The 144179-nt window shown below is 45.8% G+C and overlaps 3 protein-coding genes and 1 long non-coding RNA gene across 4 annotated transcripts in view; all 4 read left to right on the plus strand.

Annotated features, from left to right (window-relative positions):
• The window catches only part of LOC135827647 (uncharacterized), a 9540-nt gene extending 8608 nt beyond the window's left edge, over nucleotides 1-932 (plus strand). The window contains exons 8-9 of the mRNA XM_065340103.1: nucleotides 33-287; nucleotides 604-932. Of these exons, the coding sequence (XP_065196175.1) occupies nucleotides 33-287; nucleotides 604-932 (584 nt within the window). The remainder of the gene's footprint in view (nucleotides 1-32; nucleotides 288-603) is intronic.
• Nucleotides 933-17728: 16796 nt separating this feature from the next.
• Nucleotides 17729-66110, plus strand: LOC135827270 (CUB and sushi domain-containing protein 1-like). Its single transcript, XM_065339800.1, has 7 exons — nucleotides 17729-17795; nucleotides 20295-20465; nucleotides 23452-23622; nucleotides 26491-26835; nucleotides 30739-30909; nucleotides 65754-65927; nucleotides 66100-66110. The coding sequence occupies exons 1-7, from the start codon at nucleotides 17729-17731 to the stop codon at nucleotides 66108-66110; spliced, it is 1110 nt and encodes a 369-aa protein (XP_065195872.1).
• Nucleotides 66111-71450: 5340 nt separating this feature from the next.
• On the plus strand, nucleotides 71451-91645 carry LOC135827365 (uncharacterized). The gene is made up of 3 exons (XR_010555410.1): nucleotides 71451-71609; nucleotides 87020-87310; nucleotides 91520-91645. It is a non-coding gene; the product is annotated as an uncharacterized LOC135827365 (long non-coding RNA).
• A 35584-nt stretch (nucleotides 91646-127229) lies between these two features.
• LOC135827271 (fibulin-1-like) lies at nucleotides 127230-141980 on the plus strand. The gene is made up of 6 exons (XM_065339801.1): nucleotides 127230-127299; nucleotides 129210-129455; nucleotides 130344-130589; nucleotides 136707-136952; nucleotides 139218-139463; nucleotides 141967-141980. The coding sequence occupies exons 1-6, from the start codon at nucleotides 127230-127232 to the stop codon at nucleotides 141978-141980; spliced, it is 1068 nt and encodes a 355-aa protein (XP_065195873.1).
• Nucleotides 141981-144179: the final 2199 nt, after the last annotated feature.

Below are 144179 nucleotides of genomic sequence, written 5' to 3' on the forward strand. Positions count from 1 at the left end.
TCTGTGTGTTTGTGTTGTGTTTGTGTGAACAGTACCTGTGTCAATCTCTCTACCATCAGTAGACCCACTGGCTATCAGTTATTCAGTAGAAGTTCTGTTGTTCAACACGAGCAGTGGTAAATATCAGAGTGTATCGAGAGAGGATAATTTGAGAGTTGGTGATTTCCCGCACGGCGTACCATCTGGTGTTGTCAGTGGTTCTCAGTATGTAACAATAGTCACAAGTAATCTAGCAGATGGAAGTCAACGTTCCATCCAGTTTGTCTCTTTGATTGCTGAGCCAATCGGTGAGTATGAGTGTTGTGGCCATTTAGACATTGTGTCCTTGCTGCCCGCGGTTGTTTGTTTTAGTCTCACCCAATTTATCCCCACGCTTTAATTCATTGTGCGTGTAGATATTTCATTTTAGGTTTGTTTTGTTGGGTAGTTTGCAGCAGCAGTGTCGGTCCTTGAACGAATTTGAGCATAAACATACCCCCACTGTTGGGCGGCCTGCCTTTTTTTTTTGGATGATGTGGCTGTCTTCGTCGTCGTTGTGGTTGATGTTGTCGTTGTTCTGGTTTTGGATATGTTTGTGATTGTTTGGTTGTATGTTTTACACAGGAGTGCAACGTGATTTATTGATGTGGCCAAGTGATGGTGGTGTGTCCATTATGGATGTTGACCTTGGTAGAAGTCATGTTAGCATTACATTGCCAGAACTGAGTGAGTCTCAGAGAAGTGACTATTCCGATTTTGAAGTGGAGTATCGAAGGATTGGAGACAGTAGTTGGATATCTGCTGGCAGTGTGTCAACATCAGAGAAGACATTTGTTCTGTCGGAGAATCTTGAAGCTGGTAACTATGAAGTACGAATTCGTGCAACAGACGGCAGCACTGTTCATTCAGAGCATACTCCTCATCTTCAATTCTTCACCACCGGCAAAAGTTAGTGTAGTCTTCTGGCAAGCATGTTCAGTTTTCTTTGGGTTTAGTCTGTATTGTTGTCCCTTTGGGGTGTTTTTAGTGTAGAAGATTTGTTTTCTTATTGAAGTGTGAGTGTAGAGATTAGTTAAGTTGTTCCCTTTTGAAGAGCTTTGCACAATAAACTTTCTTGTTTGCCGTAATGCAAAATTGCAATGTAATGTTATAGATCCTTTTCTCTTTAACGTTGATGTTGAATGAAAGAATAATAAGAATATTTGAATATTTACCTACTGACAATGTTGTGCAGAACAACGAAACGTCTGGAAACGTATCGTAAATAGTTCTATCTTTGGACTCGGATGGAGAGCCAATAATCAATTTATACAAAAGAGAAAGGACCAAGGAGCTACAAGTTAAGCTATACTGTCCACTAACACCACCGGTCAGTGTCGTGCACTGTTATCGCATGAGCTGATTGTTTAGTAACTGGTGGTGTTAGTGGACATTATAGTGTAACTTGTAGTTCCTTGGTCCTTTTTACTTTTTATAAATAATCCTTGGCTTTCCATCCGAGGTTTTTAAAACTTATTTTTAGTTTTACTTCACTATAGGCCAAAGCAATATCTGTCTTTTCAATGGACGTATGGCAACAGTTATTGATAAATTTAACGAGGAAGATACTTGAAAAACCCAACACACACACCATCCTCAAATCAAGTGGTTTCTTCCCTGCAAACTACTAATGTCTCAGTCAAATTTCGGCCGGGCGCCATCAACAGGAGGAAGCTACTTACAGTAAAACCTGTGTAACTAAAGACGACCGTCACTAGCGACCAGCCTGGTACTACCGACCACCGTGACTAGCGACCAGCCTGGTACTACCGACCACTTCGCCAGGCACGGAAGGTCTCACATTCAAAATGCACTGTGACTAGCGACTACCTGCTGAACGCGACCAGCGACCGCCTTTTCCTGTCCCAAAGACAATTTTTGACCCGTAACTAGCGACCGCGATGTAGGAAATCAAATGTTGCTCGAAGCTCCTTCTTGAAATTTTGCTTATTTTCCAGGGTCCTGAAAGGAATCTCTCGATACTACAGCTGAACAAATGAACGCAGGGAATTTTGGCTGTGGAGTCGGTGTGGACTGCACTACACCTGTCAAAATTTCAAGCGCTGTCAAGAATATACATGATAGGAAACGTCTTGGAGAGCGCATCGAAAGCGCTCTCTGATCGATGTTACTACTCGGAGGAGAAACGAAGACTAGGCGGCTCTGTCACCCCAGTCATACAGACGAATCGACGATGGTATCAAGGAATCCAGAAACAAAGCAGCACCACAAGGTCCTGATTCTGAAGGATCGCGTTCAAGCACTCGAGAAGTCACAACAAGGACAGTCGGTACGATTGATCGCATGAACAAATTTGAAGCCCAGCACAAAACGAAACTTCCCCAGGGAACTTTTGACTCCTGGCTTCAGAAGTAGAAGCTGAATTTGAAGTCTGCAAAAAATTAATATTCTCTCTCTCTCTCTCTCTGTCTCTCTCCATCTCTCCGTCTTTCTCTCCAAGTGTTGTTTGACCTGAAATAAGAATGACATTGCGCAAGTACTGGGGAATTGTATTAGCTGCATTTTGACATACATATCATATAATGGAATCCATATTTTATGGTCACGCGGTGCAAACCTCTAACTAAAGACCACCTGCTACTAAAGACCGCTTTTGCTGGCACCAATGGGTGGTCGGTAGTCACAGGTTTTACTGTATATAAAGAAAGAGGAAAAAGAATTTCACGGTTGGCGTGAGACTCGGCCAAAGGCCCAGTTTTCTGCACCCACAGGAACGCCACCACCCTCTTGGATCAAGGCGCAGATACAGCTCCTAAAGCGATGGGAGGTGAGTAGATCAGACCCACCACAAAGTGGTCAAAGACCGAAAATCCCATTCACTGCATCCATGTTTCCCTCGTGCCAGGCCACGAGTTCCCAATTAACTGTGCGTCGCAGCACGGCTTCCGCTTCCAAGTAGGACTTGAACCTGGTACCCTCTGTTTCTCAATCAAGGTCTTAGACCATCCCACTATGCCTGCCTTCTAAAAAAGAGGAAGAGGGAAATATATTCATGAAGAAGGCACAAGGGAGAAGAGGGTCATCATGGTGACATTATTAAGCCAGAATGGGGATTCCCCTGTCACGTGCCATGCACGCAACGGGCACCATAAAGTTTGCCTGAGGAGAACGAATCTTTAAAAATTTGAACAATTGTTCTGCGTGTGAGTGCTGATCTGGCAGAAATCAGCGTCGGGTGTGGAATGTCGTTCTGAGGGTGCAATGGAGTGGTTTTTGATTAGGATTACAGTGGCTCTGTTGTGCCTGCCTTGTTGGAGTTGATAGAGGAGATTTCAAGCTGTCCAGAGAGACTAAGAATTTGAATATCCATAACTGTGATATTATTTGTGACTCAAGTCGAGTTTTGTAGCGCTGTGCGGTATGGGTTAAGCAATCATACGCATTCATGTATTGTGGTAGTTTTAAGGAGGCTAGGGGAATATACTGAACGATGATCGCTGGCACGTAGTCAGGTGGTATGGGCTCTATAAAGATTTAAGCCTAAATCGAGGGGAGTTTCCATTTCGAGGGAATTTCCATTTCGATGTTTGTAATGTTTTTTTCCTCTGGTATTCTGTATTTCTAGTTCACGCGTGCAATGTGCCAAAATTTGCTCATGGTAGGCAGAACAATACTGAGTCAGTAATCCGGCATGGGACGACTGTGGCATACACATGTGATGTTGGATATAAGATGAATGGATCAGCTACAGTGACCTGCACTGCCAATGGTTTAAGTGCCAACACTACCTGTCAAGGTAAGTGGAATGTACTCACTCGTATCAGGTCACGTTTCTGTTGGGTTTTCTAGTTTCAAACGTACTTCTTGAGTAACAAATTCATAATATGCAAAGTTGAACACAGTCCACAGAACGCTGTGTGCATGTATGTGTATGTGTGTGTGTGTGTGTGTGTGTGTGTGTGTGTGTGTGTGTGCACGTGTGTGAATGTGAGTCTCACGGGTGATAATCGCATCCGTTCGAGGAGATTTTCTTGCCCAACATCCGAAGGAGATATTGATCTCCGGACGACGCTCTCAAATCTCAATGGACTCCCTGATAGTGGGAAGCACGTCACAGGATGCTCGACAAACCAGAGGGTAAACACATGGCTACTGATCACCTGCAGCACGGAACCATCAAGAGCACAGATGTAATTTTCATTGGGGCCCAAGTACCGGCTGTGGAAACACGGATGGCCAGAAAGAAAAATCAGGGAGTCCATCGAGATTCGAGAGTGTCGTCCGGAGATCAATATCTCCTTCGGATGGCCATTGAAGGCGATAGCACCCTCACAGTGAAACTGCTGAATCTTGCTGTGTCTGTACAGGGTTGTACACACAATGATTGTGGCATTCACCTTCGTACACACATTTCCTGTGCTTTATCTGCTGAGCTCTTGCATATCCACTCTTTCAGCGCACTTCTCCTTGTCGGTTGTAAATGCAAATTCATATACTCAATTGCACTCAATCTGTGGACAGCAATTGCATACGGCTGTTGTGTGTTTCATTGGTTTTGTACATGGACACACATACTTTGAAGTACGCTATCGATTGCTTTCGTTATAGAAGGCCAGGCTCGCCCCTTGTGAATTGTTCTGACGATGGGTGACTGGCCCGAAACGTGCATAATTTTTTCGGCATCATTAATGTAAAATAGAGAAGGAAAGCATGAGAACGAGTTATGCAGCAACTATCCACGACTGTAACAAGATGATAAACGGTAAGAAAGTGAGATAACACGGCACACAACTGACAGGCTACTCAGACATTCAGCGTCCGGAGACCTAGCTCTAAGACATCTTTAGTGCACAAACCATCAGCCTTCCAACTTGGAAGGTTCAGTATCCGAGTTTAGACATCAGTAATAAAAGAATGGTGCTTGGTGTTGTGTACCCTCACCAGATGTCAAATGCCACGGTGTACTTCTCGACGCGACAAGACCCAGTCAGCACTATCTGTCGCAGACATCGACTTCTTTGGGTGTGCCATGTCGTCCGTGAAGGGCCTGACTGAGGGTCTTAGCAAGCACTAGAGGTGGCAATTAGTACCCCTGACATCAAGCGCCCACGTGGCCAACCCCATCTCAGATGGATTGACAATATTAAAATTGATATAAAGCACACCAATTTTTATATTTCTGACTGTTTTGAGCTGCCTCTAGACAAGAAAAAATGTGCTGCGCTTGCATAGTTGTTCTTACTGCGATACGTTCAAGCAAACAATAATGAGATGCCTTTTGTTGACTCTTCTGCCTGGATTTCATTGACAGATGCGTCAAGCCCATGGATCCTTCCATGAGTGACAAGCGAACCGTAACAATTATTATTAATAATAAAAGAATTTTCATCCAGCGCATGCGCCAAGAGTGAATAGCAACTAAATAGAGCGGTTGTCAGTTGACAATCCCCCTTTTATTTACAATGCAGTTGCGTTAGGTCCATCACTTTCTGAACAAAAAAAGAAGAAGAAGAAAATTGAAAGGAGTGACAGGTACATGATATGAAATGTTAGGAGGAGAGACAGTAAATTAGAAGGAGAGGAGAGATGAGACAGACAGTGTTAGGAGGAGAAGGAGAGAAAAGAAGAACAAACGTTATTGGGACGAGTACGTGGAGCAGAATTTGAAAGTCATGGGCTGAGGCAGATATGATGCTGATATTCAGAGATGGGCATGTTCCCACAACCAGTCGTTGGTCTTCAAATAGTGGGTGACTGCAACCTTGAAATGTTGCAAGTTCTTGGGGCATAAATGGACCAGAGGAGACTCCGGCGGGCAGCTGGTTCCAGACGGGGGCAACTGCGTGAGGTTTGGCTCAACAAAGGTTGTGTCTGGACCGGGCTGGAAGTTCATTTGCCAGTTGGTGCACGGGGGCATTACATCTCTGAGACGTGCTATGGGAGGACTGGACTGTTCGGTGTTGGGGCTGCTGGGGTGTAAAAATTCTCTGTAGAAGGGGATGTGCGTCTGGACAATGCATCTTGTACAGGAAGCAAAGTGCTGCAACTATCCAACGAAGAGCAAGACTCGGCAGCCGTTGAAATCGGTAGCATGCCCCATTGGGTGCGGTGGAAGCTGACAGGTAGTGTATGGGATTTGGCTGGTTCAAATTGTTTTTATTTTCCATTCTTGACCCCAGAGGAAGATGTTGTTGACTGCTAGCTGGAGGGCTTGGGTAGTATCTTGTTGGGTGGTGGAGTGATGTTGGCATACAGCGTAGTGTCGTCTGCGAGCGAGGCTAGGTCAGCACCGGCTGGTTTGTGGTCCTCGCAGTCATTCACGTATTTGAGGAAGAGAGTCAGACCTATAATACTGCCCTGGGGGACTTCAGCCTGTACTGGGAGCCTTGAGGATGTCTGGCCACAAATATCCACTCGAAGGTAGCGTTCACTGAGGTATCTGCTGAGCCACTGGTGTAGTTACCCACGTAGGCCATTTACGTTGGACTTGATACCTCCCGTCCGCCCCGATTTCTCAGGAAAACCTGACGATAAACAATCAATATATTTTACGTGGCCTTATCTTCGGACTTGATTTTTCGGTGGTCTGCATGTGTCATACGGCATGGAACCACTGAATCACCATCCGAACATAACCATTGACCATTGCATCGGACGACATGGCAGCACAAACCATCACAGAAGTTGCTATCGGTTCGTTTGAGTCTTTTTGACGGAGCTACCACCGACGAACACTTCTGTCAGCGCAAGAAAACGCTGCAACCTCCGCTCGAGTCCGAAAAATAGGTCGGAATTTCAGAGCGATGGAGAATGAAGTTTCTGTCTACTTCCAGCTGTCTGGTGTCAAGGATTGTTTGCCGTGGGGAGGTATAGAAAAGTTGAAAAAGCGCTTCGCGAGCTTGAATTTCAGTGCTGGCACAGTACAGCGCCTAGTGAAGAGTTACCCCCAGCAAATCGCTGACGAAGAAACTGGTGCTCATGTCGACATCTCCAGAAAGTGAGAACAATCCGGCTGACATACTCTGATGCTCACAGAGGACCGGGCAAAGGAGCTAATCAAAATCAACACCAAGTCCTGAGGGAAACTCTCGTGCAAAGGACTTTCAGGAAACTAACCGAAAAGCCTGGTGCAAGGCATTAGGACTTAGGTGCAGTAAGCACAGCCACAGGTGCTACATCAAGCGGAAGCTATCACTGAGCTGCATGTACAAGCATCAGAGTCTTGCGTGGGTGCTGATCAGCAAGTACGACAAGCGCAAGAGGCGATTTGAAAAAAAAAGACACTAATGTGGCATTGCATTTTTGTCTCAAACTAAGCCGCATTATTGCGACGAACGGGATAACACTTTCAGCCAACACACAGGCAGTCTCAATCAGCTTCTGAGCGGCAAGGTGACTGGCACACACTGCCTTTGAGCGTGATTCGAGACGAGGCAAATTTGAGCAAGCTATGAAACGTGCAGCAGCTGTCCGGATCGAACGTTTTGAGCGCATGCTTCAAATACAATTATGTATCTCCTTGCTGAGACAAGTGCGAAGATAAGCACCAATTGTAACTACAGTCAACTTCGCTAATAACGACTGCGGTTATAACGACAATTCGCGAATAACGACCGAATTTCCATGCCGGGAGCAAAGTCCCATCTAACTGTATACATTTAACTTCGGATATAACGACTATCTGAATAACGACAATTCGCGTATAGCGACATGCTTTTAGTGCCCCGAGGTCATATTCACTGCTTGAATAACGACTTTCTGGGCTTTTGACAGCTATTTCAAGTACCTGTCATGCAGAAGTACCAGAACCTATGGTGATGGATATTATTCATAATTAATAATTATTATAAAGGCACACATGCAAGAAAATGCAGCCAAGGGGGAGGGGGCTTTTTCTTCCTTTTTTTATGTTGGCTTCAAAATTGTTGGATTTACCAGCACACCTATATGTATACAATGTACATGTAGTTGTACATGATTGTACAGTAATCATCATACATGTACATGTACATGTCCCTGGCCCTGTAGATGGCTCAAAAAGGCATATTATTAATTTTTTCAATTAATTTCCCTTGCATATTGAATTTTTAGTTCCTTTCAACTGCAATATGAAAATAAAGTACACATTGACATAGAGCAAGAAAAGAGCTTGATTTTGATATGCATGTCATACTATACAAAATATGGGTTCACATACATTCAAATGGGACTTCGGTTATAAGGACACTTTTCTGATGCCCCGCCGAATGTCGTTATTGGCGAAGTTGACTGTAAATTAGTGTACGTCCTCATGTTCTTTCCGCTTGTCTCAAATGTACTTTGACGTGCTATTTCGCCTGACGACATAGGCGATAAAATGATTAAACTGCTAAAACTCAAAAACAAAAAGCTGCAAGTTGTGGACAAACACGTTGAACTTTTTTAATCTGTTTCCGATTATTTTAATGAAGTTTTTTAAAGACAACATGTATGCGGTTTACCCATACAATTTTGTACTGTGGCCAACGACGAGACGCACATCAGGAAGTTCTGCAAGCCCGGGTTTGTGTGACTCCCTGTCACAGATCTACTCACACCATCTGAACCATGCATGTATATATACATCAACTGTTCCAAAACAGAATGACTTCAGCTCGATTTTGGTCTCGCCTTTAATACTGTAATATGTTATGACGTGGAGCAGAATTTGAAAGTCATGGGCTGAGGCAGATATTATGCTGATATTCAGAGATGGGCATGTTCCCACAACCAGTCGTTGGTCTTCAAATAGTGGGTGACTGCAACCTTGAAATGTTGCAAGTTCTTGGGGCATAAATGGACCAGAGGAGACTCCGGCGGGCAGCTGGTTCCAGACGGGGGCAACTGCGTGAGGTTTGGCTCAACAAAGGTTGTGTCTGGACCGGGCTGGAAGTTCATTTGCCAGTTGGTGCACGGGGGCATTACATCTCTGAGACGTGCTATGGGAGGACTGGACTGTTCGGTGTTGGGGCTGCTGGGGTGTAAAAATTCTCTGTAGAAGGGGATGTGCGTCTGGACAATGCATCTTGTACAGGAAGCAAAGTGCTGCAACTATCCAACGAAGAGCAAGACTCGGCAGCCGTTGAAATCGGTAGCATGCCCCATTGGGTGCGGTGGAAGCTGACAGGTAGTGTATGGGATTTGGCTGGTTCAAATTGTTTTTATTTTCCATTCTTGACCCCAGAGGAAGATGTTGTTGACTGCTAGCTGGAGGGCTTGGGTAGTATCTTGTTGGGTGGTGGAGTGATGTTGGCATACAGCGTAGTGTCGTCTGCGAGCGAGGCTAGGTCAGCACCGGCTGGTTTGTGGTCCTCGCAGTCATTCACGTATTTGAGGAAGAGAGTCAGACCTATAATACTGCCCTGGGGGACTTCAGCCTGTACTGGGAGCCTTGAGGATGTCTGGCCACAAATATCCACTCGAAGGTAGCGTTCACTGAGGTATCTGCTGAGCCACTGGTGTAGTTACCCACGTAGGCCATTTACGTTGGACTTGATACCTCCCGTCCGCCCCGATTTCTCAGGAAAACCTGACGATAAACAATCAATATATTTTACGTGGCCTTATCTTCGGACTTGATTTTTCGGTGGTCTGCATGTGTCATACGGCATGGAACCACTGAATCACCATCCGAACATAACCATTGACCATTGCATCGGACGACATGGCAGCACAAACCATCACAGAAGTTGCTATCGGTTCATTTGAGTCTTTTTGACGGAGCTACCACCGACGAACACTTCTGTCAGCGCAAGAAAACGCTGCAACCTCCGCTCGAGTCCGAAAAATAGGTCGGAATTTCAGAGCGATGGAGAATGAAGTTTCTGTCTACTTCCAGCTGTCTGGTGTCAAGGATTGTTTGCCGTGGGGAGGTATAGAAAAGTTGAAAAAGCGCTTCGCGAGCTTGAATTTCAGTGCTGGCACAGTACAGCGCCTAGTGAAGAGTTACCCCCAGCAAATCGCTGACGAAGAAACTGGTGCTCATGTCGACATCTCCAGAAAGTGAGAACAATCCGGCTGACATACTCTGATGCTCACAGAGGACCGGGCAAAGGAGCTAATCAAAATCAACACCAAGTCCTGAGGGAAACTCTCGTGCAAAGGACTTTCAGGAAACTAACCGAAAAGCCTGGTGCAAGGCATTAGGACTTAGGTGCAGTAAGCACAGCCACAGGTGCTACATCAAGCGGAAGCTATCACTGAGCTGCATGTACAAGCATCAGAGTCTTGCGTGGGTGCTGATCAGCAAGTACGACAAGCGCAAGAGGCGATTTGAAAAAAAAAGACACTAATGTGGCATTGCATTTTTGTCTCAAACTAAGCCGCATTATTGCGACGAACGGGATAACACTTTCAGCCAACACACAGGCAGTCTCAATCAGCTTCTGAGCGGCAAGGTGACTGGCACACACTGCCTTTGAGCGTGATTCGAGACGAGGCGAATTTGAGCAAGCTATGAAACGTGCAGCAGCTGTCCGGATCGAACGTTTTGAGCGCATGCTTCAAATACAATTATGTATCTCCTTGCTGAGACAAGTGCGAAGATAAGCACCAATTGTAACTACAGTCAACTTCGCTAATAACGACTGCGGTTATAACGACAATTCGCGAATAACGACCGAATTTCCATGCCGGGAGCAAAGTCCCATCTAACTGTATACATTTAACTTCGGATATAACGACTATCTGAATAACGACAATTCGCGTATAGCGACATGCTTTTAGTGCCCCGAGGTCATATTCACTGCTTGAATAACGACTTTCTGGGCTTTTGACAGCTATTTCAAGTACCTGTCATGCAGAAGTACCAGAACCTATGGTGATGGATATTATTCATAATTAATAATTATTATAAAGGCACACATGCAAGAAAATGCAGCCAAGGGGGAGGGGGCTTTTTCTTCCTTTTTTTATGTTGGCTTCAAAATTGTTGGATTTACCAGCACACCTATATGTATACAATGTACATGTAGTTGTACATGATTGTACAGTAATCATCATACATGTACATGTACATGTCCCTGGCCCTGTAGATGGCTCAAAAAGGCATATTATTAATTTTTTCAATTAATTTCCCTTGCATATTGAATTTTTAGTTCCTTTCAACTGCAATATGAAAATAAAGTACACATTGACATAGAGCAAGAAAAGAGCTTGATTTTGATATGCATGTCATACTATACAAAATATGGGTTCACATACATTCAAATGGGACTTCGGTTATAAGGACACTTTTCTGATGCCCCGCCGAATGTCGTTATTGGCGAAGTTGACTGTAAATTAGTGTACGTCCTCATGTTCTTTCCGCTTGTCTCAAATGTACTTTGACGTGCTATTTCGCCTGACGACATAGGCGATAAAATGATTAAACTGCTAAAACTCAAAAACAAAAAGCTGCAAGTTGTGGACAAACACGTTGAACTTTTTTAATCTGTTTCCGATTATTTTAATGAAGTTTTTTAAAGACAACATGTATGCGGTTTACCCATACAATTTTGTACTGTGGCCAACGACGAGACGCACATCAGGAAGTTCTGCAAGCCCGGGTTTGTGTGACTCCCTGTCACAGATCTACTCACACCATCTGAACCATGCATGTATATATACATCAACTGTTCCAAAACAGAATGACTTCAGCTCGATTTTGGTCTCGCCTTTAATACTGTAATATGTTATGACGTGGAGCAGAATTTGAAAGTCATGGGCTGAGGCAGATATTATGCTGATATTCAGAGATGGGCATGTTCCCACAACCAGTCGTTGGTCTTCAAATAGTGGGTGACTGCAACCTTGAAATGTTGCAAGTTCTTGGGGCATAAATGGACCAGAGGAGACTCCGGCGGGCAGCTGGTTCCAGACGGGGGCAACTGCGTGAGGTTTGGCTCAACAAAGGTTGTGTCTGGACCGGGCTGGAAGTTCATTTGCCAGTTGGTGCACGGGGGCATTACATCTCTGAGACGTGCTATGGGAGGACTGGACTGTTCGGTGTTGGGGCTGCTGGGGTGTAAAAATTCTCTGTAGAAGGGGATGTGCGTCTGGACAATGCATCTTGTACAGGAAGCAAAGTGCTGCAACTATCCAACGAAGAGCAAGACTCGGCAGCCGTTGAAATCGGTAGCATGCCCCATTGGGTGCGGTGGAAGCTGACAGGTAGTGTATGGGATTTGGCTGGTTCAAATTGTTTTTATTTTCCATTCTTGACCCCAGAGGAAGATGTTGTTGACTGCTAGCTGGAGGGCTTGGGTAGTATCTTGTTGGGTGGTGGAGTGATGTTGGCATACAGCGTAGTGTCGTCTGCGAGCGAGGCTAGGTCAGCACCGGCTGGTTTGTGGTCCTCGCAGTCATTCACGTATTTGAGGAAGAGAGTCAGACCTATAATACTGCCCTGGGGGACTTCAGCCTGTACTGGGAGCCTTGAGGATGTCTGGCCACAAATATCCACTCGAAGGTAGCGTTCACTGAGGTATCTGCTGAGCCACTGGTGTAGTTACCCACGTAGGCCATTTACGTTGGACTTGATACCTCCCGTCCGCCCCGATTTCTCAGGAAAACCTGACGATAAACAATCAATATATTTTACGTGGCCTTATCTTCGGACTTGATTTTTCGGTGGTCTGCATGTGTCATACGGCATGGAACCACTGAATCACCATCCGAACATAACCATTGACCATTGCATCGGACGACATGGCAGCACAAACCATCACAGAAGTTGCTATCGGTTCGTTTGAGTCTTTTTGACGGAGCTACCACCGACGAACACTTCTGTCAGCGCAAGAAAACGCTGCAACCTCCGCTCGAGTCCGAAAAATAGGTCGGAATTTCAGAGCGATGGAGAATGAAGTTTCTGTCTACTTCCAGCTGTCTGGTGTCAAGGATTGTTTGCCGTGGGGAGGTATAGAAAAGTTGAAAAAGCGCTTCGCGAGCTTGAATTTCAGTGCTGGCACAGTACAGCGCCTAGTGAAGAGTTACCCCCAGCAAATCGCTGACGAAGAAACTGGTGCTCATGTCGACATCTCCAGAAAGTGAGAACAATCCGGCTGACATACTCTGATGCTCACAGAGGACCGGGCAAAGGAGCTAATCAAAATCAACACCAAGTCCTGAGGGAAACTCTCGTGCAAAGGACTTTCAGGAAACTAACCGAAAAGCCTGGTGCAAGGCATTAGGACTTAGGTGCAGTAAGCACAGCCACAGGTGCTACATCAAGCGGAAGCTATCACTGAGCTGCATGTACAAGCATCAGAGTCTTGCGTGGGTGCTGATCAGCAAGTACGACAAGCGCAAGAGGCGATTTGAAAAAAAAAGACACTAATGTGGCATTGCATTTTTGTCTCAAACTAAGCCGCATTATTGCGACGAACGGGATAACACTTTCAGCCAACACACAGGCAGTCTCAATCAGCTTCTGAGCGGCAAGGTGACTGGCACACACTGCCTTTGAGCGTGATTCGAGACGAGGCGAATTTGAGCAAGCTATGAAACGTGCAGCAGCTGTCCGGATCGAACGTTTTGAGCGCATGCTTCAAATACAATTATGTATCTCCTTGCTGAGACAAGTGCGAAGATAAGCGCCAATTGTAACTACAGTCAACTTCGCTAATAACGACTGCGGTTATAACGACAATTCGCGAATAACGATCGAATTTCCATGCCGGGAGCAAAGTCCCATCTAACTGTATACATTTAACTTCGGATATAACGACTATCTGAATAACGACAATTCGCGTATAGCGACATGCTTTTAGTGCCCCGAGGTCATATTCACTGCTTGAATAACGACTTTCTGGGCTTTTGACAGCTATTTCAAGTACCTGTCATGCAGAAGTACCAGAACCTATGGTGATGGATATTATTCATAATTAATAATTATTATAAAGGCACACATGCAAGAAAATGCAGCCAAGGGGGAGGGGGCTTTTTCTTCCTTTTTTATGTTGGCTTCAAAATTGTTGGATTTACCAGCACACCTATATGTATACAATGTACATGTAGTTGTACATGATTGTACAGTAATCATCATACATGTACATGTACATGTCCCTGGCCCTGTAGATGGCTCAAAAAGGCATATTATTAATTTTTTCAATTAATTTCCCTTGCATATTGAATTTTTAGTTCCTTTCAACTGCAATATGAAAATAAAGTACACATTGACATAGAGCAAGAAAAGAGCTTGATTTTGATATGCATGTCATACTATACAAAATATGGGTTCACATACATTCAAATGGGACTTCGGTTATAAGGACACTTCGCGAATAAGGACACTTTTCTGATGCCCCGCCGAATGTCGTTATTGGCGAAGTTGACTGTAAATTAGTGTACGTCCTCATGTTCTTTCCGCTTGTCTCAAATGTACTTTGACGTGCTATTTCGCCTGACGACATAGGCGATAAAATGATTAAACTGCTAAAACTCAAAAACAAAAAGCTGCAAGTTGTGGACAAACACGTTGAACTTTTTTAATCTGTTTCCGATTATTTTAATGAAGTTTTTTAAAGACAACATGTATGCGGTTTACCCATACAATTTTGTACTGTGGCCAACGACGAGACGCACATCAGGAAGTTCTGCAAGCCCGGGTTTGTGTGACTCCCTGTCACAGATCTACTCACACCATCTGAACCATGCATGTATATATACATCAACTGTTCCAAAACAGAATGACTTCAGCTCGATTTTGGTCTCGCCTTTAATACTGTAATATGTTATGACGTACATTGGTTACATGAAACCAGGCAGAAGGAACAACAAGTTTTAATGTTATTCGTACTTCAAAATAGTTGTCACAGTGAAAAGTGTTATGTTTGAATCCATAGTCTGTCTGTCCAACCGCGCTGCCAACACGAAGAAAAAGAAGTAACGTCAGGCCTTCGAGAACCTCCGTGGGGTTTTTCACTCTACTGGTGAGGTCCACGGATGCGGTGCTGCATCGTGAATATGCCAGCTAGCAGAAGGGACTTGCTGGTCGCCTCGCCTTCAAGTGGGATAAGCCCTTTTCAATCATCACGGCTTGGGTGCGAATTCGTACCCAATTTGCAGTGTTCCATGCAGTCGACCTCCGGCTACGCGGGCAAGAAGGTTCTTGACACGCCTGTCGACGCAGGGTGGTGCTGGGGTAGGCATCGAACATTGAGAACTGAATTTCGTCTGTTTTACGTGAAATTTCTCGGAGTTTTCCAATGTATTGTACTGGAATAATATTCTATTTTACGTTTTCATGGTATCTCTATTTTCCACATCTACATGAATTTATCTTGCCCATAAAAGAGGCCGTTACCCCGTCAAAAAAAGAAAAGAAAAAAGTCTGTCTGAACATGATCCGAGGCTGTACGCCATACGCTGCTCTGTGTGTACTACACATTATACATGCATGCAGTGTACACTGTTGTCAACTGCTTTGTCACGTGTGCATTATTCTGTAGTGTTTGGTGTAGAGCACGTAATCTATTCTGCTAGCGACCGGTGGCCTGTACGCCAGCTAGGACAGTTATTGGTTTCCTGATTTCGAATAGTTCCTCGCTTGTATTGTATTGTATTATTTATTTTCGGATTCTCCAGAGGTAAGTAGATACTATTATGATCACACCAGAGCAGTTCAGGACAAGACAAAAGGGGAACTGTTGACTTCAAGATCAAAGCTAGAACGCCGAACTAGAACGACATGGAAGCTCAATTTTAGAGTAGAGGAGTAGAAAGATAATGATCTATCACGTGAGGCAGCTCACTAGTAAGGATATAACATCCCTCCACCATTAGATGAGGAACACTTAAAGCAATAGTATGAGAAATGAGTTCACTATAATTTGTTGCTGATACGAGAAGCGAGTTCAATGCAACACACTAAGGAACTGCAAATATCAACAGAGAGCTGAATGCAAAACCCAGCAGGTCTGCAGTTACAAGTTCAAAACTTCAAACGATCAGGGGACTTCCTTGAGCGTGTAGACCTGTGCAGATTAGAGCTAGGAGAATTAACAGAGATATCAGAAGACTGAGTAGAAGATTCAGCAGAAGGTGCAGCAGATGCAGAAGAGGATTGTGATGTTGATTCCACATTCTGGCGGCTTGCGGCAACCTCTGGCTGTGACGGCGGCTGTGGTGATTCGGCATCTGCATGTGACGGCGGCTGTGCAGTTGCCAAAGTTGAAGTTGATGATGACCGGTCGGATATGCCTGCACTCTCGGATTGCATTTCTCCTCCCTCGGACGGAAGACTGCGTCTAATGTGATCAGCATGGCGCTTCCAAATGCGACCATCATCCAGACGTACAGTAAACGTGGCTGGACCAAGACATTCTTCCAGCACACCAGGCATCCACTTCAGCGTAGATGTGAAGTTAATCACCCAAAAAGCATCACCACAACAGAGATCCGACGCCCGAGCTGTGCGACGCAGCTGCACCTTGCCTGTTCAAGACATGTGCTGATGTATCTGGAATCCTCAGGTCAAGGCTAGAACGTGGCGTGCGGTTCATAAGCATCTAAAATGGTGACTGGCCTGTTGTTGACTGAGGCATTAAGCGATAATGAAACTGAAAGCGGTGTAACCGTGACGCTAGGTCTCCACCAGCACCTGACAATTTCTTCAAGCTGGATTTGACTGTTTGAACTGCTCGCTCAGCAAGACCGTTGCTTGCTGGGTGGTAGGTGAAACCAAGGTATGCTTGATACCGTTACTTGAGCAGAATTGTTGAAATTCCGAGCTGGTGAACACTGAGCCATAATCCGAGACAAGCTTTTGCAGAAGACCATGTGTAGCGAAACACTCACAAAGCTTGCCAATGGTAGCTGTCGACGTAGCAGGTGGAATGACGTGCATGTCAATGTACTTGCTGTGGCTGTCGACGATCACAAGTAGCATCTTGCCTTCCACAGGGCCTGCATAATCAATGTGCAGTCGGGTCCAGGGTTTGCCTGGCCACTCCCAGGGATGCGATGGCTGTAGTGCTGGAGACTTCTGGGTTGCTTAACATGGCTCACAGCCGCTGACCTTGAGTTCAATTTCGGCATCGATCGATGGCCACCAGACGTAGCTGCGGGCGAGCGACTTCATTCTGGTTATGCCGGGATGGCTGAAATGTAACTCTTCCAGTAACTTTTCTCGGCCTTGGGGCGGAACGACAACGCGAGACCCCAACAGTAAGCACCCATCGATAATGGAGAGTTCACTTCGACGACGGTAGTACGCTTGGTAATCACTATGCACGTTGTTAGGCCAGCCTGTCTGCACGTACTTAAGAACTAATGCAAGCACTGGATCACGGCGAGACCATTGCGCAACGCTCGATGATGTCCCGCGAGTTCCGTCCAAAACAGTTATTGACAAAACTGTTTCAGCCGGCACGGGAACCGTGGAATTCTAGCATTGGTGCCGGCAGACGACTGAGACCATCAGCGTTTCCATTCGACTTGCCGGGCTTGTACTGTAGCTCATTGTCATAATTGGGTAACATCAGCGCCCAGCGCTGAATACGACCGCTGGCAATAGCAGGAACGGGACGACACTCGCTGAACAAACGCAGCACAGGTTTGTGGTCTGTTTGAAGAGTGAATGATTGGCCATACAGGTACTTGTGGAATCGCCTGACAGCGAAACCTAACTGATAGTGGAAGGTGGGAGGAACTGAGGCATATTGCGAAAGAGAAAGACACGAGAACGAAATGTATTCGTAAAGGCAACAATATGGTCGGAAAAATTCAAAGTGGATGATAATATGACACCGAGATGACGGTGGTTTGGGACACAATTGATCTTAACACCATTCATGGAAATGGTACCAGAAGTAGCCGTGGTAAGGGAGAAGACCATTTGGTAACATTTACTGGGGTTGAATACAGCTGAGACATTCTCAGACCAGGACAGACAGCGATCCAGATCAGATTGGAGGGCTGCAGTGTGTATCGCTCTGGACGCGCCAGGCACCGAGCAGCAGAGAAGATTGGAATCGTCAGCAAATAGAGTCATTCCACCAGTACAGGGTAGAGGCGACCGTTCGATACCAGAACGGGTTGACAGCAAAATTGTGTAGATCCAATCCGATCATCAGTGTGGATTGTTCACTCGAAATATGTTTGTGGAAGGAAGCTGGCATGTTGAAGTTTTCTCTGAGGCCAGAGTCGATCGATCTGAGCCCCTCCTTTGTGTTGGCCCGTTGCCTCTCAGTTGCCCTCAATTTTTGGTGTTTAAGGAGGTGGCTCCAAACCGGACAGGTTTTAGAGTGCCCGTCAAATTCACTCTGGGTCTGAAATTAGGTAATTGCTATGGCTCCACGACGGCCAATACAGACCACCAATAAGCCTTGTGTGTGCTTCCATTAGTTTTCATTGGTATACGGTTCTTTATTGGCGAGAGGTGAGCCGCTGTTTACCTGTGACAAGAAGTTGATTTTTCAAAATACGTAAAACTCAAGTCGCAGTGGGAAGCAACACGTCGAAAACTCAAATGCTTGGTATGGCGCTTCAGGTCATCGCAGAGCCATGGAATTTTGGCGCTGAGTAGAACACATCGTAGTCTCACTGTGACATACGTTTTCTAATCAAAATACCAAGAGAGAAAGTGAATATTTAGACCGTTCTGGTTTGCAACCTATGTTCTATTTGAAACCGTCTCCTCTACACTGACAACGGAATCTATGCTCGTGTTGAATAAAAGCGGACCAAGATGGGAGCCCTGGGGAACTCCGGTAGATAAGGGGGAAAGCATTGAAATCATGTCGCCGACACGAAAACGCAGGACACGACCAGATATAAAGTCCCGAACCAAGTCACGGGCAGCCGAGCTGCACCAGCCAGAAAGGGCATGTAAAATGACTGCATGACTGGTCCGATCGAATGCCTTCGACAGGTCGAGAAACACCCCATCACACAGCGCTTTGGCATCAAATGCTTTGGCAGCTGTGGCATCGAGGCATAGGATCTGATCAACAGTTGATCAGTGGTGCCGAAATCCAAACTGGCTCAGAGATAGTAAGCTATTGACCTCTACAAAGGAGTAGAACTGACGACTAATGATTGATTCAAAGAGTTTACCGACTCCATCAAGGAGGGAAATGGGTCGGTAACTCAGCGGGTCAGAGACATCTCCCTTACCCTTGTACAGGGGAATGACTACTGCTGACTTCCACTCGAGAGGCTGCATAATGTTTAAAATGCAACGGTTGAAGACTTCAGTCAGGGATTGGGCTAATACTTCAGCTAATTCCCGGAGGGTGCGGTTGGGCAGCACGCCGGCGGGGTATTGTACCGTCGTAGTTTTTTAAAGAGGCAAGGGGAAATACTAAACGGTCGCTGCTGTGGCGTTCATAACATCATAGTCGGGTCATATGGACTCTCCAAAGACTATAGCCTAATTCGAGGGAGTCTCCATTTCGAGGGAGTCTCCATTTCGATATTTGCATTGTTTTCTTTTCCGAAAGAAAGGTGTCAGCACCGACGCAATCCATACAGTCAAGTAAGCCAATTTATTAACCGAACGTTTTCGTTCACTTCTCATCATGGGTAAACACAGGGAATAATGGAAATAGGTTAAATACAGCAACTTATAGAGCTACAGCAAAAGCATAGATTGAGAACCTCACGCTATACGTGTTGAAAAATAGAATTCAGCTGAACAAGTCAACAACAGGGTGAAGGTAAAAACATGACTATAAAACATTATGAAAATATCAATGAGAAGAAGCATTCCTGCCACTTTCACGAGGATTAGTGCCAAACTACTGAAGCGACAAAACATTTTCCTTCTGAACACATAGTTCAGGGGGACAACTTGCGAATATATAACGCTTCCAAAACAATACACCACACCACCACCACCACATTGCGCTCTTGGCCAATCCAAACTCTGCACTCACATCACCATCACCACAGCGAGGACAATTCCGGTATATAGATTGATATTGACAATGACCCTCCAGACAGCTGTTTCTTTTTCTATATATTGCCGGAATTGTCCTCGCTGTGGTGGTGGTGATGTAAGTGCAGAGTTTGGATCGGCCAAGAGCGAAATGTGGTGGTGGTGGCGTGGTGTATTGGATTCCATAATGGCCGAGTCGTCGCTACTTCTTCTCAGCTTCCAAAACAGGCAAATGTAATACAGATATTCCACGGGCCAAAACTGACAAAACATCATCTCTGTACAACTCTTGTGAAGAAAAGAGAACGAAAACGTTCGGTTAATAAATTGGATTACTGGGCTGTGTGGATTGCGTCGGTGCTGACACCTTTCTTTCGAAATTGGTTACGCCTCCAATTTTTTCCTTATGTTTTTTTCCTCTGGTATTCTGTATTTCTAGCTCACACGTGCAATGTGCCAACATTGGCTCATGGTAACCAGAGCAATAAACAGTCAGAAATCGAGTATGGAATGGATGTGAAATACACATGTGAGGTTGGATATAAGATGAATGGACCTGCTTTAGTTAACTGCACTGCAAATGGTTTGAGTGCAACCACTACCTGTGAACGTAAGTGGAATGTTCTCACTCGTATATGGTCACCGGCGTTTCTGTTGGGTTTTCTAGTTTCAAACGTACTTCTTGAGTAACAAATTCATAATATGCAAAGTTGAACACAGTCCACAGAACACTGTGTGTGTATGGATGTGTATGTGTGTATACACAGAGAGCGGAGAAGACTCCGCTCTCTGTGTATATATATATATACGCTCCTGCTCTTGTAGCAGTTGAGCACTCTTGCGTGGGGTAGTGCCTTTGCTGTTTGCTTTATGCAGAGCTCACTGACTTGTCAGTTTGAGCACTCTGGCATGGTACGTTCGGGCCTGATTGGAAATTTTTATTTCCATTGCTATCAGGTTCGGCCTCATTTCCTCTGTGCTGCGCTGACGAGTCCACAAAGGACGAAACAGTTCTGTCCGCAGATTGAGTATTTCGCTCCTGCTCTTGTAGCAGTTGAGCACTCTTGCGTGGGGTAGTGCCTTTGCTGTTTGCTTTATGCAGAGCTCACTGACTTGTCAGTTTGAGCACTCTGGCAAGGTACGTTCGAGCCTGATTGGAAATTTTTATTTCCATTGCTATCAGGTTCGGCCTCATTTCCTCTGTGCTGCGCTGACGAGTCCACAAAGGACGAAACAGTTCTGTCCGCAGATTGAGTATTTCGCTCCTGCTCTTGTAGCAGTTGAGCACTCTTGCGTGGGGTAGTGCCTTTGCTGTTTGCTTTATGCAGAGCTCACTGACTTGTCAGTTTGAGCACTCTGGCAAGGTACGTTCGGGCCTGATTGGGAATTTTTATTTCCATTGCTATCAGGTTCGGCCTCATTTCCTCTGTGCTGCGCTGACGAGTCCACAAAGGACGAAACAGTTCTGTCCGCAGATTGAGTATATATATATATATATACTCAATCTGCGGACAGCATGCTGTTTCGTTCTTTTTGAACTCATCAGCGCAGCACAGAGAAATGAGGCCGAACCTGATAGCAATGGAAATAAAAATTTCCAATCAGGCCCGAACGTACCTTGCCAGAGTGCTCGAACTGACAAGTCAGTGAGCTCTGTATAACGCAAACCGCAAAGGCACTACCCCACGCAAGAGTGCTCAACTGCTACAAGAGCAGGAGCGAAATACTCAATCTGCGGACAGCATGCTGTTTCGTTCTTTTTGAACTCATCAGCGCAGCACAGAGAAATGAGGCCGAACCTGATATATATATATATATTTAAACAGAGAGGTAGGCGAACAACACACAACAACAAGGTTGTCAGTTTCATAATACTAAAAGCTTTTCACCCATTTTCATCAGTAGTTACATGGGAATGAGCAAGAACGAAAACGAAGCCAGAATTTATACTGGGGGTAGAGAATCAGCAAGAATATTCTTACGCGCCTCAAGTTCACACTACACTACCATAAGAATGTATGGAGCAGTGGAAAAAAGCGGGAAACACCACATGAAGGGAATGCAGTACCAGAACAAACACGTGATAAAGTTGTCAGTCCGGGTGCAGCTTTAACAGCCGCAGCACCTTGATGTGCTTCTTTTGTCGACACAGCTCTGGCCTCAAACTGCGAATGTACAGCGCCTCCAGTGTGAATCGGTGCGTGCTGTTCCGGGCTGGTGTGATGACACTGAAGCTGCTGCTGGATGCCTGTAGTTCAGCAGATCCAGTATGCGATATTTGGCTAAGTCACACTTGTATACTTGCTCAGCTGGTATCTAGTGCTGTGCTGGCATTTGGCGATGAGGTTGCACCTTGTGTTAAGGGTTGCTTTGTCGGCCGTGATAATTTCTAGCTTCTCTGTTAGACAGAGGTTACAGCGCTTGTTTCCGCTAGGATCCACGTTAAAATCCCATTATGCTGTGACCAGTCTGCATTGACTCTCTTACCCTGACTCTGGCTCCCTGTCACAAGGGAGTGCCATGGCACTATGGAGCAGTCATCTTATAGTAGTGGTGGTAGTAGTAGTAGTAGTAGGAGGAGCAGCAGCAGCAGCAGCAGCACCAGCAGCAGCAGCAGCAGCAGCAGCAGCAGTAGCAGTAGCAGTAGTAGTAGTAGCAGTAGTAGTAGTAGTAGTAGTAGTAGTAGTAGTAGTAGTAGTAGTGGGTGTGTGTGTGGGTGTTTGTGTGTGAATGCGTGCGTGAGTGTGAGTCTCACGGGTGATAATTGCACCCAGTCGATGAGATGGTCTTGCCCACAGTACCTATGGAAGGACCTGTAGGGAAAGACCATCTCATCGAATGGATGCAATTATCACCCATGAGACTCCCACTCACACACGCATGCAAGTACACACACACACACACACACACACACACACACACACACACACACACACACACACAAACACACACACACACACACACACACACACAAACACACACACTTTTGTTACTGATGTCGAAAAAATTATTTACGTTTCGGGCCAGTCAGCCATCGTCAGATACAATTCACAAGTGGCGAACCCGGCCTTTTATAACGAAAGCAAGCGGGAGTGTAGGAATGTCAATGTACAAAACAAACGAATGCGTATGCAATTGAGGGTATGAATTCGCATGTGCAGCAGACAAGGAGAAGTGTGCTGAAAGAGTGGGTATGCAGCAGCTCAGCAGATAACCAGAAGGAAATGTGTGGACGAACGTGTATGCATGTACAAAAATCAGTGTGTGTACAAACCCTGTACAGACACAGCAAGAGTTAGCAGTTTCACTGTGAGGGTGCTAGTGCCTTCAATGGCCATCCGAAGGAGATATTGATCTCCGGACAACCCTCTCGAATCTCAGTGGACTCCCTGATTTTTCTTCTGGCCACCCGTGTTTCCACAGCCAGTACTTGGGCCTCAATGAAAATCACATCAGTGCTCTTGATGGTTCCGTGCTCCCGGTGACCAGAAGCCTATGTGTTTACCCAACTGTTTGTCGAGCATCCTGTGACTTGGTTCGATTCTCCATTTCGATGTTTGTATTGTTTTTCTCCCTCTGGTATCCTGTATTTCTAGTTCACACGTGCCATGTGCCAAAATTGGCTCATGGTAGGCAGAACAATAAACAGTCAGAAATCGAGTATGGAATGACTGTGGCATACACATGTGAAGTTGGATATTGGATGAACGGACCTGCTACAGTGACCTGCACTGCCAATGGTTTAAGTGGACACACTTCATGTTTTGGTTAGTGGAATGTACTCACTCGTATCAGGTCACGTTTCTGTTGGGTTTTCTAGTTTCAAACGAGCAACACATTCATGATATACAAAGTTTAACACAGTCCACACTTGCATCACGACATGACTTGTTATGGTTTTTCCCATCAAGAAAATCAGTCTGAACGGCATTTTAACGGTACAAGAACGACAGCGTCAAAATTCCAAAACAGTCTCTTAATTGTTTTCTTCTATTAAATTCACTCTAAGATTGTACGCTGAAGACACAAAGGACGTCATTACCACACCTCACACCCAGCGGCCAACTGCGGGCAAGGTGGAGATGGAGTACGTCAGACATACTGATATCCAATGACCTAGGATCTCGGCACAATTGCGGTGCATAGAATGACAAAAGGGAGATGTTTCTGATTTCGTTTCGGTGTGAAACTGCAGTTAACATCCCAGTGCACGCACAGACATTGAAGAAAAGGTTTGGGGTAGACTGTAACTCGCGCTGGGGAAGGGGGTTAGGCTTACACTCCCACCAACACATGGTTGGGGGGCGGGGGGCAATGGGAAAAAAGGGGGCAATAGCCCCTCCCCTCCCCCCCCCCCCCCCCACCACCACAACTGCTCTAGAGCAGTGGTGGTTGGGGAGGGGGGGGGGGAGGGGCTGGTGCCCTCTTTTCCCCTCCCCTTAACCACCACTACCCCCAACATAATTATTTGGTAAACTCTGTGAATAGTAATGTTTGCAAGCTCAAAATAGGATACATGTAGATGTAGCAGTGCATGCTGTCAGGTCATAGAGCTTATCCTGGTATGGAATGCAGTGTTTTCAGAAACATGCACAGTCATGTACATGTGCTTGACTGTACATGTGCTTGACTGTACATGTGCTTGACTGTACATGTGCTTGACTGTAAATGTGCTTGACTGTACATGTGCTTGACAGGCTCAGACATGGCCGGATACATGTAGCATGGCTGGTCCATGTCATTCTTTGTCATTATGTGCGTGCTGGGGGGGGGGGGGGGGGGGGGGGTTCCATGCCGGCTACGCACCTGGAAAGGTTATTTTTCTTGGACACTTTCCTTCAAAATCGAAAGGCAGGAGCACATTTACATCTTGTTTGTTTGTTCATTTTATTTTACTTCAACAAGTGAACAGGCATTTCTGCATTCTCACCAGGTCCGGAGACCTAGTTCCGACAAAATGACGAAGAGTAAATGAAAAGAAGAACATGCTACGAGTTATGACTAACTGTCCACCAACGTAACCAGATCTTATGCAGTCAGTGAGTGCGACAAAAATGGCACAAAACTGACAAGGAGTACTCAGACATTCGGCGACACCTAACTCCAACACATCTCCAAGGCGCAAACCAACAACCTTCCAACTAAGAAGGCTCAGGATCAGAAAGGTTCCAGAGGGGAACTTCTTCTTTTCACAATAATTTAAAGGGGCACTCCGGCTTCATTTTCGACGCCGAGTTTTCGATGCCAAGACGAAGGTAGGTGAAAGAGAAGACCCCTCGAACAAGAACGAGTCTCCAGAAGCGATCGAGTCCAGCAGGAAGACGACTTTTGAATTTCGCCGAGCGAGCGCTGATGACGTAATGAGGGATTAGCTTGCCAGTGGAAATGCATCTGCGCACATACATTTCACACACTTTTTGGCCAATTTTCAATCGAAGAGGAGGTTGTTTTCTATGTTCTCTCAACGTCGTGAGCGATCCCGTCTTCTATACCCTTCCAGGTACCCTGAAGGTCCTCCAGAGGAGAATTTATATCCAGCAAAGCGTTTGTTGATCCGCTAAATTCGTCTCGAGACATATTCAACCAGTGCAATGCTGATAAATATAGAATATTGAATCTGTGATAATTGTCGACGATGGAGAGAGAGAGGTTGATAGCCGCTGTCGCAGGGAAAGTGAAGCTGCTGGAAGTAACGACGGGGAGCTTGTTAGCATCACATGAGCATCCAGACTTCAAAGCAGCTTGATGGAATCGGGGAGTACTGACTATTTGTCTCGCCCTCAGTTAAGTGAATTTTATGACCAGAAGTTATTCGATCAGGATCCCTTCTACAAGATAATTATTATTGCTAGGGGTCAAAGGGGTGTACCGGGTACCCGGGTACCCGACCGTTAATCTCAGGTACCGTTAGTAAAAGGGTATCCGTTTGGATTTTGATGAACCAGTCAGTACGGAGCAACACTGCTGGGATCGTGTATTCCAGGCGGGAGTCAATAAGTTACAACTCCACGCTGGATGTCTGCATTGTTGTTGCATTTTCGCACCTAGTAGATGTACTCCTGCGACTATAAGACACCAATCGATTTGCGAAACACAATGTGATATCAAAATGCAAGCCGAGAACAGATGAATTAAAATCTTGATTTATGTGAAAATTGCGCAAAAAATTAAACATGGCTGCTAAAGGGTACCCGTTAACCCGCCCGTTAAGAAAATTACCCGTTCGTTAGTTAAAGGTACACCCGTTTGACCCCTAATTATTACGCACACGCACTCATGGCCAAGGCCAATGAAGGAGGAGGTGATGGCTATTATACTGTAAGACATGTATATATAACGAGGAAGTAAATCTAACGCTTTAACGGATGACATTTCTTCGTTATAATAAGATCCGTTGAGGCCATACTGCTTCATTATGTTGTGTGTGGATATGCCGGAATACTGCAAGGTCGTTAAACATAACTTCTCGTTAACCTATGAATTTTGGACAATCGTTAAATTTGCGACTCGTTATAATAACATGTCTTACAGTAGCCATGGCAAAAAAAAGAAAAAAAGAAAATGTCCCCAAAAAAATAGTCATGAGGCATCAGTTGTTTCTCTCTTCTGTTTCTGTGTGTTATTTTTGTTGTCAGGATATTATAGGAGTGAAACTCGCCGTGCGAACGGTGACCTTCGTTGCCCAGTGGGCATGTACTTATCAGTTCCCCCTATGTCCTACCTTCCAGAAGGACCAGGTAGCCAGAAAACTCTTTCCGAAGCAAAGGGCATTTGCCAAGCACTACATATGACTTTACCACCAAGGAGTGCTGCTCATTGCTTGTGGGACTTTGCCTACCACAGCACTGTTGGAATAGATATTGGCTATGAAGGTGTATGGGCAGACTACTGGCTAAGCTCCTCTGCCGATGTTGAATACAAAGTAAAGTTAAGGAGTGGTGGTGATGTGGATCGTGAACGTGGAAGTGTAATCTGCTATGGTGAGTAATGGCTGTTGTTGTTGATTGGTTGGTTTGAATTCTTTATTCTCAAGACGGCACCATCGCCAACAAGAGATAAGTTTACGAGAAGGTGAGATGCTGTGGGTTGGACTGTGGGTTATGCAGTTGGAAAGTGATTTACATCACCTTGAGTTTTACAAGTATGGGAGAGGGTGAGCGCTGCAGGAGCAGATTGAGTTAATCAGCGGTGAGCAGATTTCTTGTTTGAAAGCAGGCCGGGAGGAGACGTCACGAATGCTAGCAGGGAGGGCATTGTAGTATTCTAGGGACTTGTACAGTGGGGAGTCTTTACAGCGATCGGTTCTGGAGGGTGGGAGGTGCCAAGTGCGTGCGTGTCGAAGGCTATACTGGGCCGTAACTTGAGCGGGGTTGCTGAGCACGCGTATGTGTTGTGGGGCATATTGGTATTTTATGGATTGAGCAAGAAGGGTGAGCTTCACTTTGCGGCGAGAGAACATTGTCGGCCCTTTGAGCCGATGGAGTGGTGTTGAATGATTCAGAGGAGTGTAAAGGCTGGATACGCTCAAGACGGTGAAGTGCTGTGATTGAGAGCTGGGTGACAGCAATGCATGCATAATTCAAATTATAATAGGGGTTGGTTGGTTGGTTGGTTGGTTAGTTGGTTGGGGGGGGGGGGTGTTTGTTTGTTTAGTTGGTTGGGTGGCACTGGGTGGGTGGGTGGTTGGTTAGTATGGGGGCCAGGTGCCCAAAATGTTTACTTTCGTTGCAGTTGAGAACGCACAATGTTTTAGGAGTTTCAACGTGTAGACGGGACCACAAGTATAAATAATCTGAACAACATTGTCATTAGTTGAGAAGAAGTAGCGACAACCCGGCCATTATGGAATTCAATACAGTCGTCCCTCTCTAATCTGGCACTTGTTTATCCAGCACCCTTGCAAACCAGTACACTTTCTGGCAAACGGATTTTTTGAGTTCATTTTCCACGCTTCAATCCGACACTTGAATTCCGCCTCCAGCAGCGATTTTCTGCAACAAATCACTCAAACTGTACATAATTCGATTTTCTAATCCAGCAGTTGTACATCGCATACTGTCAGGAAGCATTGTAACATACACAACACATGTAACATACACTTGGGAATATCCTATGCCAGTGCATAGGATATTCCCAAGTGTATGTTATAGACATGCATTCCACAAAGTACTTGGTTTGACACAGAAAATCCCTACGTTCGACATACGACACAAACATGTATGTTAACAGGTGGATCGAGTTGGAGGGCAGGATTTAATAATCCAGCACCCTTGTTTATCCAGCAGAAAATGCCGTTGCGGGATTAGAGAGGTATGCCTGTACACCGCACCATCACATCGCGCTCTTGGCCGATCCAAACTATGCACTCACATCACCATCACCACAGCGAGGACAATTCCAGTATAGAGATTGATATTGACAATGACCGTCCAGACAGCTGTTTCGCTCCTCCCGAGCTCATCAGTGGAGGCATATAATGTTGAATGAAAGAATAATAAGAATATTTTAATATTTACCTACTGACAATGTTGTGCAGAACAACGAAACGTCTGGAAACGTATCGTAAATAGTTCTATCTTTGGACTCGGATGGAGAGCCAATAATCAATTTATACAAAAGAGAAAGGACCAAGGAGCTACAAGTTAAGCTATACTGTCCACTAACACCACCGGTCAGTGTCGTGCACTGTTATCGCATGAGCTGATTGTTTAGTAACTGGTGGTGTTAGTGGATATTATAGTGTAACTTGTAGTTCCTTGGTCCTTTTTACTTTTTATAAATAATCCTTGGCTTTCCATCCGAGGTTTTTAAAACTTACTTTTAGTTTTACTTCACTATAGGCCAAAGCAATATCTGTCTTTTCAATGGACGTATGGCCACAGTTATTGATAAATTTAACGAGGAAGATACTTGAAAAACCCAACACACACCATCCTCAAATCAAGTGGTTTCTTCCCTGCAAACTACTAATGTCTCAGTCAAATTTCGGCCGGGCGCCATCAACAGGAGGAAGCTACTTACAGTAAAACGTGTAACTAAAGACGACCGTGACTAGCGACCAGCCTGGTACTACCGACCACTTCGCCAGGCACGGAAGGTCTCACATTCAAAATGCACTGTGACTAGCGACTACCTGCTGAACGCGACCAGCGACCGCCTTTTCCTGTCCCAAAGACAATTTTTGACCCGTAACTAGCGACCGCGATGTAGGAAATCAAATGTTGCTCGAAGCTCCTTCTTGAAATTTTGCTTATTTTCCAGGGTCCTGAAAGGAATCTCTCGATACTACAGCTGAACAAATGAACGCAGGGAATTTTGGCTGTGGAGTCGGTGTGGACTGCACTACACCTGTCAAAATTTCAAGCGCTGTCAAGAATATACATGATAGGAAACGTCTTGGAGAGCGCATCGAAAGCGCTCTCTGATCGATGTTACTACTCGGAGGAGAAACGAAGACTAGGCGGCTCTGTCACCCCAGTCATACAGACGAATCGACGATGGTATCAAGGAATCCAGAAACAAAGCAGCACCACAAGGTCCTGATTCTGAAGGATCGCGTTCAAGCACTCGAGAAGTCACAACAAGGACAGTCGGTACGATTGATCGCATGAACAAATTTGAAGCCCAGCACAAAACGAAACTTCCCCAGGGAACTTTTGATTCCTGGCTTCAGAAGTAGAATCTGAATTTGAAGTCTGCAAAAAATTAATATTCTCTCTCTCTCTGTCTCTCTCCATCTCTCCGTCTTTCTCTCCAAGTGTTGTTTGACCTGAAATAAGAATGACATTGCGCAAGTACTGTGGAATTGTATTAGCTGCATTTTCACATACATATCATATAATGGAATCCATATTTTATGGTCACGCGGTGCAAACCTCTAACTAAAGACCACCTGCTACTAAAGACCGCTTTTGCTGGCACCAATGGGTGGTCGGTAGTCACAGGTTTTACTGTATATAAAGAAAGAGGAAAAAGAATTTCACGGTTGGCGTGAGACTCGGCCAAAGGCCCAGTTTTCTGCACCCACAGGAACGCCACCACCCTCTTGGATCAAGGCGCAGATACAGCTCCTAAAGCGATGGGAGGTGAGCAGATCAGACCAATCACAAAGTGGTCAAAGACCGAAAATCCCATTCACTGCATCCATGTTTCCCTCGTACCAGGCCACGAGTTCCCAATTAACTGTGCGTCGCAGCACGGCTTCCGCTTCCAAGCAGGACTTGAACCTGGTACCCTCTGTTTCTCAATCATGGTCTTAGACCATCCCACTATGCCTGCCTGCTAAAAAAGAGGAAGAGGGAAATATATTCATGAAAAAGGCACAAGGGAGAAGAGGGTCATCATGGTGACATTATTAAGCCAGAATGGGGATTCCCCTGTCACGTGCCATGCACGCAACGGGCACCATAAGGTTTGCCTGAGGAGAACGAATCTTTAAAAATTTGAACAATTGTTCTGCGTGTGAGTGCTGATCTGGCAGAAATCAGCGTCGGGTGTGGAATGTCGTTCTGAGGGTGCAATGGAGTGGTTTTTGATTAGGATTACAGTGGCTCTGTTGTGCCTGCCTTGTTGGAGTTGATAGAGGAGATTTCAAGCTGTCCAGAGAGACTAAGAATTTGAATATCCATAACTGTGATATTATTTGTGACTCAAGTCGAGTTTTGTAGCGCTGTGCGGTATGGGTTAAGCAATCATACGCATTCATGTATTGTGGTAGTTTTAAAGAGGCTAGGGGAATATACTGAACGGTGATCGCTGGCGCGTAGTCAGGTGGTATGGGCTCTATAAAGATTTAAGCCTAAATCGAGGGGAGTTACCATTTCGAGGGAATTTCCATTTCGATGTTTGTAATGTTTTTTTCCTCTGGTATTCTGTATTTCTAGTTCACGCGTGCAATGTGCCAAAATTGGCTCATGGTAGGCAGAACAATACTGAGTCAGTAATCCGGCATGGGACGACTGTAGCATACACATGTGATGTTGGATATAAGATGAATGGACCTGCTACAGTGACCTGCACTGCCAATGGTTTAAGTGCCAACACTACCTGTCAAGGTAAGTGGAATGTACTCACTCTTATCAGGTCATGTTTCTGTTGGGTTTTCTAGTTTCAAACGTACTTCTTGAGTAACAAATTCATAATATGCAAAGTTGAACACAGTCCACAGAACACTGTGTGTGTATGTGTGTGTATGTGTGTGTGTGTGTGTGTGTGTGTGTGTGTGTGTGTGTGTGTGTGTGTGCACGTGTGTGAATGTGAGTCTCACGGGTGATAATCGCATCCGTTCGAGGAGATTTTCTTGCCCAACATCCGAAGGAGATATTGATCTCCAGACGACGCTCTCAAATCTCAATGGACTCCCTGATAGTGGGAAGCACGTCACAGGATGCTCGACAAACCAGAGGGTAAACACATGGCTACTGATCACCTGCAGCACGGAACCATCAAGAGCACAGATGTAATTTTCATTGGGGCCCAAGTACCGGCTGTGGAAACACGGATGGCCAGAAAGAAAAATCAGGGAGTCCATCGAGATTCGAGAGTGTCGTCCGGAGATCAATATCTCCTTCGGATGGCCATTGAAGGCGATAGCACCCTCACAGTGAAACTGCTGAATCTTGCTGTGTCTGTACAGGGTTGTACACACAATGATTGTGGCATTCACCTTCGTACACACATTTCCTGTGCTTTATCTGCTGAGCTCTTGCATATCCACTCTTTCAGCGCACTTCTCCTTGTCGGTTGTAAATGCAAATTCATATACTCAATTGCACTCAATCTGTGGACAGCAATTGCATACGGCTGTTGTGTGTTTCATTGGTTTTGTACATGGACACACATACTTTGAAGTACGCTATCGATTGCTTTCGTTATAGAAGGCCAGGCTCGCCCCTTGTGAATTGTTCTGACGATGGGTGACTGGCCCGAAACGTGCATAATTTTTTCGGCATCATTAATGTAAAATAGAGAAGGAAAGCATGAGAACGAGTTATGCAGCAACTATCCACGACTGTAACAAGATGATAAACGGTAAGAAAGTGAGATAACACGGCACACAACTGACAGGCTACTCAGACATTCAGCGTCCGGAGACCTAGCTCTAAGACATCTTTAGTGCACAAACCATCAGCCTTCCAACTTGGAAGGTTCAGTATCCGAGTTTAGACATCAGTAATAAAAGAATGGTGCTTGGTGTTGTGTACCCTCACCAGATGTCAAATGCCACGGTGTACTTCTCGACGCGACAAGACCCAGTCAGCACTATCTGTCGCAGACATCGACTTCTTTGGGTGTGCCATGTCGTCCGTGAAGGGCCTGACTCAGGGTCTTAGCAAGCACTAGAGGTGGCAATTAGTACCCCTGACATCAAGCGCCCACGTGGCCAACCCCATCTCAGATGGATTGACAATATTAAAAATGATATAAAGCACACCAATTTTTATATTTCTGACTGTTTTGAGCTGCCTCTAGACAAGAAAAAATGTGCTGCGCTTGCATAGTTGTTCTTACTGCGATACGTTCAAGCAAACAATAATGAGATGCCTCTTGTTGACTCTTCTGCCTGGATTTCATTGACAGATGCGTCAAGCCCATGGATCCTTCCATGAGTGACAAGCGAACCGTAACAATTATTATTAATAATAAAAGAATTTTCATCCAGCGCATGCGCCAAGAGTGAATAGCAACTAAATAGAGCGGTTGTCAGTTGACAATCCCCCTTTTATTTACAATGCAGTTGCGTTAGGTCCATCACTTTCTGAACAAAAAAAGAAGAAGAAGAAAATTGAAAGGAGTGACAGGTACATGATATGAAATGTTAGGAGGAGAGACAGTAAATTAGAAGGAGAGGAGAGATGAGACAGACAGTGTTAGGAGGAGAAGGAGAGAAAAGAAGAACAAACGTTATTGGGACGAGTACGTGGAGCAGAATTTGAAAGTCATGGGCTGAGGCAGATATGATGCTGATATTCAGAGATGGGCATGTTCCCACAACCAGTCGTTGGTCTTCAAATAGTGGGTGACTGCAACCTTGAAATGTTGCAAGTTCTTGGGGCATAAATGGACCAGAGGAGACTCCGGCGGGCAGCTGGTTCCAGACGGGGGCAACTGCGTGAGGTTTGGCTCAACAAAGGTTGTGTCTGGACCGGGCTGGAAGTTCATTTGCCAGTTGGTGCACGGGGGCATTACATCTCTGAGACGTGCTATGGGAGGACTGGACTGTTCGGTGTTGGGGCTGCTGGGGTGTAAAAATTCTCTGTAGAAGGGGATGTGCGTCTGGACAATGCATCTTGTACAGGAAGCAAAGTGCTGCAACTATCCAACGAAGAGCAAGACTCGGCAGCCGTTGAAATCGGTAGCATGCCCCATTGGGTGCGGTGGAAGCTGACAGGTAGTGTATGGGATTTGGCTGGTTCAAATTGTTTTTATTTTCCATTCTTGACCCCAGAGGAAGATGTTGTTGACTGCTAGCTGGAGGGCTTGGGTAGTATCTTGTTGGGTGGTGGAGTGATGTTGGCATACAGCGTAGTGTCGTCTGCGAGCGAGGCTAGGTCAGCACCGGCTGGTTTGTGGTCCTCGCAGTCATTCACGTATTTGAGGAAGAGAGTCAGACCTATAATACTGCCCTGGGGGACTTCAGCCTGTACTGGGAGCCTTGAGGATGTCTGGCCACAAATATCCACTCGAAGGTAGCGTTCACTGAGGTATCTGCTGAGCCACTGGTGTAGTTACCCACGTAGGCCATTTACGTTGGACTTGATACCTCCCGTCCGCCCCGATTTCTCAGGAAAACCTGACGATAAACAATCAATATATTTTACGTGGCCTTATCTTCGGACTTGATTTTTCGGTGGTCTGCATGTGTCATACGGCATGGAACCACTGAATCACCATCCGAACATAACCATTGACCATTGCATCGGACGACATGGCAGCACAAACCATCACAGAAGTTGCTATCGGTTCGTTTGAGTCTTTTTGACGGAGCTACCACCGACGAACACTTCTGTCAGCGCAAGAAAACGCTGCAACCTCCGCTCGAGTCCGAAAAATAGGTCGGAATTTCAGAGCGATGGAGAATGAAGTTTCTGTCTACTTCCAGCTGTCTGGTGTCAAGGATTGTTTGCCGTGGGGAGGTATAGAAAAGTTGAAAAAGCGCTTCGCGAGCTTGAATTTCAGTGCTGGCACAGTACAGCGCCTAGTGAAGAGTTACCCCCAGCAAATCGCTGACGAAGAAACTGGTGCTCATGTCGACATCTCCAGAAAGTGAGAACAATCCGGCTGACATACTCTGATGCTCACAGAGGACCGGGCAAAGGAGCTAATCAAAATCAACACCAAGTCCTGAGGGAAACTCTCGTGCAAAGGACTTTCAGGAAACTAACCGAAAAGCCTGGTGCAAGGCATTAGGACTTAGGTGCAGTAAGCACAGCCACAGGTGCTACATCAAGCGGAAGCTATCACTGAGCTGCATGTACAAGCATCAGAGTCTTGCGTGGGTGCTGATCAGCAAGTACGACAAGCGCAAGAGGCGATTTGAAAAAAAAAGACACTAATGTGGCATTGCATTTTTGTCTCAAACTAAGCCGCATTATTGCGACGAACGGGATAACACTTTCAGCCAACACACAGGCAGTCTCAATCAGCTTCTGAGCGGCAAGGTGACTGGCACACACTGCCTTTGAGCGTGATTCAAGACGAGGCGAATTTGAGCAAGCTATGAAACGTGCAGCAGCTGTCCGGATCGAACGTTTTGAGCGCATGCTTCAAATACAATTATGTATCTCCTTGCTGAGACAAGTGCGAAGATAAGCGCCAATTGTAACTACAGTCAACTTCGCTAATAACGACTGCGGTTATAACGACAATTCGCGAATAACGACCGAATTTCCATGCCGGGAGCAAAGTCCCATCTAACTGTATACATTTAACTTCGGATATAACGACTATCTGAATAACGACAATTCGCGTATAGCGACATGCTTTTAGTGCCCCGAGGTCATATTCACTGCTTGAATAACGACTTTCTGGGCTTTTGACAGCTATTTCAAGTACCTGTCATGCAGAAGTACCAGAACCTATGGTGATGGATATTATTCATAATTAATAATTATTATAAAGGCACACATGCAAGAAAATGCAGCCAAGGGGGAGGGGGCTTTTTCTTCCTTTTTTATGTTGGCTTCAAAATTGTTGGATTTACCAGCACACCTATATGTATACAATGTACATGTAGTTGTACATGATTGTACAGTAATCATCATACATGTACATGTACATGTCCCTGGCCCTGTAGATGGCTCAAAAAGGCATATTATTAATTTTTTCAATTAATTTCCCTTGCATATTGAATTTTTAGTTCCTTTCAACTGCAATATGAAAATAAAGTACACATTGACATAGAGCAAGAAAAGAGCTTGATTTTGATATGCATGTCATACTATACAAAATATGGGTTCACATACATTCAAATGGGACTTCGGTTATAAGGACACTTCGCGAATAAGGACACTTTTCTGATGCCCCGCCGAATGTCGTTATTGGCGAAGTTGACTGTAAATTAGTGTACGTCCTCATGTTCTTTCCGCTTGTCTCAAATGTACTTTGACGTGCTATTTCGCCTGACGACATAGGCGATAAAATGATTAAACTGCTAAAACTCAAAAACAAAAAGCTGCAAGTTGTGGACAAACACGTTGAACTTTTTTAATCTGTTTCCGATTATTTTAATGAAGTTTTTTAAAGACAACATGTATGCGGTTTACCCATACAATTTTGTACTGTGGCCAACGACGAGACGCACATCAGGAAGTTCTGCAAGCCCGGGTTTGTGTGACTCCCTGTCACAGATCTACTCACACCATCTGAACCATGCATGTATATATACATCAACTGTTCCAAAACAGAATGACTTCAGCTCGATTTTGGTCTCGCCTTTAATACTGTAATATGTTATGACGTACATTGGTTACATGAAACCAGGCAGAAGGAACAACAAGTTTTAATGTTATTCGTACTTCAAAATAGTTGTCACAGTGAAAAGTGTTATGTTTGAATCCATAGTCTGTCTGTCCAACCGCGCTGCCAACACGAAGAAAAAGAAGTAACGTCAGGCCTTCGAGAACCTCCGTGGGGTTTTTCACTCTACTGGTGAGGTCCACGGATGCGGTGCTGCATCGTGAATATGCCAGCTAGCAGAAGGGACTTGCTGGTCGCCTCGCCTTCAAGTGGGATAAGCCCTTTTCAATCATCACGGCTTGGGTGCGAATTCGTACCCAATTTGCAGTGTTCCATGCAGTCGACCTCCGGCTACGCGGGCAAGAAGGTTCTTGACACGCCTGTCGACGCAGGGTGGTGCTGGGGTAGGCATCGAACATTGAGAACTGAATTTCGTCTGTTTTACGTGAAATTTCTCGGAGTTTTCCAATGTATTGTACTGGAATAATATTCTATTTTACGTTTTCATGGTATCTCTATTTTCCACATCTACATGAATTTATCTTGCCCATAAAAGAGGCCGTTACCCCGTCAAAAAAAGAAAAGAAAAAAGTCTGTCTGAACATGATCCGAGGCTGTACGCCATACGCTGCTCTGTGTGTACTACACATTATACATGCATGCAGTGTACACTGTTGTCAACTGCTTTGTCACGTGTGCATTATTCTGTAGTGTTTGGTGTAGACCACGTAATCTATTCTGCTAGCGACCGTTGGCCTGTACGCCAGCTAGGACAGTTATTGGTTTCCTGATTTCGAATAGTTCCTCGCTTGTATTGTATTGTATTATTTATTTTCGGATTCTCCAGAGGTAAGTAGATACTATTATGATCACACCAGAGCAGTTCAGGACAAGACAAAAGGGGAACTGTTGACTTCAAGATCAAAGCTAGAACGCCGAACTAGAACGACATGGAAGCTCAAACTTAGAGTAGAGGAGTAGAAAGATAATGATCTATCACGTGAGGCAGCTCACTAGTAAGGATATCATTATCCCTCCACCATTATTAGATGAGGAACACCTAAAGCAATAGTATGAGAAATGAGTTCACTATAATTTGTTGCTGATACGAGAAGCGAGTTCAATGCAACACACTAAGGAACTGCAAATATCAACAGAGAGCTGAATGCAAAACCCAGCAGGTCTGCAGTTACAAGTTCAAACTAGGGCTGAAACGATCATTCAATAACTCCTAACGATCAACCAATATCATTAGCGATCGATATATTGGTTTTATCGATTCTTGTCGGCTCTACTCGTGTACCTCGAACACCAGTTTATGAAGAAATTCCACGATACCTTGGCTACGTTAGAAAATTTTGGCTCTGCACTGTTGACATCTGTAGACATTTGGCTGGTTTTGTCAACATGAACTAGAAAATTTCATGTTGTTTCTAGAACAAAGAATCTTGTCCTCACCATCTGGCAACTGCTCTTATCTCCGACCTCTCCCACAAATGAACCGAAAAGACAAAGTGTTCTCTCACGATCTCTTTCAAAGGCACAAATCAGTTTTACTTCGCTTGAAAGTACATGATTATACTCGTGTTCACTATCGGATGGAGTGCAAGGACTAGAATACTGTCACTGATATGCATGCATAAGAAATCGTTGGCACTCGTTTCGAGCACTAACGATTATCGATAGCACTCTTAACGATCGATATGCGAGTTATCGGTATAATTGTTTCAGCCCTAGTTCAAACGATCAGGGGACTTCCTTGAGCGTGTAGACCTGTGCAGATTAGAGCTAGGAGAATTAACAGAGATATCAGAAGACTGAGTAGAAGATTCAGCAGAAGGTGCAGCAGATGCAGAAGAGGATTGTGATGTTGATTCCACATTCTGGCGGCTTGCGGCAACCTCTGGCTGTGACGGCGGCTGTGGTGATTCGGCATCTGCATGTGACGGCGGCTGTGCAGTTGCCAAAGTTGAAGTTGATGATGACCGGTCGGATATGCCTGCACTCTCGGATTGCATTTCTCCTCCCTCGGACGGAAGACTGCGTCTAATGTGATCAGCATGGCGCTTCCAAATGCGACCATCATCCAGACGTACAGTAAACGTGGCTGGACCAAGACATTCTTCCAGCACACCAGGCATCCATTTAGGCGTCGATGTGAAGTTAATCACCCAAAAAGCATCACCACAACAGAGATCCGACGCCCGAGCTGTGCGACGCAGCTGCACCTTGCCTGTTCAAGACATGTGCTGATGTATCTGGAATCCTCAGGTCAAGACTAGAATGTGGCGTGCGGTTCATAAGCAGCTAAAATGGTGACTGGCCTGTTGTTGACTGAGGCATTAACCCTTAGGTGCCGGTAGGTCGATTTCGACCTATGCTGACAGTACATACTAAAATCCAGCACGAGCCGGTCACGTACATCGCAGGTGCCTGATTTTTTGTACAGAGACCCTTCAGTAGCTTGCCTATAATTAGCAATAGAGAAAGTAGGGGGGTTGCACTTGAAAAAGTCGAGTCGTGATCAACGTGATCGCGCAGATCAGCGGAAGTCAATCGAGCGTGGCAGCCTACGCACGCGTCGCGCAACAAGAACAAAACGTTGCTGTTTCGCTTCGTTTTCGACTACCGTATTTTTCGGAGTATAGTGCGCACTTTAGACGTGCTATTTTAGGCCCTAAATCGCAGGTGCGCACTATGCTCCGAATATGAAATGCATGTACTTCAATGAAGATTGAAGTGCGCACCCTCAATGAAGATTGGGGGTGCGCATTATACAAAGGTGCGCACTATACTCCGAAAAATACGGTAGTACAGTTCATGGCTACTACAGTTGACCTACATCATAGATGCTTCGGGAGCGCTTGAGTTGTTTGAAGAGCTGGAGGCCGATGATGCCCCTGTAGAAGAAGAATCAGAAGACGACGATGGTGACTAATCTGACGCTCTTTTCTCTGACGGAAACCTGCCGTCATCAGATGAGGAGACCGACTCAATGATGATTTGGTTTTCTGTTAATTTCTTGAGAACGGCAGCTCTTCAGGTGAGGACGAATTTTCCGACGATGAGCTTCAAGAAGCTGTAGGGCGAGGGCGAGCGCAGCCAGTTCGTGGACGTGCTCTGCTCGCGCTGCGCGGAGGAATTGCTCGCGGCGCTGATCGAGCTCAGCCAGCTGATGGAACAGCTGATCGTGGCGTACGTGGCGCGCGTGGCGGAGGCCGTGGCGGAGGCCGTGGACAAGGTAGTGGATTCGGCGTGCTGAGTGGTGTTGGCGACCAAGATGTTCTTGGACCAGCGCAGTACCCTGACCCTAATTGTAGATTTTTCTGACTTGAAAATTCAAAAATCGGATTTTGCTGTGTCTTGCCATTCAGAATACATACTTATGCCCCTACATCATCTAAACGGTTGCGGAGATATAGGCTTTCCAAAATATTGAGCCAAAACTACGAAAAATCTAAAATTCAGTCAGGCACCAAAGGGTTAAGCGATAATGAAACAGAAAGCGGTGTAACCGTGACGCTAGGTCTCCACCAGCACCTGACAATTTCTTCAAGCTGGATTTGACTATTTGAACTGCTCGCTCAGCAAGACCGTTGCTTGCTGGGTGGTAGGTGAAACCAAGGTATGCTTGATACCGTTACTTGAGCAGAATTGTTGAAATTCCGAGCTGGTGAACACTGAGCCATTATCCGAGACAAGCTGTTGCAGAAGACCATGTGTAGCGAAACACTCACAAAGCTTGCCAATGGTAGCTGTCGACGTAGCAGGTGGAACGACGTGCATGTCGATGTACTTGCTGTGGCTGTCGACGATCACAAGTAGCATCTTGCCTTCCACAGGGCCTGCATAATCAATGTGCAGTCGGGTCCAGGGTTTGCCTGGCCAATCCCAGGGATGCAATGGCTGTAGTGCTGGAGACTTCTGGGTTGCTTAACGTGGCTCACAGCCGCTGACCTTGAGTTCAATTTCGGCATCGATCGATGGCCACCAGACGTAGCTGCGGGCGAGCGACTTCATTCTGGTTATGCCGGGATGGCTGAAATGTAACTCTTCCAGTAACTTTTCTCGGCCTTGGGGCGGAACGACAACGCGAGACCCCAACAGTAAGCACCCATCGATAATGGAGAGTTCACTTCGATGACGGTAGTACGCTTGGTAATCACTATGCACGTTGTTAGGACAGCCTTTCTGCACGTACTTAAGAACTAATGCAAGCACTGGATCACGGCGAGACCATTGCGCAACGCTCGATGATGTCCCGGGAGTTCCGTCCAAAACAGTTATTGACAAAACTGTTTCAGCCGGCACGGGAACCGTGGAATTCTAGCATTGGTGCCGGCAGACGACTGAGACCATCAGCGTTTCCATTCGACTTGCCGGGCTTGTACTGTAGCTCATTGTCATAATTGGCTAACATCAGCGCCCAGCGCTGAATACGACCGCTGGCAATAGCAGGAATGGGACGACACTCGCTGAAGAAACGCAGCACAGGTTTGTGGTCTGTTTGAAGAGTGAATGATTGGCCATACAGGTACTTGTGAAATCGCCTGACAGCGAAAACTAACTGATAGTGGAAGGTGGGAGGAACTGAGGCATATTGCGAAAGAGAAAGACACGAGAACGAAATGTATTCATAAAGGCAACAATATGGTCGGAAAAATTCAAAGTGGATGATAATAGGACACCGAGATGACGGTGGTTTGGGACACAATTGATCTTAACACCATTCATGGAAATGGTACCAGAAGTAGCCGGGGTAAGGGAGAGGGTGCTATGTGCTATGCTGTGACTGTGCTAGTGCCTTCAATGGCCATCCGAAGGAGATATTGATCTCCGGACAACCCTCTCGAATCTCAGTGGACTCCCTGATTTTTCTTCTGGCCACCCGTGTTTCCACAGCCAGTACTTGGGCCTCAATGAAAATCACATCAGTGCTCTTGATGGTTCCGTGCTCCCGGTGACCAGAAGCCTATGTGTTTACCCAACGGTTTGTCGAGCATCCTGTGACTTGGTTCGATTCTCCATTTCGATGTTTGTATTGTTTTTCTCCCTCTGGTATCCTGTAATTCTAGTTCACACGTGCCGTGTGCCAAAATTGGCTCATGGTAGCCAGAACAATAAACAGTCAGAAATCGAGTATGGAATGACTGTGGCATACACATGTGATGTTGGATATTGGATGAACGGACCTGCTTCAGTGACCTGTACTGCCAATGGTTTAAGTGGACACACTTCATGTTTTGGTTAGTGGAATGTACTCACTCGTATCAGGTCACGTTTCTGTTGGGTTTTCTAGTTTCAAACGAGCAACACATTCATGATATGCAAAGTTGAACACAGTCCACACTTGCATCACGACATGACTTGTTATGGTTTTTCCCATCCAGAAAATCAGTCTGAACGGCATTTTAACGGTACAAGAACGACAGCGTCAAAATTCCAATACGGTCTCTTAATTGTTTTCTTCTATTAAATTCACTCTAAGATTGTACGCTGAAGACACAAAGGACGTCATTACCACACCTCACACCCAGCGGCCAACTGCGGGCAAGGTGGAGATGGAGTATGTCAGACATACTGATATCCAATGACCTAGGATCTCGGCACAATTGCGGTGCATAGAATTACAAAAGGGAGATGTTTCTGATTTCGTTTCGGTGTGAAACTGCAGTTAACATCCCAGTGCACGCACAGACATTGAAGAAAAGGTTTGGGGTAGACTGTAACTCGCGCTGGGGAAGGGGTTAGGCTTACACTCATACCAACACATGGTTGGGGGGGGGGCAATGGGGAAAAGGGGGACACAGCCCCTCCCCTCCCCCCCCCCCCCACCACAACTGCTCTAGAGCAGTGGTGGTTGGGGAGCGGGGGGGGGGGGGGGGGAAGGGCTGGTGCCCCCTTTTCCCCTCCCCTTAACCACCACTACCACCAACATAATTATTTGGTAAACTCGGTGAATAGTAATGTTTGCAAGCTCAAAATAGGATACATGTAGATGTAGCAGTGCATGCTGTCAGGTCATAGATCTTATCCTGATATGGAATGCAGTGTTTTCAGTAACATGTACATGTGGTTGACTGTACATGTGCTTGACTGTACATGTGCTTGACAGGCTCAGACATGGCCGGATACATGTAGCATGGCTGGTCCATGTCATTCTTTGTCATTATGTGCGTGCTGGGGGGGGGGTTCCATGCCGGCTACGCACCTGGAAAGGTTATTTTTCTTGGACACTTTCCTTCAAAATCGAAAGGCAGGAGCACATTTACATCTTGTTTGTTTGTTCATTTTATTTTACTTCAACAAGTGAACAGGCATTTCTGCATTCTCACCAGGTCCGGAGACCTAGTTCCGACAAAATGATGCAGAGTAAATGAAAAGAAGAACATGCTACGAATTATGACTAACTGTCCACCAACGTAACCAGATCTTTCTGCAGTCAGTGAGTGCGCCAAAAATGGCACAAAACTGACAAGGAGTACTCAGACATTCGGCGACACCTAACTCCAACACTTCTCCAAGGCGCAAACCAACAACCTTCCAACTTAGAAGGCTCAGGATCAGAAAGGTTCCAGAGGGGAACTTCTTCTTTTCACAATAATTTAAAGGGGCATCCCGGCTTCATTTTCGACGCCGAGTTTTCGATGCCAAGACGAAGGTAGGTGAAAGAGAAGACCCCTCGAACAAGAACGAGTCTCCAGAAGCGATCGAGTCCAGCAGGAAGACGACTTTTGAATTTCGCCGAGGGAGCGCTGATGACGTAATGAGGGATTAGCTTGCCAGTGGAAATGCACCTGCGCACATACATTTCACATACTTTTTGGCCAATTTTCAATCGAAGAGGAGGTTGTTTTCTATGTTCTCTCAACGTCGTGAGCGATCCCATCTTATATACCCTTCCAGGTACCCTGAAGGTCCTCCAGAGGAGAATTTATATCCAGCAAAGCGTTGTTGATCCGCTAAATTCGTCCCGAGACATATTCAACCAGTGCAATGCTGATAAATGTAGAATATTGAATCTGTGATAATTTTTCGACGATGGAGAGAGAGGTTGATAGCCGCTGTCGCAGGGAAAGTGAAGCTGCTGGAAATAACGACGGGGAGCTTGTTAGCATCACAGACTTCAAAGCAGCTTGACGGACTCGGGGAGTACTGACTATTTGTCTCGCCCTCAGTTAAGTGAATTTTATGACCAGAAGTTATTCGATCAGGATCCCTTCTACAAGATGTGTAGTGTAGTACAGGTGATTTCTGAACTCGACGATACGGAGACGGACCAGTAGACCTACCAACAACGTGTACCTGCAGGAAATTCACCCAAGGCTATTGCTATCCTCTTCAGTGGCTGTTGTTTTTTAGTAAAAATATGTTCACTTCTCTCAACATACTCCTGCAAGGTAGCAAGAAGGTGCGCTACGGAATTCAACGCCACAATCTTCGCCCAGCTGTGGATGAAGCATGGTCAAGTCATGGAAATACATATACTTGAAACAGATGAGAAATTGAAGTTCATTTGTGATGGGAAGTTTGACAGCCCCAGTGACCGAGTCAAGCGTTGTCTTTTGCTGTGGCACAAATTGCTGAAGAATCCGAGATGGTCTTGGAATTATGCACATGGTTCCTACCAGAAATAATGGTGGCATGAACCATTGTGGAATGGGACAGCTCGCGGAGAATACTGGAATAGCTCAAGTATCTCTAGGTGATTGTAAATCCTGTTCTGGCTCATAGCTTCGGCCTGCTGCGCCCATCCATGTACAATGATGGGAACATGCATTTCTGTTTTCTACATATTTGCCGGCTACTGTACTGTGGTATTACAGTTGCAGGTCCCTTATATAGAAATATGTCCCCCCCCCCTCCTACATACCCACATTATAAATATGAACTAACAATTTCACTGTTGGACTCGCCGGCGGCTAGAGAGCAAAGGATTAATTTATAGCAAAAAAAAGGACCAGGGAACTACAAGTTACGCTATAATGTCCACGAACAATTTCACTGTATTTGAAATAATGTTGTTTGATACCCTGAGAACTCTGAAACTTTGCAGCACTGTAGATTATATGTGGATACAACATTTATGGAAGGAAAGTGGAATAATTTCTAACACATGCATTGTTCAAATAATTAAATCATAATCTGGATTGTTGAGATTATGAGCACATTCCAATCAGCACTCTACATATTTATAAGCGGTGGCAATCGTTAGGAATAGGTCGGGAGTTGTCAGAGTGCTCTAGTATTATGAGAGAATGTTTTGTTTGTCTAATCGACGGCTCGTTTGAAGCCTGAGTTGTTTGAACTTGTTTCAGTCGACTTGATTCTAGCCAGTAGTCGAAGGAGTGCTATGAAGTATACACCAGACGTAGTCCGTAAGGTATCTCGTGAGAATTCTGTCGGTACACATCAGGTATCAGCTTGCAAAGATGGCTCCTCTCTGTTTCTTGAAAGCCTGTCCAGTTGAACTGTGGCTCCAGCGATTCCCTTCTCAGAGCAGATAACATACCCAATACGGTCAATGCATATTGCACAGACCTGTGTGCACAACAGAAATAGTGGAGAGAAATCTCTCAGCTCATAAACACATCAGTGAAGTTTGAACTGCTGTTGTTTGTTGCCATCAGTATAAACCTATCGACTATAAGAATAATGTCCACAAAACCTCGATAACTACAACTAGGGCCATGGAATTATAAAGCATCTAACTTAGGGAACTGCCAATTCTGTTCTGAGTTGCGTTCGAGGCCTGCAATTCATGATGGCTATCGTATGTTGCATTGACCAGAGATCATATATACCTTCCAAATGCCACATTGAAACACGCACCACTTTCGAGTACTTTGGTATCCCCCACCAAATGGGCATTCGTTCCCGGGGTGGCAGGCGTCACCATTCGCTATGCCTGGATCAGATTTCGTTGACCCCAACTGTCATGAAGAATCATTTTTACTTTGACTGGATTTCAGTACAAGTTGTAGAACTGCAGAATCAATTTTGTTGTATTTGGGCAACCATTTCTCTACAAATGCTCTATTTGGAAAATAGAATTTTTTATAAAATGCATATCCAAATTCCAAATCTCCCCAAATCGGAATACTTGATCACGTATTCAGTACTACACGGAACGTTTAGAAAACGCCAGGGAATAGGAATTTGCTAACGAGAACTCCAGGCCAGGCTACTAGCATACGAACAAAACTCACCAGTATAATTGTAGTAATTCATGTCGGTGTAATATTCACGATAAGCAATGAGGCACCCTCTGATTTGGTCAAACTGCTTTGAAGTCTGGTTGTTCAGGTGATACAAACGGGTTCCCCGTTGTTACTTCCAGCAGCTTCCCTCTCCCTGCGACAGCAGCTATCAGCCTCTCTCTCTCCATTGTCGACAATTATCACAGATTCAACATTCTACATTTATCAGCACTGCACTGGGTGAATATGTCTCGAGACGAATTTAGCGGATCAACAACGCTTTGCTGGAGATAAATTCTCCTCTGGAGGACCTTCAGGGTACCTGGAAGGGTATATAAGACGGGATCACTCACGACGTTGAAAGAACATAGTAAACAACCTCCTCTTCGATTGAAAATTGGCCAAAAAGTATGTGAAATGTATGTGCGCAGGTACATTTCCACTGGCAAGCTAATCCCTCATTACATCATCAGCGCTCGCTCGGCAAAATTCAAAAGTCGTCTTCCTGCTGGACTCGATCGCTTCTGGAGACTCGTTTTTTTTCGAGGGGTCTTCTCTTTCACCTACCTTTGTCTTGGCATCGAAAACTCGGCGTCGAAAATGAAGCCGGAGTGCCCCTTTAATGGTCTCACCATCCGAGTTAAATTTTGCACACCTCATGAGCGTCATGACCTATACGGCGAAACGTACGTCGTGTGGAACTACGTGGTATTGTACATAACTAGTCCGTCATTCATGATAGTGGAGTTCAGTGATATGTTGACGTTTCGGTTTGTCACAATTCGTCTTCGCTTAGCTACCCCTTTCTACGTTTATTACATAAACTTGAGCCTCCCAAGTTGGGTGGTCCGTTGCTTTGCGTCGTCGAGTTGTAGTAAGGCCGATATGTCCAATAGTCTTACTAGTTTCGTCATCATCCAGTAACTTTCGGCATTCTTTGTTGCCGTGATGCGTAGCTCTTGCTCTTCTTCGTTGCGCTTTCCTTCCCCTCTTGGACCTTTCCGAACCTGAGCCTTCCAAGTTGGAAGGTTGTTGGTTTGCGCCTTGGAGATGTGGCGAGGGGAAGAAAGGGAGAGAGAGAGAGAGAGAGACCGAAAATTTCCAATAATGGTGCTGGTCAATATGTTTTTTAAAGTTTTTTTACGAGAAATCATGAACTTCAAGAACAGAAAACTGCATGATAGAGGTGGCTGCAGACGCAACTGTGGCCACCTCTACCATGCAGTATTCTGTATTCATACAATGTACATATACAAGCACTTCAGTGCCTGGAAGTCAGCTCCCCCCCCCCCCCCGCCCCACGCTGAAATGGACGGACGTCAGCTAAACCATATCATTGGTGTTTTGTAAATTTGTAGGCCAGGAAAAAGGAAGAACGAAGATTTGTTTCTGTTGAGCACATTAGCGCTGTGGTTCATTCATCAGCCGGTGGAGATAACATTATCTTTATTCTCACGGTGGCCGTAGCCAATAAGAGAGAGACAGTACTATGTGTTATCAATCAGTGTGGGTGCAATAAACCGGGAGAAACAGTGGCTAGTGGCAGCCGTGGTTTGGGTGCTTCATTTAAGTAAAGACGACGAGGGAAGTATATCCATTGCGAGGGCAGGTAGGCGATATACCTTGATTAAAATACTATACCTAGACTGGGCTACAGCGGGGTTGGAGCATGTGCAAATAGATGATACTATGATCGGGGTAACTTCTCTTTTGAATGCATTTATTTCTCGGAGGGAGTAGCAGTGTGGTGGCAGGTGGTTGTACTGAGTGCATGCTGAGTACAAGGGTGAACGTTGAAGGCGGGTGGAGTGGGTGGTGGGGAGGGCAAAGACTCGATGACGCCTCAATTCTCGGCTTGGTGGCTCGGTGATGTAGCCTGAGGTCGCAAGCTGGATGTGTGGCGTGGATCGTTTGACAGCGATGGTGTGTGCAAAGACCAAAGAGTAGCTGCTTGAGCTTCCTGCGGGATGAGAGGGTAGGCCAAGTGACGTGGTGGAGTAACGAACTGTGGTGGCAGGGACTGAAGAGTCGGAGGCAGAGTTTTGCTGACCGCCGTTGGAGGCGTTCAAGGGCATCTTGTTGCTGAACATTCATAGCTGACATAGCCAGAGAACCATATTCCATAACGGGGCATATATACGTGGTGTACAGTGCTGACAGGGCGGTGGATGAAAGACGTCCACGAATCCATCTCAAGAGGTGGAGAGTGCGCGCAACTTTGCTCTCGATGTGCTGGATGTGGGCATTCCACTTCAGGTCGGCCTGAACGATGATACCCAGGTGTCGCTGGCTCTGGACTCTGTTCAGTGTTTTGCCTTTCAACGTTATTGTCAGGGGGAAAGCACCGCACAGTGTCATCACGACCATCTTCATTTCGTTGACGATCAGGTGCCAGGTGTCGAGCCACGTAGCGGCTTTAGTCACACTGGACTGGAGCGCTCGCTCTGCTGCTGCTGCTGAGTGGCCGCTAGCGATTAAGGCGGTGTCGTAGGCGAAGAGGCTGCTTCGTGTGGCTTGGGAGTTGCAAGCTGCTGGTAGATCCATCATGTACACGAGGAATAGCAGCGGGCCGAGTACCGATCCCTGAGGGACTCCTGCAGGGATGTCAAGCCAGTCGGAGGCTGTGCTTCCGATTCGGACCCGCTGCCTCCGGCCCAGGAGATAGGTCTCAAACCAGCGGAGTGCTGCACCCCTTACGCCATGGTGTTCAAGCTTGTACAAGAGGCCACGGTGCCACACAACGTCGATGGCCTTAGAGAGGTCAAAGAAGCAGACGTGGACTGACTTCTTGACATCAAGGTCCGCAGCAAGTTCGTGCAGCAGGCGGCTTATTTGGTACTCAGTGCTGTCGTTCTTCCTGAAGCCTGACTGTTCTGGAGGGAGATGGGGTTGGATGTGCCTGTAGAGAGCTTTGTGGGTGATTCTCTCTTGCAGTTTTGATACGACGGGTAGGAGGGAGATAGGACGATAGTTTGTGGGACAGGCTCGACTGCCCTTCTTCAAGATTGGAGACACCATGGCATCTCGCCAGTCTCTCGGGACTTGTCCGTGGGTGAAGGAGTGATTGAAAATTATTGTTAAGGAAGGGGCAATGCGGTCGGCAGTGAGCTTCAGAAGAATAGACGGGATTCCGTCCGGGCCGGCGCTTTTGTTGGTGTCAATGTGACGAAGGAGCTCGAGCATATTATTGAACTGCCACCTGTAGATGAAAGCGAGGAAAAGCAATGTAGTGCAACAAGAAGTACCCACCAACTACACCAGATTATTGCTCAAGCTCACTTTCATGCCTTGGAACAATGTTCCAATGCTCCTTGTCAGGTTTTTACTACTTGAAAATTTTTCACGTTCGACTGTGTCATAACTGGCCTAGCTGGTGGACTCCAACACATAACTTAGGGTTTACCGGGTGTTAGCGGCCGTCGTGAGCTCCCTTCCGGAACGGACACGATCATAATAGACTAGACTTACTTTGTTAACCAGTGGTCTCCTCGTGTCCAGCTTTATTATAGTTTCTTTTTACCTACTCATAAGTTGACTGCTACTCTTCAAAGTTCTAAATTATCATTATTATTATTATTACGCACACACTCATGGCCAAGACCAATCAAGGAGGAGGTGAGGGCGATTATAGCCATGGCAAAAAAAGAAAAGAAAAAAAAAGAAAATGTCCCCAAACAAAATAGTCATGAGTCATCAGTTGTTTCTCGCTTCTGTTTCTGTGTGTTATTTTTGTTGTCAGGATATTATAGGAGTGAAACTCGCCGTGCGAACGGTCACCTTCGTTGCCCAGTGGGCATGTACCTATCAGTACCCCCTATGTCCTACCTTCCAGAAGGACCGGGTAGCCAGAAAACTCTTTCCGAAGCAAAGGGCATTTGCCAAGCACTACATATGACTTTACCACCAAGGAGTGCTGCTCATTGCTTGTGGGACTTTGCCTACCACAGCACTGTTGGAAATGATATTGGCTATGAAGGTGTATGGGCAGACTACTGGCTAAGCTCCTCTGCCGATGTTGATTACAAAGTAAAGTTAAGGGACGGCAGTGATGAGGATCGTGAACGTGGAAGTGTAATCTGCTATGGTGAGTAATGGCTGTTGTTGTTGATTGGTTGGTTTGAATTCTATATTCTCAAGACGGCACCATCGCCAACAAGAGATAAGTTTACGAGAAGGTGAGATGCTGTGGGTTGGACTGTGGGTTATGCAGTTGGAAAGTGATTTACATCACCTTGAGTTTTACAAGTATGGGAGAGGGTGAGCGCTGCAGGAGCAGATTGAGTTAATCAGCGGTGAGCAGATTTCTTGTTTGAAAGCAGGTCGGGAGGAGACATCACGAATGCTAGCAGGGAGGGCATTGTAGTATTCTAGGGACTTGTACAGTGGGGAGTCTTTACAGCGATCAGTTCTGGAGGGTGGGAGGTGCCAAGTGCGTGCGTGTTGAAGGCTACACTGGGCCGTAACTTGAGAGCGGGGGTGCTGAGCACGCGTATGTGTTGTGGGGCATATTGGTATTTTATGGAGTGGGCAATAAGGGTGAGCTTCACTTTGCGGCGAGAGAACATTGTTGGCCCTTTGAGCTGGTGGAGGGATGTTGAATGATTCAGAGGAGTGTAGAGGCTGGATTCGCTCAAGACGGTGAAGGGCTGTGATTGAGAGCGGGGTGACAGCAATGCATGCTTAATTTAAATTATAATAGGTGTTGGGTGGTTGGTTGGTTGGTTAGTTGGTTGGGGGGAGGGTGTTTGTTTGTTTAGTTGGTTGGGTGGCACTGGGTGGTTGGTTGGTTGGTTGGTTGGTATGGGGGCCAGTGTGCCCAAAATCTTTACTTTCGTTGCAGTTGAGAGTGCACAATGTTTTTGGAGTTTCAACGTGTAGGCGGGACCACAAGGATAAATAATCTGAACAACATTGTCATTAGTTGAGAAGAAGTAGTGACAACCCGGCCATTATGGAATCCAACACAGTCGTCCCTCTCTAATCCGGCACTTGTTTATCCAGCACCCTTGCAAACCAGCACACTTTCTGGCAAACGGATTTTTTGAGTTCATTTTCTACGCTTCAATCCGACACTTGAATTCCGCCTCCAGCAGCGATTTTCTGCAACAAATCACTGAAACTGTACATAACTCGATTTTCTAATCCAGCAGTTGTACATCGCATACCGTCAGGGAGCATTGTAACATACAAAACACATGTAACATACACTTGGGAATATCCTATGCCAGTGCATAGGATATTATATTTTTCATTGCAAAGCCGTCCTCGATTGTTGTGTTCGTTGTTCAAACGAAGTGGACATTCAATCATGAAGGCAGAGGACATAGGAGCCTGATTGGAGTTTCTCGTGGCATAGGACGGCCACACAGAGACACTTTGGGATTTTCTGAATATAAAATACCGCACGCATGTTACTCCACCACTATGCTCTCTATCTCTTCCAGCTAGCACTCCAGCACACTCGCACATGCACTGAGCCACAACTATCAACAAGGAATCAAGAGAGTTGAAATATTGAAATAGTGGTAAAGTTGGGAGAAAAGAAAACTGTTCTTTTTCCACGAGATCCAAGATCCATCAAGAAAAAGGACATGCACAAAATGGCGACCATGTCGTCCATTGACGCGTAATCATGGTAATCACAAACTAGTGCAGCGACCAAAGAAAAGACACAAGTGAAGAAGAAGAAACAGCGCTGCAGCAAGAAGATCGGATCGCTGCAGTCGCTAAAATGCACTAGCCTACTGACTGTAGTTCCACGTGAGCATGCAGTCACGTGGTCATAAACAGAGTGCGTACACACTCACGTCATACCGATACGTCATACATGACAAAAGAAAAGAAAGGAAAGTCACGCGCGAGTCAAACAAATCAAAGAGCGCGAAATCGAGACTACGTACTGCAAATACTACGAAGAATTTGTTTGATAACAAATGCACAAGACGAGGAATTTGTTGAGAACAATTGGACAAGAATATATATCTCTTCGAAACTAGAATGGAGTCCGTGATGAGAATTCCAACGAGCCTGGACGCAGCTACAAAGTAAGAATACAATCAAATAACTAATATCGTCAGAACTATTGTAACAATACAAGCAGTCGATTAACCACTCTGTTATCTCTATATTTACACGCACGATGCTGAGATCAATTTGTGCGATATCAAATTGTTAAAGAACTCCATCTTCGTCGTGAAAAGGCTTGAATTACTCAATATTCAACCGAGATTCGTGGTCTCACCCTTTCTCAGATCGAATCATTTTTTGTTGTAGCAGTTGCAAGGTAGATCCCACCACTACTTTAACAGGAGATGGCTCCAAAGCATGCCTGGAACAAGCCATATCGAGGTTGCAAGCCACCCCTCTCAGCAAGAAATTCGAAATTTCAATGGTGGAAGAAATACTATGAAGAGAATTAAAAAAAATATGTTTCGCGGAGCGATCGCTCAACCTACGTCATTCAAACTTTGCAGGATGGTTCAGACGTACATGCTAGGCATGGAACCACATGGGTTGATGCCATAGCTGACATACAGAGTCACAAACACAGCAGATTCGTGTGCACAGATGCTAAATTAGTGGACGTCGTCATTTTCTTCCCGCTGATCTCAAATGTACTATGACGTGCTATTTTGCCTGACGTTCGCTGCAAACTACTAATGTCTCAGTCAAATTATCGGCCGGGCGCCATCAACAGGAGGAAGCTACTTATATAAAAAAGAGGAAAAATAATTTCACGGTTCGCGTGAGACTCGGCCAAAGGCCCAGTTTTACGCATCCGTAGGAACGCCACCACCCTCTAGGATCAAGGCGCAGATGCAGCTCCTAAGCGGTGGGAGGTGAGTAGATCAGACCCACCCCAAAGTGGTCAAAGACCGAAAATCCCATTCACTGCTTCCATGTTTCCCTCGTGCCAGGCCACGAGTTCCCAATTAACTGTGGGTCGCAGCACGGCTTCCGCTTCCAAGCAGGACTTGAACCTGGTACCCTCTGTTTCTCAATCATGGTCTTAGACCATCCCACTATGCCTGCCTGCTAAAAAAAGAGAAAGAGGGAAATATATTCATGCAGAAGGCACAAGGCAGAAGACGGTCATCATGGTGACATTATTAAGCCAGAATGGGGATTCCCCTGTCATGTGCCATACACGCAACGGGCACCATAAGGTTTGCCTGAGGAGAACGAATCTTTAAAATTTGAACAGTTGTTCTGCGTTGCGTGCGGGTGCTGATCTGATAGAAATCGACGTCGGATGTGGAATGTCGTTCTGAGGGTGCAATGGAGCGGTATTTGATTAGGATTACAGTGACTCTGTTATGCCTGCCTTGTTGGAGCACAACGAGTTGATAGAGGAGATTTCCAGCTGTCCAGAGAGACTAAGAATTTGAAAATCCAGCACTGTGATATTATTTGTGACTCAAGTTGAGTTTGTAAATGTGCGGTATGGGTTAAGCAATCATACGCATTCATGTATTGTGGTACTTGAAGTAGTTTTAAAGAGGCTAGGGGGAAATACTTAACGGTGATTGCTGGGGCGTACAGTCCGTATCGCCTATAAGATTGGCGGCTATAGTAATATACCGGATATAGTGATCAATTTCTCAAATTCATTTTCATTTGCCATAACTAAGTATACACAGTTATCGCGTATAGTAATAATCGTCTGTAGTAATATATCGCCTATAGTGATCAAATTCATATTTCAAAAGACCTTTATTACATTATTTTTGCATCGTTTATAGTGATTGATGGAAAATCAAGTGATGTTAGAGGAGAACAGGGTGTTACTTCTTCGTGAAGAACTTGTCCAGTGAGTGTTGTTTGGTGAGTTTTGCTCGTACAAGTTGCCAAAATATGCCTCCATCGTGAGGAAATGCTGATTTGCTTTGTCAGGAGCTACAGCCAGCTACATGACATTGTACATGTATGTAGTGCGTATGTGCACGGTGCGCTGAGTCGTTTGACATCCCACTCGCATACATTGCATGCATATCGGTCATAGTATCGCTTATAGTGATAAAATGCTCAAAATCAAACACCAACGCTATAGGCGATACTGACTGTAGTTAGGTGGTATGGGCTCTATAAAGACTTAAGCCTAAATCGAGGGAGTTTCTATTTTGAGGGAATCTCCATTTCGATGTTTGTATTGTTTTTTTTCCCTCTGGTATTCTGTATTTCTAGTTCACGCGTGCAATGTGCCAACATTGGCTCATGGTAGGCAGAACAATACTGAGTCAGTAATCCTGCATGGGACGACTGTAGCATACACATGTGATGTTGGATATTGGATGAATGGATCAGCTACAGTGACCTGCACTGACAATGGTTTAAGTGAACACACCACCTGTAAAGGTAAGTGGAATGTACTCACTCTTATCAGGTCACGTTTCTGTTGGGTTTTCTAGTTTCAAACGTACTTCTTGAGTAACAAATTCATAGTGTGCAAAGTTGAACACAGGCCACAGAACACTGTGTGTGTATGTGTGTGTATGTGTGTGTGTGTGTGTGTGTGTGTGTGTGTGTGTGTGTGTGTGTGTGTGTGTGCACGTGTGTGAATGTGAGTCTCACGGGTGATAATTGCATCCATTCGAGGAGATTTCTTGCCCAACATCCGAAGGAGATATTGATCTCCGGACGACGCTTTCAAATCTCAATGGACTCCCTGATAGTGGGAAGCACGTCACAGGATGCTCGACAAACCAGAGGGTAAACACATGGCTACTGATCACCTGCAGCACGGAACCATCAAGAGCACAGATGTAATTTTCATTGGGGCGCAAGTGTCGTGGGGGTTTTATGCTTATTTTGAAAATCCCAAATCGAAGACTAGTACCAGGAGAACTACGTACAAGGTACAAAACATTACGCAGGGCAGACAAAGCAGGCTCACCTGAGTAGGAGCTCCGACGTCAGGGTTGAGCAGATGGATGCAAAGCGGAGCCATGGTGAGGGCGCGTGGAGAAGGCAAGATTCGAAGCCACAGCGAAAACAAAAACGATCTCAGGGTCGTTGGGAACGATGCCACTAGCTGGGCGCCAATTGTCATCGGGTTTTTTTTATGCCTCGACGATAGCCCTTCCGATTACTCTCGATATCTCATATCACACGGACGCCACACTCAGAGAACAGATTATTGTTGTTGCTCCAAAGAGAGTCTCAAGAAGAAGGCCACAAACAACAATCGTGCGTACAATAATATGCATGCATGCGCAACGTGCGCAGGCCGCACACCGACCACGCGGACCCAGCACACACGTGCCAAAAGGGGCACATACCCTCCAAAAGGGCAGGGACAACACAAGTACTGGCTGTGGAAACACGAATGGCCAGAAGAAAAATCAGGGAGTCCATCGAGATTCGAGAGCGTCGTCCGGAGATCAATATCTCCTCCGGATGGCCATTGAAGGCGCTAGCACCCTCACAGTGAAACCGTTGAATCTTGCTGTGTCTGTACAGGGTTTGTACACACAATGATTGTGGCACTCACCTTCGTACACACATTTCCTGTGCTTTATCTGCTGAGCTCTTGCATATCCACTCTTTCAGCGCACTTCTCCTTGTCGGTTGTAAATGCAAATTCATATACTCAATTGCACTCAATCTGTGGACAGCAATTGCATACGGCTGTTGTGTGTTTCATTTGTTTTTTACATGGACACACATACTTCCTCCGCGTCATCGAAATTGTCGCAGTTTCACTAGTGACTTGTCACTTGTTACTGACAACTCCATAAGCTAAGCCATTCAAAACTTATTACACAGTATGATAGTCTGAAGCCTAGAGTAACGTTCCAGGACAGTTGGACTGAGAGTTTTCATGCAGAAATGAAGTCCTCGTCGTCGCTGATGTCAATGGACGCAAAAATATCGTTCCGAAATATTTCAAGGAAGGTTGAAAGTTGGTCGCGCCTCATCTCAAACGCTTTGACTTTCTCCACAGGACAAGAGCTGCTATGCTTGTCGTCTGCTAGCTCTGGATGATTTCTACTTCACCACCAACGAAGCCTAGTAAGAATACATGATCGTTGCGAGGTCGGTTGATTACCGTCGGCAGAATCACCTCGATCTTGAAATGAACTTTTTTTAGCCGTGGCATGCCCATTTATTTTAGCTGTGTGGTCACAGCTCATGCAGGTAAATGTACTATCATGTCCAGCGCGCCCTCTTTTTCAGCAACACTGCCCGGCCCTGATTCACTGGTATACCATGGTATGGCACCTGCGCGTGCATCACTAGCACTACATGTAGAGTCTACACGGCTCTTGCAGGTACAATCATGTACTGAGTGTCTCAGCCAGAGCGACAAATTTTATCGCTGTTGCAGGCATTTAGTTTGCTGACCCCTCGATGTTTCTCCAAGCGCTGCCACTTATTCCACGAAGTCATTCTCACCCCAGCTAAGGTAAAACAGTGATGAGGCTTGAGTGAACGGCCATAAGCACGAGAAATGTGCAGGCTGCAATGCCTGACTGATCTCACCGAGTCGAAATTACCATTGCAGCGACATCAGCGAGGAAATTGTATCTATTTCAAAAATTCCAGCTTCCAATAACAGAAAATAGAACTTTGCCGTCACCCTATACTGATGACCATCGCCTATGTCCAATTCCTTACCTGTGGTACGAGTGCTGGTGAGTAAATACCCCGTTTTATATCAAAAGTCAAACTGCGACAATTTCGATGACGCGGAGGAAGTACGCTATCGATTGCTTTCGTTATAGAAGACCAGGCTCGCCCCTTGTGAATTGTTCTGACGATGGGTGACTGGCCCGAAACGTCCATAATGTTTTCAGCATCATTAATGTAAAATAGAGAAGAAAAGCATGAGAACGAGTTATGCAGCAACTATGCACGACTGTAACAAGATGATAAACGGTAAGAAAGTGAGATAACACGTCACACAACTGACAGGCTACTCAGACATTCAGCGTCCGGAGACCTAGCTCTAACACATCTTTAGTGCACAAACCATCAGCCTTCCAACTTGGAAGGTTCAGTATCCGAGTTTAGATATCAGTAATAAAAGAATGGTGCTTGGTGTTGTGTACCCTCACCAGATGTCAAATGTCACGGTGTACTTCTCGACGCGACAAGACCCAGTCAGCGCTATCTGTCGCAGACATCGACTTCTTTGGGTGGACCATGTCGTCCGTGAAGGGCCTGACTCAGGGTCTTAGCAAGCACTGGAGGTGGCAATTATTACCCCTGACATCAAGCGCCCACGTGGCCAACCCCATCTCAGATGGATTGACAATATTAAAAATGATATAAAGCACACCAATATTTATATTTCTGACTGTTTTGAGCTGCCTCTAGACAAAAAAATGTGCTGCGCTTGCATAGTTGTTCTTACTGCGATACTTTCAAGCAATCAATAATGAGATGCCTTTTGTTGACCCTTCTGCCTGGATTTCATTGACAGATGCGTCAAGCCCATGGGTACTTCCATGAGTGACATGCGAACCGTAACAATTATAAAATAATAAAAGAATTTTCATCCAGCGCATGCGCCAAGAGTGAATAGCAACTAAATAGAGGGGTTGTCAGTTGACAATCCCCCTTTTATTTACAATGCAGTTGCGTGATGTCCATCACTTTCTGAACAAAAAAAAAGAAGAAGAAAATTGAAAGGAGTGAAAGGTATATGATACGAAATGTTAGGAGGAGAGACAGTAAATTAGAAGGAGAGGAGAGGTGAGACAGACAGTGTTAGGAGGAGAAGGAGAGAAAAGAAGAACAAACGTTATTAGGAGGAGTACGTGGAGCAGAATTTGAAAGTCATGGGCTGAGGCAGATATGATGCTGATATTCAGAGATGGGCATGTTCCCACAACCAGTCGTTGGTCTTCAAATAGTGGGTGACTGCAACCTTGAAATGTTGCAAGTTCTTGGGGCATAAATGGACCAGAGAAGACTCCGGCGGGCAGCTGGTTCCAGACGGGGGCAACTGCGTGAGGTTTGGCTCAACAAAGGTTGTGTCTGGACCGGGCTGGAAGTTCATTTGCCAGTTGGTGCACGGGGGCATTACATCTCTGAGATGTGCTATGGGAGGACTGGACTGTTCGGTGTTGGGGCTGCTGGGGTGTAAAAATTCTCTGTAGAAGGGGATGTGCATCTGGACAATGCATCTTGTACAGGAAGCAAAGTGCTGCAACTATCCAACGAAGAGCAAGACTCGGCAGCCGTTGAAATCGGTAGCATGCCCCATTGGGTGCGGTGGAAGCTGACAGGTAGTGTATGGGATTTGGCTGGTTCAAATTGTTTTTATCTTCCATTCTTGACCCCAGAGGAAGATGTTGTTGACTGCTAGCTGGAGGGCTTGGGTAGTATCTTGTTGGGTGGTGGAGTGATGTTGGCATACAGCGCAGTGTCGTCTGCGAGCGAGGCTAGGTCAGCACCGGCTGGTGTGTGGTCCTCGCAGTCATTCACGTATATGAGGAAGAGAGTCAGACCTATAATACTGCCCTGGGGGACTTCAGCCTGTACTGGGAGCATTGAGGATGTCTGGCCACAAATATCCACTCGAAGGTAGCGTTCACTGAGGTATCTGCTGAGCCACTGGTGTAGTTACCCACGTAGGCCATTTACGTTGGGCTTGTGTAGCACACCGGGGTGTGATACGCGATCAAACGCACCGGCGATGTCAATGGCGAGTATGAGTGCTGCGCCTTTCTCCCCGGCAGTATGCAGCCACTGGTGGTGGAGGCTGGTACGTAGGGCAGGTGCACTGCGGCCATGTCGAAATCCAAACTGTCTTGTGGAGAAGACATTGTTCAACTCGAAGAAACGAGAGAGCTTGGAATCTCAGGGCCCTATGCTATGTTTTTTTGCCTAGCTCATCGTGCATGTTATTAGAACTGATGGAAATGTTTTTGCCGTTGATTGGCTCCATTATTGTATTGCAAAAACGTTTCAATCAGTTTGAATAAGAGTTAGGCAAAAGTATTTGCAGTTTTTATTGCGGATTGTTATTTTTCTCTCACTTCATCCACTTTTGGTTTGCTCCAATGAGATAAAAATATATTCCATACAATACGATACAAAAGAATAATACAAAAGTGTCGTTACCTTGATAGTGTGCTTGCGCTTAACTGTTGCTGACGGATAAATGCATGATTGCCTGTGGAGCACACTACATAACTTTACAGTCTCCTATAACACGCATCCGGTCTGACGGCAAAAGAGGCTGCAGATTTAGTTTTTCTGCGCGTTATCAGCAATGACTACTGGTCTTCAGCAACTTGGGTCTCCTGTAATACACATCCTGCCTATGCTTTCGTAATGCTAACATAATGCTCGGAATAACACTCGCTACTGATCTTCGGAAACTTGGCCTGACTATCACTCACAATAAGACTGTTGCAATGTTCATAGTTCTCAAGCGCTTAAGTGGTCGTTGGTTTCTCCCACAATTTCATCGTACTGTTGGACGACATGCTATACGACATCCTTCTACCGTACAACACCGTATTGATGTCTGTCGCTGTCACCTTCATCTCTGGTGCGGGTGTAATCTAGTGACTTCGTACATGCGTTATAACAAGAGTACTCTTGGTTATAGTAATAGACCAATCCATTTGTCTGGGTTCATGAAAAGTGCAACCCGTGCAAGTAACAGTTAGCTCGTGTTAAGTGCATGGTTTTTTATTTAGTTGGTAGGTGGCAGCTTATGGGACAGAGAGACTTTTGCTCCACGAGCTTGTGTATGTAAATAGTGTTTTACGTCGACCATGACGGCTCGCTTTGAATTACAGAATGGCTGCTCCGATATTGAAAGGGAACTATGGTGTTCGAATACTTATGATAACATTGTGTATGCATTTACAATTATTATTCACGGTTTGCTGGAGTTACTTACGTGGTTTGTTATATTCTTGCTCAGTGAAGTCCCTCTGCAGAATAACTCTACGATGTGTCACTATCTGACAGGGTTTACTGTCATCCCGTATCGGGTGCAAGCACCCACTGACAGATCAAACACTTTTCTTTCCTCATCTTTGATCTTTCTGTCTTCGTCCTGCTCACTACTGTTTGTCGTTCGAATTTCTGATTTATTTATTTATTTTGCTTCTGCATTTCTGCATTTGTTTTGCACCATGTTTTCCATGGATACGCGGGCTGTGCGCAGCAGCGCACCTTTCTGGGGAGACTGGTATCGTTTTAGGTTGCGTCCCGCTACCCTTATTTGTTGCGTGTAGTACGCTGGTCTCGTTTGTGCTGCACTTGTACGCGCACGTTTTGCCAGGGACAGCGGTTTTGCATTCGCTCCTCTTGGCGCAGCCAGTTCTCTCTCGCGTCTCTCTCATTTTCTCTCTCCTTTCAACCATGCATAATTTGTTCCTGATCTGAAAAGGCTGTGATCTTTTGTGTGACGGTGTGCACGGGGTGCATGACTGAGTGCCTGGGAAGGTTTAGATAACAAAGTGGTACCGAAACCCTGTGAGAATGTCCAGGCGTATCGAGGCGTTTGTGAAACCCTATCGTGGTAGTGGCGATGATTTCGAGGCCTTCTGGTCTAAGTTTTTAGTATTAGCGAACCTCCAGCAGTGGAGTTCGAGCACAGACAAGATGAACAATTTACCGTTGTTTCTGGAGAACGAGGCCTACCTGGTGTGGGACGAGCTTTCGTCAACCGACAAAGCTGACCCGGATGCGGTGAAAGCAACTTTGAAAAGTGCATTCAGTACGACGCCTGCTGCGTCTTTCCAGAAATTTCGTGCCCGCACGTTGCGGACCGATGAGAGCGTCGAGGGGTACGCTGCAGACTTGAAGAAACTGCTAGTTGGTGCTGGCCAGAAAGTCGCGAGTGACGGCAAAGACCGTGTAGTCATCGAGCAGTTCGTTGCTGGTTTGCCCTGGGAGTTTCAACGCCAGTTGCGAATAAATTGTTCCATGGAGTCTGTATCTGACTGTATTGAGTATGTCCGTCGCTTGCGGAGCGCGGAGGGTACATCTCGTCCGAAAGAGCCGGTTGGCGCTGCGGCTGCTAGCTCCCAACGCAGCCGGAATGTTTTATGTTTTCGTTGTAATCAGGCTGGACATATTTCGCGCAATTGTCCCGCAAACCGGAGTTCTGGCAGCAACAGAAGTCATGGCAATGGTGGTGGGCGGCCAGCTTTGACCTGTTTCTTCTGCGATGAGACAGGTCACGTGAAGCCAAACTGTCCGGAGTACAAGAAGTGGCGCCAGTCCCGCCAGCAGTCTGACACGTCCTGGCGTGCAAAGGAGTCTGAAGTGCAGGCCGCAGCACCTGAGCGCACGCCTGATCCATGCCTCTGTGTGCCTGATGCGAATGCATGCTCTTTGCCGCGTCTCCATGTGGATATTGCTGTGGGAGAACAGTCTGCTCGCCCTAAGGCAGTCGTGGACACCGGCGCCAGCCGCAACCTGGTGAGCCGGCAGCTGGTGGAGGCCCTGAATGTGGATGTCCGTCCGTCCGAACTGGCAATTTCGGCTATTGACGGCAACAGTGTGCCTATCCAGGGTGAAGTTTCGCTGCAGGTGTCCAGACTCGATGATGCTGTTTATCTGCCATGCACTACGAGTCGGTTTCTCGTCGTCCCTGATTTGCATGCCGTTGGCTCAGATCTGGTCATTGGCCTGGAACTGATTTCCGCACTGGGCGGTGTTGACGTCCAGTATGATCATGGCGTGCTCACTGGTGTGACGTTTGGCACGAAACCGCAGACCATTGACCCAGTTGCAGCTCCACCCGAGAGGTCGACCCATGACCATCCATATGGGCATGTGACAGTTACCAGAGATGACGAGGGTAATGTCACCCTAGCAACGGATGATGGCCAAGTGTGCTGGGACGCTGCTCGTAAGAGATGGGAGCTGACCTGGAAATGGCAAAGTGGGAGCGAGCCTCAGTCGCCCGTTGGCTGTGGCATAGGCAAGTACTCTCGCTCGAAACTGACTGATGAGCAGGAGACCCTGTTCCAGCAGGAGGTCCGGACTTGGATTGACAACGGCTGGCTGCAGCCGTATGATGTGGACCAACATGGCCAGCCCAAGTGTGTGCTGCCTTTCCTTGCTCAAGTCCAGGAGCACAAGTCGTCCACTCCAGTTCGCCCTTGCTTGGACTATCGCAGGCTGAATGTCTGCATCATCTCACATCCTGGCTCAGAAGCACCTGCCTGTGGTGAGAAATTACGGAAGTGGCGGCAGGCTGGACCTGCATCTGAGTACGTTCTCCTGGACATTCGCAAGGCCTACTTACAGGTCCATGTCGCACCATCATTGCTGCCATACCAGGTTGTCCTCGTCGACGGCCAGCGTTACGTGATGGAACGGATGGCGTTCGGTCTATCCATTGCCCCCAAGTTCCTAGACATCATAGTGAAGTGGGTCTTGCGTGACGTGGTCGATGCCGACAACTACGTGGATGATATCCACGTGCCGCGTGACCGTGCTGCCGAAGTGTCCTCTCAGCTTGCTGCGTTTGGTTTTGAGACCAAGCCTGCAGAGCCATTGCCTGATGCCCGTGTTCTGGGCTTGCAGCTCCATTCTAGCGCCACGGGTGAAGTCTTGTGGACCCGTCGTCAGGGTGTTGATCTGTCTGTTCCACCCACGACTACGAAGCGGGAACTCTTCAGTTGGTGCGGTCGGGCGCTCAGCCATTATCCCGTCTGCTGTTGGCTTCGTCCGGCCTGCAGCTTCTTGAAGCGCCTCGTGTCTGGCCAGTCCGCATGGGATAAGCCTGTCTCTCCTGAAGTACAGCGGTTCCTCCAGGAACTGTCCGATCGCTGTGTGCGAGAGGATCCTGCTCATGGTACGTGGCATTCTTCCTCTACTGGTTCTGGTTTTGTTGTTCATTGCGATGCCTCTGATGTTGCTATTGGTGTTGTTTTGGAGTGTGATGGTTCTGTTCTGGAAGATCGTTCTTGGCTCCGGCCAAAGGACGACCGGCGTCATATCAATCTTGCTGAGTTGAATGCTGCCTTGAAAGGCCTCGAGCTGGCTATTGATTGGAATGTCTCTTCTGTTGTGCTCAAGACAGACTCTAAGACTGTCTTTGGTTGGCTCCAGGCTGTGTTGCGCAATACTGAACGGGTGCGAGTTAGTGGTTTGCAACATGTCTTGGTTCAACGTCGTCTGCAGATCTTTACAGATTTGATTGAGGCATCCGGTATTTCGGTCACAGTGGAATGGGTGCCAAGTTCTGAGAATCATGCTGATGTACTGACTCGTGTTCCGCAGCCGTGGGTTGCTCATGCTAAGAAGTTGTGTTCTTCTGCTGATGTCGCTGCTTCTGCCCCCTCTTCTACACTTTCACATCCATTGGAGTTTGACGTGTTGAAGTCTGGTCAAGCTACTGATGATGCTATCCAGAGCGTTATTCGCGATTTGTCTCGTGACGTCTCTGTTTCTGATCCGTCGTTCTGCAAGTTTCGTAAGCAGTTGTGTGTTATTGATGGTCTATTGTGTCGCACTTGGCGTGACCCCGTCGACGGTGAGGTACTGGTTCCTGTTGCACCGCAATCCACCGTTCCCGCTTTGATTACTGCTGCTCATGCCAATACAGGTCATGGCAATTGGGAAACTATGTGGCGTTCTCTGTGTCAGTCTTGTTTCTTTCCAGGTATGTCTTCGCTATGCCAGGCCTATGTGCGTAATTGTCAGGCCTGCCAGGCTGCCAATCCCCGCAGTGGTCCACCAGCTCCTGCTGTTCAGAATGACGTTCCTGTCAAGCCGTGGGACATTGTCCAGATCGATACACTGGAGCTCGGTGTCAACCAGACCGGTCAGTACCATTGTGTGTTAGTGGTTGTCGATATGTTTTCCCGTTGGGTCGAGGTGGTACCCTTGCGGCGTCATGATGGTCGCTCTGTTGCAGAGGAATTTCTGCGTCTCTGTTTGAAGTTTGGTCCGCCGCGTGTGGTGCGTTGCGACAATGGTCATGAGTTCCGCAATGCTATTGTGTCTTCTTTGTTGGATGTGTTTGGTGTTTGCGTTCGTACTGGTGCGGTCCGTCACCCTCAGTCACAGGGTGGCGCCGAGAGATTCAATCGTACTATTCTCACTCTTATTCGCAAGGTGTTGGATACTGCTGCCGATTGGCTAGCCGAGCTAGAGATTCTCCTCTTCTTCTACCGTACTCGTCCGCATAGTGAATTGAAGATTTCTCCCATGCGTGCTATGTTTGGCTGGGAGCCTCGTGCTCTATTTGTGGACGGTATACCATCTACTCTTTCGTCCTCTCTTTGGGTTGATGGTGTGTGTGATAAGGCTGCTCGGGTTCACGACTATTTGACGGCGGTTGTTGCAGAGCACGCCCCTGCGCCTGTTGTTGAGTCGCCTTCTTGTCCGTATGTTGTTGGTGATCGTGTTCTATTGCGTAACCCTGATCGTCGCCAGAAACGTCAGCCCCCGTTCGATTCTGGTTGGTCAGTTAAACATGTTATTGGTCCTGCCAGTGTTGTGATTTGCCGTGTGCATCCTGAGTCAGGTCGTCGTCAGGAAAAGGTGGTCAATGTCGAGCTCTTGAAGCGTGATGTTGGTTTGGTTGTTCCTGATGTGCCGTGTGCTCCTCTAGTGCCCCCGCCTGATGTTGGCGATGTTCGCGTTGATGGTCCTCGTGATGATGGTGATGATGATGGTTGGGTTTGCTTGGACATTTCCCCCCCATCTGATCATCTGGTTGGTGGTCATTCATTACGTCCCCGTGGTTCTCTGCAGCCCCCTGCTCGCTATCGCTAGGCATCTGTCTTCCCTGCTGTATGTCATTACATGTATGCCCCATCCAATGTTATCAGGTGGAGGGGTGAAAGGGAACTATGGTGTTCGAATACTTATGATAACATTGTGTATGCATTTACAATTATTATTCACGGTTTGCTGGAGTTACTTACGTGGTTTGTTATATTCTTGCTCAGTGAAGTCCCTCTGCAGAATAACTCTACGATGTGTCACTATCTGACAGGGTTTACTGTCATCCCGTATCGGGTGCAAGCACCCACTGACAGATCAAACACTTTTCTTTCCTCATCTTTGATCTTTCTGTCTTCGTCCTGCTCACTACTGTTTGTCGTTCGAATTTCTGATTTATTTATTTATTTTGCTTCTGCATTTCTGCATTTGTTTTGCACCATGTTTTCCATGGATACGCGGGCTGTGCGCAGCAGCGCACCTTTCTGGGGAGACTGGTATCGTTTTAGGTTGCGTCCCGCTACCCTTATTTGTTGCGTGTAGTACGCTGGTCTCGTTTGTGCTGCACTTGTACGCGCACGTTTTGCCAGGGACAGCGGTTTTGCATTCGCTCCTCTTGGCGCAGCCAGTTCTCTCTCGCGTCTCTCTCATTTTCTCTCTCCTTTCAACCATGCATAATTTGTTCCTGATCTGAAAAAGGCTGTGATCTTTTGTGTGACGGTGTGCACGGGGTGCATGACTGAGTGCCTGGGAAGGTTTAGATAACAATATGACCTCTGAAACCAGAAAAATAATAATGGCTACAATTCCCAACCATACAACAACGAACTGATCGGCTGCATCATTGTATTGCAAACAGTTTCCATCTGTTCGAACAACATTCATGATGAGCTTATTTATTTATTTATTTATTTATTTATTTCTGCACCTCGTGGCATGTCAAGACAGCCAATTGAATTGAGGAGAGGGTGAGACCAACCACGGAAGAAGGGAAAAAAAGAAAATTAAGAGCACGTACACAAAGTGGGAAGGGATTAGCAACTTACAAAGCAATGGGATGCTCAGCGAGCTATGCAGCGGAAGCTTGGCAAAAAAGCAAAGCGTAGGGCCCTGAGCGAAAGAAATAAACTTTCTCTTTGTATTCGAGGGTAACACGACACCGTCTACCACATTGATGGCCTAGCCAAAAAAGCATAGATGTTGTAAATTTTGCATTTCTCCTAATTTTTTCAAGACATAACCTAGGATTCGAACCCGCACTACCGCCCTGCCCTGCATGCATTCCCCCGATACACTTAGCATGCATACTCATTCTTCCAAGTTGCTTCACGTTATGATCTTGCATTTGAAAGCCCTATTTGAATATTATGGCCAGCTGTCTTTGATGGTACGGTACGGGACAGGCACGGGATAGCGCCAGGCATGCCGATGGCACAAACAAACACACACCTTGATGATACGGGACGGGACAGGTACGGGATAGCACCAGGCATGCCGATGGCACAAACAAACAAACAAACACGAAATTAAAGCTGTGTGGACCCTGGCTAGCGCCAGACGTTACTGAAGTAACGTCTTTTGACTAGCTACGGGAATAAGTGATTGTTCTGTTGATGATTGTCTCCGTCACCTTGGACAGAATACACAAGAGCGAAACTGGACGGTAATCGGAAGGTAGAGACTTTGGTTTCCATTTGAATAATTCTGGGGACTATGGTGGCAATCTTCCATTACTGTGATACTAATTGTGACTCAAGTGGAGTTTGGCTATAAAAACCCTGCAATCGCCACACAAAGTGGTCATTGCCTACCCCAGCCATGTATTCTTTGGAATAATAAATAAATGAATAAATAGTGCGGTGCGGGTTAAACAATCATACAAATTCATGTATAATGATACTTCGAAGTAGTTTTAAAGAGGCAAGGGGAAAATACTAAACAGTCGCTGCTGGGGCGTTCATAACACCATAGCCGGGTGATATGGACTCTCCAAAGACTTTAGCCTAATTCGAGGGAGTCTCCATTTCGAGGGAGTCTCCATTTCGATATTTGTATTTTGCTTTTCCTCTGATATTCTGTATTTCTAGTTCTCACTTGCCATGTTCCAAAATTGGTTGATGGTAGCCAGAACAATACTGAGCCAGTAATCCAGTATGGAATGACTGTGGCATACACATGTAATGTTGGACATCGCATGTTGGGATCAGCTAGAGCGACCTGCACTGCCAATGGTTTGAGTGCAGAAACCCCTTTCTGTAGACGTAAGTGGAATGTCCTCACTCGTACCAGGTCACCTTTCTGTTCGGTTTTTTAGTTTCAAACATACTTATTGAGTAACAAATTCATAGTAAGCAAAGTTGAACACAGTCCACAGAAGACTGTTTGCGTGGTTTGCGGTGTGATCGTTCAACCTGCATCATTCAAACTTTGCAGGATGGTTCTGACCTACATGCTAGGTATGGACCCACAGGGTTTGATGTCATAGCTGACACACCATGTACCTCACACAGAACATTCGTGTGCACAGATACTTGGTCCGCCAAGTTAAAATTGGAGCTTAGGCCAAGTAAAAAATGGATTGTTTATCGTCCGCGCCCGCCCCGATTTTTCGCCCTCCCAGCCGAATTATTTCATTTTTTAGTTCCAGTAAATGTACTGTATGTACTGCGATCTATGCCTATACGGCCTCCAATCAGCGTGGCAGTAGATATTGGAAGGCCAAGTCCGCAGATTGAATCATGCATGTATGTACTATAGGCTTGAAAGTGAAAGAGATTATCAGCTGCCTGATTCTCTTTGTTGTCCTACGTTGGTTGTTTCACTTTTCCCTATTTGCATCCTCAAAATTATCTTGCAAAATGCTATTCGTCGCTGACGATTCATCTGCACCACATGGATTTATCGCACTCTGTGCAAAATGGCTTAAAAAAAAGAAAAGTGATGAAAGAGATATGTCTAGGGGTTGCAAACACCTACCATACAGCCATATATGCAAAATGAAAAATAAAATAAAATACCTCCCGTCCGCCCCGATTTCTCAGGAAAACCTGACGATAAACAGTCAATATATTTTACATGGCCTTATCTTCGGACTTGATTTTTCGGTGGTCTGCATGTGTCATACGGCATGGAACCACTGAATCACCATCCGAACATAACCATTGACCATTGCATCGGACGACATGGCAGCACAAACCATCACAGAAGTTGCTATCGGTTCGTTTGAGTCTTTTTGACGGAGCTACCACCGACGAACACTTCTGTCAGCGCAAGAAAACGCTGCAACCTCCGCTCGAGTCCGAAAAATAGGTCGGAATTTCAGAGCGATGAAGAATACAGTTTCTCTCTACTTCCAGCTGTCTGGTGTCAAGGATTGTTTGCCGTGGGGAGGTAAAGAAAAGTTGAAAAAGCGCTTCGCGAGCTTGAATTTCAGTGCTGGCACAGTACAGCGCCTAGTGAAGAGTTACCCCCAGCAAATCGCTGACGAAGAAACTGGTGCTCATGTCGACATCTCCAGAAAGTGAGAACAATCCGGCTGACATACTCTGAAGCTCACAGAGGACCGGGCAAAGGAGCTAATCAAAATCAACACCAAGTCCTGAGGGAAAATCTCGTGCAAAGGACGTTCAGGAAACTAACCGAAAAGCCTGGTGCATGGCATTAGGACTTAGGTGCAGTAAGCACAGCCACAGGTGCTACATCAAGCGGAAGCTATCACTGTGCTGCATGTACAAGCACCAGCGTCTCACGTGGGTGCTGATCAGCAAGTACGACAAGCGCAAGAGGCGATTTGAAAAAAAACCCACGCATGTGGCGTGGCATTTTTGTGTCAAACTAAGCCGCATTATTGCGACGAACGGGATAACACTTTCAGCCAACACACAGGCAGTCTCAATCAGCTTCTGAGCGGCAAGGTGACTGGCACACACTGCCTTTGAGCGTGATTTGAGACGAGGCGAATTTGAGCAAGCTATGAAACGTGCAGCAGCTGTCCGGATCGAACGTTTTGAGCGTATGCTTCAAATACAATTATGTATTTCCTTCCTGAGACAAGTGCGAAGATAAGCGCCAATTGTAACTAGATTATTGTACGTCCTCATGTTCTTTCCGCTTGTCTCAAATGTACTTTGACGTGCTATTTCGCCTGACGACATAGGCGATAAAATGATTAAACTGCTAAAACTCAAAAACAAAAAGCTGCAAGTTGTGGACAAACACGTTGAACTTTTTTAAATCTGTTTCCGATTATTTTAATTAAGTTTTTTAAAGACAACATGTGCGCGGTTTACCCACACAATTTTGTACTTTGGCCAACGACGATTCGCACATCAGGAAGTTCTGCAAGCCTGGGTTTGTGTGACTCCCTGTCACAGATCTACTCACACGATCAGCACTGGCTTGTATATATACATCAACTGTTCCAAAAAAGAATGACTTCAGCTCGATTTTGGTCTCGCCTTTAATACTGTACTATGTTGTAACATACATTGGTTACATAAAACCAGGCAGAAGGAACAACGACTCAGCCTATTACCGCGGAAGTACCTCAGGGAAGTATCCTCGGGCCGACTCTATTTCTTATCTACGTCAGCGACATCGACCAATGTCTTACCCCGGAACGCGCCTTAGCGCGTTTGCTGATGACACCACGCTATACAGCCTGTTGCAACCAGGAACTTCTGCTCCCAGAATGCCTCCTTACAAGATGCCCTACATGGCCTTCAAGAGTGGGGTGAGCGGTGGTGGGTGACATTTGAGCCATCCAAGTCACAGCAGCTACTGTGCACACGATCCTTGGACCCAGCCACTCCAGACATCTCATTTGGTGGTGTCGACATTGCCCACGCATCAATACTGAAGCTGTTGGGTATATTGTTCGACTCAAAGCTCACGTTTCGCCAGCACATCAGCAGCATGGCGGTGAGAGCAAGTCAACGTCTTGGGCTTTTGCGCCGAGCCGCGCGGATACTTGACACCAATGGCCGTCTGAGTGTCTACCGAGGATTCATTCGCCCTATGCTGGAGTATGCTCCACTGGTCTGGATGTCTGCTGCCCCGACCCATCTGGCCAGGCTCGACCGCATTCAGTGGAAGGCAATGGCCATCATAGGACCAGATGTGCTCGTCCAGAGTCTGGCTGCACGACGCACTCTCTCTGGGCTGTGCTACATGTACAAGCTTCAGTGCATCGAAAGCCCACAACAGCTGACCAACATTGTCCCACCAGCTGCACCCACTGTGGTTCGTCCACGAACCCGACACACGCATGCGGTGACCCATCCTCACCAGCTCCTCAATACCCTACCACCAGCTGCACCGGAGTACATCAGGCGGTCCTTCCCGTTTGCCCACATCAGTTTGTGGAATCAACTGCCATCCTCCCTGTTCCAGCCACCAATGTCCCTGCAACGGCTGCACCGCTTCAAGGCAGCTGCATGGAAAGAATTGCTACACACTGACTGGCTGTGGGCTACAGACCACCTCTGAAAGCCACTGCTGCACACACCTGCGACGAAGTTGCCAGCCACTCTGGTCTAGATTCACCCTGCCGTATCACTCGAGAGCTACCCACACATCTCTCAATCTCCCCCTTTTTTCCACTATTATTATTCCCTTCTTGTTTGTTTTGCCTTATTTTTTTATTTCATTCTTTTGTCTTAAGTCACTTTCTTATGTTGGCTCATTATAATTATACTTATGATTAATTTTGATGCATACATGACACTGTAAAACAAAACTTGAAATGTTATTCGTACTTCAAAATAGTTGTCCAACACTGACAGTGAAAAGTGTTTTGTTTGAATCCATAGCCTGTCTCTCCAACCGCGCTGCCAACACAAAGAAAAAGAAGTACCGTCAGGCCTTTGAGGTCCTCCGTGCCGGTCTTTCACACCAATGGTGTGTTCCACGGATGGGGTGCTGCATCGTGAATACGCCAGCTAGCAGAAGGGACTTGCAAGTCGCCTTGCCCTCAAGTGGGACAAGCCCTTTTCAATTATCATGGCTTGGGTGCGAATTCGTACCCAATTTGCAGTGTTCCATGCAGTCGACCTCCGGCTAAGTGGGGCAAGAAGGCGCCTGACTTGCCTGTTGATGCAGGGTGGTGCTGTGGTAGGCATCGGCCATTGAGAACTGAATTTCGTCTGTTTTACGTGAAATTTCTCGGAGATTTCCAATGTATTTTACTGGAACAATATTCTATTTTACGTTTTCATGGTATCTCTATTTTTTCACATCTACATGAATTTATCTTGCCCATAAAAGAGGCCGTTACCCCGTCAAAAAAAGAAAAGAAAAAAGTCTGTCTGTACATGATCCGAGGCTGTACGCCATACGCTGCTCTGTGTGTACTACACATTATACATGCATGCAGTGTACACTGTTGTCAACTGCTTTGTCACGTGTGCATTATTCTGTAGTGTTTGGTGTAGAGCACGTAATCTATTCTGCTAGCGACCGTTGGCCTGTACGCCAGCTATGACAGTTATTGGTCTCCTGATTTCGAATAGTTCCTCGCTTGTCGTTCTGAAGATAGTTGTAACAAGTTGTGCTCTTGCTCATGTAGTTCTCTGTCGGTCTTGTTCTGGCGAATACAGTCTACTCGCGATAAGTCGCGCACAGTGTCCTGGAATAGAAAATGCGCGACTTACCGCGAGTGCGCGACTTACATTATGCACCACGTCATGCATATGTACAGCTGTCATTTTTTCTTCTGCATAATGGACATGTGTGCTGAACACGCGTACAAGCACTGAGCTGCATGCGCACGGTACACTGTACTGTCTAGACTGTAGTCTACACTGACCGTACACTGCTGCTGGACACGAGACGTAGATCTACCACAGCGTGAAGCCATGATCGCTATGAAGGATGATCGAAAAAGACAAGTAACGACGTTCCGTTACTTTTGCCGTTTTGGTAGGGATTTGACAAGACCCACTTCTGTTTCCGTCGTGTGAACACTTCGTTTCCCTTTGCTTGACGATGCCTTCTCATAAGAAAACGAAAGAACAGCGAACAGTGGCTGATCGACTGCGTTTGGTTCGTCTCTATCGTGAGAGTTGAAAAACCTCCGCTCGAAAATTTGCGAAGTTGAACAATGTTCCGGAGGCGATGTTCCGCGGCTGGCTGAGGGATGCTGAAGCTGGCACACTCGCCGATGCTAATCCGTCTGGTCCACAGGGAGTCCGCAACAGAAGTCCCAAGTCCGGGAAAATTGAGGAGCGGCTAGAGAAGTATATTTTGCTTCGAAGGGAGAAGTTTGTGACTGACAATTATTATTATTATTATTATTATTATTAGACACAATCTCATAGCATGTGACAAGCATAGCTAATGCAGGGACAGAATCCCCTGAGACAAGGGCGTTGAGCCAGCCACGGCAATAGTAAGCTAGGAAAACAAAGCAAATATGAATTAAAGCATAAAATGAATGGAAAATTACAAAGAAAAACGATTAACGGAAGTGAGCACTATCAAAATTCGTGCATCACGACAAACTTGGATTGTCGTGGGTGATCCTGAGGGAGAAGGCTCTCATGCACATAAATTATATTCTTACCTTTCACAGTATTCAAGCTCCATCATTGAAAACCACATCATTCGCAAATATTCACGAAATCCACAAAATCCCGAAAAATAAAAAATCTTGAGATGGGTTTCCTGGATGAAAAAATGCGTGACTTATCGCGAGTGCGTGACTTAAAAGTGCGTTACTTATCGCGAAAAGACTGTATGTTCTTCGTTTTGCCATCATTATCTTTGTTCCCTAATTGCAGTTATAGAGTGCTCTGTACCGACTATTGCCAATGGCACTTCCAATGCGACTTCAATCTCATATTCCGAAACCGTTAAATTTACTTGTAGTAGTGGCTTTTGGATGCGCGGGTTGGCAACATCAAACTGCACCTCTAATGGTCTGGCTGCTGTACCCGAATGTTTAGGTAAGCCCACTCTCTTCACATTGGCAAGTGTTTACACTGAGTCTTCAGATGTTGCAATCAATATGATAATGGTATGTCAAAGGAGAACGGAAAAGGACATATGGATACGAGCAAGAGTAACTGTCAACCACTGTTACTACATACTACCGGTATATATGTAGGACTCAGTATAGAGTCCATGCACTATATGATGTCCAGCACCCTATATAGAGTCCATTGGTCCAAAATCCACTATACAGAGTCCAGGAGTCCACTCAGTTTTGATCAGCTTCATCCTGCCGCGCAATCCCCTATAAGGAGTACACTTTTTCTGCAAGTCCCCTATTCACGGTCCAGGAGTCCAGTTCCTGTCTGTTGTGCCCGAAAGAGAACAAACACCTTCTCAGTTTTGCTTGCCTCGTGGCAGCGCTTTCCTTTCTTCACTTCAGCCATGGCTGCCAGTTCTGCTGTGCAGTTGCTGACAGTAATCTGTCTCGAGGTAACCAAGGAGGATAAAGGAGACGTTCAAAATCAAATCTGGAAAGCGTCTTGTGGTTCTCTGAAGACGTTTCATCAGTGCGCGGGATGAAAGCAGAAATAATTGCAGAACGAGAAAAGTTCAAATCTGACGAGTCAGGTACACTGACACTCTCTTTCGTTCGACGCCACAAGGATCCCCTGTTTGGCTGGCCACTGCTGCCAGTAAGACGTTTGAACGGTTTCATCAGAGCGAGGGATGAAAGCAGAAAGCGGAGAACGAGAAAAGTTCAGCACAGTTCCAATCTGACACTCTCTTTCGTTCGACCCCACAAGGATACCCTGTTGGACTGGACAAGAGCTGCCTGTACCACCGTGTCAAAAGGCTGTCCAACTACATTGCAGGACGATGACTGAGGTAAGGAAGCTTTTACTCGTTTCGATTGGTCTGCTGTTCTGTCGTTATGCTTGAATTTTTTCCATTTTCAAGGAGCGTATCGCGTTTGTTTGATGTTGCTTGAATGAATGCCCTAAAAGTAATCAACCAATTCGTGATAGTCCTCAAGGACTGCAAGGACTTTGCATCAATCGTGTACGATCGTCTAGCTATCATCAATTATTTTACTTCATGAGAAATGTATTTTTTCCTGTGATAAATATATGAACTCCACGACACTCTTCCTCTACTAGGCTCTAGACTAGTATGATGTCAAATACAATGGGATCCACAAACGCAGTGCCAGTGTACTAGTAGTAGTAGTAGTAGGAGGAGGAGGAGGAGGAGGGTTGCTTGTATGCCGATGACAGGAAAAAGCTTCAAGCTAATACTCGTATTCCACGAAGTAACCGTTTTGATGTCACAAACATGACATTGTGTCAGTGAAACTGCCTCGTGACCACAAATCATTGCATTTCCATCTTGGGGAAGACTGACTGACGGCAACGCTGTACAGATTGTTCAAATCATCTCATTTCAATTTAGTTGCAGTGAAGTGAAACACTGTGTACAATACATGTATGTTGGTGTGTCTGTGCGTCTTGAGTGTGCACAAACGATCTTATTCCTCGTATTACTAATAGATTATTGTCCCCACCGTCACCTGTTCACAGGTCTTTGAGTGGATGGATTTTCATTGAGCATCACATTCGTTGAGAACTTGGTAGTTGTGTGCTCCCATGCATCATTACGGTAATAAGCGTATCCTTGTGCTATCTATTTGTTGCAGGTGTGCTGATCTTCAGAAGCTTGCGGATCTGAGTGCTGCTGAACATTTGCATGGCCATTAGCAATGGTGAAGCTTGCTATTGCACTCTCAGCATGTGCTAGTATTATGCTGACTACTACACTATGTTACTCTCTTACACTACTACATGTATGTAAACGTGCGTGCAGCCGCCCACGTATGCATTCGTGTCGTATAATTATTTGTTATCCCTCTTGACTTTACGTGTAAATGGGTGGACGTTTGCATGGCTGTTGGAATTGCGTGTGTATTGTGTCTCTACTCTTTTCTTGGTGTTTTCTTGGCGTTGTATAAGTTTGTGTGTGTGTGTGTGTGCACGCGCGCACGCACAATAATTTGAAAACAAATAATTAATCCTTGGCTCTCCATTATTCTCTTTCGATTCTTGGGTTTTTTGTAGGTATTTTCTTGGCGTTGTGTGGGTGTGTGCATGTGTGTGTGCGTGCACAATAATTTGGCAACACTACATGATTGAGATATTGTAATTTGCAGCGTCTGCGAAGAGACCACTTGATTTGAGGATGGTGTTTGTAGGGTTTTTCATGTAATGAAGTGGCTGCAGTGGCGCCTCAATACTTATTTTTTATCTTGAGAAGTGAATGATGTAAAGGATTAACCACTAAAGGGAGAGGCCGTTTTCTGGTTATTATTCACTGCTTACAGCAGACCCTATGTCTAATTTCGAACTCTGGATAGGGGATGCCTAATTGGCTAGACTTTATACAGGGAGTGTTGTCCACATAAAGACTCTTTATAGTTGATTTCAAAGTTTGGACTCCGTACAGTTGATTTTGGACCAATGGACTCTATATAGGGGTGAAGCCAATTGGCTGGACTCTATACAGGGAGTAATGTCCATCTAAACTTTGAGCTCACAGTTGATTCCAAGTTTGGACTCTGTACAGTGGATTTTGGACCAATGGACTCTATATAGGGGTTGGACATCATATAGGGGCTGGACGCTCTACTGAGTCCAACATATACACTGTGGAAGTGAAACAACTAGGCACACAACTGACCGAGTACTAAGCCAGTTTTGTGCCTAGTTTTCTGCACTTCCTGACTGTATATTATAGAATCTAGTTACAGTCGTCGACAGTTACTCTTTTTTAAACTCGAATCGGTAATGTCCTTTTCCTACATTTATTATTGGCTCAACATCCGAGTTACAAATATGTCAACGTGTTTGTGATAAATCCAGCCATAAGAATTAACGGGCTTTTCATTACTTTCCACAACATTGACATTGGCACCGAGAGTTTGTATGCATGTAGAACAAGATAGGTGTGCTTGAAATCATGCACTGACTTGCTAACATCGCACCAAACAACAGAAGACAACTACACTAGAGTACAGTGACCAATGCATAAAGAGTCGCATATTGGATGGAATCGAGGCATATTGCGTAAATACAAGATGCCAAACAATTGCATCAAAATTTCAACTTGTGTCAGATCCTATTACGCGCTTTTGCTTGTCTACTCGCGACCAGCGAGGGTAGTGTTGATTGAGAAGACCAGCAACAGCCATCTGGTGAGGAATTTCACCTGTCTTGGTGATTTCTGGCCATCAGTGCGCTCGCTCTTGCTCACGCTGCTTGGAGAGCGACGACGGCAATAGTGTCAGCGATGGAAATTTCATTTTGATTCAGACCCTGAGGTTCTATCACGGCTACAGCTCTCTCCAGACGCTCGCCACCACTTGTAAACATCGACAACAGCTGCAGCAAGCTATATTCCTGCTACAGTCAAGTCTGTCGTAAGCGACCGCCCCTTGGTGCAAGAAAAAGTGGTCTCTTACAGCAGATGGTCTCTTACGGCAGATGTATGGTAAATCCGGCATACCGGGCATTATGCTTCCATGTACTCAAATCGACGAGAACAATGTGATTTTTAATATCATTTATTGGATATTTTTAGGAAACTTAAGGCCATATGCCACGTACTGCTCTTTTCTCTGCGAATAGCAAGGTCCCTAGTTCGAGTCCCGGTGGTGAGACTGATGATTTTTCTTTCTTTCATATCTGGCTTGCAAGTGTTGAGTTTCGGAGAGAAAAGAGCAGTACGTGGCATGTGGCCTCTTATTTCCTAAACCTTTGAAATTCTCCGTGAAGTCCAAATTTGAAATTGCAATTTATTGGATATTCGATAGAGTATAGGGGTGCACAAAACCAAGAATAGTGCACATACCCGGGCTAATCTGTTTTTGAAGCATACAGGAAGGTTGTTTCACTACAACTGCGTGCGTACATGTACATGTGTACGAAGTCTACGGTAAGTGTGGCGTGCATACCTGCTCGGCGACCATGCCCGTATACGCGTATGCGACACGGCAGTAGATTGACACTGCCTGGACTTGAGAGCTACAGCGCAGTCTCAGTACAGGCCAGGGCCAGTCGATCGCACTTGCAAGACAGCGTATTTTTACGCCTTGCAGTTGACAGCGCAGTGGCAAGTACAGTTTTGCACCTGACTGAACCTGGGTCAGGTTACAGCAGATTTGAATGCAGCCACCGTGCATGAAATCGCGGTCGCTGGTCGCGCACAGCAGATGGTCACTCTGGACAGATCAGTTTGTTTGTGAAACCGTCGGTGCACGGAAAATCGGTCGCTAACGATAGATGGTCGCCTACAGCAGAGGTCGCTAACGGCAGATGGTCGCCTACAGCAGAGGTCGCTAACGGCAGATGGTCGCCTGCAGCAGAGGTCGCTAACGGCAGATTTGACTGTACAAGCAGTGTACCTATACGAAAACATGATCAAGATAAGGGTTGCAATAAAGAGAAAAAGCTGAAGCGTCATTTCACAAAGGTTTTATTGATACATGTATGTCACGAACAAAATCTAGAGAAATTCTAGAGAAATTCTAAAAATGTCCAGAGATGGATTTTCATACTTGGCCCGTTTCATCGCAATTGTCGCTTATCTATGCATACCATTGCCGTCCTTAGACCAACACCCTTGCCTCCCGAATGCGTTTCGTGCTCCGATAATAACCACAGCTGGAGTGCGCAAAGCTATTGCGAAGCTTAAGCTTAACAAATCGCCTGGTATGGACGGCATCTCCAATGAAGTTGTTAAGGCTCTAGCACCATCATTATCATATCCTTTATGTCTTCTATTTAATTTGTCTTTCAGAAAAGGGAAGTTTCCATCGACATGGAAAGTGGCCAAAATAACGCCGATATTTAAGGGCAAAGGTAGTAAAGCTACTCCTGGAAATTACAGGCCAATCTCTCTCTTATCATGCATTTCAAAATTATGTGAACGAATATTTTATGATCAGTTGTATAGCCATGTTGCCCCTGCCATTCACCCTGCTCAGTCTGGCTTTCGTCGTGGAGACTCAACTTCACTGCAGCTGACTCGCCTTGTACAGGACATTATCGGAGCAAGAGCAGAAAAGTTGTACACGGGCATTTGCTTCTTCGATCTTGCAAAGGCGTTCGACACAGTGTGGCATAGAGGTCTCTTGAGGAAGCTTCAAGTCATATTTAACATCTCTGACACACCGTTGAAGTGGATAGAGAGCTATCTTTCTGGGAGAAGCCAGTTTGTGTCCGTGTCGGGAGCAGACTCTCCAAAGCTACCCGTGCTGTCGGGGGTTCCTCAGGGCTCAATTCTTGGACCATTGCTTTTTGTTTTGTATGTTAATGATCTACCAAGTCATGTTTCTGGAATGTCATTGTTTGCTGACGACACAGCTGCTTTGCGCCACTGTAAAACTGTCAAACAGCTTGAGTCAGAGTTGCAAGACGCGATAAATATGATTGTCACCTGGATGTCCAGTTGGAGGCTTCAGGCAAACGTTTCAAAAACCAGAGTACTGTTTCTAACAGATTCTGCCTCAATGTTTAAGTTCACCTTTCCCAATTCACCCACAGAAATTCAGACGGTAAAGGAGCACAAACACCTAGGGGTAATGTTCGATTCATCCATGTCCTGGTCGGCTCATGTAGATTACATTTGTAATAAAGTCAGCCGTGCTCTTGGCTATATTAAAAGTCATTCTAAACATCTCTCTATTCCGTGCCGTTCCGCTATATATAAAATTTATCTCCTTCCATTGTTTGAATATGCTGCCACAGCCTGGTGTGGCCTAGCTAAGGTCTTATCCGATTCCATTGAAGTTCATCATAAGAAAGTTCTAAAAATTTTGTTCTCGAAGAAACCTTCCTTTCCCTCCGAAGAGTTGTACTTATTAGCTCAGACTACTCCGTTAGAGCAACGCCGACTAACTTGCCTCTGTATATTGGTTCATCGAATGCTCTTGGGTTGTGTTCCTGAACATATAAAGCTTTATAACTGGTTTGTTTTGGGCCGCTCAACCAGAAACAAAGTGTCTCTTCCCAAGGCCAAGTCAACGCAATTCACAAGATCGCCATTCTTCCAGGGCTACTGTGCATGGCTACAACTTCCCGAATCAGTGAAGACTTCTGCATCATTGAAAGAATTTAAAGTGAATCTGAGGGCCTGCTGATGACTGAGTGCACCATAATAATAATACTTGCAAGTAAAAACTAATCAATATAGCTTTTCGGCTGTTTCCTTTTCATGTATATAATCTTCTCCTTCTTTTACCATGGTTGGCTATCACCCACATCTTCCCGTTTTGGCTGCCATCGGAAGCCATAAGATGTTGAATAAATAAATAAATAAATCTATCCCCACTAAGAACAGGATTCTTTTAGCCGCTCTGTGAAATTTCCAATAAGCATAGTGATGAATCATGATACATAATTATTACTCTCCGCCACAATAATACAATTTCAGAAATGGAATCTGATGAAGCAAATCGAAGAAAAGAAGCAAGTTTGGAAGAAAATGTTCAAAAGAAAACAGCGACGGAGCGCGTTCTTGCATTCACGCTTTTACAGGTCCGGAGTTTATCCAGCTCTGGCTCAGTATCACTCGAGCTGCTGTCATTTGAGCTGAAAATTGCTGGTGTGTATAGCTGCTGGCGTAGAGTATCTCTTTCTTTCTCCACCTGGCATATGGCAGCGATGGGAAAGGAACAGTTGTGGAGGAACATGGGCATCGTGACCCGTGTGTCATCATTTTGTGCTTCAGCTATGTCTTTGAATGAGGCACACATCCCTCTCCAGACAGCTGTCATATGCTCTGCTGGATACGCTGACCACGACTCTTGTACTGCCGCTGCCAGTTCGGACAATGTCTTCTTTGCCACCATCTCGCCATCAGTTTGCAGGCTTGCAAGAATGCCAGGTCGTTTGCAGTTCAAATGTGGCGACTGAGCTGGGTGGCCTGGGTGACCACTCGAATGTAAAAGCCTTTCTTGGCCCTGTGTCGTATCCAATGCTGCTGGTTTGCCTTGATGGTTTGAGGCCTTACACGATCGTGCTGGTAGAACAAGGGTTTGTCAGCTTCAGGAGTGCTAGCGCCACGACAGAACAACCGAACCTTCTCCCGCATAACTCTGCCGTGACTGTGACTACTGCCCACCCCTTGGGGCCAGAGAAAACGATCTTCAGTAGCAGGTGGTCCTTAGTTAGAGGTTTGCACCGCACAGCCATGTATGAATGTGAGACCGTCCGTACCCGGCAAAGTGGTCTTTAGTACCAGGCTGGTCACTAGTCACGGTGGTCTTTAGTTACAGGTTGTTACGAAATCACAGCCATTCCCTTTATGCACGCGACTAGACGGGACAGTTTGGGGAATGCCATCACACAGGAAACAACACATCCTTTTGCAACACCTGCCCCCTTGATGACATTCCACAAAAATATTAAAACCAACACCACGTTCCACATGCACAACAGCAAAAGAAACCGCAGCAACAGAGAAAACCAAAACCAGCTTACATCGTAGCACAACAAGCCAACAGAACCCAGAGACAACGCTGTAAAGAAAAACAGGCCACAACACGGGGCCAAACAAAACCTAGAGCAGACGCTCTAAAAGGAAAACCGGGCCACGACACAGGGCCAACCAAAAACCTAGAGCCGATGCTCCAAAACCAGGCCACGACAAAGGGCCAAACCAAACAAAAACCAAGAGGCGATGCTCTACAACCAGGCCAAGACACAGGGCCAAACAAAAACCACCAGAGCCGACGCTCTAATCACAGGCACACAAGGCCAACCGAAATACGAGAGCCGAAGCTCCAACTAAAATTCCATGCGCGCATCAGCGCAAAATAAATCTACAACAAAAAAAACAATGCAGAACAACAGAACGACGAGAAGAGCAACAGAACAACGACAACCAAACTCAACAACACAGCAACCACTGACCAAGCAACGAACTGAGCAGAGAGAAAACAACACAGCGAGCAAGACAACAACAATTTTCTTTCTTTCAGCATGACCTCCGTTGGACGGAGCATGTTGAATACATAGTCAAAAATCACTCAAGTCTTTCAATATTCTTTTTAGACTAAGGTCTACACTCACCAGTGATTCTTTATCTCACATCTATCAGACATACATACTACCTATATTCTCATATGCGAGCAATGCTCTCACACCGTTGTCACACACTTCCCTTGACAGGCTAGAACGACTCCAGCGGAAAGCCGCCAGAATATGTCTCTACCTCCCCCTTTACACACACTTAGAACACTCCCACCTTTTGCATCGCATCAAATGGCCAACATTATTTTCACGCTTTAAAGTTAAACATATTCTCTTAGCGCATTCTCTGCGCCACAATTATGCCCCACCACATATACTCTCGCTGCATACTGCTAGCAACGTGCAACCTTCGTATAATTTGCGTCGTTCTCGTACTTGCAATGCTGCCAAGCCGTCCGATTTTGAAGGCTCTTCCGAAAACCGCTCCGAAAATGGAAACGTCCGAAAAGCAGCCAAAATGTCGGAGATCATTACCTTCCAATGCAGAAGTCCTGTACTTTCACTTTTCAGCGCAACTGAAGGCACACATCACTGTACATTTGCTTCTAAAAAGGCCAGCGCTTGGCTGTGGAAGTGCAAAGTAAGTTACATGTAAGTAACATGCCTGGATCAGGCTGGATGGCATATACATGTAGTGCAGACAGTCTGTACAGAGTCACTAGAGAGGTTGTGCATAACGAAAATTCGTAACTTAGACGTAGTCTGGGCACGAGTAACGAAAAAGGAAAGGAACTTTCGCAAGGAGGGCCGCGAAACTTGAAGATCTTACGTTTTGAACTTTTGTTACTTTTTCTCGCAAGCTTCTGTATACATGTACATGTAGCTGTGTTGATGCACGTGGTGTCAAGATTTTTTCGCCATGGCCTTTTCAAGTCGTTCTGCGAGTTCTTCCTACTCGGCATCCTGTGGAGCTGATGGATCTCTTTCCCGCTCTCTTAGCGATCCTCTGTCACCTGGACAGCGCTCGGCTAGTTCTGTCAGATCTGGAAGTCCTGTCAGTGCTCACCCTGTGACAAAAAATGTCTGCTGAATCCCCGCAGCAGAATTCTGCGACTTCGGCGTCTTTGTCTTCCCCCGCGATGTCTCAGCGAAGGACATTTTGATCTCGCGATGGACCTGGCCCATCTCAGGCAGCTTCACGTGTGCCTACACGTGGGCCGGAGTACATACTTGACTCAAGAAATTGTTCACCACGCACGCAAACAGCGGAAAAAGTACTCGAAAGGGTCACCATGGTCACACTACGTTTTTCGTTGAGCACAACAGATTTTGAAACTCGGATGTTGAGCCATAAATAAATATAGAAAAGAAAGCAACAGATTATCTTTACGAATTTTCGTCACTTCCAGACGGCTCCGATTCCGAAAGATCTTTACGAATTTTCGTTATGCACAACCTCTCTAGTGTGCGACCACACTCGTACTCATCACTACAAAATTCATGACAACTCTGGGGTTACCATGGCAACGCAGCGAATTTTCATGGTGTTTTAGGCGATATTTTGAATTCTCTGTAAAAGAAAAATGCCGAGGAGAAAAATTCGCACCATGTTGCCAGCCTTGGCGGTGAAGGGTGTCCGATTTTGGGCGAAAATTATTTGGCAGCACTGTACTTGGCACTTGCCAACTCCGCAGACTGATTGCTGTCTCCATTATCCCCTCTACAAGGCCCTTCATTACTTTAATTCCTTGCCCACCCAGCTTCACGAAATCCCTTCTCGTACTCTCTTCAAATCCCAGATATCCCTGCTGTTGCACAACTCTGTATGCTCGTGTAGCAACCACCCCTGCCCGTACACTTAGGTAGTCATTCACTCCTAGGCCCTGCCCACCCAATTCTTCCTCACTCTTTCTCCTTTCTTACACTATTATCTCTTATTGGCCACTGGCTATCGTGAGAATAAAGATTTGAAACAACAACACCACATAATCTCGCTGCATACTGCTAGCAACGTGCAACCTTCGTACAATTTACGTCGCTCTCGTACTTGGCACTTGCCAACTCCGCGGACTGATCGCTGTCTCCATTCTCCCCTGTACAAGGCCCTTCATAACTTTAATTGCTTGCCCACCCAGCTTCACGAAATCCCTTCTCGTACTCTCTTCAAATCCGAGATATCCCTGCTGTTGCACAACTCTGTATGCTCGTGTAGCGACCACCCCTGCCCGTACACTTAAGTAGTCATTAATCCCTAGGCTCTGCCCACCCAATTCTTCCTCACTCTTTCTCTTTTCTTACACTATTATCTCTTATTGGCCACTGGCTATCGTGAGAATAAAGATTTGAAACAAGACGGACAACAAAGGACGACACACAGTCGGTGATGCAAGACTCGTCCACTGGCCTCTGGCGAGGCACGGCCACACGCTCCATCGCGGTACCTGCCGTCCCAGGCTCCAGTCCACAGTTCCAGTCTCAGTCCATCACCTCCTCTGCCTCCTTTCCATCGTCTTACGCTCCCACCAGCTCCTCTCCTGATCACCTGCATCCCCTTGCTTACTCTTTTTACTATTTGTTGTTGACGACGACGACGAAGACGACGCCGACGACGACGAACAGACTCACGACAAACTAACTCATCCTCTGCGTCCCGGGTTTCGGCACCACGTGTTTATGGAATCACAGCCATTCCGTTCTCCGGACGCAGGACACAAAGGACAAGACTAGTTTGTGTTTTACATTATATTAGTGACAAGACGGAAATGGAGACTGCACTCAAAGGGACGAACAAGAAGACTGACAAAAGGACTCTTGACTACAAAATCGTGCATGCTCATATCACACATGCACGCGACTAGACGAGACAGTTTGGGGAATGCCATCACACAGGAAAACAACACATCATTTTACAACAAGGTTTTACTATATCTGCTGTTCTCAGTCATGGCAAGTAGTGATGTTCAAAATGAAGTTCAGTATCAACGTCATGCTTCCAACACCCATCAGTCATGGCAAGTAGTGATGTTCAAAATGAAGTTCAGTATCAACGTCATGCTTCCAACACCCACCAGTCATGGCAAGTAGTGATGTTCAAAATGAAGTTCAGTATCAACGTCATGCTTCCAACACCCACCAGTCATGGCAAGTAGTGATGTTCAAAATGAAGTTCAGTATCAACGTCATGCTTCCAACACCCACCAGTCATGGCAAGTAGTGATGTTCAAAATGAAGTTCAGTATCAACGTCATGCTTCGAACACCCATCAGTCATGGCAAGTAGTGATGTTCAAAATGAAGTTCAGTATCAACGTCATGCTTCCAACACCCACCAGTCATGGCAAGTAGTGATGTTCAAAATGAAGTTCAGTATCAACGTCATGCTTCCAACACCCATCAGTCATGGCAAGTAGTGATGTTCAAAATGAAGTTCAGTATCAACGTCATGCTTCGAACACCCATCAGTCATGGCAAGTAGTGATGTTCAAAATGAAGTTCAGTATCAACGTCATGCTTCCAACACCCATCAGTCATGGCAAGTAGTGATGTTCAAAATGAATTTTTATTTATTTATTTTTTACAAATATTGTTTTTATTCCATTTCTCATTTTTCATTCGTGTTGGGTTTAACTACTCACTGTACTGATACATGGTGATGATTGTGCTTTGCTTTGCCCGTAAAAGAGGCCTTCCCGATAATCAGTCATGGCAAGTGGTGATGTTCAAAATGAAGTTCAGTATCAACGTCATGCTTCCAACACCCACCAGTCATGGCAAGTAGTGATGTTCAAAATGAAGTTCAGTATCAACGTCATGCTTCCAACACCATCAGTCATGGCAAGTAGTGATGTTCAAAATGAAGTTCAGTATCAACGTCATGCTTCCAACACCCACCAGTCATGGCAAGTAGTGATGTTCAAAATGAAGTTCAGTATCAACGTCATGCTTCGAACACCCATCAGTCATGGCAAGTAGTGATGTTCAAAATGAAGTTCAGTATCAACGTCATGCTTCGAACACCCATCAGTCATGGCAAGTAGTGATGTTCAAAATGAAGTTCAGTATCAACGTCATGCTTCCAACACCCATCAGTCATGGCAAGTAGTGATGTTCAAAATGAAGTTCAGTATCAACGTCATGCTTCCAACACCCATCAGTCATGGCAAGTAGTGATGTTCAAAATGAAGTTCAATATCAACGTCATGCTTCGAACACCCATCAGTCATGGCAAGTAGTGATGTTCAAAATGAAGTTCAGTATCAACGTCATGCTTCCAACACCCATCAGTCATGGCAAGTAGAAACTTAGATTGTTCCAATACAATTCAGAACTAAAAGCGCTGTTGGCAAACAGAACATTGGTAGTCGTCACAATATTTCCATGTTTCATATGACTCGTGACAGCTCTGCACTGCAGTTTCCCTTGCGGTGCAGTTTCTTTGTTATTCAGGCTGATGTCGCTTTCACGGGCATGTTTTTTACTGAGGGTAAGGCGAGGATTGATTATGACTCGTAGGGATGAAACGATCATCCATTTCTTCTTATCGAGTACCGTTTATTATAAACGATCGAGTTATCATAAACAAGTATGCTGGATATGTATGACGTATCAAAATGATGCTGGTCTCCGGAACATGATCATAGTGCATGCATGACTTGTGCATACGGTAAACACACACACACTAGTAGTACTACAGTAAAACCTGTAATGGCGACCACTCGACCATGGCGACCACTCGGATATGGCGACCACTCGACCATGGCGACCACTCGGATATGGCGACCACTCGACCATGGCGACCACTCGGATATGGCGACCACTCGACCATGGCGACCACTCGGATATGGCGACCACTCGACCATTGCGACCACTCGGATATGACGACCACTCGACCATGGCGACCACTCGGATATGGCGACCACTCGACCATTGCGACCACTCGGATATGGCGACCACTCGACCATTGCGACCACTCGGATATGGCGACCACTCGACCATGGCGACCACTCGGATATGGCGACCACTCGACCATGGCGACCACTCGGATATGGCGACCACTCGACCATGGCGACCACTCGGATATGGCGACCACTCGACCATTGCGACCACTCGGATATGGCGACCACTCGACCATTGCGACCACTCGGATATGGCGACCACTCGACCATGGCGACCACTCGGATATGGCGACCACTCGACCATGGCGACCACTCGGATATGGCGACCACTCGACCATGGCGACCACTCGGATATGGCGACCACTCGACCATGGCGACCACTCGGATATGGCGACCACTCGACCATTGCGACCACTCGGATATGGCGACCACTCGACCATTGCGACCACTCGGATATGGTGACCACTCGACCATGGCGACCACTCGGATATGGCGACCACTCGACCATGGCGACCACTCGGATATGGCGACCACTCGACCATGGCGACCACTCGGATATGGCGACCACTCGACCATTGCGACCACTCGGATATGGCGACCACTCGACCATGGCGACCACTCGGATATGGCGACCACTCGACCATTGCGACCACTCGGATATGGCGACCACTCGACAATTGCGACCACTCGGATATGGCGACCACTCGACCATGGCGACCACTTTTCCTTGTCACGGACGCATTCACGTTCAAAACACCTCGGATAAGGCGACCACTCGCTCAACGCGACCGACGACCACCCACCCGCGACCGCGTTGCACAGTGCTAGTCATGTAAATGTACGCATTGCATGGTGCACCATGCATGGTGGATCTACAAATCAGCCAGTGCAGGAAGTGTAGATGTACATGGTGCATGCACGACATTTGACAGGTGTGAGGACCCCAGGCACATGAGTCGTGCTAGAGTAGCATAGGCGTGTGCACTGTGATGCACTGATCAAAACGATGTATCACAGGTGGATATGGTCAGGTGACCCACTGAACCTGGATAAGAAGACCACCTGGCCACGGCGACCACTTTTTCTCGTCCATTGAGGGGTCGCCTTAGACAGGTTGTGTCACTGTATACATGTCATGTGCTAGTAGTCTAGTACATGTACATGTATACGTCACGAATGCTGATGCCTACAAACAGGGGCCTCAATCTACTCCAACTCCTAGTGACTATCAAATCCTGCACAGCCAGTTGGTTTTCCTGCACGGCCCGTTGGTTTTCCTGCACAGCCAGTTGGTTTTCCTGCACAGCCAGTTGGTTCTCCTGCACAGCCCGTTGCTTTTCCTGCACGGCCCGTTGGTTTTCCTGCACAGCCCGTTGCTTTTCCTGCACAGCCCATTGGTTTTCCTGCATGGCCCGTTGGTTTTCCTGCACAGCCCGTTGGTTTTCCTGCACAGCCAGTTGGTTTTCCTGCACAGCCAGTTGGTTTTCCTGCACAGCCCATTGGTTTTCCTGCACGGCCCGTTGATTTTCCTGCACAGCCCGTTGGTTTTCCTGCACAGCCCATTGGTTTTCCTGCACGGCCCGTTGGTTTTCCTGCACAGCCCGTTGGTTTTCCTGCACGGCCAGTTGGTTTTCCTGCACAGCCCGTTGGTTTTCCTGCACGGCCCGTTGGTTTTCCTGCACAGCCCGTTGGTTTTCCTGCACAGCCCGTTGGTTTTCCTGCACAGCCAGTTGGTTTTCCTGCACAGCCCGTTGGTTTTCCTGCACAGCCAGTTGGTTTTCCTGCACAGCCCGTTGGTTTTTCTGCACAGCCCGTTGGTTTTCCTGCACAGCCCGTTGGTTTTCCTGCACAGCACGTTGGTTTTCCTGCACAGCCAGTTGGTTTTCCTGCACAGCCAGTTGGTTTTCCTGCACAGCCAGTTGGTTTTCCTGCACGGCCAGTTCGTTTTCCTGCACAGCCAGTTGGTTTTCCTGCACAGCCAGTTGATTTTCCTGGGGGGGGGGGGGGGTAGGTAGACACCGGGTCACAAAGGTGCGAAGGTGACTAGAAAAAAGGTGTGAATTTTGTCACCTTGGATGACTCGCAGTGCTGGGGTTGACTATGCAGCGCAGACAATGTGACTAAGCTAGTAGTGGTGCAGTGCTATGCATACATACATGCACAAGTACAAGTACGGCATACTCGATAACAGCATAACGAGTAGCGATCATAGAGATAACGAGTAAGTTCCGAGTAATCGGTGTACTCGTTTCATCCCTAAATTATTCTGAGTCTGTTGTCTGCTTCGCCGGTGTCTTCTACCTCTGTGACAACAATTGTTTTTTGCTTGCTTTGCACTTTCGGACTCTCCTGCACTCGATTATTAAGTCGTAGTTGAGTCACCAATTTTTCTCATCTTGGTGCGTGTTTGTGTGTGTGTGTGTGTGTGTGTGTGTGTGTATGTGTGTATGTGTGTGTGTGTGTGTATGTGTGTGTGTTTGTGCTCACTTCTGTTGAATTGCAGTATACCGAGAGTTGCACGGTTATTACTACTGCGCGTACGTTGATGCAGTCATTAAAACAACACAGGAAGGATACCAACATAATTACTTGGACCCTGTTTGCCAAGGTCATGATGCGCGATCTCTTCGGAAGGAAACGGTACATCACACTGCTTGTGACGGAATGAGAACACGTATGGGACACTCCTGGACAACCGCTAGACATCATAATACCCCTGGTGTGTATGATTACTACAGCACAGTTGGTTACGGCCTCAATTGGGGTGCTAAACAACATGTGGCCTGCGAAATACGTGAGTCGTTTGCTGGCGGGTTGTTTGCATTGCTGTCTGTATGATTATATTGCTGTCTGTATGATTACATTGCTGTCTGTATGATTACATTGCTGTCTCTATGCTTGCCTTTCTGTCTCTATGCTTGCCTTGCTGTCTCTATGCTTGCCTTGCTGTCTCTATGCTTGCCTTGCTGTCTCTATGCTTGCCTTGCTGTCTCTATGCTTGCCTTGCTGTCTCTGTGCTTGCCTTGCTGTCTCTATGCTTGCCTTGCTGTCTCTATGCTTGCCTTGCTGTCTCTATGCTTGCCTTGCTGTCTCTATGCTTGCCTTGCTGTCTCTATGCTTGCCTTGCTGTCTTTATGCTTGCCCTGTTGCCTCTATGCTTGCCTTGCTGTCTCTATGCTTGCCTTGCTGTCTCTATTAATAAGCAGATTTTCAGAGAAACAGGGAGAGAGATGGGCAGGCAGGCCAACAGACTAGACAGGTATAGAATGAAAATATGGCGATAGTGATCCGTCTGACCGCAAAGGTTCATGCTGTGTGGAACAGCAGCAGTGCGAATTTGGGCCGGGTGCGGTACGGCCCGTACGTCGCTGGGCAACGCATTCCAGAGCCTAGCTCCCTGGAACGTGAGACAACCCATACCCAGCTCAGTGCGGGTTGGCGGTGGTCTTAGACCCATGGAGGATTGGAGCCGAGTAGGAGAGCCACTGGCTGGTAGCAACAGCACTTGCAGTGTAGGTCTAGCACGGGAGTAGCGGCAGCGCCAAACAATGAATATGAGCTTCTGGATGAAGATCTCCCGGACACGGTATGCGAAGAGTTGTACTAGAAGGTTTCTGGCAGAGGTGCGCGGCGAGCATCCGTACACAGCTCGAGCTGCACGATTCTGCAGAACTTGGAGATGGTCCAGGTGCTTACCCGCCAGCAATGCTGAGAAGGCATTGGAGCCATACGAGAAATCGGGCATGATCACAGACTTGAAGTATTGGATGCGGCTTTGCATGCTGAGACAGCGGCGCATCCGCCACAGAACACCAACTTTCTTGTTGAGGCGAGCAACGCACCTATTCATCTGGGTGTTCCAAGACATGGCGCTGTCAATGTTCACTCCGAGGGAGCAGAAGAGACAGATGGCAGCTTAGTCGCACGACACCATACGTCCAGTTCAGTTTGCGCTTCTAGCTTCCCAGCCGGTACAACCAATGCCTGACTTTTTGATGCATTTTAAAAGAATCAAACCCCGCTGCTTCAGCCAGTCAGCAATGCATATCACTGCTCTGGAGAGAGTGGCGGTCAGCTCCTGTTGTGTTGGGCGACTGCAGGTCAGTGCGATATCATCTGCAAACTGGATGGACTCAGCTTGCTGGGCACCCGGGTGTAAAGGCTGAACAGCAGTGGACCTAATACCGACCCCTGTGGTACTCCACAGGAGCAGGCTGCCACTGTGCAAGACCATTGGACAATACAGTCAAACTACGATTCAAGAACGTAAAGTAGTGGACAGTATAGTGTAACTTGTAGTTTCTTGGTCTTTTCTCTTTTGTATACTCAAGTAAAATTAATCCAAATATATTTTCTGACATGATTTCCTAAATAAAATTTCCGGAATTTCAGTCAGCGCCGCCCGTCAAATTGATGGAATTAAAAAAAGAAAAAGAAGAAAGGCTTCTCATCCCATCTGACTATGCTTGTTGCATGTTCCAGTGAAGAAATAATCACGAAAAGAACCAAATAAGAAGCGAAAAAAGAAGAAAAACACTGTTTCATTCGTACCTGATGATGGTAATGTTGCCGAAACGTTGTACTTTAAGAATTGGTTCGGTACTTTGCAGCTCTTTGGGAGTGTTTGTGTCCACCGTACAACTTTATACAAAATGTTGTGTCTTGGCGCAATAGAGTTGCACTCATGTGATCTGGAGTCGTGTGTACGTCATAGAAAACTGTAACTTGCAGTAAAGTACAGTGTTCTATGCAACAATTTTCACCTGGTGTGATGTACGCTTGCGTCGTCTTCACCAGGACAAAACAAAGTCAGCTGAAGAAGCCTAGAGGAAGAGAATGATCCTCTCCACTCCTCAATCAGGATAGTCATAGTTACGAAATGAAGTATCTAAACGAATCCACCAGAACACTTCACAAGTACGCACACACCAACATTTGTGTGAGATTTTAGCTGACAATCAAAGGGTATGAGGAGCACATAAAAATCCGCCAAGTACATAGTATAGAAAAGAAAAAAGGACCAAGGAATTACAAGTAACACTAAATGTCCACTAACACCACCAGTTACTAAACAATCAGCTTATGCGATAACATTATATGAAAGCTTTAAAGGTCGGGACCCTACGCTGTGCTTTTTTGCCCAGCTCATCCTGAATGTTATGCGAGCTGATGGAAATGTTTTTATAATACAATGACAGGACAGAACTGTTCTGTATTACGCTCTGCCTCCGCCATGGTGTTGAGCACTGTCAGCACACTGGGTACACCCTGCACTGTAATGCAATGATGTAGCCGATAAAGTAATGTCCTTTGCATAGTGGCCTAGATTGCGTAGATGACGGCCGTATGCCTACGGACCGCAGTCACAGCATACCAAACAAGTTCGGTCATGATCACATGTTTTCTCCTGCCGACTGCATGCCTGTTCAGCAGTCCCGTCCTTTGCATAGTGCCATAGATTGCGTAGATGACGGCCGTATGCCTACGGACCGCAGTCACCGCATACCAAACAAGTTCGGTCATGATCACATGTTTTCTCCTGCCGACTGCATGCCTGTTCAGCAGTCTCTTGCTCTCAACACATCTTTTCACGAAGTCGACGAGTCTCCAAACGACGGGATATTTGCTCCGCTATTTCTTGTGGTCGGCATAGCCTTTCACAAGCATGGTGACTCTCGAGGCGGCGGGACCTCTCTTCTCCCATCTTCTACTCTCTGTGAAGGCAATCCTGCCAATGCCATCTGCTCAGAGCGCCAACACTGTCACCCCTGTCATTTTGCTCTTCCTCATAGTCCTCTGATCTCAGCATTCTATTTATACAACAACCGCGCCCATTAAAACACTGCAATATACCCAATCCTTGCATTTCCGGCCCATTAGCAGCGCACCCAAAAACATTCGATCGATAATGCGATAATGTGACACCGTAACCTTGATGAGGTAGGCAGAAAAGCAAAGCGATGTTATTTTTCTTCATTTCTCCGATTTGTACGGGATAGCGCCAGGCATGCCCGATGACACAACAGACAGTTACCGAATTAAAGCTGTATGGACCCTGGCTAGCGCCAGACGTCTTTTGCATAGCTACGGGAATAAAAAAATTCTAAATTTGGGACTTCACGGAGAATTTCAAAAAGTATTGGGAAATTAGAGGCCACATGCCACGTACTGCTCTTTTCTCTCCGAAACCAAACACTTTCAAGCCAGATATGAAAGAAAGAAAAAATCATCAGTCACACCACCGGGACTCGAACCAGGGACCTTGTTATTCGCGAGGGCCCTCTTGATTGGTGTGAGTTGCCAGTATGATGCAAGCCAGATATTGACTGATCGAAGAAGGATAGATTTACCATCACTGTGGATAAGAGTCATACTGTAGCTCAGTTGGGTAGAGCATTGCTCGCGAATAGCAAGATCCCTGGTTCGAGTCCCGTAGGTGTGACTGATGATTTTTCTTTCTTTCATATCTGGCTTGCAAGTGTTGAATTTCGGAGAGAAAAGAGCAGTACGTGGCATGTGGCCTCTAATTTCCTAAAAAATATTATAATTCTTATCTTTTTTGAAATTCTGTTATATTAAAAAAAAAAGAGGACCATAAGTTTACAAGTTCTTCTTCTTGTCCAACACTAACAATTATAAGCAAGATACTGTTGAGTCAAAATGTGCAACAATTAGAACAAAACCGATTCATGTGTTAAGTACCAAGTTGGAAGGCTGTTGGTTTGCGCATTCCAGACGTGATGCAGCTAAGCATCAGTTCGTTGAATGTCAGTATCACATCAGTCAGTGGTGGACAAAACGGATAACTTGTAAACTCATGATCCTCTCTTTTTTTCATTTCAATCGTGGGCTCTCCATCCGAGTTTTTCTGTTATCAATAAATTTTCGCTTTTCTGCTCCAAACAGCAACTGCATTTCTCGATGATTGCTAAAAAACAATACTCTCCATTCTTTTATACTCATATCATCTTCATGTCCCTCTTCAAACTCTGTCGTGTCGCAGCATGCAACCGTACTGCTGGTGATCGCATTGCTGATATCTCTGTCGAAGGGAAGGTTACCTGTGAGTTCGGGTATGAGTACCTGCATAGTGAGCCAGTGTGCGAGGGGACAAGAATGGTTAAACAATGCACTGGTAAGTCTGCTAATGGTTAGAGAAGAAATGATCCCCTAGATTCAAAAGGGGGGCTTATGTCATGTCTGAACATTTTGAGTTATCTATACTGTGGCATTGCTGTATCCCAACAGATCACTATGTAAAAAAAAACCTACAGGTAGTTACAAAATCTTCATCTTTCACAGTGTCATGCGTGGTTCCACTGATTGAATTATACATCGTTTTATGTGGAAAACTCAACTTTCAAATGCATGCTTCTCAGCACTGCGCGAAATGACGCAAGCCCCCTTTTCGGATCTAGAGGCTCATTACATTGGATACATGGCCTTACAGATAGGCGATGTGTGTATAACAATTTTAATGACAGCAACACATAATTGGGTTAACTGTTCACTGTGCTCATACATGTTGCTGAGTATGCTTGGCCGCAGTTTGCCAGTAAGGAATGGCTTTAGCGTGATGTGATTCATTAATGAAATTGCTCATATGGACCTAATGAACAAGACTTTGAGACTGATATCGCCATCATAATATGGGCACCATTGCCCGTTTGGTCTGTGATACAAAATAAAAAATTACAACATATGACAAGTAGAACATTGTCAAAAATTCTTAACAATCTTAAATCACATAAAGCCACACAATGAAAACCTTGGCAAATTCATTCCGTTGTGACTCAGAGTTTCATGGCTGAACCGATCATCAGACAACGAAATCACATAAATATGCTATGTTGCAAAAGGAGGTCGGAGGCTGACAATAATTTCCAAACAAGTCCACGTGTTGACAAGCTACAACCCAATTTTACACACCCAGTCAACACAGCACTGCTCATAAGTTATCAAACATTTTCGTTCATCTCTCGTCAAGGATAATGCAGAGAATGGCTGAATTTGGAAAGACTAAAACTTTCAAAGGGTAAAGATCAAGATAACCACACTCGTGACAAGGTGGTAATTTATCAAGTTTTCGAAAGAAAAATTAATGGAAATGAAAATGACACCAACAAAGAGGAGCAAACTCTGGAGCACATGTGCCTTGCATTTACCCGCTACAGAAGCTCTGTATATTTATTATCTTTTATTTTATTCCAGGCAATACGTGGCTGGGGTAGCCAATGACCACTTTGCGTGGCGGTTGTAGGGTTTTTATAGCCAACCACGGCTAACAAGGAAAAGAGTCAGAAGTCAGATAGAAAATAAGCCCACTCATACCACGAAAACAATTGAACAATATTTTATAATTTGAACGTCGTTTTCATGTGATGATCATCAGAATTTTTCATCACAATGATAGTAGGACAACAAAGGAAAGATAGTTATGGTACCATAAATGATCTGATCATATTATTCGGATGATTATCACGTGAAAATGACGTTCAAATGAAAAACAATGTCATATTGTTCAATTGTTCTCGTGGTATGAGTGCGCTTATTTAACTTTCGTTGATATTAGGTTTCTTGTCCCCACTCCCTAGTTGGGTGGTCTGTTGCGTTGTTGAGTTGTAATAAGGCCGGTATGTCTAATAGTCTTACTAGTTTCGTCATCATTCATGCAGTAACTGTGGGCATTCTTTGTTGCCGTCATGCGTAGCTCGTGCTCTTCTTCGTTGCGCTTTCCTTCCCCTCTTGGACCTATCCAAACCTGAGCCTTCCAAGTTGGAAGGTTGTTGGTTTGCGCCTAGGAGAAGTGTTGGAGCTAGGTGTCAGGTGGCCGAATGTCTCAGTACTCCTTGTCAGTTTTGTGCCATTTTGTCGCACTCGCTGACTGTATAAGATCTGGTTACGTTGGTGGACAGTTTGTCATAACTCGTAACATTTTGTCCTTTTCCGTTCTTCATCATAATTATAATCGGCTCACCATCCGAATTCAATCTTTAAGGGAGGGCACGATTGTGAATTTCAAGTTTCTGCTGTTGGTCAGTAGATAGATTATGTCCTGGCTCTACAGCAGTAGTCAAAATGTGGCAAGATATATACGAAGGAAAAGAAAATGTGTTGTTAACCGCAATCAATAAGACAAGCTGAATTGACATTTGTGTATACTTTATTCATGCAATGCAAGACGGTGGAGACAATTTTGCTATAAAACGGTGAAAGTAGGGAGAAATAGTGTAGAGAAATTTTAGGATTCTGTTGTGTAACATACACACAACAATTATTGACGACAACGTGTACTCCTCACCCAGCACTCACAGTGGCGACTCTGACAGTAATATATATAATAGGACTGGTAGTTGGAACTGAATTAGTTAGTAATGATACAGGGAAAACAACAACCGAACTCAATCTTGGGAGGGCTAATCAACTGCGGAACAAAAACGGAAAAATCTCTGGGATCTGGCAGACGACGAAACAATTTGAAACTAGACAAATTGACAGTCAGTGAGTCAGAGAAAAGGAAAACATGATATTAGCAAGAGAAGAAAGAAACAAAGCATGCGCGGAGAATACAGAGCATGGATAGAAGAACAGAACGGTAAGCAAAGTCTCAAACGAAGAACACGACGTACAAATTCAAAGCAATCAATAGTTGTGCATTGTGGTAATACCTGTGTATACGTATGGAGAAAGAGGCGAACTATTCTACTTCAGTTCAAACAAGTTTTCGTACAACACCCATCAGGAATCGTCGTTGTACTAAAGGACGCAGAACAAATCGAACTATTATAGAAAACCAAAGTTAGAGAAAATTAATAACACCAAGAACAACAGCAGTGAAATTTACAAGTGTGAATTTTAACAATGACAGCAAGAGCGTCCATGAATATTGTCTCCTCCCTCTTTATTTAAAAATGTGTTGTCTTTGAAACTTTAGTGTTACTCCTCGTAGAGGTGTAAACAAATCCAGGGTTTGCTTACTTTGTGGGTGTAATTTTCATTTTCTTTTTTCTTTCGAAATTTGTGTCATTTCGTGTCAAAGTGTGCCATTCCCTGTATTATCCCTGACGAGAAGGGTATGAAAACGTTCGACAACTTATGAGAATAGACTCAGATGAAGAGCCAATGATTAATATTTTATGGTAAAAAAAGGAGAAGGACAAAATGTTACGAGTTATGAGACATTCAGCTGATTAATTTATAGTAAAGAACCTCTCTGTTTGAAATAAAAGAACCAAGGAACCAAGGAACAAGTTACGCTATAATGTCCACTAATACCACCAGTTACTTGACAATCAACTCACAGTGAGATAACCTTCCAAGATGGAAGGCTGTTGGAGTGCGCATCCAAGACGTGCTAGAGCTGATAGCCAGTTAGTTGTAGAACGTCAGTACTGCCGTTCAGTTTTATGCAATGTTTGAATTCTTTATTCTCACGATGGCACCATCGGCAATAAGAGATACATTTATGAGAAGGTGAGATGCTGTGGGTGGGGCCGTGGGTTATGCAGTTGGAAAGTGATTTACATCACCTTGAGTTTTACAAGTATGGGAGAGGGTGAAGGGCATTGTAGAATTCTAGGGACTTGTACAGCAGGGAGTCTTTACAACGATCGGTTCTGGAGGGTGGGAGGTGCCGAATGAGTACGTGTCGAAGTCTATACTGGGCCATAACTTGAGCGGGGGTGTTGAGCATGCGTATGTGTTGTGGGGCATATTGGTATTTTATGGAGTGGGCAAGAAGGGTGAGCTTCACTTTGCGGCGAGAGAACATTGTCGGCCATTTGAGCCGATGGAGCAGTGTTGAATGATTCAGAGGGGTGTAGAGGGGGAGAGAGAGGCAGATTCTGGCCACCTTGCGCTGGATTCGCTCAAGACGGTCAAGGGCTGCGATTGAAAGCGGGGTGGCAGCAATGCATGCATATTCAATTATAGGCAGGATATAATGTTTTGTAAATGAGAGAGAGAGTGATTTAGTGTGTAGAGTTGATTTGAGCCTAAAGAGAATATTAAAAGATTTTACGGCTTTCTTCAGCACAAAGTCAAGGTGGGCTGACCATCTTAGGTCGTGCTGAAAGATGATGCCGAGGTTACGATGTTGTGTTACTGTTTCTAGTAGAGTTTGTCCAAGTTTCATTTCGGGTAGTCGTGGTGGGGGTCGGTTAGTATGGTAGAACGGGAGGATGACGGTTTTCGTTTTATTGACTAGCAGGTGCCAGCGCTCTAGCCATTCTGCGGCGGCATCCACGCTTCTTTGTAGCACAGCGTCACACTCAACGTAGCTGCCTGCAATGGCAATAAGTGCGGTGCCGTCCGCGAACTGGCTACACGAGGTTGTAGCATTTTCACAGGCAGTGGGCAGGTCAATGGGGTACGCCAGGAACAGAAGTGGTCCCAGGACAGAGCCCTGGGGCACTCCCGCTGGTATTGGTATGAAGGCGGATGTTGTGCCTTTAACTTGCACCCGCTGTCTGCGTCCTGTCAAGTAGGCTTCGAGCCACTTGTGAGCCTTGCCATTGACACCGTAGTGGCTCAGCTTTTTCAGCAAGCCTTGATGCCATACGCGATCAAAGGCTTTGCTGAGATCGAAGAAACACGCAACAACATGCTTCCCCGCATCCCTAGCTGTGGATATCTGGTGGACGATCCGTGCGAGTTGCAGTTCGGTCCCGTCTTGTTTCCTCAAGCCGGATTGGTTGGAGTTATCGCATGAGCTGACTGTCAAGTGCCTGGTGTTATTATTATTATTATTATTATTATTTTTATTATGCTTGCTCGCATTGACATCACGAAGCAGGCTTGGTTAGCCTTCGCATATGCCAAATGAACAAAAGAAAAGGGGAACGAGCGGAGCCAAGGAGTAGCACACACGCATGCAACTGCAGAATCGGCAAAAAAAGGAGTAAAGAAGACAATCCTAAAAACATGCAAAATGTCAGCTATTTACTTCAATAAATATAACTGGAAACGGCTGACTGCAAAATATCAACTATTTACTTCAACAAATAAGACAGGAAAAGGATGAATACAGATATCCTTACAGCTGACAGTACATACATGTACATGTAGTGGCGAAGTGACTTAATAGTGATACGAGTATACATGATAACAACTACAGCCGCGAACTATGTAGTGGAAAGCTACACAAGATGGGTAACCCATTTTCACATGTAAAGACAATTTGCAAAAAGGTTTCGAACATTCAGGGAGAGGACATTACTTGCCTGATGCATTGGCAGAACTAACAAGGCAGACTCGAGCATTCCAAGAGTCTGCAGCCGTTGCGTTGCCGGTGTTTAGTGGCAGCTCCGTTACTGAGGCCGTAGTACATGTCGTCGAGCTCGGCTAGCTGCTGCCAACTAGTCAGCGCAACCTCGGCCACGCGCTCGCATCAGCTCCACGCCCGCGGTGATGGAGCTCTGGGTGAGCAACAAGCCGAGCAGCTGCAAGTCGCGACTCCACAGTGACACTGGCCGTCCGTGCGCTCTGAAACCCCGCTCCGTTTCCTCCTTCACTTCATTTGATAAAAACGGTTCACTCTCCGGAAGTAGAGCGCGGAGAAACGTTACTTCTCCAAACAAACCAATGGACATGATAGCGTAACTTGTAGTTCTTTGGGTGCTTTTCTTTACTGTAAACCAGGGAGTCGTACTCAAACTATACTAGGGAGGTGACACGGCACAGAAATCCGTGTCACAGGGTTGACTCGCACCCGTGACCCCTCGTTGTTATTTTTGGAATAGTTCAGTCCAGTCTAGTCCGAAAGGTCATGCTCGGATCGACTCGCCTTCTGTACTTCACCTCCAAGCGTGCCGCATGGGTGTCTAGTTTTTGAAATTATTGAGGCAGCATATTTCGTTTACAACCCATCACTCGCCAGTATTCTTTGAAAGACTACCAGCAATTTGTTCACCTCCTGCCATGTCCGAACTACTTGATAGCAGTGATGGCAACATCAGCAGTTATGAGACGGCGTGTAGTGTTACGGTAACTGTTCAGAACTGTTCAGAGTCGTATCCTAGGTTAATCCGAATACTAAAAATTGACCCAAATTGCACATAGCACGAAGCTGGTTTTTGAAAATTGTAAGTCGTGTATCTGCCCCATTTCTTCTTTATGACTTGCACAATACACCAGTCTTCCTAAACAACACATTTCTAGCAGGGGTTAAGTACCATATAAGAGAAGTACAGCCAGTGATATTGTCATGTTGAAATACTACAATTTTGACACAAATTACATATAACACGCAGCCAGGTTTTGAAAAATGTAAGTCGTGTATCTGCCCTATTTCTTCTTTATGACTTGCACAATGGTCCAGTCTGCCTAAATAACACATTTATAGCAGGGGTTATGTGCCACATTAGAGAAGTACAGCCAATGATATTGTCATGTCTAAATACTACAATTTTGACACAAATTAGACATAACACGAAGCTGGTTTTTGAAAATTGTAAGTCGTGTATCTGCCCCATTTCTTCTTTATGACTTGCACAATACACCAGTCTTCCTAAACAACACATTTCTAGCAGGGGTTAAGTACCATACAAGAGAGCTACATTGTACATCTAGTCATACTGTCATAAACAGCCAGCATTTTTCCTGCAGCAGTCACACCACCATCATCATTATTTCCAGGGAAATCCTCTTACATTGTCAGCTCCTACGTCGTTAGATACAATGTAGGGGGCTGTAGGACCGGCTCGTCAAAAATAGAGAACCTGAACAAGCGTGCTCGGGACGTCTCAGCAATCGTAGTATGCCTGAGCACTCCAATAAAAACTTGATCAATGGCAAAATCGTTCCCCACAGAAAAATCATACTTTGCGGGTCTTGCGTTGCACGCTTGGAGGTGAAGTACAGAAGGCGAGTCGATCCGAGTATGACCTTTCGGACTGGACTGGACTGAACTATTCCAAAAATAACAACGAGGGGTCACGGGTGCGAGTCAACCCCTGTGACACGGATTTCTGTGCCGTGTCACCTCCCTAGTTTGAGTACGACTCCCTGCTGTAAACCTATGAGAAGTGCCTGGTTGTCTGGATGTGTCAAAAAGCGTGAATACCTTTGTATGGTATGTATGTTATATGGTTGATAAATATGGTGGTAAAGACACACCTGGCAATATGGCGGTAAACACACGCCTGCCCACACACTTTACTTTTTTTGTATGTTATATGGTCCGTTTTATACTATCCCTTAAGTAAGTTTGTCTTCCACTGCTGTCTGCTGCACAAACACTGTGTTTTCCGAGCCCAGGTGGCTTATTTGCTTCGTCCGAAGTATGATTTTACTTTCTTGTTGGGGTAGAAGCGATATTGTTGTGACAATCCACCGGGAGCAAGGATTGCGGGTGACCAGCTGGAGTTAAGGCATTGCTATGATTAGCGTTTGGCAGTATTTTCTTAATGTTGGGACGACAGTAGATATGTCATGTGTAGTGTGTACAGTGTGCACTGCAAATTAAAAGTGAATGATCCACCCTGCCAAATTCGAGATACTTGTAAAACCGAGAAAAGTGCCTGTTCCCCACAAAACAATTTTTAAATTTCCTTTCCACCCGCCTTAACTTACATGGAGTGTAAAGCACAGCGAGGTTTTTTTTGAGGTTTTTTGAGGTTTTTTTTTTTGTGTTTTTTTGCCTTGACCTTGTGCTCTTCTTTGTTGTTGTTCATTCACCAGTTATAAACTGCACTGTACCAGTAATTGCACATGGTACAGGTAACCATCAACACATACTGTGGAACGAAACTGTGGCCTACACGTGTAATATCGGCTATAGAATGTTTGGCAGACCCCACGCATCGTGTAATTCAATGAAAGTCGTGTCTCCAGTACCTGCTTGTAGAAGTAAGTATAGATTTCCCTTTTCACAAGTTACTGATGATTTCTATTTGTACACGTAAGTGAAAATGTCTCCACATAGAAGTAGATCTGGATTTCTAATAAAATTTCAATTTGTACTCCCACAAGTACTCTGCTAGGAGATAATAATTTTAATACAGCTATGGAAGGCCGCAGACATCACACAACGAAGTTACTTCTCCGACATGTTTATTTTATAACAATAATATTAATAGAAAGGAAAAGGACATATGGAAACGAGTTAAGAGTAACTCTCCACCACTGTAACTAGATACTATATACAGTCAGAAAGTGCAACAACTAGGCACAAAACTGACAGAGTACTGAGACATTCGACGTCCTGACACCTAGCTTCAACACATCTCCGTAGCGCTAACCGACAGCCTTCCAACTTGGAACTTAGTTGTTGCACTTTCTGACTGTATATAGTATCTAGTTACAGTGGTGGAGAGTTACTCTTAACTCGTTTCCATATGTCCTTTTCCTTTCTACTTTTATTATTGGCTCAATACCCGAGTTTCAAATAATATTAATATTATATATTATAACCCAGAATTGATTTCCTCGTTCCAATCATCAGTGGGTTCCTTCCCGACCTGCTTTCAAACAAGAAATCTGCTCACTATTTATTGACTCAATCTGTTCCTGCAGCGCTCACCCTCTCCCATACTTGTTAAATTCAAATTGACGTGAATTCTTTCCAACTGCACATCCCGCAGCCACACTCACAGTATCTCACCCCCTCATAAACTTATCTCTTGTTGGCGACGATGCCATCGTGAGAATAAAGAATTCATAAATTCAATACGCACCAAAAAAAGCCTTTATAGAAGCACTTATAGAAGCACTGATAGTGCTTCTACCAACAAAAAAATAAAATAAAAAATAAAAAATGGCCGAAACAGCTTGCATTGGGTAAAAAAAATAAAAAATAAAAATAAATAAATAAAAAAGCTCAGATGGTGGGCCTAGGAAAACATTTTGTAACATGCAAATTGTGGGCACAAGTTATGCGATCGCGTCCACCAACTAAACCAGATGCTGAACAGTCAGTCATGCACAATCTAGCACAAAACTGACGAGGAGTACTGAGACATTCCACGGCACGAAAGTCAGCTTGAGCACTGCGCGATAGTGCTAACCAACGGCTTTCCGACTTGGAAGATTTCCATGTTACAAAAAAATAAAATAATAAGGAACTGTTCCTGATTATCTTGTGCTGTAGACAATACAGTCATGTGTTCTTGAACGATAATGGGGTGATGACGCATGATCATGTGGTGATGACGCATGATCATGGGGTGATGACGCATGATCATGGGGTGATGACGCATGATCATGGGGTGGTGACGCATGATCATGGGGTGATGACGCATGATCATGGGGTGATGACGCATGATCATGGGGTGATGACGCATGATCATGGGGTGATGACGCATGATGATGGGGTGATGACGCATGATCATGGGGTGATGACGCATGATCATGGGGTGATGACGCATGATCATGGGGTAACCAGAATACAATTGACAGTGGCATGGCGAATGATTAGAACACAACACCAAAAAATGAAAACAATTGTATGTGTGAAAAAAACGCAAACAAAAACGAGAAAAAACCAGGATAATACAAGGGCGCGCGATCATGGGGTGATGACGGATGATCATGGGGTGATGATGCATGATCATGGGGTGATGACGGATGATCATGGGGTGATGATGCATGAATCTTTTTTTTAAGGAAACAACTATCCCCGACTTTGACAAGGTAATAATCAGAAAGTCGTCGTCATGACTGTGGTCTTCTTCTATTCTACACCCACTACTGGCGGGCTTAGTATCCGAGGAAATCTTTTCTTTCAAGCATGCAGTTCCCAGTTGGGACCATAAAAAACGCATTTCAAATGAAAATATCAAACCATAGACAAATCATTCATTTTGTATACTCTCGCCTCGTTTTCTTTATGCTGTTTTGCCGCAGTCATCAATTGCACTGTTCCACCGCTTGCCCATGGAACAAGTGACAAGGCTATCATCCCCTATCAACACAAGGCTACCTTTACATGTGACACTGGCTACCAACTGCACGGACCTGTATCAGTCACATGCAACCATGATGGTGCCACGAGTTTGCCCCTACCCACGTGTAGCAGTAAGTGACAGGTTGATCGCCCTTTGTCGGTATTTCAACGGCTAGTGGATGGGAACGGTTCGAGTTGTGCACTCAGTACAAACGCCAAGAGCAAAAACTGCTTGGCATTTACATGCATCTTTGTTGAATGTTTTCGAGGCCATCTGACCGGTGGAAACTGTGTAATGTTTGGAGTGTGGAGTGGTTTTCACAAAAGATGATCAAAGCTTGACACTTACTTTGGGTCCGGTGGGAGATAATCTTAGGAATGCACCGTTTATCAGACATTTTGAGAAAATCTGTGTGAGCACAGTCGACTACTTCATATAACGAACACCACTGTGCAGGACAGTTAGTTCTTTAGAGCCGAAGTCCTTTTAATATAGCAGATATGCACTCACAGCGCACAAATAGCCCACCGTGCCTGACCTGTAAGCAATCACAGTATTTTTGCGCTCAGTTTACGTGCGGCCTTGCATTTATAGTCCCCACCAGTTAGGCAAAACTTCGACCGGTCTTGACATTACAGTATTATCAGGAGACGGGACAAAGGTTGAGCCACTGTTATAATCACTAAAGAACAATACCACACGAAGATGGCTACTATCCTTGATGATCGGTCGAAGTTTGCTCAGTTAGGCCCTGTACAGATACACGACCGTACAATAGCAGTCTCCTCTTGAATTTGAAAGTCTAACAGCGTTCACATCAATACTCAACTTATTCTTTTGCTCACTGAGCAATACAATCTTTCCATTTTCTTTCTTCTGTTTTCTTTTTCAATTTAATCCTCCCTACCCAATATCCCTTTGGTGCGTTCATGGAGCTATGAAGCCGAGACCTCTGGTCGGCGGAGCTTAATGGGCCCCACCACCACACTCCATCATTCACCCCCGTGTCTGGAGATATGTGGATTTTGTAGAAAAAATCTGATATCATCAAGTACTTGCGGAAGCTGCGGGATGCAAAGGAAATATCTAATCGACCTCGGATGGTGAGCCAATATAGTTATGATGAAGAAATGAAAAGGACAAAATGTTACGAGTTATGACAAACTGTCCACCAACGTAACCAGATCTTATACCCTCTTGGACCTTTCAGAACCTGAGCCTTCCAAGTTGGAAGGTTGTTGGTTTGCGCCTTGGAGAAATGTTGGAGCTAAGTGTCAGGTCGCCGAATGTCTCAGTACTCCTCGTCAGTTTTGTGCCGTTTTGTCGCACTCGCTGACTGTATAAAATCTGGTTACGTTGGTGGACAGTTTGTCATAACTCGTAACATGTTGTCCTTTTCCTTTCTTCATCATAAATATCTTATTATGAGTACATACATATTAAACCGATTGGTTCAACACAGGCCAGACTGTATGGGTTGCCGAAAATCCAAAAGAAGTATTTTCCTCTTCGCCCAATACTTTCAATGTGTGGCTCACCTCAATTTACAGTTTCGAAATGGTTGTGCGATATGATTACACCGATAGCTAAGTACTATTGCAAACATAATGTAAAAGACACTTTCCAATCCCAATACTGTGGCTTTCTAGTTTCAAACATAGTTCTTGATTTAAAAATTCATAATACGCAAAGTTGAACACAGTCCACACATGCATCACAGCCATAGCCAGCAATCGCATGTCACCACGTACATTGAAAATCAACATAATTTTGCGAATCAACCTTTTTTTCAGGATCACTTTTCAACGAGGACAAAGCAAAGTCAGCCGAACGAAGCCTAGAGGAAGAAAATCACCCTCTCCACTTCACCATCACGATACTGACATAGATACGAGATGAAACAACTAAAAAATCCACAAGAAAACTGTACGGCCATCATCGCGCTGGCTTTGGTCTGACTTTGGTCTGAGAATTTCTATCACGATCAAAAATGTACGAGGAGCACTCAAAAATAAGCCACAGACGTACCTTTATTGCTCCCTACTCCTTTTTCAAGGCACAAAAGTCGACTCTCCACTTTCAAACCAGGAACCAGACATACCAGTGGTCCTTTTCAGCTGCTCCACGAGCGCAGGAAAGGTTCACCAAGGGGCGCAGAGCAGCATCCATTCCAGAAAAAGAGCTAAAATACGAGTGAGACTGCATGCCTGAGTACATGAGTACATGTATGAAAATAGTCAATTTCAGCGTTTCTGCTCCAAACAGCAACTAGCTTCGACTAGAAACAAAGATTACACCAAAGGATCAAACAACAACCATTTTCTGCAGTTTTTTGCAGATGGCTTCCATGTGCTTGGCCCAGCACGCCAAAAATCACACCTCGGAGGAGTACAAAAATTACAACTCTCAGATGTCCTCGATTGCTGGCCATGAGGACTTGTTATGTTTCTCCCATCAAGAAAATCAGTCTGAACGGCATTTTAACTGCACAAGAACGACAGCGTCAAAATTCCAATACGGTCTCTTCATTGTTTTCTTCTATTAAATTCACTCTATGACTGTACGCTGAAGACACAAATGACGTCATTACCACACCTCACACCCAGCAGCCGACTGCGGGCAAGGTGGAGATGGAGTAGATCAGGCTAACTGATATCCGTGGACCTAGGGTGTCGGCCGTCTGATACAGTAAAGATGATCTTGAGCCTTTGAAGCATTTTTGTGATTTCTGCAGATATTGATGAATGCAGTGACAGTAGCCACGACTGCAGTGCCAATGCAGCATGCACAGACACGCAAGGTTCCTATACATGCCAGTGCAATGGTGGTTACACTGGAAATGGCAGGAATTGTCAGGATGTTGACGAATGTCTGAGTGAAAGTCATACCTGCCATGGCGACGCCACCTGTAATAATGTCGAAGCTAGCTTCCAATGCACATGTAACTCTGGTTACTATGGAGATGGAAAACATTGTACAGGTAAGCTGGTTACGGACTATGGTGTCCATGGCGATCAGAAGTCTCCCTGTCCGGCTTTGCACCCTACTAAGAGCGTAACAAGATGAAAGTTTGATTTGTTGATGCTCGTTTTCATTTCGTCCGTTAACGCATGTCAATGGTACTTCAAAGTAGATTTTAACTTTGAACAGATGCTTGCGGACTGCTGTACATACAGTTCACCACAGACACACTCCACGACAGCTAGTAGTTGCTGATGGATACCGTCACAGTGTAAAAGCCATATATATTAACTGGTTCGAGGGAAAGAGACAAACGGGAAAGGTCTGAAAAAAATATTGACCGTCACCACATATATATATATATATACACACAACAACAAGGTTGTCAGTTTCATAATACTAAAAGCTTTTCACCCATTTTCATCAGTAGTTACATGGGAATGAGCAAGAACGAAAACGAAGCCAGAATTTATACTGGGGGTAGAGAATCAGCAAGAATATTCTTACGCGCCTCAAGTTCACACTACACTACCATAAGAATGTATGGAGCAGTGGAAAAATGCGGGAAACAACACATGAGGGGAATGCAGTACCAGAACAAACACGTGATAAAGTTGTCAGTCCGGTTGCAGCTTGAACAGCCGCAGCACCTTGATGTGCTTCTTTTGTCGACACAGCTCTGGCCTCAAACTGCGAATGTACAGCGCCTCCAGTGTGAATCTGTGCGCGCTGCTCCGGGCTGGTGTGATGACACTGAAGCTGCCGTTGCGTTCTTGCGGGATGCATTCAGGTTGCGCCTGCAAATGCTTTGTGATGGCGCTATCACTTCTTGCCACACGTTTGTCAGGCGGCTTCTTGTACAGCTTGTCTGGGATATGCTGCTTGATCCTTTCCGAGAATCGCTGACATGTCTCACCAACGTACGTTCGCTCACAGCGACACGCATACTTATACATAAAATTACTATTTTCAAGAGTTGGTGAAACATCCTTCGCGATAGACCTAAATGCGGGCCTGGTGGTATAAATTACAATGGGGGATACTGTAGGATAGCAGTTCAAAATTGCAGCTTTAATCTTTTTGCGGAAGGCAATGCAATTATGCCCTTTCCACGGCAATTTTGTGATAATACGCGTTGCAGGTTCAAGTTGTGCAGAAGCTGTATCTGGGCTAGGTTCAAGAACGCTTGTCATGACTCGCTTGAGGGTTAGGGTTAGGGTTAGGGTTAGGGTTAGGGTTAGGGTTAGGGTTAGGGTTAGGGTTAGGGTTAGGGCTCAAGCTGCAACCGGACTGACAACTTTATCACGTGTTTGTTGTGGTACTGCATTCCCCTCATGTGTTGTTTCCCGCATTTTTCCACTGCTCCATACATTCTTATGGTAGTGTAGTGTGAACTTGAGGCGCGTAAGAATATTCTTGCTGATTCTCTACCCCCAGCATAAATTCTGGCTTCGTTTTCGTTCTTGCTCATTCCCATGTAACTACTGATGAAAATGGGTGAAAAGCTTTAAGTATTATGAAATTGACAACCTTGTTGTTGTGTGTATATAAATTTTGTTCGCCTACATCTCTCTCTATATATATATATATATACACACAACAACAAGGTTGTCAGTTTCATAATACCAAAAGCTTTTCACCCATTTTCATCAGTGGTTACATGGGAATGAGCAAGAACGAAAACGAAGCCAGAATTTATACTGGGGGTAGAGAATCAGCAAGAATATTCTTACGCGCCTCAAGTTCACACTACACTACCATAAGAATGTATGGAGCAGTGGAAAAATGCGGGAAACAACACATGAGGGGAATGCAGTACCAGAACAAACACGTGATAAAGTTGTCAGTCCGGTTGCAGCTTGAACAGCCGTAGCACCTTGATGTGCTTCTTTTGTCGACACAGTTCTGGCCTCAAACTGCGAATGTACAGCGCCTCCAGTGTGAATCGGTGCGCGCTGTTTCGGGCTGGTGTGATCACACTGAAGCTGCTGCTGCGTTCCTGTGGGATGCATTCAGGCTGCGCCTGCAAATGCTTTGTGATGGCGCTATCACTTGTTGCCACACGTTTGTCAGGCGGCTTCTTGTACAGCTTGTCTGGGATATGCCGCTTGATCCTTTCCGAGAATCGCTGACATGTCTCACCAACGTACGTTCGCTCACAGCGACACGCATACTTATAAATAAAATTACTATTTTCAAGAGTTGGTGAAACATCCTTCGCGATAGACCTGAATGCGGGTCTGGTTGTATAAATTACAATGGGGGATACTGTAGGATAGCAGTTCAAAATTGCAGCTTTAATCTTTTTGCGGAAGGCAATGCAATTTTGCCCTTTCCGATTCTCGGAAAGGATCAAGCAGCATATCCCAGACAAGCTGTACAAGAAGCCGCCTGACAAACGTGTGGCAACAAGTGATAGCGCCATCACAAAGCATTTGCAGGCGCAGCCTGAATGCATCCCAGAGGAACGCAACAGCAGCTTCAGTGTGATCACACCAGCCCGAAACAGCGCGCACCAATTCACACTGGAGGCACTGTACATTCGCAGTTTGAGGCCAGAACTGTGTCGACAAAAGAAGCACATTAAGGTGCTACGGCTGTTCAAGCTGCAACCGGACTGACAACTTGATCACGTGTTTGTTCTGGTACTGCATTCCCCTCATGTGTTGTTTCCCGCATTTTTCCACTGCTCCATACATTCTTATGGTAGTGTAGTGTGAACTTGAGGCGCGTAAGAATATTCTTGCTGATTCTCTACCCCCAGTATAAATTCTGGCTTCGTTTTCGTTCTTGCTCATTCCCATGTAACCACTGATGAAAATGGGTGAAAAGCTTTTGGTATTATGAAACTGACAACCTTGTTGCTGTGTGTATATAAATTTTGTTCGCCTACCTCTCTATTTAAATATATATATATATATAAAAGAACGAAACAGCATGCTGTCCGCAGATTGAGTATATATATATATATATATATTATAAACAGAACGAAACAGCATGCTGTCCGTAGATTGAGTATATATATATTATACATGTATACTCAGTAAGACTATGCCTGCAGCTGCAGAAAAAGTGCATAACAACCTATTTCTTGGGGGGAGCAATGTCATGTCAACAAACAATGGATCACTCTTAGTGTTTTGCTACTCTGAGTTTCATGCACTGTGTGCAATCATCAGGCAAACAATATTCAATGCAGACTGGTCACAGCATAATGGGAATTTAAGGTGTATAGTAGCGGAAACAAGTGTAAGGCTTAGCGAGAACCCTGCTAGGTAATCTTTGGGCCAACTTGCGGATTCAGAATTGCGTGAAGCTGAGCGAGTGCTACATGCCTATAACACAGTGCAGGATGTGTGTGCAATTTGTCAAGGCGCTAGCTGTTGGATGCCTGTACTACAGCAGAGCCAATTAAGTCCGGCAAGTTACAGTTAGGTGCAATGGCGGCACTAGCCTCTTTGGCGGTGCGAGGATTCACGTGTTGTACTGCAGCAGAGCCAGTGAAGTCCGAGGAGTTACAGCTGGGTGCGATGGTTGCACTAGTCTTTTACGTGGGAGAATTTAGGTGCGTGCTGGATGCCTGTACTACAGCAGAGCCAGTGCCACACCAGGGCATGCCTTGCTTAGCAAAGCATACTGGATGCCTGTAGTACAGCAGAGCCAGTATGCGATATTTGGCTAAGTCACACTTGTATACTTGCTCAGCTGGTATCTAGTGCTGTGCCGGCATTTGGCGATGAGGTTGCACCTTGTGTTAAGGGTTGCTTTGTCGGCCGTGATGATTTCTAGCTTCTCTGCTAGACAGAGGTTACAGCGCTTGTTTCCGCTAGGATCCACGTTAAAATCCCATTATGCTGTGACCAGTCTGCATTGACTCTCTTACCCTGACTCTGGCTCCCTGTCACAAGGGAGTGACATGGCACTATGGAGCAGTCATCTTATAGTAGTCGTGGTAGTAGTAGTAGTAGTAGTAGTAGTAGGAGGAGGAGGAGCAGCAGCAGCAGCAGCAGCAGCAGCAGCAGCAGCAGTAGCAGTAGTAGTAGTAGTGTGTGTGTGTGTGTGTGTGTGTGTGTGTGTGTGTGTGTGTTTGTGTGTGAAAGCGTGCGTGAGTGTGAGTCTCACGGGTGATAATTGCACCCTTTCGATGAGATGGTCTTGCCCACAGTACCTATGGAAGGACCTGTTGGGAAAGACCATCTCATCGAATGGATGCAATTATCACCCATGAGACTCACACTCACACACGCATGCAAGTACACACACACACAAACACACACACACACACACACACACACACCTTGGTCCTTGGTAACACTGCCATCAAATGGTCACGTGTCCCCTGTGCAGGGGTCGACAGCACTGAGTTCAGCATTGGACCCAGAAACGCCGCTCTACTTCCTGGACAGGAAATTAGCACAGCTATGCAGGTCGAAACCACGGGATGACTTGCAGCAGCGACCGCAGCCGAGACAATGCGCTCTGCAGCAGGGCAGGGCAACCCGCTGTTTCCGAACCGAGTCTGCCGATGCCACAGCCGAGACCGACGCCACTTCAGCAGCCGAGTTGGAGAGACACTTATGCGAAGCTAGCCCGCCAGCACTCAAGAACCATCTCCCGCACGCATTACATAGTCGGCTGCCGGACTGCTCAGATATGGGCTTCCTCCTCTCGGCCAGGCACTTGTGGCGATTTTTGTATTTCTGGTGGGCGAAAGTACGCTGGCAAACATCGCAGAGCACAGAAGTGTCACGCTGAGCCGATCGCGGTACTGGTTGAGCGGAATACGCACTGCGCCATTTCCCACGCTCCTGGGCGAGGTCGTACCATTCCGTGTGGTCGATGTTCACTGCGGAGAGGTCAGCTCTGACAGAGTCTCGCCACCGTTTCCGAGGACCGCAAGCCGGCCTCGGCGGAAGGAGCGCACCAAACAGGAGCTGGCGCGGAGTTCTATCGCCGTCCATCCTAGCTAGATGGCCTAGCCACTCCAGACGGCGGCGAAGAACACGTGTGGTAATATCCACTGGATCTTGACGATTCCAGGCCTCCAGAATGGTCTTCCTGTTGATGTGGAAGTCCCAGGTGTCTCTTCTACCGAGGGCTAAGATTGCGGAAATGCAGCGAAGATGGAAGGCGGACAGCGCCGCAAGCTCGCTTTTCAGTGGTACCCAACACTCCGCTCCGTAAAGGAGAAGAGAAGCCACACATGCATCATACACCATTCGCCTCACCATCAACCTATCACACACACACACACACACACACACACACACACACACACACACACACACACACACACAAACACACACCCACACACACACACAAACACACACACACACATGCGCTGGATGAAAATTCTTTTGTTACTGATGTCGAAAATATTATTTACGTTTCGGGCCAGTCAGCCATCGTCAGATACAATTCACAAGGGGCGAACCCGGCCTTTTATAACGAAAGCAAGCGGGGGTGTAGGAATATCAATGTACAAAACAAACGAATGCGTATGCAATTGAGGGTATGAATTCGCATGTGCAGCAGACAAGGAGAAGTGTGCTGAAAGAGTGGGTATGCAGCAGCTCAGCAGATAAACAGAAGGAAATGTGTGGACGAACGTGTATGCATGTACAAAAATCAGTGTGTGTACAAACCCTGTACAGACACAGCAAGAGTTAGCAGTTTCACTGTGAGGGTGCTAGCGCCTTCAATGGCCATCCGAAGGAGATATTGATCTCCGGACAACCCTCTCGAATCTCGGTGGACTCCCTGATTTTTCTTCTGGCCACCCGTGTTTCCACAGCCAGTACTTGGGCCTCAATGAAAATCACATCAGTGCTCTTGATGGTTCCGTGCTCCCGGTGACCAGAAGCCTATGTGTTTACCCAACGGTTTGTCGAGCATCCTGTGACTTGCTTCGAGTCTCCATTTCGATGTTTGTATTGTTTTTTTCTCTCTCTGGTATCCTGTATTTCTAGTTCACACGTGCAATGTGCCAACATTGGCTCATGGTAGGCAGAACAATACTGAGTCAGTAATCCGGCATGGGACGACTGTGGCATACACATGTGATGTTGGATATAAGATGAATGGACCTGCTACAGTGACCTGCACTGCCAATGGTTTAAGTGCAAAGACTACCTGTCATGGTAAGTGGAATGTACTCACTCTTATCAGGTCATGTTTCTGTTGGGTTTTCTAGTTTCAAACGAGCAACACATTCATGATATGCAAAGTTGAACACAGTCCACACTTGCATCACGACATGACTTGTTATGGTTTTTCCCATCCAGAAAATCAGTCTGAACGGCATTTTAACGGTACAAGAACGACAGCGTCAAAATTCCAATACGGTCTCTTAATTGTTTTCTTCTATTAAATTCACTCTAAGATTGTACGCTGAAGACACAAAGGACGTCATTACCACACCTCACACCCAGCGGCCAAGTGCGGGCAAGGTGGAGATGGAGTACGTCAGACATACTGATATCCAATGACCTAGGATCTCGGCACAATTGCGGTGCATAGAATTACAAAAGGGAGATGTTTCTGATTTCGATTCGGTGTGAAACTGCAGGTAACATCCCAGTGCACGCATAGACATTGAAGAAAAGGTTTGGGGTAGACTGCACCTCGCGCTGGGGAAGGGGTTAGGCTTACACTCACACCAACACATGGTTGGGGGGGGGGAGGCAATGGGGAAAAGGGGGCAACAGCCCCTCCCCTCCCCCCCCCCCCCACAACTGCTCTAGGGCAGTGGTGGTTGGGGAGGGGGGGGGGGAGGGGCTGGTGCCCTCTTTTCCCCTCCCCTTAACCACCACTGCCCCCAACATAATTATTTGGTAAACTCGGTGAATAGTAATGTTTGCAAGCTCAAAATAGGATACATGTAGATGTAGCAGTGCATGCTGTCAGGTCATACAGCTTATCCTGGTATGGAATGCAGTGTTTTCAGTAACATGCACAGTCAAGCACATGTGCTTGACTGTGCATGTGCTTGACTGTACATGTGCTTGACTGTACATGTGCTTGACATGCTCAGACATGTCCGCATACATGTAGCATGGCTGGTCCATGTCATTCTTTGTCATTATGTGCGTGCTGGGGGGGGGGGGGGGGTTCCATGCCGGCTACACACCTGGAAAGGTTATTTTTCTTGGACACTTTATCTTGTTTGTTTGTTTATTTTATTTTACTTCAACAAGTGAACAGGCATTTCTGCCTTCTCACCAGGTCCGGAGACCTAGTTCCGACAAAATGATGCAGAGTAAATGAAAAGAAGAACATGCTACGAGTTATGACTAACTGTCCACCAACGTAACCAGATCTTATGCAGTCAGTGAGTGCAACAAAAATGGCACAAAACTGACAAGGAGTACTCAGACATTCGGCGACACCTAACTCCAACACTTCTCCAAGGCGCAAACCAACAACCTTCCAACTTAGAAGGCTCAGGACCAGAAAGGTTCCAGAGGGGAACTTCTTCTTCTCACAATAATTTAAAGGGGCACCCCGGCTTCATTTTCGACGCCGAGTTTTCGATGCCAAGACGAAGGTAGGTGAAAGAGAAGACCCCTCGAACAGGAACGAGTCTCCAGAAGCGATCGAGTCCAGCAGGAAGACGACTTTTGAATTTCGCCGAGCGAGCGCTGATGATGTAATGAGGGATTAGCTTACCAGTGGAAATGCATCTGCGCACATACATTTCACATTTTTTTTCCAGATCCGCTTTTTTGGTAGTGTTTGCGCTAAAGACCTGGCGCATCTACCTCTTTCAACACTTTGAGGTCATTACAGACAACATGGCGGTAGTTTATCTGAAAACAAAACCAAGCATTACAAAGAGAGAGGCGCGATGGATTGAATTCCTAGCTGACTATGACTACACAGTCCGTCACAGACCCGGCAGAGAGAACCCTGCAGATCCCCTTTCGCGTCGCCCAGATCTCCATGAGAGTAACCTCGTGGAGAATGCATTACCACGTTTGAATGCTATTGAGTATGCTTTAGCAATGAATGATGACGTGTCCAATACAATATCAGATGCCTACCAGAGAGACAAAGAGCTAACTCCCATCATAGAAAGATTGAAGCATTCTCTCCGAGATAATTTGCATGATCGCTATTATTGGGACGAATCCACTGATCGCTTGTACCTCAAGGCATCACCCAATAACCGGTTGTGCATACCACAGTGCGGTGTCCGGTTAAAGCTCATTCAAGAACACCATGAGTGTGCAACGGCTGGCCACCCGGGTCGTGATCGAACGTACTTCCGCCTAGCACGTTTTTTCTACTGGCCCCGAATGGGTCTCGATATCAAGAGATTTGTCAAAACCTGTGATCTCTGCCAGCGAACGAAGGGAGGTCAGCCACGAACAGGGCTTCTCCAGTCACTTCCAATACCTAATAGTCCTTGGCAGGATATCTCAATGGATTTTATTGTTGGATTGCCCCTTACTTCTCGTGGCTTCGACGCAATTTACACCTTTGTGGACCGACTTACGAAATGCGTACATCTTGTTCCAACAAACTCGAAGATTGATGCTAAGGGCAGCGCTCAACTGTACATTCAAAACGTGTTTCGTCTGCACGGGCTGAGCTCGACCATTGTTTCCGATCGTGATCCACGATTCACTGCAGCTTTTTTCAAAGAAGTATTCTTTCAGCTAGGAACTAAATTGGCATTCAGCACTGCTAACCACCCTCAAACGGATGGTTTGACAGAGAGAGTTAACCGGCAAGTGGGAGATGTCATCTGTAGCTAATACACCGTTCTATCTGAACTATGGGTTTGACCCTAAGTCCCCGCCCGAATTCATTCTTACGGGAGGGGAAAGGAGTGATTCGGTCGATTGGCTTCATGAGCAGGAAGCCGCACTAAGGATAGCTCGAGATGCAATGCTCGACGCCCAGGCAAGGCAAGCTCTATACGCAGACCAGACGAGAACGCCCAGTGATTTGAAGGTTGGTGATAGCGTTCTTGTCTACAGAGACTTTCTACTGACCCCGGAAGCTCGTGGCCAGCCCTCTCGGAAGTTGCAACCCAAGTGGTGTGGTCCGTATCGTATCCAGGCTAAGATTGGAGCGAATGCTTTTCGCTTGGAACTACCCCGTGAACTTCGCTGCCACCCCGTGTTTAATGTCACTCCTCTTAAACGCTACGAAGAGAACACGATTCCTGGAAGACACCAACCCCCGCCTCCGCCCTTCACAGATCTAGATGGACACACACGCTATGTTGTCGAAGCCGTTTTGAATCACCGACACCGCAGTGGTGAGCAACACTTCCTGGTGCATTGGAAGGGTTACCCCAGCAGCGAAGCTACGTGGGAGCCCGCTGGCAACCTATGTGATGAGTCTGGTCGGAATATTAAACCGCTGCAGAACTATCTAGCCTCACAACGACAGCAGCCTTGATGTAACTGGTCTGAGCCATATGCATCTCTTACTGAGATAGTTAATAATATGTTACAGACTGATATAGTTTTGTGTCATCTCCTTGTGAGAGTGATGAAGTTGAGTTGGATTACACTTCAATGTGGTTATGCATGTGCATGAGTGATTATTTAATATTCCCCTTTCCACAATTGCATCTCCTAACTGGATTGTGTTATCTAATAGAACCTTGGGCTTCCTATGGGGCCGGGAGAGTGTAATAGTTTTACCTTGACACTTCTTGCTTGTCTTATGGTAACACCTTGTGTTCCTACTATTCTCACTCCTGCGGTTCTCGTCTTTCTTTTGCTTTATAACCTCTGGTTTGAACATCATTCGGGGAATTCTCCAATCAATCAAGTCTATACTGTTACAGCGGTTGTCAGTTGACAATCCCCCTTTTATTTACAATTCAGTTGCGTGATGTCCATCATTTTCTGAACAAAAAAAGAAGAAGAAGAAAATTGAAAGGAGTGACAGGTACATGATACGAAATGTTAGGAGGAGAGACAGTAAATTAGAAGGAGAGGAGAGATGAGACAGACAGTGTTAGGAGGAGAAGGAGAGAAAAGAAGAACAAACGTTATTGGGACGAGTACGTGGAGCAGAATTTGAAAGTCATGGGCTGAGGCAGATATGATGCTGATATTCAGAGATGGGCATGTTCCCACAATCAGTCGTTGGTCTTCAAATAGTGGGTGACTGCAACCTTGAAATGTTGCAAGTTCTTGGGGCATAAATGGACCAGAGAAGACTCCGGCGGGCAGCTGGTTCCAGACGGGGACAACTGCGTGAGGTTTGACTCAACGAAGGTTGTATCTGGACCGGGCTGGAAGTTCATTTGCCAGTTGGTGCATGGGGGCATTACATCTCTGAGACGTGCTATGGGAGGACTGGACTGTTCGGTGTTGGGGCTGCTGAGGTGTAAAAATTCTCTGTAGAAGGGGATGTGCGTCTGGACAATGCATCTTGTACAGGAAGCAAAGTGCTGCAACTATCCAACGAAGGGCAAGACTCGGCAGCCGTTGAAATCGGTAGCATGCCCCATTGGGTGCGGTGGAAGCTGACAGGTAGTGTATGGGATTTGGCTGGTTCAAATTGTTTTTATCTTCCATTCTTGACCCCAGAGGAAGATGTTGTTGACTGCTAGCTGGAGGGCTTGGGTAGTATCTTGTTGGGTGGTGGAGTGATGTTGGCATACAGCGTAATGTCGTCTGCGAGCGAGGCTAGGTCAGCACCGGCTGGTGTGTGGTCCTCGCAGTCATTCACGTATATGAGGAAGAGAGTCGGACCTATAATACTGCCCTGGGGGACTTCTGCCTTTACTGGGAGCCTTGAGGATGTCTGGCCACAAATATCCACTCGAAGGTAGCGTTCCCTGAGGTATCTGCTGAGCCACTGGTGCAGTTGCCCACGTAGGCCATTTACGTTGGACTTGTGTAGCACACCGGGGTGTGATACGCGATCAAACGCACCGGCTAAGGCAATGGCGAGTATGAGTGCTGCGCCTTTCTCCCCGGCAGTATGCAGCCACTGGTGGTGGAGGCTGGTACGTAGGGCAGGTGCACTGCGGCCATGTCGAAATCCAAACTGTCTTGTGGAGAAGATATTGTTCAACTCGAGGAAACGAGAGAGCTTGGAATCTCAGGGCCCTATGCTCTGCTTTTTTGCCTAGCTCATCGTGCATGTTATTAGAACTGATGGAAATGCTTTTGCCATTGATTGGCTCCATCATTGTATTGCAAAAACGTTTCAATCAGTTTGAATATGAGTTAGGCAAAAGTATTTGCAGTTTTTATTGCGGATTGTTATTTTTTCTCACTTCATCCACTTTTGGTTTGCTTCAATGAGATAAAAATATATTCCATACAATACGATACAAAAGATTAATACAAAAATGTCGTTACCTTGATAGTGTGCTTGTGCTTAACTGTTGCTGACGGATAAATGCATGATTGCCTGTGGAGCACATTACATAACTTTACAGTCTCCTATAACATGCATCCGGTCCGACGGCAAAAGAGGCTGCAGATTTAGTTTTTCTGCGCGTTATCAGCAATGACTACTGGTCTTCAGCAACTTGGGTCTCCTGTAATACACATCCTGCCTATGCTTTCGTAATGCTAACATAATGCTCGGAATAACACTCGCTACTGATCTTCGGAAACTTGGCCTGACTATCACTCACAATAAGACTGTTGCAATGTTCATAGTTCTCAAGCGCTTTAGTGGTCGTTGGTTTCTCCCACAATTTCATCGTACTGTTGGACGACATGCTACACGACATCCTTCTACCGTACAACACCGTATTGATGTCTGTCGCTGTCACCTTCATCTCTGGTGCGGGTGTAATGTAGTGACTTTGTACATGTGTTATAACAAGAGTACTCTTGGTTATATTAATACTTCCTCCGCGTCATCGAAATTGTCGCCGTTTGACTTTTGATATAAAACGGGGTATTTACTCACCAGCACTCGTACCAGAGGCAAGGAATCGGACATAGGCGATAATCATCAGTATAGGGTGACGGCAAAGTTCTATTTTCTGTTATTGGAAGCTGGAATTTTTGAACTAGACGCAATTTCTTCCCTGATGTCGCTGCGATGGTAATTTCGACTCGCTGAGATCAGTCAGGTGTTGCAGCCTGCACATTTCTCGTGCTTATGGCCATTCACCCAAGCCTCATCACTGTTTTACCTTAGCTGGGGCTAGAATGACTTCGTGGAACAAATGGCAGTGCTTGGAGAAACATCGAGGGGTCAGCAAACTAAATGCCTCCAACAGCGATAAAATTTGTCGCTCTGGCTGAGACACTCAGTACATGATTGTACCTGCAAGAGCCGTGTAGACTCTACAAGTAGTGCTAGTGATGCACGCGCAGGTGCCGTGCCATGGTATACCAGTGATGGTGAAAAAGACGTTGCGCTGGACGTGATAGTACACTTACCTGCATGAGCTGTGACCACACAGCTAAAATAAATGGGCATGCCACAGCTAAAAAAAGTTCATTTCAAGATCGAGGTGATTCCGCCGACGGTAATCAACCGACCTCGCAACGATCGTGTATTCTTCCTAGGCTTCGTTGGTGGTGAAGTAGAAATCATCCAGAGCTAGCAGACAAGCATAGCAGCTATCATACTGTGTAATAAGGTTTGAATGGCTTAGCCTATGGAGTTGTCAGTAACAAGTGACAAGTCACTAGTCAAACTGCGACAATTTCGATGACGCGGAGGAAGTAGATCAATCCATTTGTCTGGGTTCGCGACAAGGGCAACCCGTGCAAGTAACTGTTAGCTCGTGTTAAGTGCATGGTTTTTTATTTAGTTGGTATGTGGCAGCTTATGGGACAGAGAGACTTTTGCTCCACGAGCTTGTGTATGTAAATAGTGTTTTACGTCGACCATGACGGCTCGCTTTGAATTACAGAATGGCTGCTCCGATACAACCTCTGAAACCAGAAAAATAATAATGGCTACAATTCCCAACCATACAACAACGAACTGATCGGCTACATCATTGTATTGCAAACAGTTTCCATCTGTTTGAACAACATTCATGATGAGCTAGGCAAAAAAGCAAATCGAAGGGCCATGAGCGAAAAAAATAAACTTTCTCTTTGCATTTGAGGGTAACACGACACCGTCTACAAAATTGATGACCTAGGCAAAAAAGCATAGGGATGTTGTAAATTTTGCATTTCTCCAAATTTTTTCAAGACATAACCTAGGATTCGAACCCGCATTATTCCCCCGATACACTTAGCATACATACCCATTCTTCCAAGTTGCTTCACGTTATGATCTTGCATTTGAAAGCCCTATTTGAATATTGTGTCCAGCTGTCTTTGATGGTACGGTACGGGACAGGTACGGGATAGCGCCAGGCATGCCGACGGCACAAAAAACACACACCTTGATGATACGGGACGGGACAGGTACGGGATAGCACCAGGCATGCTGATGGCACAAACAAACAAACTAACACGAAATTAAAGCTGTGTGGACCCTGGCTAGCGCCAGACGTTACTGAAGTAACGTCTTTTGACTAGCTACGGGAATAAGTGATTGTTCTGTTGATGATTGTCTCGGTCACCTTGGACAGAATACACAAGAGCGAAACTGGACGGTAATCGGAAGGTAGAGACTTTGGTTTCCATTTGAATAATTCTAGGGACTATGTTGGCAATCTTCCATTACTGTGATACTAATTGTGACTCGAGTCGAGTTTGGCTATAAAAACCCTGCAATCGCCACACAAAGTGGTCATTGCCTACCCCAGCCATGTATTCTTTGGAATAATAAAATTAAATGAATAAATAGTGCGGTGTGGGTTAAACAATCATACACATTCATGTATAATGATACTTCGAAGTAGTTTTAAAGAGGCAAGGGGAAAATACTAAACAGTCACTGCAGGGGCAATCATAACACCTTAGCCGGGTGATATGGACTCTCCAAAGACTTTAGCCTAATTCGAGGGAGTCTCCATTTCGAAGGAGTATCCATTTCGATATTTGTATTTTGCTTTTCCTCTGATATCCTGTATTTCTAGTTCTCACTTGCCATGTTCCAAAATTGGTTGATGGTAGGCAGAACAATACTGAGCCAGTAATTCAGTATGGAATGACTGTGGCATACACATGTGATGTTGGATACAGGCTAGAGGGACCTGCTTTAGTAAACTGCACTGTCAATGGTTTGAGTGAAAACACAATCTGTAGACGTAAGTGGAATGTCCTCACTCGTATCAGGTCACCTTTCTGTTCAGTTTTTTAGTTTCAAACATACTTCTTGAGTAACAAATTCATAGTAAGCAAAGTTGAACACAGTCCACAAGACACTGTGTGTGTGGTTCGCGGCTCGATCGTTCAACTTCCATCATTCAAACTTTGCAGGATGGTTCTGACCTACATGCTAGGTATGGACCCACAGGGTTTGATGTCAAAGCTGACACACCATGTACCACACACAGCACATTCGTGAGCACAGATACTTGGTCCGCCAAGTTAAAATTGGAGCTTAGGCCAAGTAAAGAAATTGATTGTTTATCGCCCGCGCCCTCCCCGATTTTTCGCCCTCCCGGCCGAATTATATTATTTTTTAGTTCCAGTAAATGTACTGTATGTACTGCGATCTGTGCCTATACGGCCTCTAATGAGCGTGGCAGTAGATCTTGGAAGGTGAAGTCCACAGATTGAATCGTACATGTACATGTAGGTGCTATAGGCTTGAAAGTGAAAGAGATTATCAGCTGCCTGATTCTCTTTGTTGTCCTACGTTGGTTGTTTCACTTTTCCCTATTTGCATCCTCAAAATCATCTTGCAAAATGCTATTTGTCGCTGACGATTCATCTGCATCACATGGATTTATCGCACTCTGTGCAAAGTGGCTTAAAAAAAAGAAAAGTGAAGAAAAAGACATGTCTAGGGGTTGCAAACACCTACCATACAGCCATATATGCAAACACATACCATACAGCCATATATGCAAACACCTACCATACAGCCATATATGCAAACACCTACCATACAGCCATATATGCAAACACCTACCATACAGCCATATATGCAAAATAAAAAATAAAATAAAATACCTCCCGTCCGCCCAGATTTCTCAGGAAAACCTGACGATAAACAATCAATAAATTTTACATGGCCTTATCTTCGGACTTGATTTTTCGTAGGTTTGCATGTGTCACACGGCATGGAACCACCGAATCACCATCCGAACATAACCATTGACCATTGCATCGGATGACATGGCAGCACAAACCATCACAGAAGTTGCGATCGGTTCGTTTGAGTCTTTTTGACGGAGCTACCACCGACGAACACTTCTGTCAGCGCAAGAAAACGCTGCAACCTCCGCTCGAGTCCGAAAAATAGGTCAGAATTTCAGAGCGATGGAGAATACAGTTTCTGTCTACTTGGTCCGGCCCATCGCAATTGTCGTTTATCCCTCATGCACTTTTTGACAGGTACAACCCAGTACAATCACGATATCTTACTTACCTTTGTTTGGGAGGTTGTGATGGCAAGATCAAAGGAGGCACCAAAGAAAATGATCGCGACTAGCGCTTTGAATCGCAATGTGTTCGACTTTTTTCAGAAGTGGGAATCTGGCCATTCACTGTCTGTGTTGCCAGCAGCCAAGCGCTGCGACCTGAAGACCGGAACTGTAGCAGGGGCAACTGACATCCTGACCTGGAGAGCGTGACAGGCACGCGTGCATGGCAGAGGAGTATGAGCATCATGCTGAAAAAGAAAGGTGTTTTTGATGCGATGGCGGATGCGCTGACGTGTTGGTGATTCCTTCGCTTGGTTGACCTAGTAGCAGCATTACAAGAGTCGTGGTCGGCGTATCCAGCTGAGCGTATGACAGCTATCTGGAGAGGCCTGTATGCCTCATTCGAAGGCTTTGTTGAAACACACTCTGGTGACACACAGGTCACACTACACACAGTTCCTTCAAGCACCGAAGTGACAGCCACAACTGTTCCTTTCCCATTGCTGCCATACGACACTGGACAGGCTGAGAATGCAAGAGATAATCTACCAATCTACGCCAGCAGCTAGACACCTGCAAATGTCAGCTCATGTAATGGCGCGGCAGCTCGAGTGATGCAGAGTTGAATGAACTCTGGACCTTTATTACTAGTGTGAGTGCATGAACGCGCTCCTTCGCTGATTTAGTTCGTCCATTTTGCTTACCTCGCTTCCTTTCTTCGACTCGCTTCACCTGATTCCATTGCTGAACCTTCTTTCTTGTGGCGGAGAGTATTCATGTATCATGCTTCCTCACTATGCCTATTGTAAATTTCACTGAGCGGTAAAAAAACTCCTGTTCTTAGTGGCGATAGATAAGCGACAATTGCGATGAGCCGGACCAAGTACTTCCAGCTGTCTGGTGTTAAGGATTGTTTGCCGCAGAGGACCGGGCAAAGGAGCTAATCAAAATCAACACCAAGTCCTGAGGGAAACTCTCGTGCAAAGGACTTGAAACTAACCGAAAAGCCTGGTGCAAGGCGTTAGGACTTAGGTGCAGTAAGCACAGCCACATGTGCTACATAAAGCGGAAGCTATCACTGTGCTGCATGTACAAGCACCAGCGTCTCGCGTGGGTGCTGATCAGCAAGTACGACAAGCGCAAGAGGCGATTGAAAAAAAGACACTGATGTGGCGTTATGTGCTTCCATTTTCATCCCGTCCCTCCACCAAGATTTTACCAAACCATGAAAGTGCAATCCAACATGCAGGCTTTGTAGAAACAGAAGGGGTAAATATGCTACGTCTAGGTTGCGTAAGGGAAGCAAAGGAGCCAGTGGTATGTAGCCCCTTGGGCGTAGTGGACAACGGCAAAAAACTAAGATTGATCGTTGACCTTAGGTATGTTAACAAGCACCTTGCATCTTTTAAGTTTAAGCTAGAAGATATCCGTACAGTGCTTGATGTGTACCGGAAGGGAGACTATGTAGTGACTTTTGACTTGAAAAGCGGTTATCACCACATTGAAATTGCGGAAGAGCACCGGAAGTATCTTGGCTTCCGATGTAAAGTGGACGGTAGAGTCTCTACATTTGAGTTTTGCGTGTTGCCATTTGGCCTTTCCACGGCGCCCTTTACTTTCACAAAGTTGACGAAGCCCTTGCTTGCGCATTGGAGACGGCAGGGTATCCGTTGTTAGTTGTACATGGACGATGGCACTGGGGGGCATGAGTCATACCAAGGTGCATTGAAAGTGGCAGCCACAATGAAAGCTGACTTAATTCAAGCAGGTTTCACTCCTCACCCAACCAAATGCTGTTGGATACCCTCTCGTAAAGTCGAGGTGCTTGGCTTCGAGCTTGATTTTGAGCACGGAAGATAACGGCTTCAAACAGGCGGGTACAGCTATTTCAAAAGAGGGTAGCAGAATTGCAGCGCAAAAGACCAGTTTCAGCACGAGCTGTAGCGAGCCTTGCTGGAACTTTGCTCTCTATGTCTGTAGCACTAGGGCCAATCTGCAGGCTCCGCACTAGAGGAATGTACCGGTTTATCGAAAGCAGAAGCACATGGAATGCATTGAAGTTTTTGCCAAGCGATGTTGCAGAAGAAATCCGATTTTGGGCAAACACATTTGCCAAGCTGCATGGCCAGCCGATGTGGAAATCCGAGCCAGTAAAGGCGGTACTGACCTGGTCCGACGCCAGTGATAGTGGATGGGGTGGTTTCACCCTGACAAAAGGTTTTGAAGTTGCTCGAGGGAATTGGCCCCCCGAAGTTTGCGAATGAAACATGAGCTCCACGTGGCGGGAACTGAAGGGCACCGAATTGGTCCTTGAGTCCCTGGCTCTGGCTGTTGAAGGCTGTACTTGCATTCATCGCACTGATAACCAAGCAGCAGGTTATATTCTGATGAATAGAAGTAGGCATGCGCATTTGCAGGAAATAGCGCTGTCAATCCATAGGATTTGCCAGCAGTATGGTATTAAGCTAGTTGCGGAATGGGTGCCGCGTGAAGAAAATGAACTTGCGGATTATTATTCAAAAATTGTTGACGCCGATGATTGGAGTGTTAATCCTGTTGTTTTTGAGTGGTTGGATGAAGAGTGGGGCCCACATACCCTAGACTGTTTTGCTAGTGTGAGCACAAGGAAAACTGATCGATATTGTTCACGATGGTGGAACCCAGGCTGTGTTGCGGTAGATGCATTCACGTTTCCATGGGAGGGAGAGAATGTTTGGCTTACCCCACCTCTGTACCTGGTTGGCAAAGTTATCAAAATGGTAGAGTTCTATGAGCGTCATGCCACTCTAATCGCACCTAAGTGGGTGTCTGCTGCATGGTGGCCATTGTTATTCCGGGGCACTTCTTGGTGCTCATTTGTCAAAGAATGCATTGACATCCCTTTAAGAGACGATACATTCCTGCAGGGTACATGCCCGTGGAATTTGGTTAGGAAGGGGACACCAAAGTGCAAAGTGCTAGCCATACGTTTGTGCACAGTTGCATGGTGCAAATGCTGAGGCCACAGTATGCCCATTTTGTGTTGGTGTTGATGCAGATGTGCACAGGCCCGGATGCCTAAAGTGCACATGTTCTGGAGCCCCCCGCTGCTAGCGGCCAGCTCACTCAACCATGGAGCACCTGTGCACCTTGGAATGATGATGACGTTGATGATAGTGGTGCTGACGGCAAAGATGATGATGCTGAGAAGAAGACGATACTTGATAGCGGCAACAACAACAGCCGTGAGATGCTGATACGATGTACACCAATTTGTCAAAGATTGGGCTGTATTTGAATTCTCGCCCTGAAAGTGTCTTGTCTCGCTATGACACATCACCTGCAGATTGCCTTCAACACCTCCAGTGGCCAACACACCTGTCATCGGAGATGCCGCTGTTGGCTCAACAGTTACCAACCGTGTTAAAAGGTGCCAGGGCAAAGTCAATCGTCAAGAAGTACAAGGCAAGTTTCACGCAGTAGCAGAGGTGGGCCAAAGGTCAAGGTATTTCGGCTCTCCCGGCAGACCCGCTGCATGTAGCATTGTGCCTAGTCAAGAAGATTGCCACTTCCAGTACACCAGCGCCGGTCTCTGCAGCGGTCCATGGAATCAGTTGGAAACATAACACCTATAGTCATCATGATCCATGCTAAGTACCCATGGTGCAAAGGCTACATCAAGCAGCAAAGAGATTTCTCGCCACACAGCGCAGGAGGAAAGCCCCGCTGACACCGAAACTGCTGAAGAAGCTGAAGGTCTCACTGTCTACTGGAAAGTTGCAGGATCTCCAAACCCTGACACTCTTTACGTTAGGGTTTGCTGGTTTCCTCCGCTGGGACGATCTTGCTCATGTCCGACTAGATGCCCTGTCCATTCATCGAGACTACATGGCTGTTTTCCTGGGATGCAGAAAGAACGACCAGTTCCGGGAAGGTAGCTGGGTGTTCATCAGCCGTTGGGAACAAGACCTCTGTCCAGTACAACTAGTTGAACAATTTCTCGCCAGCGGTGACCACTAGCCAAACTCAACATTGTCTGAACCTACCATGGTCGACAGGTTATTCGGTCCCAGATGTCATACTCCAGAGCGAGGGAGTTAGTACGGGCGGCATTGGCGGCAGTTGGAGAGGATCCTGACAAGTATGGTGTACATAGCCTCCGTTCTGGGAGGGGGGGGTGTCCGTGGCAGCTGCAGCAGGTATCCCAGACCGTCTAATTCAACGCCATGGAGATGGAGGAGTGAGTCTGGTATGAAGTCGTATTTCTCGGAGTCCTGCCTAACCTCCTAAGAGTCTCTAGTGACATTGGGCAGGTGGTTGCGTGAACAGCAGACATGTGGTCATAATGTATATATGTATATCTTTCCTAGTCGTAATGTATATACAGTTGAACATCGATTATCCGACCACCTCTGGGCAGACAACTGTCAGGCGGTGTTCAGATAAGGCAAATGTTCCGGATAAGAAAAAAACTGTCACTCACACACTTTCAGTGGTTATTACTAGCCGCACGACCTTTTTACTTTTTACTTTTCAAAATTGTCGTATTTTTTGAATGGCTCACTACATGCACAGTGCGTACTCTACGGCACGTGCGCCCAAAAAAACTGTTACGGATAATCGAATGGTCGGATAGTCGATGTGCGGATAATCGATGTTCAACTGTATGTATATCTTTCCTAGTCTCCTGGCGTCCATGCTGATTCGTCTCTTAATGTTCTTATTCTTGCTCGGCTTGCAATGTGGCTGTCCGCAGCCGACCCTGCACTGTGGTTTTGCTGTTGCAAATGTGAGGTATGAGAGAGAAGTGTACGCTTCTCGTTGGCTGAGAATTCGAAAGAAACGAGAAGCAATGTTCTCTCGAACTTCGAATATTTGCGAAGCTTGTATTATTTTTTGTTGTGGCACGCAGTGCAGGTAGACTTCACTGTAGCGACGTAATCGTTGTTGAGCGAGTGCTGTGAAACAGCGCTTGCACAAAAAGATTGTCCTTCTTTTTGTCTTGCTCATCAATGGCCCGCCCACCCGCCCTCTGTATATATATATAATTGCTCTGATTGTGAATGCGGTGGTTTCCTTGCTGTATCTTTCTGCACTGCTGATTTTATAAGTTCTAGTTGCTTATTATTTTATTTCTTTTATCTGGGTGGTCATTCTGCACTAACTGTTGCTGTATCATTTTGCCTCGAATTCTGGCAACTCTGTTTTCCCCTTGAAACAAGGCAATGTGGCTGTCTGCAGCCGGCCCTGCACTGTGGTTTTGCTGTTGCAAATGTGAGGTGTGAGAGAGAACACAGATCTGCCACGGGAAAAAAACTGAGAAAACATCATCTCTGTACAACTCACATGATGAGAAGGGAACGAAAAAGTTGGGTTAATAAATTGGCTTACTTGACTGTGTGGATTTTTTCCTAACGCTTTTTTTTTCCTCTGATATTCTGTGTTTAAAGATCGCGTATGCCACGTGCCAAATTTTGCTCATGGTAGCAAGACGCCCGACTATTATTTAATCATGCATGGGTTGTCTATGAAATACAAATGTGATGTTGGATATAAGATGAACGGACCTGCTTTAGTTAACTGTACTGACAATGGTTTAAGTGCCAAGACTACCTGTCAAGGTAAGTGGAATGTACTCACTCTTATCAGGTCACGTTTCTGTTGGGTTTTCTAGTTTCAAACATACTTCTTGAGTAACAAATTCACAATATGCAAAGTTAAACACAGTCCACAGTACACTGTTTGCATGTGTATATAGGTGTGTGTATGTGTCATGACCCGGATCAGACTCGTCGTGACAGCGACCATGCATTGAGTTCAGCAGCCAAAAGCTGGGCTTCGAAATATTCTAGAGTTCAGTAAGAACCATGATTAGTCCTGCGAAGGATTTGGCACTTTCGTTAGTTGAGCAATCATGGCTTACAACTCGTGGCCTAGAGTCGCAAAGTGTTGTCGTACGTCGGCAACACCTTCAGTACAAATCGTCAGCATTGTACTCACTACACTGTTGAGCTTGAGGGGGCCACGCTTAGGCTGTGTTTACATGAAGCATTTCAACCCGGGTTGAGTTCGACCCGGGTCAGATTTCAACCCGCCATGTGCACAAAGTGAATGGCGCGTTTACATGACGCATTGCGCTTGACCCGGGTTGAAATTTCGCCCCGGGTTGATTTCAACCCTCCCCCCAAGGGGAGGGTTGAAATTAACCCGGGTCAGGAAAATCGTAGAAACGTACTTCTGTGCGTATCTCGCGCCACGTTTGAACGGCACTGCAGATGCACATTTCGCGCGAACAGATTCACGTGACCATACAGAACTGTAGAAGTGGACTTTTGGCGGCATATCAGTATTTGACCCGGGTCAACTGTCTTCATGTAAACGCTCACCTCTTTTGTCTATCGTACAGACTTTCAACCCGGGCTGAACTCGACCCGGGTTGAAATTTCTCATGTAAACACAGCCTTAGTCCTGCAAGGGAGCTGATGTATATAATAACACATGGTACGGAGGGCATTATGGCTGATTTATGCCCTGGTGCGTAGCCCGAGGTCGTGCACCGTAGCCCAAGGGCCGCAGGCCCGCGGGCTACGGTGCACGACCGAGGGCTACGCACTAGGGCATACAATCAGCCATAATGCACGACGCACCATGTGTTTATTATAGTTCATACATGCCACGTGCCTAGTTGTAGACAAATAAGGTAAACATGGTCAAAGGAGGAGGAAGGTTCCAATCAGCTGTCATATGAATGAAGGGTCGAACAAGATCGGAAGGAGCTTTCTCCGTGGAATAATAGAACGTTTTGTGTCAGATTTACTTGCAGTTCCAGGAATATGCCTTTGCATTTTGGTGTTAGTGTTGCCTATTGGGCGGTAGGGAAGTTAGCTGATTCGCTGCTGCTTTGGAGTTGACGTTGGACGCAAACATCCTTGACCAAGTGGCACTAGTAATTAGACTACTAGTCGTTTTGAGAGTACATTGTAAGTGATCTTATTCGGAACAATGATACTTTTTCACATACATCTGAGATTTTGTTCGCATTGCTTTCAGTTTACTTGAGGTCCATATGTACACTGGATATGCAGCTAGGTACATTTGAAGTACATGTAGATGTAACTGTATATTTTGTAGGAGTTCGAGATACAATCTGATCTATTCCAGATGGGTAACTTTGTGATGCATGTTCACCTGTCGACTTGTTCGTCTCAATTGACTTGAATTTAGTAATGCATGGTGATGACATGCTGTGTCCTATTGTCACGTTGTTATAAATTACTTCTCCTATGTCGACATTGCTAGTAAAATATAATTGTTTTGGACGGTGCACGTAAGTAGTTTCGTTTTGTGTGCATGTGGTGTGTGCGAGTGCATGTGGTGTCCTCAGGGATGGTCCCATGTGTTCTACGTGCGCTGGAGTACTGCCCATTATGTACCAGGTCGCTGCCGTAAAAGGCATGGCTTGTTGCATATTTGGCAGTGCACCAGCGTACGTAGTACGCCTGGGGTCATTCCTAATGGGCATGGGTACGCCGTACCCGGGCATTAGCGTCTGATAATGCCCTGACGTTTAGCTCACGCCTTGCTACTAAGGGGGTGATTATATGTGCAGCTCCAGCCCGGGCTGGTCGACAGGCGGGCCAGCCCGCCTGCAACGGGATCTCGGGGTTGTACACAAATCCACACAAAACCTGTGGTGCGTTTACATGGCAAGCGGGCTGGCCCGGCGAGGCGGGATCCCGCCTCGATGCACCCGGGATCCCGGCTAGGCGGGCCAGAAAAAGCACATATAAACAGACCAGCCCGGGCCAGAGTTGTATTATTATGGTATCGACACTGCGTTCATACTTCAAAATAGGTACTTTTACCTCTTGAGGGAAGTTATAAAGAGGATTCCCGATTATTGTCTTGAAAATCTAGGAAGCTTTTTGTACAGCAACAAGAAGGACGTGCAATGAGCACTGTTTATTTGTCGACATGCATGATTTACATTAAAATGGAAGGGGAACTACTTGCAAAATACTTTGATATGGACAGCTAAAAATGTGAAAAACAGGAAAAAGAAACGAGGTGATACAACACACCAAACATGTGTCACAGCGCGAAAAGAAATCAGCAGAAGAATACATTGTGTGAGAAAAAAAGGTTTTTATGTTTATAACCTGAGTATGGCTTGCAGCCCTGCGTCTCAGCCCGGGGCAGCGCATTACGGTCGTAGTGTGTTTGCTGCATACTCACAACGGGCTGGCGTGTGCTCAGCGCATATAAACTCACTGCGGGCTGGCGACCAGCCCGGCCTTGCACATGTAAACACCCTTGGCGGGCTGGACAGTCCATTTTTTCTTCAGACTTTTCCCGTTTGTTTCTTTCCCTCAAACCAGTATATACCGTATATATATATATTTATCGCCTTCTTAGTATTTGACCCCACTAATTTCCCTGATACCTAAGCGGTCAAATATATCGCGTATTTGACTGCTTAGTCAAATACACAATATATTTGACTCCTTAGAACTTCTTGGACTTAGAAATTTCTCTCCAACTTAGAAAAAGAAATTTTTGAAGAAAGCAGAAATACACAAGATGGGATTCGAACCCACAACCATGTGAATCTCAGTCACTCTTCCTTACCACCCAGCCACTGTGCTACCGATGCTGAACTTAGTTTAAACAATGACCTTGATCCTGCAATGCCGTACAATGCGGTATAGGCTATAGTATAATAATTAGAATTACAAGGATATGTCGTATATGAAGAGAAACTATTGCGTGGCGAACACGATAAATAGATTATAGACCTCATAGTTGGTCTATACAGGATATATAGACCTCGTAAAAGACCTCGGGGGACCTCGGTCTTTTACTCGGTCTATATATCCCGTATAGACCTCCTAACCGGTCTATAATCTATACATATATATACCCAATGCTGTATATATATATATATACTCAATCTGCGGACAGCATGCTGTTTCGTTCTTTTTGAACTCATCAGCGCAGCACAGAGAAAATGAGGCCGAACCTGATAGCAATGGAAATAAAAATTTCCAATCAGGCCCGAACGTACCTTGCCAGAGTGCTCCTATATATATATAACGAAGTGCTAATTCTAAATAGTTACCAAGGAGAAATCTCATGACTTGTTATGCTTTTTCCCCTCAAGAAAACCAGTCTGAACGTCATTTTAACTGTACAGGAACGACGGCGTCAAAATTCCAATACGTTCTAAAATTGTTTTCTTCTAATAAATTCACTCTATGACTGTACGCTGAAGACACAAATGACGTCATTACCACACCTCACGCCCAGCAGCCGACTGCGGGCAAGGTGGAGATGGAGTAGATCAGGCTAACTGATATCCGTGGACCTAGGGTGTCGGCCGTCTGATACAGTAAAGATGATCTTGAGCCTTTGAAGCATTTTTGTGATTTCTGCAGATATTGATGAATGCAGTGACAGTAGCCACGACTGCAGTGCCAATGCAGCATGCACAGACACGCAAGGTTCCTATACATGCCAGTGCAATGGTGGTTACACTGGATATGGCAGGAATTGTTATGATGTTGACGAATGTCTGAGTGAAAGTCATACCTGCCATGGCGACGCCACCTGTAATAATGTGGAAGCTAGCTTCCAATGCACATGTAACTCTGGTTACTATGGTGATGGCAAATATTGTACAGGTAAGCTGGTTACGGACTACGGTGTCCATGGCGATCAGAAGTCTCCCTATCCGGCTTTGCGCCCTACTAAGAGCGTAACAAGATGAAAGTTTGATTTGTTGACGCTCGTCTTCATTTGGTCCGTTAACGCATGTCAATGGTACCTCGAAGTAGATTCTAACTTTGAACAGATGCTTGCGGACTGCTGTACATACAGTTCACCACAGACACACTCCACGACAGCTAGTAGTTGCTGATGGATACCGTCACAGTGTAAAAGCCATATATATATACGCGTGCTAGTTTGTACGTGAAGTGCGTGGGTTACAGTGAGGGCTGCGTCCCAGCCGCCTGTACAGGAAGTGTGAGTTACGAAGTCTGAAGAAAATGTTGAATGGCCTCTGCTGGGATGACAACTACACCATAGCTCAGTGGTTAGAGCATCGCTGGCTACAAACGAAGGTCCCTGGTTCGAGTCCTGGTGGTGACAGTCAATTTTTTCTTCAGACTTTTCCCGTTTGTTTCTTTCCCTCAAACCAGTTAATATATACGGTATATATATATATAACGAAGTGCTAATTCTAACGAGTTACCAAGGAGAAATCTCATGACTTGTTACGGTTTTTCCCCTCAAGAAAACCAGTCTGAACGGCATCTTAACTGTACAGGAAGGACAGCGTCAAAATTCCAATACGTTCTAAAATTGTTTTCTTCTAATGACTTCACTCTATGACTGTACGCTGAAGACATAAATGACGTCAATACCACACCTCACACCCAGCAGCCGACTGCGGGCAAGGTGGAGATGGAGTAGGTCAGGCTTACTGATATCCGTGGACCTAGGGTGTCGGCCGTCTGATACAGTAAAGATGATCTTGAGCCTTTGAAGCATTTTTGTGATTTCTGCAGATATTGATGAATGCAGTGACAGTAGCCATGACTGCGGTGCCAATGCAGCATGCACAGACACGCAAGGTTCCTATACATGCCAGTGCAATGGTGGTTACACTGGAAATGGCAGGAATTGTCAGGATGTTGACGAATGTCTGAGTGAAAGTCATACCTGCCATGGCAACGCCACCTGTAATAATGTGGAAGCTAGCTTCCAATGCACATGTAACTCTGGTTACTATGGTGATGGAAAACATTGTACAGGTAAGCTGGTTACGGACTACGGTGTTCATGGCGATCAGAAGTCTCCCTATCCGGCTTTGCGCCCTACTAAGAGCGTAACAAGATGAAAGTTTGATTTGTTGACGCTCGTCTTCATTTGGTCCGTTAACGCATGTCAATGGTACCTCAAAGTAGATTTTAACTTTGAACAGATGCTTGCGGACTGCTGTACATACAGTTCACCACAGACACACTCCACGACAGCTAGTAGTTGCTGATGAATACCGTCACAGTGTAAAAGCCATATATATATATATATACACTCAGACACAAAGGATCTCCAAGTTTCTCAGTGTTGCTACTCTGAGTTTCGTGCAAAAGCACTCTTCAGGCAAAGTGCTTTCGCACGAAACTCAGAGTAGCAACACTGAGAAACTTGGAGATCCTTTGTGTCTGAGTGTATAACCCCGCTCTGTCTTAGGACATTGAGCACTTTTTTGCCGACGCAAGAAATACTTCTATTGTTCTATATATTACTCATAAAAAGGACACACTTCAGGCTCATTACAAACATCTTGAAAGTTTTTGTCTTCACAAGTATACTTTCAAGCCTTCTCATCAGGTGAAATACAGGCAAGGGAAAAGGAACAGGAACAGTGGATTAAATACAGTAAGAAGGTGGTAAAACAGCGCAAAAAGAAAGAAAGAAAGAAAGAAGATAGCTAAAGTAAACAGCGAAAATTGCAATAATGACACAAAGGTGCAAATGCGAGAAAACTCAATAAGCGCGACATGTAGTGCGACAACAAGAGACAACCACTGGACATACATGTAACTAACGAGGTTTTGACGATCTACCTAACAGCCTAAGTGTGAATTTGATTTGTTTCTGCTTGCAAAGGGGGCTGTTTTGGCAAATATATTTGTTGGTTATTACGAATGTCAGATTCCGGTTAGTTTGATGCCCCCATTGTATGTGAGATTTGTCGATGATTCTTTCTCGTATTTTCAGTCTGAGGCTCAGTGCCTCCAATTTCGTGATCTGCTGAGGAAGGTTGTTGATGGTATGTTGGATTTCACGTGTGAATTTGAGGAGTCAGATCGTCTACCTTTTCTTGATGTGCTCGTTGAGAAGTCAATTGATGGTGGTGTTGTCACTTCGGTCTATCGCAAGCCTACGTTCACTGGCTTGTACATTGTTTGGGATTCGTTTTGCGCGACACTGTATAAGATCAATTTGTTGCGTAATTTGGTGGATCGTGCACGTCGCCTTTGTTCATCTTCAAGGTTGGAGCAGGAGTTGGAGAAGTTACGTGCGCTTTTTCGTCTCAATGGATACCCCGAGTCTGTTATTGTGAAGTATGTAACTGAGACCAGTCCAAAGAAGAATGCTGAAGTTTCCACTAATCCAGTATACCTATGTTTACCGTGGAAGGGCGAGTCAGTATCACGTATGGTTCAGCGTCGGGTTAAGTCTGCCGTGGAGTCCAATTACCATAATGTTCATATTCGCTTCATCTACTCCACGGTGCGTGCGTTCACGGTGAGGAAGGACGTCCTACCTACAGGCCAATTATCCAAGTTGATTTATCACTTCGAGTGTCGGCAATGTGAGAGCCGATATGTAGGTAGGACTCTTCAACATCTGGACGCACGCATCCGACAACACGCACCGCTACACCTTATTCCACAACACGCACGATCCACTCGACCACGGAGGGGACGTCCAGCAAAGAATCATCCTGGTACAAGATGGTCCAACGCAGCGGCATCAACACCAAGCAACGTCACCTCACAATTAACTAGACCACCAGAAAAACAACCGGACAAGACACCTACGTGCGTGGCAGTGACAGGAACCTTTGTTGATATGTCAAAGGCATTCGATAAAGTGAAACATCAAACTCTTGTGCAAGATCTGTTCGAACTTGGCATCAGCGACATGGCACTCTGTTGGCTGGTGGATTACCTCTCTGATAGAGAACAGTACGTTCAGGTTGGCCAGACTAGAAGTCTCCCGTACACCAGTTACTCAGGTGTCCCCCAGGGGTCGGTACTGGGCCCACTGCTATTTATTGTCTATGCCCGCGGCATAGCAGAAGAACTATCGCCGTTTAATGTGGGAGCAATCCAGTTTGCTGATGACATCTCTATACGATGTAGCAGGGAGTCTGCGGAAGCTGTTTCTGCACACCTTTCAGCTGCTGTTCAGCACCTGGCCACCTGGCTGAAGGGCCGTGGTTTAATTCTTAATGAAAGAAAGACACAGATATTGCCTATTCCCTCATCCCCATCTCAAGCACTTGAGCTGCATGTCATTTGTAATGGGCAGACGCTGCCTGTTGTGAAAACGGCCAAGTATCTTGGCCTACATTTCGACTCAGACATGAGCTGGAACACCATGACAAGCCATGTTGCACGCCGCATTGCCGCTAAGATTGGGCTACTAAATCGAAGTGCAGCATGTTTGCTTTTTTCTTGCCGTGTTCAGTTTTTCAGGTCCTTTATACTATCAGAATTTGACTATGCATCTGCTGCCTATGCCCCTTTCTTATCGTCTTATCACGATAAGCGCCTAAATAGTTTGTTCAAACGTGCGGCTCGCTCGGTGTGCAGGGCAGCCCCTCGCACTCACACGGCTCCCTTACTTGAACGCATGAATGCCCATACCCTCAGCATATACACCCACATGCACATTCTTGTATTCATTTGGCGCTGCCTGAACAAATCTTCAAGTACTCTGTTTGCAAGCTTTTTTCACCCGTAGTCCCTCTCTCCGAACACGAGGAGGGAGCAGCAAGTTACTCATCATTCCTGTCTCCCCCACTGCATCCTCAGCTAAGCGCATTAGCCATGCTGGAGCTATCCTGTGGAACCAGCTCCCAGACACAGCACGCCTCGAAAGAAAGCGCTCCACTTTCAAATCGCTAAGCCTGGCCTTTCTGTTAGGCAGTACCGTCAACTAGGATGAACTCATCTGCTTCACTACCTCTCTCTCTCTCCCTCTCTCTCTCTCTCTCTCTCTCTCTCTCCTCTCTCCTCTCTCTCGCTCACTCACTCCTTTCTTCCCGGTTGCCGTGCTTGTGACTTTTTTTCCCCTGCTGCCGTGCTCATATTAGTTATCTAACTACAGCTGTATCTTCTTCTTGGTTCTGTTTGTCCGCTTATTATTATATATTTTTCTTTTCTCTTATTATCAGTGGGACCATTGTCATTAGGTTTAGGCCTGTTTTGGAACTCCACTTTAAATAAAGCCAAACAACAACAACAACCGCATCAACCAGAAGAATGACAAGATCGGCAACGGCGGCGATGGCAGCGACTAAAGCACAGACAGAGGCAACGGCTAGGGTCCACTCGACTAGCCATGTGAAATCGGATGTGTCCACCGCACATGCTGATTGTTCTGATGTTAGTTCTGATAAGTATGAGTCGTCCATTGCTAGTCATTTGTTTGAGCATCCTGATTGTCGTGCTGTGTATTCGGATGATTGTTTTTCGATTGTGTCACGTGTACGCAGTGCTAGATTGCTGAATGTTTTGGAAGCTGTATACATCCACACAAGGAAACCCAACCTTTGCAAGCAGAAACAAATCAAATTCACACTTAGGCTGTTAGGTAGGTCGTCAAAACCTCGTTAGTTACATGTATGTCCAGTGGTTGTCTCTTGTTGTCGCACTACATGTCGCGCTTATTGAGTTTTCTCGCATTTGCACCTTTGTGTCATTATTGCAATTTTCGCTGTTTACTTTAGCTATCTTCTTTCTTTCTTTCTTTCTTTTTGCGCTGTTTTACCACCTTCTTACTGTATTTAATCCACTGTTCCTGTTCCTTTTCCCTTGCCTGTATTTCACCTGATGAGAAGGCTTGAAAGTATACTTGTGAAGACAAAAACTTTCAAGATGTTTGTAATGAGCCTGAAGTGTGTCCTTTTTATGAGTATTATCGCATTTTTGTCTCAGAGGAAACTGTTCTATATACTACCTCCGACAAGCGAAACTTGGCGCGTTTTTTTGATTTTTTTGTGTTGGTACCACAACTATCACTTCACAAGGCTATGATGTACGACCTACTTCATCTACTTGTAGCTCCATGCAACCGGGTGCAGGAAGCCAAGCGACGAGCTGCGCTGGTGAGTGGCACATGGCTCAGACTTAGTCAGAGGCAAGCCAGTCTCACGTGTACCAGCAAAACAGTGCGCACGTCCATTCTGCGAAGGAGAATTGTCGTGCTTTCGCGTTTCAATGGAAAACCAAGGAGTTCTCTCTCTCTCCACTTGGTCACTCCGCCAGCACAGAGTCCATACGTCCATGCCAAACAATCCTAGCGTCTTTCAATAGCCACCAGAGCGATGCGTCTCTGGTGGCTAAGGAAAATCGCCAGGAATTGCTGCAGGCAATTTTGGACAGTTGGCGAGAATACCCGGCAAAACAGTTGGAGTCCAGGCGCTTGTGGAGGTGTTGTACAGTTCTTACCACGTCGACCTGGATAGTGGCGGCGGAAACGACTACCCTCGACACCGTGGCTCGAGCACAGCACACAGGAGCGACATCGAGATTTTCAGAGCGATTACAACAGAGGTACTTGCTGCAACTGAATCCGCTCTAGTCGCACTTTCGTCTCAAAACAGGAACAATTCCTCTCCAGACGAAACTGCGATCTCTGAATCAGAGGAGAGTGATTCAGCCGAACAGATGTCTCTAATGTCCTTGTTGAGCAATTCAAAGTTGAATTTTGGTGAGTCAATCATTAGTTTTGATTGTAAAGTGTGAGTTATTTCTAGTAATTTGAAGTAAAAAACGCGCCAAGTTTCGCTTGTCGGAGGTAGTATGTATATACGCTTGCTAGTTTGTACGGGAAGTGCGTGGGTTACAGTGAGGGCTGCGTCCCACCCGCCTGTGTGGATTCACAGGAAGTGTGAGTTACGAAGTTTGAAGAAAATGTTGAACGGCCTCTGCTGGGATGATGACTACACCATAGCTCAGTGGTTAGAGCACCGCCGGCTACAAGCGAAGGTCCCTGCTTCGAGTCCTGGTGGTGACAGTCCATTTTTTCTTCAGACTTTTCCCGTTTGTTTCTTTCCCTCAAACCAGTTAATATATACTGTATTGATGTATTCATGTAATGAATTCAGTTTAGCGTAGGCGCACATCTCGCAACTACGTATCTGCTGCGCAACAGCGCCCTCTACGGTTCTGGCCGCGGCACTTGTTTAGCGCGCCTTGCCGCGACCGGCAAGACCGCCTGCTGTGCATCACATTAATTTATGCGTACGCCATCACAATAATTAATTCAGTTTTGATCGGGTCCGAGTCCGCAACGTGGCACATCTCCTTGCCAGTCTCAGTTTTGAGTCTTCTCTGCTTTGGCTCATGCCCGACTTGCATCCTGCTGCCTTTGTCTTTTCCTGACCCACCATCCCACCACTAACCATTAATACTACATTGCATCATTCCTACTTCAAGTACAATAAACCTGGTGGCGAGTCACTCATAACTGGTCTGCCTTTCTATTGCGGCATTATGGCCTTATGGTCCTGCCTTTCAATTGCGGCAATCACAGCCTCCGGGCTTCTGCCTTCCTGCGGCAATCACAGCCTCCGGGCTTCTGCCTTTCTGCGGCACTCGCAGCCTCACGGGCTCGTGCCTACCTTGCGGCAAAGACCAACCAGTTCCTCGTCACCAGTACTTACCCAACACAACCTAGCCTTATTCGTGTGGTGTATGCCTGTCTGCATGCCGTCTGTGTGCGCGGAATGCTAATGATGTATGCCTGCCTGCATGCCGTCTGCGTGTGCGGAATGCTAAATATATATAACGAAGTGCTAATTCTAACGAGTTACCAAGGAGAAATCTCATGACTTGTTATGCTTTTTCCCCTCAAGAAAATCAGTCTGAACGTCATTTTAACTGTACAGGAAGGACAGCGTCAAAATTCCAATACGTTCTAAAATTGTTTTCTTCTAATTAATTCACTCTATGACTGTACGCTGAAGACACAAATGACATCATTACCACACCTCACACCCAGCAGCCGACTGCGGGCAACTTGGAGATGGAGTAGGTCTGGCTTACTGATATCCGTGGACCTAGGGTATCGGCCGTCTGATACAGTAAAGATGATCTTGAGCCGTTGAAGCATTTTTGTGATTTCTGCAGATATTGATGAATGCAGTGACAGTAGCCATGACTGCGGTGCCAATGCCGTGTGCACAGACACGCAAGGTTCCTATACATGCCAGTGCAATGGTGGTTACACTGGAAATGGCAGGAATTGTCAGGATGTTGACGAATGTCTGAGTGAAAGTCATACCTGCCATGACAACGCCACCTGTGATAATGTGCAAGCTAGCTTCCAATGCACATGTAATTCTGGTTACTATGGAGATGGCGAAAATTGCACAGGTAAGCTGGTTACGGACTACGGTGTCCATGGCGATCAGAAGTCTCCCTATCCGGCTTTGCGCCCTACTAAGAGCGTAACAAGATGAAAGTTTGATTTGTTGACGCTCGTCTTCATTTGGTCCGTTAACACAATATCATGTCAATGGTACTTCAAAGTAGATTTTATCTTTGAACAGATGCTTGCGGACTGCTGTACATACAGTTCACCACAGACACACTCCACGACAGCTAGTAGTTGCTGATGGATACCGTCACAGTGTAAAAGCCATATGTATAGATTATAGACCTCCTAACCGGTCTATAATCTATTTATCGTGTTCTCCACGCAATAGTTTCTCTTCATATACGACATATCCTTGTAATTCTAGTATTATACTATAGCCTATACCGCACTGTACGGCATTGTAGGATCAAGGTCATTGTTTAAACTAGGTTCAGCATCTGTAGCACAGTGGCTGGGTGGTAAGGAAGAGTGACTGAGATTCACATGTTGTGGGTTCAAATCCCTTCTTGTGTATTTCTGCTTTCTTCAAAATTTCTTTTTCAAAGTTGGAGAGAAAATTTCTAAGGGCATGTTCGATTTGTAAGGATCGGGATCGGGATCCAGATCTCAGATCCCTCGGATCCTTCAGATTCAACTGAACACTTTATTTTGGACCTTGACTGTTGCCATGTTGAAAATGGCGCTCACAAATCACCCAAAAGGGGGAACGTCGTACTCATCGCGTGCGTCGTACAAAAAGTCAACAAGCTCTATCTCCACCCACGTGTGCGTACCACAATGTGTACAAAAATGATTTTTACCCGCCACATACGCACAAAGGTCACATTTGGATCCGTTGGATCCGATCAACCCTGCGCCCCGAGGAGGGTTGACCAGATCCAAATCCGAAGGATCCGGATCCGGATTCGACCAATCGAAAGGGTGCGAATCCAGTGGATCCGGTAGATCGGGATCCCAATCCTACCAATCGAACATGCCCTAAGTCCAAGAAATTCTAAGGAGTCAAATATAAGTAGTCAAATATATTATTGTGTATTTGACTAAGCAGTCAAATACGCGATATATTTGACCGCTTAGGTATCAGGGAAATTAGTGGGGTCAAATACTAAGAAGGCGATAAGTATGGGATATTGACCAAGACGAGACGAGACGAGGCCTATATTTCCCATATAGACCAAAGTCGAGGTCAAGATCCTATTTATCACGATTCCTTTGACATAACCCCAAAATTTGAACCTTTAGGAGCTATTTTAACCTTTTAGTAGAGCATTTGTACTATAGTGTACATAGGGTGTTGCCTATTTTAGGTACAAGACTGTAAGAACAACAGGGTTCAGCATCTGCAGCACAGTGGCTGGGTGGTATAAGGGGTTGCTTGAGATTCATACTGTTGTGGGTTCAAATCCTGCTTGTTTTCTTCCTTTGTCTTCTTTCTTTCAAATTTTCTTTTCGAAGTGGAGAGAAAATTTCTAAGTCCCTCCAAAGTCGAAAGATTACAATGCCTAAGTGGTCGATACAAGCGGTCGATACAAGCGGTCGATATACGGCGATATGGGTAATATAGGACCAAGAGTACATAACCCCCCAGAGTATGCAACGCCTGATCCAGCTCTGCATAGGGTCTTGGTCGAGCGGAATCGGATCTTTGCGTCATAATACCGTACACATCTGAGGGTAACCCGGGGAGTCGCGGGTACTCTCGGATCAAAAACAATGGTGCTCTGCCTCAAGACCGGCCTTGCGCTGGTGTGGAGTGTACGCATGACACCAGAAGATCCGATTCCGCTCGACCAAGACCCTATGCAGAGCTGGGTCGGCGTTGCACACTCTGGGGGGTTATGTACTCTTGATAGGACCAGTCAAGGATCACGAGAATTGGTGGAGGTCGATATAGAAGAGTGATAAATATATATATAACGAAGTGTTAATTCTAACGAGTTACCAAGGAGAAATCTCATGACTTGTGGTTTTTCCCCTCAAGAAAACCAAAACCAGTCTGAACGGCATCTTAACTGTACAGGAAGGACAGCGTCAAAATTCCAATACGTTCTAAACATGTTTTCTTCTAATGACTTCACTCTATGACTGTACGCTGAAGACACAAATGACGTCAATACCACACCTCACACCCAGCAGCCGACTGCGGGCAAGGTGGAGATGGAGTAGGTCAGGCTTACTGATAACCGTGGACCTAGGGTGTCGGCCGTCTGATACAGTAAAGATGATCTTGAGCCTTTGAAGCATTTTTGTGATTTCTGCAGATATTGATGAATGCAGTGACAGTAGCCATGACTGCAGTGCCAATGCCGTATGCACAGACACACAAGGTTCCTATACATGCCAGTGCAATGGTGGTTACACTGGAAATGGCAGGAATTGTCAGGATGTTGACGAATGTCTGAGTGAAAGTCATACCTGCAATGGCAACGCCACCTGTAATAATGTGGAAGCTAGCTTCCAATGCACATGTAATTCTGGTTACTATGGTGATGGCAAATATTGTACAGGTAAGCTGGTTACGGACTACGGTGTCCATGGCGATCAGAAGTCTTCCTATCCGGCTTTGCGCCCTACTAAGAGCGTAACAAGATGAAAGTTTGATTTGTTGACGCTCGTCTTCATTTCGTCCGTCAACGCATGTTGATGGTAGATTTTATCTTTGAACAGATGCTGACACACATATACACAATGGACGGATGTCACAAAAGTGTTCTACTAATTATGCACTACAGTTCTGACGTTCCTGTACTCTTTTTAAAGTAGTTCTGCATCCCTCAAGATGGCATAGACATTGCCAACGGCAGGCCAAATACCCCTTCACCAAAAAAGTTGGCACAAAAACTAAGAGTTGCAAGGAACATTGTTGTATAATGATGTGTTGTTTTCCTGTGTGATGGCATTCCCCAAACTGTCTCGTCTAGTCGCGTGCATGTGTTATATGAGCATGCGCGGTGGTGGTGGCGGTGCTGGTGGTGGTGGTGCTGGTGGTGGTGGTGGTGGTGGTGGTGGTGGTGGTGGTGGTGGTGGTGGTGGTGGTGGTGGTGGCGGTTTTATACAAAGAACTTTATTGAAAATCCATGATAATGTGATCGGAAAGATGATTTGAAAATCTAAAGTCAACACATGCAAGCATTAGCAGTCACTTCTATCAAAGCCGATCAATATTTCGCCAGAGCGCAACTTGGAAAGCCGGCTAAAAGTCCAGACCATCCATACTTGTAATGTAGGTTGATATTAACCGGAAGGTGCATCTACAAAGACCGTAGACGGCATTCATCCAGAAATGACAAAGCCCCTATCGCCTACGCAAATACGAGGCCCGGAAAACGCGGAAGCAGGTGACGAACCACCTGGCCAAAACGAAAGAGATCTTGGGTAATGATTCATGACCAATGAAAACTTTAAGCCAGAATGATGCATGACAATCAAGCCAACCAAATTCTTTAAAACGTGCAGACAGGCCTTCACGCTCACAGAGGCCATTGGTACTGAAGACCAAAGGTGTGAATGCACCACTCTCAATTGATTTTTGGTTGAAGGAAAGCAAATCAGCACACGCAACACAGAAGCCATATAATTTTTTCGACTAGGCCTTTCATTCCATTACTCTTCAGGTCGAATGCAATGGTGATTAACAAGGTAGTAAGCAAGACTTGCTTACTAACTTGTTACTCACCATTGTATTCGACCTGAAGAGTAATGGAATGAAAGTCCTAGTCGAAAAAATGATATGGCTTCTGTGCTGCGTGTGCTGACCTCTCTCAATATTCACCACACGCTGCAAATATAGGCTCTCTTCTTCTGGCTTTCATTCCCCGACATCTGCGCAAGAAGTTTCCCCCTCGATAACACGGATGCTGATGGGTGAGATGTTAATGACGGCAGAGTTAGTTCTATTTAAGGGCCGTCCGTAAATACATGTATTTACTTAGAGACGACTAAGAGGCGTTTCTTTCTTCCCCCCCCCCCCACCCATCCCCAGAAACGCCCCCCCCCCCCCAAAATGCAGATAATACCACTCGTAATAAACACTATACTATGCACACATATACAGTACAGACGACTGCACTTATAACGAACTCGCATAATTATAGCGAATTTCGTGATATTTAGCGAACCCATGTCCATGTCCCTGTTTGAACCTATACAAAATTGACCCTTTGTAGTGAACAGTCTCCCTGTCTCCGGACTGCGGAGCTCCCTAGGCCCTAGCCACTCTGCTGTGACCCGTGCAGTGCATGCAGTGCAGTGTAGACTGTAGTGTGTCTCAACGCCTGCCTGTACTAGCTGTAGCAGTGCTACATCAGTGTAACATCATATACACACAGTGTAACACCATGTACAGAAACGCACGGTATGGTATGCATGCACTCCGAAATGTGTTTTTTAGAAACGCCTTGCAGGCGAACCCACCCACCAGAAACGCAGGTTAGACGTCTCTAAGTAAATACACGTAATTACGGATGGCCCCTTACTGCTGTATTAATTAAACAGTCAAAAATTAAAGGGAAGTGAAGGTAAAGGTGGATTTTAAAAGCAGTGGATGATTGTTCGTCCAATTTTCTGATCAGCTTTTCAATCCACTTTAGTACTATGCAAACATTGTGGACGCATGCGCGCAGTGGTGCAACCCGCGCAGTTCGTTCGCCGTCCGTACCGTGTGTAGTAAGTAGTGCACGCAGCGGCAAGCCGCACGCGCAGCACAATGTTAAAAGGGACCGTGGTAGAGTTCAAAAGGACGACATGCCTAACAGTTTAAAGTGCAGTGCGCTCGGAGCTCAACTTTCTTTAGCCTACTGGAGCAAGCTGATCTGATTCGGGGTGAACGTGCGGAGAGAAGCGGAGAGAGTTTCTAGTGCGCATGTCTTGAGATTGAACAAGCATAACTTGAGAAATGTTTGCCGAGTGGAAAGTTCAAAGTGCTTGCGGTGTGCGTCAGCCACCACTCACCAATCCAATGTCAGTCTTAAAGAATGTTTTGTTTTGTTTGTTTGATTTGTGTCGCATCAGTCCAGAACGAATAGATACTCATCGGAAATCAAAGACGCTGCGGCGGAATTGAGAAGGTTCTATCCAGATATTGAAGATTCTCTCCGGCAATTCATCATTATTGTGCATGCATTTAGTGTTTGGTTTAGAAGCATTGACTGCACCGATGCAGACCTGTGATCTTCTAGCATACCTTATGACTCAGTGATCACAATGTGGATCGAAGATCAGATTTCATTATATACGATACAATGCCTATTTTTTGTATTTTCTATTGTCTAGGGACTCCCTGGAAGCCTTTAGGCTACCGGCACAGGGGTTCAATAATGCATATACCAAGTACCAAGGTTAAGTCTAGCTCAGGTCTGTGAGGTTTTCCAAGAGGCTTCGCTGGAGAACTTTTCAAATTGTATCTACTTTCATGGTCGTACATACGTTTGTAAAATTCTCTGAAAGTTGCTGGGCTGGTGCTCGTTGATTCGTCTGCCTGCGATGTCTTCAACATTGACAGCAGTGTGTGTATCTTCGCGCGCACGTGTGTGTGTGCGTGTGTGGGGGGGCCGGGGGGGGGCGTATGTGTGTGGGCGTGACGGTGTGTATGTGTGTGTGTGCGAAAAATGAAAAAAATGAAAAAAATGAAGAATGAAAATAGGGATTCACTGGCCAGAAAAAAGTCACTTCAATCAGCTGTGCGGCGGATACCCGGCTAAAATTAGTGGCAGTCAATTCATCAGCCTTGCAAGCTGTTGATTGGTTTAATGTAACGAACACCATTGTGTAGGAGAATTAGTTCTTTATAGCCGAAGTTCGTTATAACAGAAATGCACTCACATCATGCCAGCAGCAAGCCACGACTGGAAAGACTTAAGTGGTCCATGACAGTATGAATGCACTTGGGTTGCATGCGACCCTACAGGATTTGGCACAGTGGGTTGGTAAAAGACCATGATTGAGATACGAGAGTTACCTGGTTCAAGTCCTGCCTGGGAGCGGTTTTTCAAGCCATGCTGCAACCCTCAGTCAACTGGGAACTTGTGGCCAGGCACAAGGGGTACATGGATTCAGCTAATGGGGTTTCTCGGCACTTGTGCCATTGGTTGTGAGACTTATCCACTCACCCCCACCGCTAGGCGCTGCATCTGCCGCTAGGGTTTACCGGGTGTTATCGGCTGTCGTGAGTTACCTTCGGGAACGGATACGATAATTTACTTCTTTTTTTTACTTTTACTACAGGATTTGGTTCGTTATAAACCAAAACTGTTCGCTATAAAGGGTCAATTTTGCCTGTCCCTCCAGGAACTTGCGATTCCGCGGCCGCGTTGTTTTCCGCGATTTGAACAAAAGTCCGTGATATCCGCGATATTTGAAAAATCATCCGCGATTCTTGTAGAAAACTGTCCTTGATACTTGAAAAGCACCGCGATATTTCGAAAAACAACCGCGATATTCGAGTCTTTCTTCGATGTTGTTTAGTTCTTGAAGCTCGTCAGTAGTTTACTTGTGAGATCGACGCCAGAATGGAGAAGTTTCTGGGCAAATCAGCGGCTGACAAGTCACAAAATAAGGCTCGCGTCGAGTGTTGTCCGAGGATGGAGGAAAGCTGTCTTGCAAGCTCCTGTCAGGCAGTTGAACACAGGGAGTCGTAAAATACCGGTATTTTACGACTCCCTGGTTGAACACAGTCAGCGCAGCACACGCTCTGTTTTGTCATGCATGATTTATGCTGCATGACTCGTACATCGTACACCACTACAGTACAAGTACCAAAATCGGCCGCAATTTCCGCAATTTTACCACAATAATCCCGCAATATTCCCCGCAATTTGTGGCATTTTACCTCGCAACTTTTTCCGCGATATTTCCGAAATGTCTCCGCAAGTTTCTGGAGGGACAGAAATTGTGCATGGGTTCAAACAGGGTCAGTGGACAATGGTTCGCTATAATGAACTCGCATATAGTGAACTTCGTGATATTATAACGAAATTCACTATATGCGAGTTCGTTATAACCGAAAACTGTTCGCTATAAAGGTTGCATGGGTTCAAACAGGGACATGGACAATGGTTCGCTATATCACGAAATTCACTATGCGAGTTCTTTATGAGTGGAGTCGACTGTATCACAACTGTATGACGAACAGAAAGATGAGAAACCATCGATGTGACTACAAAGAGAAGTACTACATGCCCAAGATGTACAGCTGTAGCCCTTTCCCAAAGATGGCGCGCTTTGTC

Source organism: Sycon ciliatum, chromosome 11, assembly GCF_964019385.1.
Source record: "Sycon ciliatum chromosome 11, ocSycCili1.1, whole genome shotgun sequence".
NCBI classification, from domain to species: Eukaryota; Metazoa; Porifera; class Calcarea; order Leucosolenida; family Sycettidae; genus Sycon; species Sycon ciliatum.

Excerpts from the sequence above, each read along its gene's own strand:
- LOC135827270 (XM_065339800.1), top strand. The coding sequence starts at position 17,729 with ATGACGGTGGTTTGGGACACAATTGATCTTAACACCATTCATGGAAAT. Across the intron at positions 23,623-26,490 it reads TGGACACACTTCATGTTTTG|GATATTATAGGAGTGAAACT; the intron begins GTTAGTGGAATG and ends TTTTGTTGTCAG. Across the intron at positions 30,910-65,753 it reads TGCCAACACTACCTGTCAAG|TTCTCACTTGCCATGTTCCA; the intron begins GTAAGTGGAATG and ends CTGTATTTCTAG.
- LOC135827271 (XM_065339801.1), top strand. The coding sequence starts at position 127,230 with ATGGCTTGTTGCATATTTGGCAGTGCACCAGCGTACGTAGTACGCCTG. Across the intron at positions 130,590-136,706 it reads TGATGGAAAACATTGTACAG|ATATTGATGAATGCAGTGAC; the intron begins GTAAGCTGGTTA and ends TGATTTCTGCAG. Across the intron at positions 136,953-139,217 it reads AGATGGCGAAAATTGCACAG|ATATTGATGAATGCAGTGAC; the intron begins GTAAGCTGGTTA and ends TGATTTCTGCAG.